Genomic DNA, 138,841 nt, shown 5'->3' with positions numbered 1-138,841 from the left:
AGCAGGGCAGGAACCTGAAGGCAGGAGCTGATGCAGTGGCCATGGAGTAGTGCTGCTTACTGACTTGCTCCCTATGGCTTGCTCAGTCTGCTTTCTTATAGAACCCAGGACCACCAGCCCTGGCACCCATCATGGGCTGGGCCCTCCCCCGTCAATCACTAATTAAGAAAATACCCTAAAGGCTTGCCTACAGCCTGATTTTATGGAGGCAGCCTCTCCATTGAGGTTTCCTCCTCTCAAATAATGCCAGTTTGTGGGTCAAGTTGGCATAAGACTAGCCAACACAAATAACAAAAATAAAGACAAGTTGAACATATTGAAGGAGATTTATGTGGCGGTTAGTATATATGATTCTCCCTTCCACAGCCCATAGTTCCTCCACCCTTGGCCTGCATCTCACTTGGTGGTTCAATCTATAGTGTCCCATGCCAGTGTCCACCTATAGTCCAGGCATACACAGGAGAGGTCTGACCTCTAACCCCTGACCCTCAAGAAAGGTTGAGACACTCTCAAGCAATCCCCAACCTGGGAATAGCAGGGACTAAGACCAGCACCTGCATGCTTCCCAGAATGCCCTTCTGAAAGATGGCAGTGCTGAGGGCATGCATGTGACCACAAACAAGAAACCCAGTGGTGCCAGGGCCATGCAGTCAGACCAACACAGGCCACTGTGTTATATAACGCAACACATTCCACGTGAGTCTAAATCCAAGAGGACATACTGTCTCTACTCCTGAGTTTCCCCCAGGCCCTTTCCCTTTTTTGTTTGCTTTTCTATGAAAAGTAAACTTGGGACTACCTTGTTGTGTGGAGCAGACCCACGCTGTTTAACTCCAAGAGTGTACTGTTGGCAGTGTACTGTGAGCCCTTGGGTGCATTGAAGACAAGTGATCTCATCAGTCTGGTGGTATTAGAGGTGTTTAGCACCAGGGTTTATGGAGGAAGTGTGTGTGAGTGTTGTATATGTGTGCTGTGTGTGTATATACACTCACTCTGTGTGCACTGAGGACATAGTTGCATCAAGTTAGGGGAAAAGCAGATGCTCACTGTCTCTGCCGATGAGCAACAACCCTGTTTGGTAGGATGCTTGGGGCCTTGTCTCTGTGTGGCTATAACAAAATATCAGAGACTTGGAAGTTTAATTTTTTTTTTTTTACATTTATTTATTTAGTGAGGAAGATGTGTGCATGCCATACACTCATGTGGAGGTCAGAGGACAACTTGAAGGGGTCAATTCTCTCCTCCCAACATGTAGGTTGTGGAGTCATCAGATTTGGTGGGAAGAGCCTTTATCTGCTGAGCCATCTCACTGGCTTGATGCTACGAAGTTTATAAACTACAAACATATTATCTCACCAAGCTGGAGGCTCAAGTCCAAGATGAAGAAACTGGCCAAGAGAGGCGCCCTCATGACTGAGTCTCCTAAGAGTCCCCCACTGGCACTGCCATACTGGACCCAGCCCTGGCCCTGGCCTCACCACAGCCGCCTGCTGCCCAGTGTGTTCTCTTCCACCACTCTCCTTTGGTGCAGGCCAGCAGTAGGCACACGACCAGAACTAGCCAATCAGAACAGGCACTCCCTGTTGGTCCAGGTCTGGGGTCAAAACCTAAAGCTGGCTGAAGCCCTTTGTCACCACTAGGGAAAGCTAGCCCTAGGAAAGAGGCATAGCAGAGACCAGGGAACAAAGAAAGGGGAATTGAGTTTCCAGGTACATCCTCGGCAAACCCAGATCCAACAGTGCTTGAGGCTCAGGGCTAGTCCTGTGGTTTATCCTGTGAACTGCTAGAAAAACCCCTTTAATTGCTTAATCCGGTTTTAATTGGCTTCTACGGTGCTGAGAGAGAAAGCTCTAAGCTAGCCTTGAGCATCTCACCCAGTCTGGGCTTCAGAAGATGTAGTCAGTCAACAGCAATACCACCTGCACAGAGATGGCTGCAACACTTAATAGCATAATGAATTAAGATGTTAGTTAGAGTCTGGCATGGGGAGCTTGGTTGTTACAGTGGAGTACTTGGGGGAGCTGGATTAGAATGGTGTGGACCCATCACCCATTGTAGATTCACTGATTCACTGTATGTCATCAAGGGACATTCCAAGTCCCTAGATACCCAGCCTCAGCTGAGCTGATGGAGAAAAACCAGTGGAGTCCAGAGCATGTTGGGGAACAGGGACGGGTTTGGGCCGTGAAGGGAGAACCACCATCCACCCCTGTGGATACACTCTACTGTGCTCACATTCTCTGTGAGCATGGGAAGAGCATGGAGTATGCTGCTCAGTCACAGAACACGCCATGGTGGTGGTAGTGCCAGCCACCTCCCTGAATATGCCATGCCATGTAGGACTCCAGATCGGCCAACCAGAGACAGATGTGGCAGGGGATAGTGGCCTTTGATGGCGTGAGCCACTGTGGTAAGGACATTCATGCCATGAGGGAACATGCGGCTCAAGGAAATGTCCTCAACAAGCTGAGTGTGGAAGCAGACTGCTCCCACACCCTACCCCTGTTGGAGATGTATAGTATCCAACCAAGGATGCAGAGGGAACTGAGGTCCAGCGGGCTTCACCGGATCCAGGTTCAACTTCCCTGTGGCATTTGATTACAATGCACCTCAAGCTGGGTGGCTTCAGGTGGGGATCATCTACTGAGGTTTCTGTGAGTCTTCAGGCAGAGTTCTGCGGGCAGCTGATGTCCACTGGGCTGACTGCATCAGAAAATCTGACTGGGACCTTAGGACCTGCTTCTGAAGTGGCTTAATCCACAGCGTTGGCTGAGGGCCTCAATTACTCTTCACGTGGTTTGGACTTCCTCTTGGGGTGAGGACTGTGAACAGGCTATGTAGCTGAGGTTGGACCTGAATGTCAGACCCTCCTGCTTCCACCTCTCTAGTGCAGATTGTGTCTTCTGCCTCACCGGGTTATGCTATGCTGGGGGCTGAGCCCAGGCCTCCATGCTAAACAAACACTACCAACCAACTACTTCTCAGCCATGTGATCTACTATTTTTAGCACAGTAACAAAATGAAGTGAAGACAGCCAGACATCAACCTAGGTGCATGTCATCCTCACAGTCCCCAACCTGGGCAGGGTGATTTTGGATGGGGAACATCAACATGCTGGGACATGAGACTCCAACACTCGAGAACCTTGAAGATGGTTTGTAACGGGCCCTTGGGCTCTAGGGCAGGAAGCCAGATAGCAATTGTCCACGTCATAGTCACACAGAGGACGTCTCAGCCCTGGGGCAGCCAACAGAGAAGGCAGGGTCCTCCCACACCTCCGGTGCTCTTCTGGCAGGCCACCCACACAGCCCCTGGCCTTGATGCAGACACCTACCCATGTTCACACACATACACACGCACGCACGCGCACACACACACACACACACACACACACACACACACACACGCGCGCACACACACACACACACACGCACAACCACCACACACACACACACACACACACACACACACACACACACACACACACACACACACACTAACGGGACAGTACAGGGTGGTCCCCCTGCCTCCTAAGAGCCCCGATCTTCTTCTGCTGGCATTCCTTTTCAGCCCTGCCTACCCAGCAACAGCTCAAGTGACCCAAACATGGGCACCCAGGCTCTGGGCGGGCCAGGCTGGGACCTGTCCCAGAGGCTGCATGGAAACAGGAGGCCAAAGAATGCAGTGGGCAGCTTGGCAAGCACACAGACAGAGCTGTCCGGCTTCCAGTAACTTGCCCGCCCTGCCTGACCTCGCCCACCGGCTGGAGCCTTGGCCAATAGATACTGGCCCCAGGGTCCAGCCCCCAGAAAGTGCCTGGCTGAACGGCACGCACAGCTGCCACAGGCCCTCAGGACACCGCCCTTGTCCCCAGTGAGTAGGACAGGGAACTGGATCCCTGTCCTCCCAGGGACGTGCCGGGAAGGGGTATCTTTGGTTTCCCTTCCTGGAAGCCCACTGGCTCCTGTCCCGAGGGGCCCAGCCCCCTCCCCGCAGACTGATTTCCCTGGAAGCCTGTGGAGCCCTGGGAAGCTTGGCTGGGTCCACTTGACTCCATGGCCAACCTGGACACAGGATTCCGTTAGTCCTTTTCTCCTTCCCTGCCCACCTAGGTGGAGGCTGAGTTCCTCATAAAGATGCCCATGAACCAAAGTACGCACTGTCCCCCGCACCGCCCCCCCCCCCCCCCCCCCCCCGCAACCAAAGGAGTTTCAAGATGGGTCTCGGCTTGCAAAAGGAGACAAAGGCCAACAGAGGGAAGAGAACAGGCTATAAAACAGGTCAGCCCAGACCTGAGAAGGAAGGTCTTGGAGCCCTGGGGCCAGAAAAGGCCAGTGCAGCAGGAGAAACAGCGTCCACCTGTGGGGCTATTGTGGGAAGCGGGGATGCAGGGGCGGGGGGGGGGGGGGGGGGGGGGGAGGACAGGAAGAGACAGAGACAGCTGAGGGAAGAAGAGGAATGGGAACCTGGAGCTGGAGGCATCCTCCGGCCTCAGTAGGAAGTGAGCAACCCCACAAGCAACTGAAGTGGAGATGGTTGAGCCCCAGGCTGGGGTTATGAGTTCACTCAGGCTCTGCTTCATTTCCTGGTATGGAGAGGATGTTTGGCATGTCTTTATTCACATGACTGTGAAGCTAGGCTGGCAGCACACACCTTTAAACCCCAACACTTGGGAGGTGCAGCAGGTAATCAGAGTTCCAGGAGAGTCAGGACTGAGACCCTGTCACGAACAAAGTCTGTGGTCCCCTTGCTGCAGCATCCTAAAAGCTGGGATGAGAGGAGATGAAGAAAGCCATACCATCCATTCCCAGGGAGGACAGGAGCTAGGGATGGGACAGTATTAGTGCTGTTCTACACATGGTCGTAGAATAATATGGTGTGTGTGTGTGTGTGTGTGTGTGTGTGTTAGATCACATAAAACCACTTATTAACAGAAAATAATATGTGAAGTCCTGTTCCCACAGAGACTAGAGACCCCAGTTCCTGCTGGCAGCGTCAAAGGGGACCAGGGCGACACCACCCGATCTTCATCTCTGAGCAAGAGCTCTGAGGACTCACTGGGTTCCTGATCTAATTTCCTCCTGTGGCTCAGAGTTCGACATCAGGACAGCGATACCCAGTTCCTTGCATCTCTGGCCACATCCTGGGCAGCCAACATGGCATCTGGTGGGGAAGACCCTCTTGGGGCAGCCTTCATTTCTGTCCTACCAGTCACTTGGCAGATGGTTTCCTTGCCAGAAAAAAAAATGGTGAGAAGTGAAAGGTATCATTGAACTACACAAAGATGTGGCAGACACCAAATACATTCTCTCCTTTGGCCACTGATTCATCTCCTTTCTCTGTTTTGGACAGTGCCATTTCTAGGCTCTACCACAGGACAGAGCACTTTAAATTGTGTTTAAATTTTTATTTGCTGTTCTCTTGTTCTGAAACAGGGTACCCTCTAGCTGGCCTGGAACTCACAGAGATCCACTTGCCTCTACCTCCCTAGTGTCAGGATGAAAAGGTGTATTTGCCCTTCTGGGAGGAGACCATAAAGAAAGGACCCTATAGACCAAGGGAAATAATTCTGCAGGAGCAAACATTAAGTTGGGGGCTGGAGATGTAGCTCAGTTGGTAGTGTAGTGCTTGTCAATCATACATGAAGCCCTCCGTTCCATCCCTGGCACCACGTGAGCATGCATGCCTGTAAACCCTGCACATGGGAGGCAGAGACAGGAGGATCTTGAGTCCACAGTTATCTTTGGCTGCATAATAAGTTCAAGGCCAGCCTGGGCTCTGTGAGATTCTGACCCAAAGCCATAATAAAAGCCAGTAAATGAGATACACATTATATTCAAAGATTATTTTTTCAACACAAGCGTCTTCGGAAATAAAGGTGTGGGCTTCACCCCAGCACTCACAGAGATTCCTGCGAAACCGAGCTGGGAGCCTCTGGAAGGAAAAGATGGTTAGCCAAGTAGGGCCAGGCAGAGAGGATCAGAGGAGTCACTGTCCCAAGAGAGTGGGTGCTGGAGAGGTCACACAAGAAGAGGGTCTGCCAGCAGAGAAATGGGTGTCCTGAAGGGGGACCAGCCTGGAGGGTGGGTGGAGGGGGAGCAGTAGCAGTAGGGATGGGCCGGCGTGGGTCTTGCTTGCTTCAGAGCCTTGTGCTATGGACACATACACACACTACCCTGCCCCAACATGGATCCCCCCACTCAGTACTACACCGGAAAGCTCCAGGGCACGAGGCCACCATTTGCCAGAAAGTGCAGGCCTGTCCCTTCTGTCCCTTGGACATTTGGATGAGCTCCTCCTGGTCCTTTGCTGACAGAGCAGCAGGGAAGCACACCTGCAGACTCTCCCAGCAGCCACCTGGAAATACCATTCCTGTGGGACAGGCTGTGACTGGGCTTTGCTTTGGGGACCATGCTGCCTACCACACTCTGCCTGGCCTCTCCATGTTCCCGCCAATGCTGGGCTCTTTCTACTGTGAGCTCCTGTGGTATGAATTTCTGAGTACCTCGTCTGGGCTTGGGGGGGGGTGGGAGGGTGGAGTTGACGTGTGTGCACCTGTGTGTGCACCTGTGCATGCAGGTGTCCTGTGGTCACACTCCACCATCCTTTAAAGCAGGGTCTCCTCCAAAGCTGGAGCTCTCAGACTTTGCATGGTCTGACAGCCAACAAGCTCAGAGATTCTTCTGCACCCCTCAGTGCTGAGGAACAGCCGTGCATGGCGCTCTCACCAGCAGGGACGCTTAACTGCTGAGTCATCTCTCCAGCACCTGGTCCCTTTACTGCCGGTGGCTGCCATCCTTCACAGGTGCCAGGTCTTCTGTACCCCTTTCTTGTGCGTGTTAGGTGTCCTCTTCAGAGGTCGTCTTCAGATGCTGCTCCTCAGTCACTGTCCACCTTGGTTTGTTGGTGCAGGAGGGACATTCACACGCCACGGTGAAGTGTGAGGAGGTTAGACAATGACTCTCTGGAGTCAGCGCTTTTCTTCCACGGCGAGGGTCCCAGGGATCAAACTTAGGTCGCCAGGCTTTCGAGGCAAGTGCCTTGACCTGCTGAGCCATCTCACCGGCCCCACCTTATTTTCTGAGATGGGTTTCTCCCTGGCCTAGAGCTCACCAAAAGGGATAGGCTGGATGGTCAGGGAGTCTGGGGTCTACCTTTCACCACCTCCCCAGGAGAAGGAGGAGGAGGAGGAGGAGGAGGAAGAGGAGGAGGAGGAGGAGGAGGAGGAGGAGGAGAAGAGGAGAAGAAGAAGAAGAAGAAGAAGAAGAAGAAGAAGAAGAAGAAGAAGAAGAAGAAGAAGAAGAAGAAGAAGGAAGAAGATTATTATTTTTGGTCAAGATTTTATTTTTAATTATGTATGGGTATGTGCACATGAGTACAGGTGCCCAAGTAGGCCAGAAGAGGGAATTAGATCCTGTGGAACTGGAGTTACAGGTGTTTGTGAACCACATGATATGTGCACTTAGAACCAAACTTGGTTCCTTTGCAAGAACAGTATGTGCTCTTTTGGGAGGGGGGGGGGGCGGGGATGAGGGGTGAGGAAAGGGTTTGAGACAGGGCTTCTCTGTGTAGCCCTGGCTGTCTGGAACATACTCTGTAGACCAGACTGGCCTCAAACTGCCTACCTGCCTCTGCCCCCCAAATACTAGGACTAAAGTTGTATGCTACCACTGCCCAGCTCAAGCAGTGTACACTCTTAACCCCCAAGCCACCTCTTCAACCCAGCATAGCATTTGTGTTTTGTTTCTTATTCTTGGTTCTGGGGATCGAACTCAGATCCTCCAATTGCAAGGTGAGTGCTTTACCCTTTGAGCTGTCCCCAGCCCCCCAGTCCCACCAGCCCCCTGGCTCCTTTTCTTTGGGATCTAATCTTGCTACTACTTAGGAGTCCTTCCCGTGTTCCAGCTCTGGTCATCCTGGCCTGCCCTCCTCCACTAGGTGGCCTGCCCTTTCCTCTCTCAGTATCCAGCAGCTGTGACCACAGAATAGCTCAAGGGTCTTTGGCACCACTTACAACTATTCACCCGGCTTCTCCAAGAACATTCCATCTAAGAGCATCACACACTTGCCGGGCAAGCAGGTGGAACAGGCCCAAGCCCCAGCTCCCTTGGAATGCTGCTTTGCAAGCACCTTGTGGGAAGTCTACAAAAGTCCTCGAGGCTCAGCCAAGCAAGAGTGCCAATGTGAATGGTGTCCTGAGGAGGGTTAGGGTCCCAGGGTCCAACCCTGGGATACCACCAGCATTGACAGTGTCCCAGAATTCTATGAGGGGCAGGGAAGTGGTATCCTCAGCATGCAGCTCAGGCCAGGCCCTGGCAGAGGCTCCACTTCCCAGAGCTAGAGGGGGTGTTGGGGCAGAATGTAACCATCCTTGAAAGTCCCCAGCCAGGGGCAGGCAGGCACCTTACTCATAACTCCAATCAAACACTGCTGAGCAGCCAGCTTCCTGGAAGCCCAGGTGCTGTGGCTGAAGGTCAAGGAAGCTGCAGGGTCCCCTGATCCTTCCTGCCAGTGGAATGAGCAGCACTGCTGAGCTGCTGGACCTCCAGTACCCATTGGCTTTCCTCATCTCATGGCCCAAGACACCGTGTCCCAGGTCCTCAGGGTCCCACTCCTACTACATTGGCCCTTTATATATATATATGATCTTTATTGATAGATAATTCACATAGTATACAATTTTCCTGTTTGCACCATTTGATAGACTTTAGTCCAGCATCCTCATAGGCCCACAACACCATCACCACTTCCTTTTTTAGAACATCGATGTCTTCGATTTCTTTCTCCCCCCCCCCCTTTTTTTTTTTAATGCCGAATGCCGTTTATTGAAGGAGGGAGGAGGTCTTAAATACAGGCTTACAGCAGAGTGGGAGAGAACCTGGAGGGCAGAAGTTCACTTCTGATGTTTGTTTGTTTGTTTGTTTGGGTTTTTTTTTTTTTTTTGGTTTTTTTTTTGGAGCTGAGGATCAAACCCAGGGCCTTGCGCTTGCTAGGCCAGTGCTCTACCACTGAGCTAAATCCCCAACCCCACTTCTGATGTTTTACAATTTTGCATCTAAGCTTTAAACACCCAATATGCTGGATTCACAGACAAGGAGCTTCCCTTAAGCATTCAGGAGGGTGGAATCTCACAGGGAATTAGCATAGGGAGGATTTCATGGTCAAAGTCAGCAAGCAATGCAACAGTTACCCAAAACGGGGGCCAAGGCCCTACAGGTCCCCCCCCCATTTTACTAAAAAATGAGCTTCTGACTTAGGTTGCGTGGGACATCAGCAGGTCACCTTACCGGTCATGGAGACACCTGTCCAGGCCACACAGGTACTCTGTCTTAGGTTGGTGAGCACCCCCCCAGACATTACCGGTCTCTGAATACTCATTATCATACAGGCTCAATCTTTTGAGAGCTGCAGAGTTAACTGTTGCCAAAGATCTCTAAGTGGCGCTGGGCTTGCAATCTGTGTGTTCGACACAGAAAAGACCAACAGAAGTCTTAACCCACCCATAGCCAGTAGGTTAAAGGCAACTAAGCCATTCCCTTTCCTTAACAAGCCTTACTGCAAATTGGAGTCCTTGTAAGATGGTGTCCTGAAAGCAAATGGAACTTGAGTTTGTAAATTTATAACTTTCAAAGCCAATCGAAATGTATGTAACTATTGATTTAAATTTGTCATGCCCAATAGAATGAAAGATTAGTTAACTGTGGTAGCTACTTTTGCTGCCAGGGTCTCCACTGTGCTAGCTGTAGTAACCAATTATGAAATGGCAATCCCAGAAACAGTAGTAGTGGTGGTCGTCACTGTTATAACAGCAACAATGGCAGCAGCGATGTCAAATTCTCTTCTGGAGCGTGTGGGCATGCATTGGCATGGGCACAACTCCAGGAACAGGAACCACTGAGGCCCGTTATTCTTGATCCCAGCATGACTTAAGCTGGCAGCTCTGCAAAACAACAACTAAGAACCATAAAGAGGATTTAGCTCAGCGGTAGAGCACTTGCCTAGCAAGTGCAAGGCCCTGGGTTCGATCCTCAGCTCCCCCCCAAACAAAAACAAAAACAAAAACAAAAAAGGAATATGCCGGGCGGCAGCGCATGCCTTTAATCCCAGCACTCGGGAGGCAGAGCCACGAGGATCTCTATGAGTTCAAGGCCAGCCTGAGCTACCAACTGAGTTCCAGGAAAGGCGCAAAGCTACACAGGGAAACCCTGTCTCAAAAAACAAAACAAAACAAAACAAACAAAACAAAAACAAAAACAAAAAAAAAAACAAAGAAAAAACAGGCAGCTCACAAGGAGCAGAACTAATGGTCTCATAATGGCTACATTCAGGCTCACAAATTTTAAGGTATCTTCAAAGAGGGCTAAATGAATTTCAAGAGGCCAAAAAATGTTGCACAGAGCCACTCCTGAGAAGTAGGTACTGCTCCAGCTTGAATAGGATTGTGAAAATGAAAATGCTTAGCTGGCATGCTACTGTTAACAAATGGAGGTCAGTGATCTTCAGTGTTATCCTTAATCTCTGGGTGACATGTTCTCAAACATACTTGAAAAAGCAGTTACCATACATTACCTTGTGGAGAATCCAACCGCATGGCTGTAGTTCCTGGGCTTACGTTAATGCTTGCCAAAGCTGGCCCTATTGGGCTCTCAATCCCCATTGGCATCACAAGGGGAGAGTTTTTCACGAAGGTCCAATACGTCTCTGCCATGTTGGGCTTCAGCTGCAGCCACAGGGTGCACTTAGTGCTCAGAAACCCAATGAGGAATTTCATTGTCCTGAGGAAAGACATAAGCAGAACCCCAGGCCCAACCAAACACCAGATCGGGTCCCCTCCAAGTGTCAGTAGAAAGATCCTTCCATCGCTCCAGAGGGTGATTTGCAACAGGAGCCCTCCAGTGCTTATCTGTAGTGGATACTCCAGCAGAATCCACCGATAAAAAATTAAAAATATATAATACAAGGGAAAGAGGCCGGGCGGTGGTGGTGCACACCTTTAACCCCAGCACTCAGGAGACAGAGCCAGGCAGTTCTCTATGAGTTCAAGGCCAGCCTGGGCTACAGAGTGAGTTCCAGGACAGGCTCCAAAGCTACACAGAGAGACCCTGTCTCAAAAAACAAAAAAAAAGTAAATAATAATAATAATACAAGGGAAAGAATAGAATGTGGGGAGGAATGCACATCAGCCCTCTTAGCATTCACTCCCTGGAAAGATTCCACACCTGCAGAAACCTCCCTGTCTGATTCATCTGTGAAGGAGCACAAATCCAATTCCATATCTGCATCATACAATCCCCACCCCCACCACCATGGGCCATAGCTGCATAGTCTTCTGCTAGCACATTTTGAATCTGCACATTTTGAATCTGCATCAGTACCTCCATTCCCAGCTGCTCACACTCACAGCCTCCATAATCCCTGCTGCCTTGGTAGACACAGAGAAGCTATCTCCTCTCCCTGTGGCACCAACGACTTTGGTACCATATTGTCAACTCTTCCCAAACTCAGCCTACCTGGTCTCCCCCAAACCTGACTGCTTTGCACGTCTTAGTTTGCTTTCTATTGAGGTGATAAGCATTCTAACCCAAAGCAACTTGGGGGAGGAAAGGGTTAATTTCATCTTTCTAGTCACACAGTCCTTCACCATGGGAAGCCAGGGGAGACACTCAAGACAGGAACCCAGAGGCAGGAACAGAAGAGCAGGGACCATGGAGGAACACTGCACACTAGCTTGCTCCCCGTGGCTTGCTCATCTTGCTTATATAAGGAATTATAGCTCCCAGGACTGTGGTGGGTATTGTGTTCCCTGAAATATTGTGTGTTCCCCGAAATAAACAAATCTGGGGTCAGAGAACAGACAGCCACTAGAACAAAGCCAAAAATGGTGGCTAGAAAATGGGAAGAGTAAGCCATAGGAGAAGTTGGGTGGTGGTGGCACACACCTTTAATGCCAGCACTTGGGAGGCAGAGCCAGGTGGATCTCTGTGTGTTCAAGGCCACTTTAGAAACAGCTAAGCATGGTGACTCACGCCTTTAATCCCAGAAACCCAACCTTTAATCCCAGGAAGTGGGGGCAGAAAGAGAAAGGTATATAAGGCGTGAGGACCAGGAACAAAGGAAAAAAGCATGTATAAAAAAAAGCATGTAGTGAGTAAAACATGTAGTTAGTTAAGCATTTGGTTGGTTAAGCGTTCAGGCTTTGGAGCAACACAGTTCAGATGAGATTCATGTGGAGGAGAACTCAGAAGCTTCCAGCCTGAGGAAAAAGGATCACCTGAGGAACTAGCAAGGTGAGATAGCTGTGGCTTGTTCTGTGTCTCTGATCTTCCAGCATTCACCCCAATAACTGGCCTCAGGTTGATTTCATTAATAAGACCTTTTAAGATTCCTGACACACAGTACTACCTGCCCAGGGGTGGCTCTTCCCTCAGTGGGCTGGGACCTCCTACATCAGTCATTAATCAAGAAAATGCCTCTACAGATTTGCCTACAGGCCAATCTGATGGAAGTAGTTCCTCAATTGAGGACCTTAGTTTGTGCCAAGTTGCATCTCTGAATGGCTTACTCCAAGGTCTCTGTGTCAGAGAGGCCTGTGTGGGCCACAGAAAGTTCGACCGCTCACACCTGCTTATTCTTACAGTTGTGACATTGTGCTCACTCTCTCTTCTCGCTCACACACGAGACCACAGACAAGAGATGCTTTGGCCTGCATACCTTCCCTGGAGGAGGAGACTGTGTACTCTCTCCAGCTGTGGTGGGCATGGCATACAGAGGTGTGGCTCTTTTAAGAGATCCTGCATACAGATGAACACTTGAGCAGCCGGCACTGGGTACAAATTCCTGCTTCAGGCAAACACAACAAGTTCCTAGAGCTGGGGTGGGTAAATGTGGTTCTGGGGCCAGTACCCACTGACATGAGACTAGGTTCACACAGAACTGAGGAGGGTGGAGCCAGCTGCCGTATGCCAAGCAGAGCCTCGCAGTGGTAGCCTCGCAGTGTGAGGTTTGGCTCATACAGTCAGAGGAGGCTGCAGACATGAAAAAAACAAAAATTATAACAACAAAAAGCTAGGTCTAGGCTGACAAAACCTCTGAACAGGTTAAAATATGTTTAAAAATGTATTTAGATGCTAAAGAAAAAGAAAATGGATATAGACACTCACAGAAAAAATAGTTAAAATAATAAAGTCTTTTAAAAAAGAGTAAACAATATAAAAAGAATAAGCCACTTAAGGATGGGAAATACACAGGGTGTCTGAATCCTGTATGGTGCTTTGTTAACTCTGAATTTTTAAAATGTGAATGCACAAAAAAATACCTGCTGAGAGACATTGGATTATGGAAACTGCTAAATCAAACCCACTTATATATATATATTTTAAGAATGTCTTAACTTCAAAATGGAAGTCAGAAAATATGTTGCATTGGGGGAGCAGTTTGTCTTTGTTTCCACAGGAAACAAAAAGTTATGGTTCTCTTCAAAATTGATGAATACCAGATTTGATCAGGGGAGACCGCTTGAAAATCTTGGCTACAGATATGAGGGAGGAAAAGCCAGGAAAGACTACAGGACAAGTGATGTACATGCTGACTTCTCTACCTGGGGACAGCTCTCAGACTGGATGAGACATGACAAAGCTTGTTGGCTAGAGAGTCCTCATGACTTATTACATGCCAGCCTTTCATATGGCATGGATAGAGGTTTGGTTATACAGTCCTAACAGACTTATAAAGTTGACAGAGGCCTTTCACCTGCCCAAACATAGAACAAAAAACATCATCTTTAGCTGACTTGTGTACCAAATACTCCATACTTGTATTAATACACACACACACACACACACACACACACACACACACACACACACAAATCTTTTAAAATGTTATGTGTTTTCAGAGAAAAAAAAAAGAACACCAGTGAAGACAAGTAGTCCAGCCTCTCAGAATGCCTCTATTGCAGTTTCCTCAAAATTCTGCATCTAGAACAACTTCAAAGCTGCTAGCTGAGATGTTTCAGCCGCACAGATTACTTCAGCCAGGACTTCAGATAAGCTCTGCACTTTCCCATCACATAAAAACTAAACAAAAAATAATACAGTTAGCTCTCCCAGGACTTGACCATCATCCCAATTTTCTCAGTGTCCCCTAAAGATGCCATAGCCCCAGACAACAGGAAGCAGTCTAGAGAACACAACACCCACATTCCCAGGAGGTGGGGTGGATGGGTTTTGGTCATTCAATGGATTATGTATGTTTATCATCATTTAAGGGGATTGGTTACAAGTTGTTGTTGGTCATGGTCAGGAAAAAGGCTAAACAAAGGAGATTAGACTCAGGGAACTCTTTTGGAAGGGAAAAGGGGGAATCTAGCATAGAAATGATGACATAAAAGGGTGAATTGTTGAATCTACTTTTGAATGACCACTAGTCTCAAATATTTTACATTGGTATGGATTTTTATATATTGATACAAATTTAAGGTTATTTTTGTTATTTTGTTTCTACTCTTGTTTAAGGTATTGTACCTCTGCAGCTCATTTAAAAATGTAATGTAAAGTTCTAGTCCTTAAAAGGGGATTTAGCTCAGTGGTAGAGCACTTGCCTAACAAGCGCAAGGCCCTGGGTTCAATCCTCAGCTCAAAAATAAATAAATAAATAAATAAATAAATAAATAAATAAATAAACAAACAAACAAACAAACAAACAAATAAACAAACAAACAAACGAATGAATGAATGAATAAATAAATAAATAAGCAAGCTATTATTATAAACCATTTAGGATAATTAAGAAATGTAGGTTAGTAGTTAGTCACCTATAGCAATCAAACTTGTAGTCATGTTAGATATGTTTACAAGGTCATACAGAAATATATTTTAGATAGATAAATGGTCTTCAAACACTTCAAAGACCTACAGAATATGGTGTTTAAAATATTTTTAATAACATAAGGCTTTTCATGACAGAGAGACACATCTGCTCCTGACAGCACCAATTTGCTTCAAAAAAGGATGATGGGCAATAAAAGAACCTCCATATGGAGCTTGCTCTTTTTGTGGTGAAAGCTAGCCACTGAGCAAGAAACTGCCCTTGCCTTGGCTACTGACAGTATGCCGTCCAAATTGGACAAGCAGGACACAAAAGAAAGTGACTGCTGAACTGTACCAAGACAAGGTAGGAGAGTCCTTCAAAATTCCTACTTCCATGAGGCAGAGCCAGGCAGATTTCTGTGTTCTGTGAGTTTGATACCAGCCTGGTCTATAGAACAAGATCCAGGACAGGCACCAAAACTACACAGAGAAACCCTGTCTCAAAAAACAACAACAACAACAAAAAAAAACCCAAAAACCAAGCCAAATAACAACAAAACCCAAAATTCCTACTTTATAGAAGTGTCACATATTTTAGGCTCGTAGGCTGAAGATGGATGCCCCAACTTTGCAGAGGAACCTTGGGTGACTGTCCAGGCAGCCAGTTGTCTCTGTCATTTCTTAGTTTTGGAAGCTGCTGGCTCTGCACTTCCTGTATATTCAGATAATATTAAATCCTTCTCAGGTCTCTGATGTGGTTGAAGACTAGATAGTTATAGCTGCTGTTTTCCTTTTTACCAAATTCGAAAAAGAAACTCACAAAAGAGGTATAAAGTATATAAGGTTGAGAGACATAAAAGCTTAAGTTGTTTATCTTGGGGTTGGTAACACAAGTTAGGATAGAAAGTAAATTAGGTACAAAACTTTGGACTTACCAAGATAGGATAGACAATGGAGTATTTTCTTTGAATCTGCCAATGCTAATGGACTAGACATTGTGAATGTAATTCTTACTTGATAACTGTTCTTTTTATTGATTTATTGATTTATTTGTATTTATTATGAATACAGTGTTCTACCTGCATGTATGTCTGCAGGCCAGAAGAGGGTACCAGGTCTGATTACAGATGGTTATGAGCCACCATGTGGTTGCTGGAAATTGAATTCAGGACTCTGGAAGAGCAGCCATACTCTTAACCACTGAGCCATCTCTCCAGCCCCTTAATAACTGTTCTTTAACTGATTTCTTTTTCTTTTTTAAAATTTTTTTTCCGGACCTGAGGACTGAACCCAGGGCCTTGTGCTTGCTAGGCAAGCGCTCTATCACTGAACTAAATCCTCAAACCCAACTGTTCTTATTGTATATAATTTTACTATGTTAGAGTTAAAACCTTTCCTTTTTATTTAGATAAAAAAGGGAAAATGTGGGATATTTGTACACTATGTGAAGTTATATTGCTGTGATTGGTTTAATAAAGAGCTAAATGGCCAATAGCTAGGCAGGAGGTATAGGTGGGACTTCCAGGCAAAGAGAGGACTCTGGGGAAGAGAAGGCTGAGTCACCAGCCAGACTTGGAGGGAGTCAGAGGTACAGAATAAAGGAAAGGTAAAAAGCCACACAGTAGACTGTAGATTAAAAGATATGGGTTAATTTAACTTATAAGAGCTAATTAAGGAAAGGCTTAAGCTAAGGCCAAGATTTGTAATTAATGAGTCTCCATGTCATTATTTGGAAGCTGGCTGGCAGGACAGAAAAAGACTCATTACAGAGGTCAGTTTGGTCTACAGAACGAGTTCCAGGACAGTCAGGGCTACACAGAGAAACACAATAAAAAAAAAGAATACAAAACAGTAAATTTAGCCAGGCAGTGGTGGCGCATGCCTTTAATCCCAGGAGGCAGAGGCAGGTGGATCTCTGTGAGTTCAAGGCTAGCCTGGTCTACAGAGTGAGGTCCAGGACAGCCAAGGCTACACACAGAGAAACCCTGTCTCGGGGGGGGGGGGGGGGGGGGAACTAAAACAAAACAAAACTAAACTAAAACTAAAACAAAACAGTACATTTCTGATTGCTGACAAATAAAGAATGTGCAGGGTGGCACTGGCCGGAGTTCCTTTGTGCTGGCATCTAAGGCCTCCTGCTTGGTATAGTAGCCACTGGTACCACACCCCAATTCTCCTTGCAGATGGGTAGCATCAGATTCCAGGAAGCTCAGAAGAGTCGTGTGTGTGTGTGTGTGTGTGTGTGTGTGTGTGTGTGTGTGTGTGTGTACACACATATATGCATGCTGGGGGGAAACACACTCTGCCTGAGGTATCCAGGTACTATAGCAAGATTCCAGGACTGTATTGTTCACAAAGAACAGAAATGTGGGGCCCAGATTCCTTAGGGGTAGGACTCAGTTCTGACTCCCAGAACTCATGTCAGGAAGCTTACAACCACCTGTAACTCCCATTCTAGGGGATCCAACACCCTCTGCTGGCCTCACATACACATGGTACACATACATACACATAGGCAAACAAATTACAATAATAAATTTTTTTTAAAAAAGAGCAGAAATGTGTCATCAGCCATTCTAGAGGCTTCTAGCCCTAGCTTCCAGGCCTGAAGCACAGGCAGGCTGGCCCCAGATGAGGGTGTTCCTGAGGGACAGCACCTTCTGTGAGTCCTCACAACAGACAGGGAGAAGCAGGCTTTTAGTGCTAACCACTTCCTGGGGCTTCCTAAGGCTCACCTCCTAACATCAGATAAGTACAGGACTCAGAGTGGAGCATGGGGGTGGTGAGAGCATGTGGATGAATGGATCATGGGGGTGGTGAGAGAGAGCATGCAGACCACAGCAGGCACAAAGCAAAGGCTCAAGACTTGATACCCCCTCCCCAACCCCACCCTGCCTAAGGGCAGGACTTTGCTGTATTCTGAGTTCGTTCCTACCCCCTCCCCTATCTTTCTGTCCTTGGAGGATCCCAGTGTTTCCTGTTGGCTGGAAGGATGAATGAGTGGATGATTTGGGGCCTCACTCAAAGAAGCCCATGAGGTCTTGAGGGTGGGTCCCACTAAGGTGGCGTGGTGGGGGGCACTGTCTGGACTGAACTGTTTTCTTGGTACTCTAGTAAGACCCTCTAAATGGCCAGGCATGGTGGTGCACGCCTTTACTCCCAGCACTCCAGAGGCAGAGCCAGGCAGATCTGAGTTTGAAGCCAGCCTGGTCTACAGAGTGAGTTCCAGGGCAGCCAGGGCTACACAGAGAGACCTAGTCTTGAAAAAACAAACAACAAAGACAAAAAATGTCAACAAAACCCCTCTAAACAGATCAGTTAAGTTCTTACCAGACACATGAGGACCTGAGTTCAGATCCACATAAAAGGCATGGTGTCATATATAATTCCTGATGCTGTGGAGGCAGAGAAACCGATCCCTGGAGTTAGGCTTACTGCGGCCCATGAGCTCTAGGTTCAGGGAGAGCCCCGTCCCAAAAAGAATGAAGCAGGACAGGTATGCTAGTGCCAGTACGCACTCTGGAGGCAGGCTCATCTGAGAGTTAAAGGCAAGCCTGTGCTGCATGATTTCCAGGCCGTCCCAGGCCACACAGTGAGACCCTATCTCAAATAAATGAGGGAGGGTCAGTGAGATGACTCAGTGGGTGAGGGCCCTTACCGCCAAGCCTGACAACCAGAGTGATTACTGGACCCCACATGGCAGAGAGAAACGATTCCTACAGGGTGTGCTCTGACTTTCATCACACACACACACACACACACACACACACACACACATACACACACACACACACACAGTGGAGCTTTAACAACTGAGGAGGGTACTCACGTGTACATGTACACACACATACACCACATATAAAAGGTTATTTAGCTGGCTCAGAGGCTGGGAAGCCTGGGCCTGACGCCAGCATCTACTGAGGTCTCTACAGTGTGGTGGGGACAGACACCACAAGGATAGCCGGAGCGGGCATGCCACGTCAGGTTTCCTTCCTTTCAGTCACCAGTCCCGTTCCCCCCCCCCTATGATCTCACCTGATTCCAGTTGTCTTTGGAAAGCCACTTTCAAATTCTATGAAAGTGTGAATCTGGGGATTACATTTCCAACAACGTAGCCTGAGTCCCAGGAGCCTAGGCTTGCTAATGGGACCAGATAGCAGACACGTTATTCCTGCCATGTGCCCAGGCTTTGCATCGTCCCAGGGTCCAGGGATCATTCCTGTTTCCTTAGCTGAAGCTACTAACACAAGGCAGGGCCAGGGACAGCAATGTATCCCTCAGCTTGCAGGGAGACCACCCCTTCCGTGGTCAGGTTCTTCCTCTAACCACCATCAACCATCTGCTACTGACTACACACACACACACACTCACAGACACCACACACATTCACACACTCACACACACACCACATACACACACACACTCACACACGTACACACACCACACACTCACATACACACACACACCACACACATTCACATACTCACACCACACACACTCACACACATACACACACACACACACACACACCACAAACAAGTCCACCAGTCTCCAACCCAGGGAACATCCTGGGGACTACTGGTGCCCTCCCTTAAAACATCATTATGTGTGTGCACATCACCTCCCTCAATTGCCTGAGGACCAGGACAAGGCCAAGCAAGACCCGTGTTTGGGTCTGGACTCAAGACCGCTGAGAAGAGGAATTCCTGAGAGAAATTACAGGGAGTGGTGGGAAACAGTTCACAGGCATGCGCCGCCATGCTCGGTTCAACGACTGGTTATTGAATAAGGAAAGGAAGAAGAGGGATAGTGAGCAGACATTCACAGCTGCCTTCAATAGCCTGTGGCGGACACCAAGCCCAAACACCATGGCCAGTCAGGGGCCCGTTAGTCAGCGTGGAGGGCCAGACCTGGAGACACACTCAGCTGGGAGAGTGCTTGTCTAGCATGCATGCATGGAGCCCTGGGTTCAATCCCCAGCACCACATAAACCAGGTGTGGTGACACACGGGTAATCCCAGTACTTGGGAGGGAGACATAGGAAGATCAGCAGGTCAAAGCTCCAGAGTGAGTCAGAGGCTAGCCTGGGCTACATGAGACCCAAGTCCAGTTACCAGTACCCATGCAGGCTGTAACTCCAACTCCAGAATCAAACACCCTCTTTTGGCCTCCAAGAACATACATGGCACATGCACACACATGGCACATTCATACACATGACACACACTCAGATGCACATTTACACACATGGTACATCCACACACATGGCACATTCACATACATGGCACACACTCAGATGCACATCCACACACATGGCACACACTCAGATGCACATCCACACACATGGCACACACTCAGATGCACATCCACACACATGGCACACACTCAGATGCACATCCACACACATGGCACACACTCAGATGCACATCCACACACATGGCACACACTCAGATGCACATCCACACACGTGACACGCACTCAGATGCACATCCACAACACACTCAGATGCACATCCACACACGGCACACACTCAGATGCATATCCACACACATGACACGCACTCAGATGCACATCCACAAGATACTCAGATGCACATCCACAACACACTCAGATGCACATCCACACACATGGCACACACTCAGATGCACATCCACACACATGGCACACACTCAGATTAAGAGCACATTCTACTCTTGCAGAGGTCCTGGGTTCAGTTCCCAGCACCCACATCAGGCAGCTCACAACTGCATATAGTTCCAGCCCCAGGAGACCGGATGCCCTCTTCCGGCCTCTGTGGGTACCCACATAAATAAAAATAAATCTTTTTTTGTTTTGTTTTGTATTTTTCAAGATAGGGTTTCTGTGTAGCCCTGGCTGTGCTGGAACTCACCCTGTAAATCAGGCTGGCCTGGAACTCAGAGGTCTGCCTGCCTCTTGAGTACTGGGATTAAAGGCTTGCGCCACCACACCCAGCTTTCGCTGTTGAACAAATCTCTTTTTGAAAGGAGTAGAGGTGTGTAGTCACAGGAAAGGGGTTCCTTCTGAGGGTATCAGGCCAAACCCATGTTGAGAGGAAGACGTACACCTCAACAGGATGTGGGTGAGGCCCAGGTGAGGTATCACTTAACCACCGTGGACGAGCAGGTGAGGGCTAGGAAGGCCGTGAGAGTGTCATGCTGAGCTGCCAGATGCTGCAATCATGATGCTTTGAAGTTCATCTGGGCAAACTGCGGTCCTGGGCATGAGTTCTCCAGAGTAAGTTAGATGAGGGGCCACAGCCCGGCCAAGTGCCAGCCTCCCCCCCCGCATTTTACCCAGTAACCTCCAGCCACCTGTAGATGGTGGGTCACTGTCAGTCTGAGGGAAGCTTCAGTGGATCCAAGTGGACCCCAAGGAGGTACAGCTACGTCCTGGCTTCAGCTTCTCTGCTGGCTGGGACCCTGCCTGTTCCCAGAACACTGCCTGCCCCAGAGGCCATTCACCCTGGCTAGGCATAACAGACCAACCCGGGAGCCAGGGGCCCAGGATGAAAGATGCCAGCTCCACTTAGCTGACTAGAAGACAGATGTTTTGGGCCACCTGAGCCCTCCCTTGGATGGTGGCATCAACTGCTGCCAGGAAGAGCAGGTGATGGGACGGGGGGCAGAGGTCACATCTGCTCAGAAACCTGAGGCTTTCTGTCCATGCTCAAGGCAAGGCCCTTGACAGGGGGCCACAAGCCCCCCATTGCAGAGAGTCCTAGTTAGAGGCTCTGCTTGCCCAGCAGATATTGGGCTGACTGGCCCAGGGACTTTGACACCACTCCTGTGGCTGGAGCAGGGGAGCAGCCAGTCCAGAGGGCAAATCACCATCTATGAAAGGAGGCCTACGTGTGCCACCTTCCAAGGGGCAGCTCAGGGGCTTAGGCTGGGTACTGGGGCCATGCCAGCCCACTTGGCCTCCAAGTCTGCTCCATTTTCCCTGTAAGCAGCCAGTTGTCACAATGATGATTGGGGACTTGAGGCAAAGACAGAAGCACACAGGACTGCTGTTATCTGCAGGGCAGAGTGGACTGTGAAAACACTGGGTCGCTCGTCCAAAAAAAGGACTTCCAGATGTTGACAGAACACTAAATGAGACATGAGGGGTGTCTGACTCAGGGACTCGTGCGTTCTGGGGTCACCAGTACCAGAAACTCATCCTGAAGAAAAGGCACACAGAAAGAGTACTTTATAGCCATGTGTCAACACACATTTACAAAGGCCTTGTGGCTGCCTGGCACTCACCTGGCAGGTGGCAGAGTTGGGATGTAAAGCCAGCCCTCCAGCCCTGAAGAGTAGGCTCATTATCCATGACTGTATCTGAAGAGCTGGTCCACACTAAGAGGCAGGGCTCCTTGACACTGGCCCCCAAGACCTGACTCTCCCCTTCCCAGGTATGAAGTCCGGTTCTGGCAAGTCAGTCTCTGGACGCCTGTTTCTCTATCTGTGAAATGGATGTGTTATTATCCCCTATTGACTACTGAACTATTTCTCATGACACACAGGCAATACCTAGAACAACAGCCCCCGTCACGTAAAAGGCCTGAGTCATGTCCCCCACCCTCATGTCTCACTGTGCGCCTCATTTGCTCCTCTGGGGTCACCTCCTGTATTAGCTAACTTCCAAGTATAGAAAGTCCAGCCACCCAGCATTTGGGGTGGACTGGGGCCACTGCCCTTACCCACCTCTTCCCAGGTTCCCAGGTAGGAACACACACCTCTCAGCTTTGGCTTTCTCTGAGGGCCACGGAGCTGCAAAGGGCTCCCTCTAGTGGTCTGGTGTGACGATATCCTCTAGGCCAGATCTCACCCTGGAAGCTGGCCCCTTCCCCCTCTCCCCCAGGTGGTGGAGGGTCCTAAGGGTCTCAGCGCCTGCCCAGTTTGTGGAAATGCCCGCACACCTGCCTTGTCCCCTTCAGTCCTTGGAGCTGCGGACCTGGACCACCTGCAGCCACAAAAGCAGAGACTCAAAGGAGAACAAACAAGTTCTAAGCTGTCCCAGGAGGGGTCCCAGGCCCAGTAACACAGACCGCCCAGGGTTCATGGCTCTCACAGACGGCAGAAGGAGACAGGTGGGTGATGAAAACCTACAGCCTTGAAGTTGCAGAGAGAGAAGTGGGTATCGTAGGAGGGATGGGGTGCAGCGGCAGGCGCTTTGGGTGGGGATGTCGGTTGCAGAGATGAGTTACCATTCCTCTTTTGGGTTTACTGTGTGGCCCTGCCTGGCCTGGAACTCATACCACATAGCTCAGACTAGCCTTGAACTCGACGCAGCCCTCAAGTGCTAAAATGTATGCGCTCATATTCTACTCTTCCCAGGCACTTGATTGTTGAGACAAGGATGCACTCAATAGAACAGGCAGCCTGGGACATTCTATGTAGACCAGGCTATCCTCAAACTCACTGCAATGCTGGCGCCTCACCCTCCCTGGTGCTGGGATTACAGGCATTGACCACCACACCTGGCCCCAGGCACACTTCCCTTTTTCTGTGCTGGTGCACTCCCCATATAAGCTGAGGGTGACCTTGAACTTCTGATCCTCTGGCTTCCACCTCATGAAAGTCAGGATCTCAGGCTTAAGCCATCAATGCCAGGTTTATGTGGTGCTGTGGGTGGAACCTGGGGCTTCATGTATTCTAGGCAAGCACTCTACCAACTAAACTCCCCAGCCCCAAACCACTACCACCTCTTTTTGTTTGCTTTTTCAAGACAGGGTTTCTCTGTGTAGCCCTGGCTGTCCTAGAACTCACTCTGTAGAACAGGCTGGCCTCGAACTCAGAGATCCACCTGTCTCTGCCTCCTGAGTACTGGGATTAAATTCATGTGCCCATGCCCCCTGGCTCCCAAATCCCTTCTTAAGGATAGACTCCTAAGGGCCCCTTGTATCTTGCTCCCCTTGCTGGAGGGGAGGCTGAGCATCTGCATTTTACAGACAGCAGATGAGGCTGATGAACAAATCTGAAAGCTCCTGGCCTCCCTGTGGCATGCACAGCCACCTGGGAACTTATGAGCTTAGCCCCAGGGGTGGGAGCCTGAGTTAGGAGGACCAAGGTTACCCTCCCATTTATGTAACACATAGCCCAGATTCTCAGGCACAGGGATATAGCATGGGGAAGGAGGGACCACAGAACCAATGGTGCAATCAGGAATGGACACGGGCCCTGGTGACCTCGACCGATGCCAGGTACTCAGGAGAGGAGACACCTGTCCCCTCCAGCTCTGGGCAGTCTGGGTAGCACTGGCTGTCCACCCCACCCCACACCCAGCCACTGTGCCTCCACACAGCCCACTTGCTCCCTGACCCCAGCGTCCGTATCACCTGGTGAAACCGCCAAGTCCGCAGGATCCTCGTTTACTGAGTTCTTGTCCTGGTTTGAGCTTTTGCCACTGTGAAGAACCAAAAGCAACTTGGAGAGGAAAGGGTTCGTTTGGCTGACATTTCATGTTACAGTCTGTCTTCAGAGAAGCTGGGCCGGAGCAAAGGCAGGAAGTGAAGAGACCATGGAGGAACACCGCTCACTGGCTGGCTCCCCGGGTTTGCTCAGCTTTCTTTCTTTCTTTCTTTCTTTCTTTCTTTTAAGATTTATTTATTTATTATGTATACAGTGAGTGTTCAGCCTGCAGACCAGAAGAGGGCATCCGATCTCATTATAGATGGTTGTGAGCCACCATGTGGTTGCTGGGACTTGAACTCAGGACCTCTGGAAGAACAGTCAGTGCTCTTAACCTCTGAGCCATCTCTCCAGCCCCACAGCTTGCTTTCTTATACAACCCAGGACCACCTGCCCAGGTTTGGCACTGCCCACATCCATCATTCATCAACAAAACGCCCCTCAGACCCACCCACAGGCCAGTCTGATGGAGGTAGTTCCTCAGTTGAGGCTCCCTCTTCCCAGGTGACTCTAGTCAAGTTTGTATTGTGCTGACAGAAACGAACCAGCACAGCATTTTCAAAAATCAACACACACAGTCTTCTCTGTCAGCGCTAGGCACCATTCATCACCTCAGCAGAAACTCTGCCCCCGTGAAACACTCCCAGCTCTTCCACCCCAGCCTGGAAGCCCCGTTCTGTTCCTCTCTCTGAACTCAGCCATCGGGAACTGTACTTAGACACACAGGCACATGTCCTTGCACCCAGCTCCCATCCCTGAGCAGCATCCTCGGACATTATCCATGTTGTAGCATGTATTTGAATTTCCTCTTTTGCCTGAGTACTGTTTCATTGCATGACGGGAACAACTATGTAGCAGACAGACACTTGAGTTGCACCCATCCTGGCTTGAACGCTTGTCTGTGAACATTGGGGAGTGTGTAAAAACATGTAAAAACCCCTGCTTGTAATCATTTCCTTTCTGCAGTTCTAGGAATGGAAGCCAGTGTCTTGCACATGCTAGGCAAGCACTCTATTGGTGAGTTACATTCCAGCTCTTTTTGTTTTGTTTTTTTGAGATAGGCTCGCACTATGTAGCCCAGGCTGGCCTCAAACTCAAATCAACTGCCTCTACTTTTTGAATGCTTCAGCTTTTTTGTTGCTGTTGTTTTGAGACGGGCTGATCCTCTTGCTTGGACCTCTCGAGTGCTGGGGTTACAAGCATACACTACCGTACCTCGCTTATGCTGTGTGGGATCTAACCTAGGACCCTACCAGCTGAACTACTTACCCAGTTTCCTCCCTCAGGCTTGCCTTTTTTTTTTTTTTTTTCTCAAGACAGGGTTTCTCTGTAGCTTTTGGAGCCTGTCCTGGACTAGCTCTGTAGACCAGGCTGGCCTCGAACTCACAGAGATCCACCTGCCTCTGCCTCCAGAGTGCTGGGATTAAAGGCGTGCACCACCACCGTCCGGCTCAGGCTTGCCTTTTAACACCATCCTGCTGGAGGTTAGAGCTTCAACATGTGAGTTTTGGGGACACAGTTCTGTCCATAGACAGTGCTGCTAAAATTATATCTCGGCAGGGTGGGGGAGACATAAATAACATCTACCCCTCCTCCTAAGGCCCCAACAACAAACCCAGGAACAGTTCTGCCAAAGTTCACTCTAGGGAACCAATGACTTTATTGGGCTTTTTCTCTGGGGTGGGGTGGGAGTGCTAAGACAGGGTGTCTTTGTGGTCTGGAACTAGGTCTGCTAGTTCAGGCTAGCTTTGAACTCAGATACTTGTCTGCCTCTGCCTCCCGAGTGCTGGGAGTAAAGGTGTGTGCCACCACTACTGGCCATCAAACTTTCTTACAGGGCTTAGGTGATTGATTGATTGATTACATACAGGAGTGATTGCTGTCCACAACCCTCGAAAAGCCGTACCAGAAAGTCCTTACCCAGCAGGGACAATGGCTTTCACACTGACAGCCGAACAGTTAGAGCCTCCCTCCTGTCCTCCCCAGCCTATCTAAACCTTAGCCCCTCTCCGAGACCACTGTAACAGGAGCAGCATTGCATGCAACAGGTGTTATGGAGACTATGTACTCAGGTGAGGTCTCCCCCCCCCCCAACCCTCTATGAGGGGGTGTGAACAGTCAGCAAGCCCAGCAGGGATGATCTGTTCAAGCCAACACAGCCTTACACCCCAAGATGGTGGTGGGTTGACTCAGAGGACAGACAGGTACAACAGGCAGTGGCAGAGCTGTGGGCAGGGCCAGGCCGGTCCTGGGTCCGTTCGCATCCTAGTCTTACCACCTCCATAGCCTCTGTAGCCCTGCATCCCCAGCAGCATCCGTCCTGAGATTGCCCAATCCATCCCCCAGGAGTGTCACTTTTCATTTCAGGATGGGAGGCAGCACAAATGATCCCCAGGGAAGAGGCAACATGGAATTGTGTCAGATGTCCCCAGCTGTCAACTCTACACACTACCAGGAAGCAGCAGCTGGGCCCCCCCAAACAGGGGACAGGCTACAGGGCCTGCTTATTTCCTTTTCCATTGTTAGTGGTTTCGTTGCAGTTCACAGTCCCTGCGCATGATCTGAAGGCTTTTCATACGTCTACAGAGTTGGGCAACCATCACTGCAATCCAGAGTAGAACATCCTTGACATCCCAGAAAGAAAAACACCTTTAGCTACCACTGTCCCAGCCCTGGCAACCTCCAGTCTGCAATCTGTCTATGGAAATTTCCAGGAGTGCTCTGTTCAGCCCGGAATCTGTCACGTGTTGTGTAAGCCTGTTTCCTACCAGCTGAGCTGCCTTGGGTCCCCACCCTGCCCACCTCTCTCCATCCTCTTGTTTTCAGGAGGCCCCTCTGAGGTGGCCTCTAGGACCAGCTCTTCCAGTCAAACAACTTGTAGGCCAGGGACAGGGTGGGGAGTATCTTCATTTCCATGGATCTCAGACTGCTGTGGTCCCATCACCATGTGCCACAGCAGACAAAGGGAGCGCACACACAGTCTGTGTGTGTCTCATAGAGCTGACCATGCTCTTGCTGCTCAGATTCTCCATCTTATCTACCCTGGTGATAATGGTGGTGATGGTGGTGGTGGTGATGGTGGTTATAGTGGTGGTGGTGGTGGTGGTGGTGGTGGTGGTGGTGGTGGTGGTGGTTGGTGATGGTGGTTGTAGTAATGATGATGGTATATGGTGATAGTGATGGTGGTATATGGTGATGGTGGTGGTGGTGGTGGTGGTGGTGGTGGTGGTGGTGGTGGTGGTTGGTGATGGTGGTTGTAGTAATGATGATGGTATATGGTGATAGTGATGGTGGTATATGGTGATGGTGGTGGTGGTGGTGGTGGTGGTGGTGGTGGTGGTGGTGATGTGATAGTGGTGGTGGTGGTAGTGATGGTGGTAGAGATGATGTTGGCAATAATAGTGATGGTGATAATGATGGTGCCACTACAGTGGGTTGAATTGACCCTCCAAAAGACTTGCTACCCTGAACAATACAGGTGATCTTATTTGACCAAAGCCTCTTTGAAGATGTAGTCAGGTTAAGAATCTGTTTTTGTTTTTGTTTTTGCTCTTTTGAAGATCAGGTTTCTTTTTGTAGCCCTGGTTGTCCTAGAACTCACTCCATAGACAAAGCTGGCCTTGAACTCAGAAATTCTCTGCTAGAATTAAAGGTGTGTGCCACCACACCCTGCCCAGATTAAGGATTTTAAAGTCAGGATCTGAAGGATTAGAGATGAGCCCTAAACACAAGGGTAAATTCCCTATTAAAAAGTGCTTGCTAACATGACATAGTGATGTACTCCTCTAATCCCAGAATTTGGGAGGCAGAGGCAGAAGCAGATGAATCTCTGTGAGTTCAAGACCAGCCTGGTCTACAGAGTAAGTTCCAGGACACCAGGGCTACACAGAGAAACCCTGTCTTGAAAATTAAATAAATAAATAAATAAATAAATAAATAAATAAATAAATAAATAAATAAACAAACCTTGTTGCTTTCCCAGAGGACCAGACTTCAGTTATCAATACTATGTCAGGCTGCTCACAGATGAGTCATGCCTACCTGTAACTCCAGCTCCAGGGAATGTGACTCTGTCCTGTGGCATTTACAGGCATTCATACTTATGTGCACATACCCACACACTGACACACACAGACACATACATTTACATAAACAATAAATGTTTTTTTTTCTAAAGAGAGGCAGAAGAGATAACAGGCCCAGAGATGCACAGAAACAAAAACTACAGGGATGTGACCACAGCCAAAGGACACCAGGGCTCATCAGCTGCTGGAGAGCAGGAGGGGCCTTCCCTGGAGCCTGTGGAGGGGGTGGTATTCACAGGACCTGGAAGGGTCCAGGCCTCTGGTCATATCCCATTTCTGTTGGTTTTGGCACCCAGTGCTTTGTACCAGTGGCCCCAGAAACTAGACACAGGGTTCACCTGAGAGCCCCACACCTAATCTCCATCTTCCCAGTGCTCTCCAAGTGGGGTTCTCCTGTCCAGAGCTGCTGGGCTGTGTAGGGTTAAGTAACTCACTCCTGCTGTGGCCTGTGAAGTTGCCTCATGCCTTTGAAGTCAGCCCAGGATCCCAGTCGACTAGCTCTCCTGCTACTGTCCCGGGCAGGATGGAAAGAGAGAGGCCACTTTTTCCGAGAAAGACGCCTAATGTGCTTACAGACACTCCGTTATTACGTTTATTATGTACAGTCAGTTTTCGGGACATGAAATTGCAGCTGTATTGTTGGAAGTAAATTTTATTTCCGTGGCTTTAAAACACACACACACAAAAAGACAAAAAATAATAATCCCATTAGCAGCCGAATGTTGTCATAATTCTGTAGAGTTTAAATTGCCCCCTAATAACAACTGTGAAATACCAAGAACCTGTTGCAGCAAGATTGTTGGAAAGTGACTTCTGGGCCCCAAATGATCATTTCCTTCACGGCTGCACAGGGGCCCAGCCTGTGAGCATGAATGGGCTGTGTGAGAAACACAGGTGATGGGAGCCCGGCTACTCTCTGATGAAGACATTTTAAAGTTATTTGGTTATTGATGCTTTTACTTTGTTTTAGGGTGTATTTGTATGTGTATGTACATGCGCCTATGTGTCAAGGGCAAACCACAACCTTGAGTGTCTTTGCTCAGGCAAAAACCACATTTTTTTTTCTTTAGACGGGATCTCTACTCTGGCCTGGAACTTGCCAAGTAAGACAGTCTAGCTAACCAATGAGTCCCAGAAATCCTCCTGTCTCCACCTCCCCAGTGCAGAGATTACAAGCATACACTACCATGCCTGCCTCTTTTTATATGGGTCCTGAGACTTGAACTCAGGTCCTCAAACTTGCAAGATCAAGCAATGATCATCTCCCCAGTCCTGTTTTGTCTTGTTCCAGACAGGACATTATGTAGCTCAGGCTAGCTTCAAATTGGCTACAAATCTAAGGCTGGCCCTCATCTCATGACTTGTCTCCACCTCACAAGCTCTGGGACAAAAGCATGAGCTACTGTGCTGAGCATCTTGTTAGCTGTTGTTGAGATAAGGTCTTCCTGTAGCCAGGCTATCCTCGACTCATTAGATAACTCAGGCTGGCCTATAACTTCTCCTGCCTCAACTTCCTAGTGCTGGGACTACAGGAATGAGGCACATAGCTTGCCTGACTCTTCTGTCCTTAGCCATACTGGGGATGAAACGCAGGGCCTCTTGCATGTGAGTAAGTATCCTGCCCTGAGACAGACCCGCCAGCCCCTATGGCCCAAGACAGCGATAAAGAGGACCATCTTGCTTGAGAATTAGGCTGGAAATTAGGGGTGGGAAGGGGGGTGTTATCAAGGGTCCATGCTCAGTTACATGAAAACTTCAGACAATAAATCAGGTTTGGTGGTGGCAACAGCGTGTCTGAAATTCAAATTTAACCAAGAGTTTGGGTTTTGATCTATTTGTCTTACTAGCCTTGGTGACTTTAGGCAAGACTGAGAAAGAAGGTTGGATGTCCAGCCCCCACAAGGGAATGCTTACAGTGGGGCCCTGCTGGGGCACTGGGGACATTTGCAGGCTTAGGAGATATGACAGGGCTTGGCTTAACTGTTTCCCTAAGTGTGTGCATCAGTTTGCCTTCCTGTAACAAATATCTGAGACAGTCAACTTACTGAGCAGAAAGGTACCTTAGTAGGGGTTTCTGTTGTTGGATGATCTTTTAGTACATTGTGAAGACATGTCTCTGCCAAGGCACCTTCTGATTGGTTTAATAAAGAGCTGAATGGCCAATAGCTAGGCAGGATAGGATAGGCGGGACTTCCGGGCAGAGAAAGGAACTCTGGGAAGAAGAGAGGCAGGATTGCCAGCAAGATACAGAGGGAGTTCAGTATGGAGGAAAGAGAAGAGCCACATGGCAGAATTAATATTAGTGTGTTAATTTAAGTTGTAAGAGCTAGTTGAGAACCAGCCTAAACTAAGGCCAAGCTTTCATACTTAATAAGAAGTCTCTGTGTCATTATTTGGGAGTGGGCAGTCCAAAGAAAGTCCAACTGTAAGTTTCTATTATTGTGATAAAACATCATGACCTGAAAGGTTTATCTCACACTTCCAGGTGACAATCCATCACTAAGGGAACTCAAGCAGGACGGGAACCTGGAGGCAGGAGCTGAAGCAGACGCCATAGAGGGGTGCTGCTTACTAGCTCACTCCCATGACTTGCTCAGTCTGCTTTCATACATAACCCAGGACCACCAGCCTGAGGGTGACACCACCCACAGTGAGCTGTGCCCTCCCACAATAGTTCACAATCAAGGAAACACACCACAGGCTTGCCTGCAAGCCAATCTAGTGGAGGCATTTTCTCAGTGGAGATCCCCTCTTCCCAGATGGCTCTAGCTTAAACTCACTGTAGAGATGGTTTATTTTGGTCCCTGGACTCAGATCCATTGCCTTGTTACTTTGAGGTTTGTGGAGAGGCTGAACATCATAGCAGGGAGTGGGTAGCAGAGTAAAACTGCTTATATTACCCAATGTGGTGGCTCACTGGTTATCCCCAAACTTGGGAGGTGATAGGAAGGTTGTAAGTTCCAGGCTAGACAGGGCTACATGGTGAGTTCTCTTAACAAAATCCAAAACTGAACAAATGAAAAACCCCACAAAAACCCAAGTAGGACACTAGGGAAATGCTCCATAATGAATTACGCTCGCTGCACCATCATGAAGACTGGAGTTCAGCTTGCACATACCCAGCAGAGCATCCTGCTCAGAGCATCCTGCACAGAGCATCCTGCATAAAGCATCCTGCACAGATCTGAGGCCCAGCTCCAAGGAAGACAGCAATGGTGGGGGGTAGGGCTTGTAGGCTTCCAGTAATAGCCTCAGGCTCAGGGAAAAACCGTGCCTCAAAGGAACAGATGGAGAGTGATAGAAGACACCCAATTCCTTTTCTGGTCTCTGTATGTGCACTCACCATGCTCTCTTGGGTGTATGAACACAAGCATATGTACACAAACGAATCAGTCTTTATTGCTGTTGTTGCTGTTTTGAGACAGGGCCTCACCATGTAGCTATGGCTGGCCTGGAACTCATATAGAGCCACCTGCTTCTGCCTCCCAAATCTGAGATTAAAGAACTGTACTACCACATCCAGCTAAATAAATCTTAAAACAAGACATAGGCTAGGGGTGTATCTCAGTCAGTTGAGTACTTGTCTGTGTTGAAGAGGAGGAGGTAGGAGCATCCCACACTTGAGGCCAGTCTGGGCCACACTCTTCCTGGAACTGGAAATGTAGCTTATGTAGAATCCCCGAGGCCCTGTATTCAACCCCAGGTAGGGTGAGGGTGCCTGGCACTAAGCTCTTAGCTCAAGCCCAAGCACTACATTGAAAAACAGGTACCTGTAGCCCCAGGACTTGGCAGGGATTCAGGAGAATCAGTAGTTCAGGGTCATCCTCAGCTATGTAGCAAGTTATAGGCAAGCCTGGACTATGTAAAATTCGGACTCAAAAACAACCAATTAACCAACAGGCAGCAACTGCTCACAGTATGGCCAGAACGTTAATGAGAGAAAAGGAAGAGGAAGAGGCCAGGGCTCCATGGTCCTGTTTGAGGACACACCCCAGTGACCAGAAGACCTCCTACTTCCTACTTCCTAAAGGTTCTTCTCCCTTCCAAGAGCATCAAGTATGGAGTGGAGGGCAAGCCTTTGGGGAATAGTCCAGATTCAAACTATAGCTTGGAGACTCTGTGGGAGAAGGGCAGGGGCACTAGGGTGCTACAAGGCCTCTGGTTGAAACTCAGCCCCCTTTTATTTTGCTTTTTATTTTGAGATAGGATCTGGCTAAGTTGCTAGGTCAGTGTTTTAGTTAGCATTTCTATTGCTGTGAAGAGACATCATGACCACACAGCAACTTTTTTTTTCTTTTTTTTGAGACAGAGTTTCTCTGTGTAACAGTCCTATCCTGGAACTCACTCTGTAGACCAAGCTGGCCTCAAACTCACAGAGATCCACCTGCCTCTGCCTCCCAAGTGCTGGGATTAGAGGCGAGCACCACCACCACCCAGCAACAACTCTTATAAAGGAAAACATATAATTGGGGCTGACTTACAGTTCAGAGGTTCAGTCCATTGTTGTCATGGTGGGAAGCATGGCAGCATGCAGGCAGACATGGTGCTGGAGAAGGAACTGAGAGTTCTACATCTTGATACACAGGCAACAGGAAGAGAGCTGAAACACTGGTGTAGCTTGAGCATAGGAGACCTCAAATCCCACCCCTACATTGACACACTTCCTACTCCAATAAAGCCACACCTCCTAATAGTGCCACTCCCTCTGGGGGCCATTTTCTTTCAAACCACTTCAATCAGCCTCACCCTCCTAGGTAACTAGAAGGACGGGCCTGCAAGGCGCCAGGCGGGGCTCCTTCTCACTCTCCATGTCATTCCTGTTGGCGCCTTTTCCTGTAGACGTTCAAACACCACAGGCAGACATTCTCCTTTGCTGTGTTACATTGACCACTAAGGTTGCACGCACATTTATATCTTATTTGGCCTGTGTGTTGGAAGTGGGGTTCTTTCTACCCCTCTACACACTCCAGGCCAGTCAGTCCTGAGGTCCTGGTGGTCCTCCTGTCTCTGCCTCAGTTTGCTGTTGTGTCCTTTTGTGGGCTCTGGAGGTCAAGTTTAGGTCGTCAGCCTGTCACAGGAGCACTTTTACCTGCTGAGCTGTTGCTGGCCCCAAAATACCTGCCAGATAAGTGTGTGAGTGACTAGTGTGGGGAGGGAGTGGACATGTGACTAGGTGAGACCCAACTCGCTCGTGGTTGTAGCTTGGGTATCACCTTTTCTGCTCTGAAGTAGGAGCTTCCTAACACTACTTCTCTGGTGCACTCTCCCGTGAGTGTGGCGTGGTCCCCTGGGAGCTGACTTCCCTGTTTCCCACCTTGGCTATGAGACCCACGCTAGACTCTTGCCGTGGAGGTGGTGGCGGTGGTAGCGGCAGGGCGGCAGGGCGGCAGATGCCCTGCAGCCCTGCATTGCTCCTTTCACAGATGATGGTGATGATGATGGTGAAGATGATGTTGACAGTGATGAAGACGGTGAAGGGGTGGTGGTATGATGGTGATGAAGAGAACGATGATGGTGGTGGTGATCATGATGAAGGTGGTGATGATGATGGTACTGTGCTGCCTTCAGGGAGTGAGTGGTCTTCTCCAGAAGTGTGACTGGCTGGGGTAGGACCCCATCTGCACGTACTTTGCATACTATTTTGCATCACTTCCTCTGGCTAAGCCCTTAGTGGGAGACTGCGGAGTCTGGACTTTTGTTCCCAGGTCTCACTAGCAGCCTCTCCGACTCTTTTTTTTTTTTTTTTTTGCTGCAGGAACTTGGGGTCGTGCAGAGGCATAGCTTTTTTTGCAATGTGAGGGAAGGACAGAGTGGATTAGGGTCTCGGCCTGCCAGAACACTGAGGGGCAAGGTCTACACCCCTAGCAAGGGGCAAAGAGCCTCGAGGAAGCCCCTGGAGAGAAGCCAGACTGAACCAGTGAAGGTGGAGTACAGAGGATTGGCCTGGCACCCCTGAGGGGCTGATCCTCCAAAACAGACATTTTCCTGGGGGACATCTTAGGGACTGAGTGAGGCCAGGTCCAGGACTGACTCTGGGCATTTGCTAGTGTATTTCTCTGTTCCTCTTTCTGGAAGAGGAGTGTTTCCTGCCTAGAAGTTACCTGTGGGCCACAATGGCTCAAGGGGCTGGGATGTGAGGGAAGTCCAACAACCTCCTGGAGTGAGCTCTCCACCTCCTGGAGGAGAATGAGAAAGAAGCTGTGGTGGAGAAAAAGGAACATCTTAGAGGACATCCCTGTCTGCCAACCCCAGACCCCCAGTGGAGGGAAAAGTCTGTCCAAACAGAGCAGCGACTCAGGACCCTGCATAAGTCACCAGTCCACTCACCAGGGAACTGTGCTCTCACCTGCGGACCACTGGAGTGGGAACGCCAGAGACACCCCACCCCAGGCAGGGGAGGAGCAGCAGAGTCAGCAGGCCAGACCCAGGACTGGTCGGGCTGGTCAAGCAGGTGTTCCTGAAAGGTGCAGAGGGCCTTGAGTGCCCCCAGCCCCTCAGCGGACTGCACCAGTCCTGAGTATCTTCGCAGCTGTGGCTTACAGACTCTGTGCCTTCAGGTTAGCCCAGGTCTGTATTCCTTCTTGACTGTCAGTAGTGGGGGAGGGTGGAGAAGGGGAGCAGGTGGGAGGCAGCACAGGCCCCGGCCTGTGCAGGCAGAAGTTGGCATCTTCGGCAATGCCTCCCCCACCATTACTGGAAGTGAGGAAACCTCCTGGGGTCTCATAGAGCTGTCTGCTGGTAAGTCCCTTCCCTAGCGGCACTGGAGCAGCTCCCACAGGCCTGCTATGCTGGCAGCCCCAGCCTGGGCCCCCGTGCCCAGCCCCCACTGCAGGTGGTCTCTTGAGGGCAATAGAGTGGGAAAAAGAGGTGCCCAGGCCGTCTGCCTCTGTCTTTCTGCCATGGACCTTGCTAATGCCAGGGCTTCCTGGGAAAGAGGGACTATTCCTACATGAGGTCCAAACACCACAAACAGGGGGGTGTGGGGGCTGGAGACGGGGGCAACTTCACTCTTGTTCTCTTCCCAGAAGGGAGGAAGCTCAATTTCAGGTGCTGCAGCAACCCTTCCGGCAAGAAGCCGTCACTCCCAGGTGACCTGTCATTTCCTGGCCATCCAGATCCTAAAGTCTCCCTTCAGAGTGAACCTTCCCAGTCTTGGGCAGGAGGAAGGGTCAAGTGGTACCTGGAAATATCCATCTGACCACAGCAGGCACCTGTAGACCACTCAGCCCTCTGCATCCTGGCCCTGCAGTGGGCCTCAGGAGGTGAATGGGACAGTGGGCTCACAGCAGGCTTCCAGCATCCCCAGAGGGAACTCAGGAGGACCCAGTGTCCAGATCTAGAGGTTTCTATGTCAATCAGAGCCTAGGGAAGCTGTCTGGGTCAGCTTGTTCTGAGCATGGAGCCCAGCAGTGAAAACCAGGACTCCTGAACATCATCTGAGGGAACGAAGGAATAGATAGGAGGCAGGTCCTTCCAGAGACCAGGGCAAGGGTCTGTGCTGCCCATTCAGTCTTTAGTGTTAGTGTCTTTGTTGTTGTTGTTGTTGTTGCTTGGTTTTTTTTTAGACAGAGTTTCTCTGTGTAGCCCTGGCTGTCCTGGAACTCACTCTGTAGACCAGGCTTGCCCCCAAACTCATAGAGATTTTCCTGCCTGTGCCTCCTGAATGTTGGGATTAAAGGCGTGCACCACCATACCCAGCTTCCACAGCAACTCTGATAAAAGATAACATTTAATTGGGGCTGGCTTACAGTTTCAGAAGTTTAGGCCATTATTGTCATGGTGAGTAGCATGGCAGCAGACAGCTGGGGAAGAAGCTGAGAGGTCTACATCTTGATCTGCAGCAGCAGCAGGAGACTGTGTACCACACTGAGAGTAGCTTGATTAACCACCTGCCTTATATATATTAAATGCCCACCTTCTATTGAAGGCATGTTTGTGTGGTTCAAGAAGGGGTTCACACCTTGGTGAGACTGAGCGTGGCTTGAGCATAAGAGTCTCAAAGCTCCCACAGCAACACACCTCCTCCAACAAGGCCACACCTCCCAATAGTGCCACTCTCTATGGGACAAGCATTCAAACACAGGAGGCAATGGGGGCCATACCTACTCCAACCACTACAGGTGTGTGCACACGTATGTGCACATGGAGGCCGGAGGACAAAGGAGTGTGTCAAATACTCTTCTCTCACTGAAACTCAGTTTCTTCTAGACTGACTCCCTCTGCCCCGCAACACTGGGATTACAGGTGCTCAGCAAGTGTTCTTTCCCACTGTGCCGGTCCCCAGCCATTTCCCACCTGATCTGACACACCTGCCAACAGGAAGCAGCGGTACCTCAGGTCCACACCACTGCATCCATCCATCATCCACACATCCATGACACTTCTTGACCGGTGGGACAAAGGAGACCCAGAGGTGTTGAGGGCACACCTTTGCCCCTGTGTGTCTCCAGCATCCGGGCCTTCTCAGACAGAGAGAGTACTGGCAGAGGTGAGCTGAGAACGGCTCCCTCTGGATGCTGGAAACTGAGGTGCAAGGCTGTACAAGTCATTAGAGGACGTATGTCACCCAGGGAGCCAGCCCCTCCTCACTGACCGCAGTCCCCAGCCCCCTAAGTCCTGTGGTGAGGCCTCAGGGCACTGGGGCCAGCAACCAGGAGAGTTGCGTGTGCTGAGCCCATGGCTGTGCCTGAGCGCTTAGTTAGGACAGGCCAGATCTCTATAAACAACAACTGAAGAAGACAAAAGGGGAGGGAGAAAAGGAGGGGGAAGGGATGAGGAGAGGAGGGAGGGAGAATGGGAGGGAGAAACAACAGAGATAAGGGGAGATGGGGGCAGGGAGGGCAGGGAGGAAGTCCCTGTGCACCATCGTAGGCTAATCATCGCTGTGCCCGTCTCTCAGTTTCATTTGGGAGACAGAGAAAAGCTCATCTCTCCCTGAGAAGCAAAAGAGCGAACGAAAAGAAGATGGGCCCCACATTCCCTTCAAAGGCACCAATGACCTAAGTCCTCCGATGTGGCCCCAGCTATGATGGCTCCGCTCACTCCCAGGAGTCCCAGAGTCCCAGCCTTTAACACAAGAGACTCTGAAGAGTGAAACAAGGTCTTCAGGGGCCACTGTTCAACCCAGTAACTCTCCTGCCGTGGGGACAGCTGCTGGGGATTCCATGGCAGACTCACTCCACTAGAGTGCTTGCTGGCCTTGTGGGCAGGCTGAGCACTCAGAGTGGCCAGCAGGTTCCCGAAGTCCCAAGGGATCTTTGGTCCCCTAGGACTTCCTGAGCCTGTGGGGCAAGAAACCATGACCTAGTCAAGATCTGTTACATTGCCCAAAGACCCCTGGCCACTACCAAAACCCATTCCATCCCTCGCATAGGAAATGAAGAGGGTGTGGATATCCTACCAGGGACCAGGTTTCCCCCCACCCCCCTGCAACAGGGGTGGCCCTAAACTAAATTCTCCCCTTGGAAATGGAGGTCAAAACCCTTCCCTACCACAATCACACCACACCTCCATTGTCTCCCCTCCTTCCAAGGGACAAGGAACACCAGACCCCAGACTGAGGTGGCAGAGTGGCCTGCACCTGGTCCCTGAGGAGGAGGACCCCAAAGTCCCCACCTGGACTGTCCCAGAAGAGAAGGCAGCTTCTTACAGACCACAGCTACTATGGCCATCCACCAAAGCCGCCCTAGTCAGTACTAGGTCCAAGAGAAACCCACCTCACCAAATGACCACAGCCCAGGTGTCCTTCCTAGGACAGCGACCATGAAATACAAACAGGGTGGTCTGGACAGCTCAGCAGGCAAAGGCACCATGGATAAGCCTGACCACTCAAGTTACATCCCCAGGATCCACATGGTGGATAGAGAGAGCAGACTTCTACAAGCTGTCTTCTGTCATACACACACACAGTGTGCCCCCACACATATGCACAAATGCATAATAAATAGATATATAAGCCAGGCGGTGGTGGCGCATGCCTTAATCCCAGCACTCAGGAGGCAGAGGCAGGCGGATCTCTGTGAGTTTGAGGCCAGCCTGGTCTACAAAGCAAGTTCCAGGAAAGGCGCAAAGCTACACAGAGAAACCCTGTCTCTAAAAACAAAACAAAACAAAACAAAAAAGATATATAAATGTAACTAAAATCAAACAAACCACAAGAGCTGGGGGTGTAGCTCAATGGGTAGATGCTTGCCCAGTATGCATGAAACCCTAGGTTTGATCTTTAGCACTACATAAACTGGGCATGGTGGCACACACCTATAATCCCAGCACCTGGGAGGTAGAGGCAGCAGGTTCGGAAATTTAAGGTCATTCTTGGCTACCTAGTTGGAGGCCAGCCTAAGACCAAAGGAAAAACAAACAAAACCTCCAAAGCCACAGAAAATAAATGTTGGCAAGGATGTGGCCAGCTTGGGGACCTCGTGTGCCTGCCATTGTTGGGACTGTGGAAGGTGTGCCTGCTGTGGAAAAAGTCTGGCTGTTCTTCAGAAAGTTTAATGCAGGCTCAGAAGATGACCCAGCAATTTCACATCAGCCATATCTGGAGCTGGACAGTGTCCACCAACCTGTGAATTCAAATAGAAAATATGGTAGCCTTGCAATGGGATCTGCCCTTCTGCCTTAAAGGGACAGGTGATTCCAACACATGCCAGTAAGTCCATTAGACCTGAAGAGATACTGTGTTGTTCAAAATAAGCCAGTTGGGAGCCTAGAGGGGTGGCTCAGTGCTTAAGCACACTTTCTGCTGTTACAGAGGACCCAGGGTTCAGTTCCCAGAACCCATGTGGCGGCTCACAACCATCTGTAACTCTAGCTTCCTCTTCTGGCCTAATGAGGCACCTAGCACACACATGGGACATATACATACATGCAGGGAGAACATTCATACATATAAAATAAATTTAAAAAAAAATTAAGCCAGTTGAAGAGGACAAATGCTCTGTGGGTCCTTTTTTCTTCTCGAGACAGAGTCTCCAATAGCCCAGGTTGGCTTCCAATTGATATGTTTGACCTTGAACTTCTGAACCTCTTACCCAGCATTCCTGAGTGCTGGGATTACTGGTGTGTACCATCCCAGCTGGCTGTAGTGGTGGCTGGAGATTGAACCCAGTGCTCTATGCATGCTAGACAAGCATTCTACCCGCTGAAGCACATCCCCAGCCCATGTGGCTCCTCTCATAAGATGTCTTGCACGTAGATAAACTGACAGTGGCAGACAGTGAGGGTGGTTGCTGGGCGCTGGGGGAGCACAAAATGGGGAGTTATACTTCATGGGGACAGAGCTTTGACTGGAAAAGATGAAAGGTTCAGGAGATGGATGGTGGTTACACAATTCAAATTACTTAATGCTACTGAATTGGACACTTAAAAATGGTTAAAATGGCATGTTTTTACCACAATTGTAAAAAGCTTAAAAATTACTTTACCAGGAAATAAAAGGCTGATTAGACAAATATGGGGAAACATTAATAACCATGGAACCCAAATGGGGATGCCTTGAGCCTGCCAACATTCCAAAACCTCTGTGGGTTTTAAGTGAGATGTCCCTATGGTCTTGGCCATTTGAATCTCAGCCCCCAGTTGTTGGTGCTGTTTGGACAGTTTGGTAGGTGTGGCCTTGCTGAATGAAGGATGTCACTGAGAGTTTAAAGACTCGCACCCCCAGTTCACACTCAGCTTCCTAGTTGTGATCTCTCAGCTGCTCCGGTCGCCGTGTCTGCCTGTTGTCACACTTCTCGGACATGATGGTGGTGGATTCCTTTCTCTCTGGAGCCATAAACCAAACAAACCCTCCCTTCTATAAGCTGCCTTGGTTGTAGAGTTTTATCACCCAATAGACAAGAGACTAACACAAAATTTTCATAATAAAAATTTAAAATAGGGCTGGAGTTGGGCATGGTGGCACACTCCTTGAATTCCAACACTCTGGAGGCAGAGTTTGAGGCCAGCCTGGTCTACAGATCGAGTTCCAGGACAGTCAGGGCTATATATGTAGACACTGCCTCAAAAAAAAACAAAAACAAACAACAACAACATCAACAACAAAATATAGTCTATGGCTGGCAAGACAGCTAAACGGGTGAGGTGTTTGTTGTCGGAGCCTAACGCCCTGAGTTTAATCTCTGGAACCCACAGGTGGAAGGGGAGAGCCAGCTCCACATGTGCACTGCTGCATGTGTGTGCACTGCTGCGTGTGTGTGCACACCCATCAAACACACACACATGAGTGATAAAAGTGACAATAAAAAGAGAATTGGCCTCTTTTACTGCCTAGTAAAGTTATGCATCCTTACTTTGAAATGTTAACAATGTGTATGATATACATGTGTACATGCTTGTAGGTGCATGTGTGTGTGCACACACATGTGTACATGTGTGGAAGCCAGAGGCTGACATTGGGCATCTGCCTTTAATGCCCTTGAGATTGGGAGCTCACCACTTAGAAGACTGCCTATCCAGTGAGCTCCACCCTCCTAGCACTGGGTCACAGATGTTTGCCCCTGCACCTGGGAATCCAAACTCAAGTCCTCACGCCTATGGCAGACCGCAGACCCACCTTCTTTTAGAGATAGAGTCTTATGTAGCCCAGGCCTTCCTAAAATTTGCTATATAACCAAGCATGACCCTGAACTTTTTTTTTTCCTTCTTGTTTTTGTTTTTTCGAGTCAGGGTTTCTCTGTGTAGCTTGGCTGTCCTGGAACTCATTCTGTAGACTAGGCTGGCCTCAAACTCACAGAGACCCTCCTGCCTCTGCCTCCCAAGTGCTAGGATTAAAGGTGTGGGTCACCACTGCCTGGCTACCCTGAATTTCTGATCCCTGTCTCCCTACCCTCTGAATGCTGAGATTACAGGCATGCATGACCCCATGGTAGAATGGAGCCCAGAGATTCGTGTATGCTAGGCAAGAGCTCTACCAATTGCTCCACACCTACAACCCTGCACCCATAGTCTTGGCTTTGGACATGTCTGTAGTCCCAGAAATCGAAGATCAAGGAAGAAAGATCAGAAATTCAAATCCACCCTCAGGTGGATTTCAGTGTCTGAAAATAGAATTAAGGATGTATTGATTAGCACAAATGAAATCATATTCTGCCTGGACATCGCAGATGGACCCTTACTTTCTGACCCACAGCCCCTAGGAACAATCCTACATTTTCATTTTATTCTCCTTTGGGTGCTGGGAACTGAACCCAGGTCTCAGAGCGCATGAAGCATGGATTTTGCCACTGAGCTGCACTCTACTTCCTAGACTCCTCAGAGAGGATGGATTCGTGTGGAAGCCTTTAATTGGTCACTTTCGTCACACGCCCATAAATTAGTAGGGAAAAGGGGGATGATCGCAGTCTCACTTCCTTCTTGGATTGCCACTGAGTAGAAGGGACATACAGATACCCAGACCTGGAAGAACAGAAGTACACCTCTGTCAGGAATGGAGGGTGGGCTGCACACAGACCTGAGTTCCTGGCTGCCTCTGTTTCCCCCTCAACTCATCCCATGCTTTCTGTGTGACTGCCAGCTATCCTCAGATCCCAGGTCCTCGGCTTCAGCCACCTTGGGGAAGATGGGCTTCTGAAGCTGGAGACAATCTCAGTCACCACATTAGGTGCTGTGGGGAGACATCCTAGAGGTAGGAAGAAGAGGAAAGAGACTCACAGCTTGTCTACTCCAGTGTGGAGTTGTCTGGCAGGCACGTGTTCAAGTCTTTCTGTTTACTAACTTGGCGGCTCAGCTAAGTTAGATGTGAAGTGTAAATCCACATGCAATAACTCATCACATAGGACCTGGGGACAGTTGGAGGAGGCGTGTGTGGGTATCTATGGCTGGGGAAGAGGAATAGAGAGAACTGCCCCTCGGGAGCTGCTGGCTGGGAGGGAGGAAGGAGCGGATACAGACCCATATAACCAGAGGGTGTAACCACGGCTCCACCCCACCCAGCCCCACTCTCCTGCCAGTGCTCCCCAGAGAAAGCAGAGGGCAGCTCACGAGGCCCCAAAGGGGCCAATCCAGCACAGGGTGAGGAGGGCATATGGAAACACAGCAGGCGCCAGAGCATCCTGTTACCCAAGTTGTTAGGGTCAGAGCCTGGCTGGGCCCCAGCAGCACTAACAAGTGAGGCTCAACCTCCAGTCCCCTGTAGGCCAATTAAAGAGACAAGCAATGGCGAAAAGCAAAGAAAAGAGATTTATTCAGTGTGGGCACATTAGGAAGAGACACAGAGGTCCAGTGATTTCCAAGTCCATCTGAGGGGCCTGGCGTGAGTTTTTTGTTTAAACAGAGGGCAAGAGGCATGGAGAGCTGAGTAGTCCTGGTCAAGGTGGGGACTGGCTCATGTTGTCCCAGCTCCTCTCTCCTGTAGGTGATCTAACAAGTTACCAGAATGGTGTGAAATCTCTTCCTGGCTGGTCCCTTCTCCCAGCACAAGACTTCTGGCGAGATTCCAATTTCTTGGGGTTCATCTTCTTAATAGTCTAGCAGCCAAAGCGAGATGCACAAGTGTCTTGTTAGGACATCTGCCCTCCTGGGCCAGGATTTGGTGGTGCACACAGAGATGGTGGTGGAGGCAGAGGCAGGCCAGTCTCTCTGAGATTGAGGCCAGCCTGGTCTGCAGAGCAAGTTCCAGGACAGCCAGGGCTATACAGAGAAACCCTGTCTCAAAACAAAACAAAAACAAACAAACAAAAGAATATCATGGGTTGAGGATTTAGCTCAGTGGTAGAGCACTTGCCTAGCAAGCGCAAGGCCCTGGGTTCAGTCCTCAGCTTAAAAAAAAAAAAAAAAAGCAAAAAAGAATATCGTCCCTCCTGCCAGGATCATTGTTACAACTCTAGCTCCCTGTGCTTCTGAGGTGACACCCGCTGCCATCTTCTCCTGGTCCCCCAACTTCAGATCTAGTCACCTGGTTCCATAGCCCTTTTCAGAGCTGTCTGGCCTGTCCATCTGGAGCAAGGTCACACTCGACATCCTTCTGCACCAGCTACGATGTCCACATTCTGCCTCCACCACCTGAACTGATCTGCAAGGTCTCACAGGATCCAGTGGTGCCATATTGGCTCTAGAATCAAGGGTTAACTCCTGGGCTTGGCACTCAGGTATGGGGGGTGGAGGGGAGAGGTGTTGTCCCCCAGTGGCTGAGTCAAGATCTCAACATTGCCATTCCCTGGTCCTGGCAGATCCCTCACGGGATGGGTCCTCTGGCTCCATGAAAAGGGGGCAAACACATCCACTTACTCACTCATTCAACCAATCCTTAACCAAGCCAGAGGCTGCTGCATCTCTGCAAACTAGATTATTTATTACCACAGTACTGGCTCTTCAAAAAAGATCTGCATAGAGTTACCGGAAAATAAAATCAGCAAGTCAGTCAGCATGGACCTGGCTTAGAACCCACAGCTGGGAGCAGAGGCCATGTGAATAGGGTGCTACTATGGCTACTTCTTAGTCCAGGCTATCACTTCCACCTTCCGGGCAAGCCAGCCAGGCACCACCCCAGCACTGTCCTGCCCTCCTCACTAACTGTCCAACTGTTTACACTCTGACCCTAGCTAGGAGGGCGGGAATGCGTGCTCCGTTTCCAGTCTCTCCCCTCTTCCCAGAAAAGGGTTGGGACGGGGGTGGGGTGGGGGGAGGCTGGACAAATGGGGCCCCAGTGTAGGTACCTCTCTCCAAGAGCTGAGGGTGAGAACCTGCCCCAGCCTGCCTCTGGACTTCAACCTAACATTCTAGGGAAGGGCTCCCAACATGGGACAGGACAGACACCCATTCCTCCTGCAGGGAACCCCAGCTCACCTTTGGGAAGACTTAGGGGATGGTTAGTGCTGCCTCCAAATACCAGAAGGAGGTGTAGAGGTGGAAAGACTAAGCCAGGCTCAGCCTGCCTGGTCCCTTCTTGAAGGAGGGGGCAGGACAGACAAGAGGGTCAGGTCCCTGCCAAGCTGAGCAGCTGACCCCAGAGGGAGCCGAATGAAATGTCTGATTGCGCCCCAGCCGGCCCGCACAGGCGGCCAGCCTCCCCTTATCATCCACGGCAAGCATTTACAGTCAATAAGCGGCCTAATTAATTCCCTTCAAAGACCTCTCAATTACTCATCCGGCTACAGAGAACAATTAGAGCTTGCAGCAGCTCACAGCTCACTGTGGGAGTGAGGCCCGCCAGAGCCACAGATGGAGCCCCCTGGGCCTGCAGCCTCAGTGTCCCCAAGGACCCCTTCCCTGATAGAGGCCTGACCATGGGTCCCCAGGGCCCAGCAGGGTGGTGCCTTTCAGAAGCACCATCTTCTTCCTCAGACTGTAAACGTGTAAGCAGGGGGTCATTCTCCCAACTTCTCAAGGAAGAACACAGTTGGGACCTCTGGGGTTCCACAGCCCACAGGAGGCTGACTTGCAAAGCCAAACTCCAAGCTGTAGGGACCTTTCTGCCTCCAGGAAAAGAATTTGTGCCTGCGGAACAGGGGAGGAAGCCAGAGAGAGGTTGCGGCTCATGCCAAGCTAGACAGAGCCCACTGTCCCACTTAGAGCTGAGCGCCCACCCACACACCCCCACCCGCACACACACCGAGACTGGAGTATGGTTGCCAGTGGGCCCCAGCAAGGCCTCCCTGAGGCCCAGGGGGCTTGGCTAAGCCAAGGCCAGCTTGGTTTCCCTGCTCCAAGTTCCAGACTTGCTCAAGTCGCTGGCCAGGATCATTCCCCTGTCCACCTTCGCTCCTACCCATGGCCCCACTACTGGCTCCCGCTCCCCTTTTCCCCCAAACAACAGTCCCCGGCATATGCAGGGTTAACTCCCAGCTGCTCCCGGCTGCCACGAGGGGGGTGGGGGCCGCAGGCGTGCCTGTCGGGAAGTATGGATCTCGGCAGTGGTTTTACTGGAAAAGCTGTAGCTGAAGGTGGGAGGGGGTCACCATGGCAACTTCTGGCTGTGGGAACAGGTTGGCTGGTGGGAACCAATTCTTCCAGGGGCCCAAGGGGGCCCGGGCGGCCCTGGCCACCCCAGGGATCCTACCCCTATCCCTTCTCTTGGCTCAGCGAGGCAAGGAGGCCATCCCTAACCTGGCATCACCGGTTTCCCCGCCTCCCTCCGGCAATGTCTCCCCAGGGCTTGCCCGCGACTCGGCCTCCCGCCCCATCCGAGAGCCTTACACCCCAGCTGCGAATCGATGCACCAATTACCAGGCTGGCAGGCCCCCAGCCGGGAGCCGCAGGGGATCTCCCGCCTGGAAGAGTTCTCCTCTAGAGAGCGCTGCTCACAGGCTGCAGGAGGTAGGATGGGGAACGCTCAATTTCACCCGGAGACTCCCACCCGGCCCCATACACCAGACCCAGAGGCCAGGGGGAACGTGGCAGGAGCCCCACTCGGATCCCGGTGGTGAAAACTCTCAGGCTACATCATCAATTACCAGTTCTTTCCACCCAACACAAACATGTAGAGCGATGGGGCCTCCGAAAGCCCCATGGGGGGGGGGGGGTGAGCAGGGATAGGTGCTCCCAGGAGCAAATCCTAGTCACACCTCACTCTACCCGCGGGTTTGTGAGTAGCTGTTGGGACAGATGCTGTCCAGCTTCCTTTCCCGGGGGCACACCGGGCCTCATCTGACCCGGAGATCTGGTTAAGGGTGCACTCACCTGAAGCACATCAAGGCTGACCCAGTGTGGGAAGGTTGGCTTCTGAGACCACAACCCTCCAGACGCAAGGGCTGGGTGCAGGGCAAAGTCACTTCAGGAGTCTCCAGTGGGACTGCCAGAGGGGTGGACCACACTCACTGTGCTCTTTAGCCCGAGCCCTGGGGTGGCTGCCCAGAATGGGATGACCTGGGCTCCAGCCCTAGTGTCACCCACAAAACAAACACAGCAAGGCCACTCGGATTTCCAAGCACTGGAAAGCATGAAGTAGGAACAGGTCACACAGGTGTTGGATGCCAAGGTCCTCGTTCTCCCATCCCACCTTTGCCTTGGTTGATTTGTTCAGACAAAATCTTGTTTGAGACAAACTGCGTAGCCCTGGCTAGTCTGGAGTTTCCCGTATAGACCAGGTTTGCCTCAAATTCACACTCATAGACATCTGCCTCTCAAATCCTGGGAGTGCAGGTGTGCACCACCATGTCCAGCTCATGTTGGCCTTTTGTTTTGTTTTGTTTGTTTTTTCGAGACAGGGTTTCTCTGTGTCTCTGTGTAGCTTTGGCACCTTTCCTGGAACTCACTCTGTAACCCAGGCTAGCCTCAAACTCACAGAGATCCACCTGCCTCTGCTTCCCAAGTGCTGGGATTAAAGGCGTGTGCCACCACTGCCTGGCCGGCCTTTTGTTTTTTTAAAATGTTTATTCTATGTGTATGAGTATTAGCCTGTATGTATATTTGTGAACTAACTGTATGCCTGATACTCAAAAGGGGGTTCAGATCCACAGGAACTGGAGTTCCAGGCAGGAGATGGTTGTGACACCATGTGCATGCTGGGAACAGAACCCAGGTCCTCAGTAAGAGCAGTAAGTGCTTAAAAATAATGTTTTAATTGTTATTTTATGTGTGTTGGTGTTTTGGCTGCATGTATGTACATTCACACATGCATTCCTGGTGCCCAAAGAGAGCATTGGATTCCCCAGAACTGGACTTAAGATGTTTGAGAGCTGCTGTGTGGATGCTGGGAATCGAACCTTGGTCCTCTGCAAGCACAGCCACTGTTCTTAACTGTTGAGGCATTTCTTCGGTTTAGTTTTTGGAGACAGGGTTTCATGTTGCCCAAGCTATCCTAGAACTTGCTATGTAGCCCAGACTGGCCTTAAACTCCCAAGTCTCTTGCCTGCAGCTCTCAAGTACTGGGATTCTAGGCACACATCATCACAGGCAGTTTAGAGCCCCTTTTAAGGCCTCGTGCGTGGACTGGATTCCTGTGCTGCTCTGCTTCAAGCAAGGAGAACTGGTCCTTGGTGATAGTACCCCTACAACCAAAGCAAAAGGGTGGATAAAGCTGCCAGCCACAGACTCCCATGGGCACAGCACACACATCCAGTGCATGGGAGGGTCAACGCTACCACTGGTGGGGTCCCTTCACCTTGCACTCCTGGGCCAGGCTGATTTGGGTGCTGCTTGTGTCTGTCTGCTTCCACCCCAAAGCCTGCCATGCACGCTTGACTATCTACAGCATCCCGATCAAACATTTGGGGGAGATAAGTGCTATGTATAAATAATTAAGGACACATGCATATTCGCCAACAACAACAACAAAAAAATTTAACCCCCATTCCAGGAACAGCTGCCCATGTGGGGCCCTAGGCAGGCTGTTCAGACCCATCCCTGTAGACTCTGCAGGGAGGAACCGTCTATATCTCTACCCAAAGCCCAGGGGCCAGCCCAGAGTAAGCAGAGAGAGGGCAGCAGGGGGACTGGTGCCCAGGGGTAGGGTCAGGGCACTAGTGTACCATGAAGTAGCTTGGGCATCCTGAAGCCTAGCCCTTCATCAGGGTTTCCCAAGCCCGGTGCCTGGAAGGCTCCAGAAAGTTTTTGGTTCCCAGTAAACACTTACACAGGACATGAGTAAATTGCACATATGACCTCCAGATTCCAGGGGACTGTCTGACTTGAACTGTGTGGCCTGGGCAGGATGCCTGAGTAAACTTTCAGAGGGATTCAGCTGCCCTCTGTGCCTCCTCCTCTGCAGGAGGGTCCACAGTGGGCTGTAAAAGGAAGGCTTGTGGGGCTGGAAAGATGGCTCAGTGGTTAAGGGCACTGACTGCTCTCCCGAAGGACCCGGGTTCAAATCCCAGCACCCACATGGCAGCTAACAACTGTCTGTAACTCAAAGATCTGACCTGCAGGCAAAACACCAATGCACATAAAATAAAAGTAAATCAGTTAAAAAAAAAAAAAAAAAGAAGGCTTGCTTTTGTGATATTCTTGCTTTTGTGATATTGCTGGTTAGGAACTTGCCATGTCCCAAGCAGATCTCAGTGAGTTCAAGGTTAGCCAGTGCAGGATGGTGAGACCCTGTCTCAAAACGAAAACAACAACAAAACCCTAGAGGGGCCCCTACTGACTGTAGGAAATGTACCCCCTAGTACCCTGTGCCCCTGCTCATGTCTGTCCACTTACTTCTCCAGGGCTGTTGCCCATCTTCTGAAGGAAGTCCCCCTCAACCTTCCTCTGTTCTTATGTAGTTCCCGAGTCCCCACTGATGATGCCCAACCTCATGACTGGGATACTGAAAACCAATGACAGAGCCTACAGCCTAGTGAGGGACATGGGACAGATAGCGACAAAGACAGAAGCTGCCTGGAGAAAAGCCAGGTACAGGAGAGACTGGGTGAATGAGACTTGGCAGAGGTGGGGCTGCCATGGGGGACTCCCTGGAGAAGGAGACACGGGCTTTAAAATGGATGTGACTCGTCCAGGTACAGGAGGGAATGAGTGCTGAATGGTGCCTGCCACCCTCAGAGATCTGTCCCCTGCTGGCTCCACACACAGCTGGCCACCCACTGTGGTACACAGAAGCCCATACATTGGATGCGCAGACTCCAGTCCTGCAGCCCTTACAGGCTGGTGACTTTACCCTCTGAGCCTGTTTCTTCACAGAGGAAGCACTGTCCTACAATGCAGAGCTCCCAACCCTCGACAGGAGATGGAGCATCCTAACCCAGCACCCAGTGAAAGCTAGTAAACTGGTAGATGGGTTGAGAACCTTGGAGTTTTCCCCCAGGATCTTCCTCCCCCAAATGGCAGCTCTCCTCTGTTCACAGCGTGGCTGGGAATGCACCCAAGTCTCAGGGTTGCTGGTACCTTGAAAGCCTTCACCACCCATGAGAGGATGAACGCTTGGCAGTGTGGTCTCCAGTTGCCCCTGCCTGGCCCAGATTGCCTGTGGAATTCTGCTGTTCCCAGAAGCAGCTCTGCCTGAGGCCCCAAGGTCCCAACCATGGCAGGTGTCACGTCTGTATGCCATTCTGTAATGAACAGATAGGTCTCAGGGGATGGTCATAGGGTGCCACACCTCAGGGTCACGGCCACTCAGGCTTGTCTCTGCTGCCAGCAGGGGCCATTCCCCACTCAGAGGCCTGAACCTATTTGTGCCCACATCACCCCCTGGTCACCTGCTCCCCTACAATCTTCATCAAGACAACTTGGGACTCTGCATTGCAGACAGCCCTCCAGATATCCCCTAAAGAGGGACCTTGCTCTAGCCTGGGCTCAGCAAGCAGGTGCCAGGACAAGAGAAGGATCAGACCTGGGAAACATGGCCTTCAAACCTCATACTGCTATGACTGTACACCCACCTGCCAATAAAAACCAACAGATAGACGGCAGTTCGCAGATTATGAGTCTCTATGGGGCATGTGTACATTACTGCATATAAAATATTCACCAAAAAGCCAGGTGTCGAGGCTCATGCCTGTAATCCTAGCACTTGGGAGTCTGAGGCAGGATTGTTGTGAGTTCCAGGTCAACCTGGTCTCCAGTATCACAGAGCAAGACCCTGTCTCAAAGAAACAAGCAAAACCAAAGTCAAGTGCCTTGGCCTTGCACAGCTCAAGGGATTGAACTAAGTGGGGTGGCCAGGGGCACAGAAAAGCTGGGATCCAGTGGACTGGGCTCCAGAGGAGAGGCCACAGCACCCCAGAAGCTCGGCTTTTCTGCTAGAAAACTGAACAGGGAGTCAGGGGTTAATGTCTACATGTAAACAGGGAGGTAGGGCTAATGTCTACAGGTGAACAGGGAAGCAGGATTATTACATACAACTGAACAAGGAGGTGAGGTCCGCTACTTTCTTTAGGGAGCAGTCTTCAGGCCACAAACATGGGGCTGCAGAGAAAGCTGTGGTGGGTATTTTCTGCACACGATGTCAACATTCACGCTCACACCTGAGGTAGGCTTTGCCATCCCTCTGAGCCTCGTGCTGGGGAAGGGTTTGCCATTCCCATGGGACTGAGGCATTGATCCTTGATATGGCTGTACCCACGTCCAACAATACACATTCACTCAGGACTTCACCCACTTCTACAGCCAAGTATGGTGGTATGCCTCCAGCATGTGGAGGTGAAGACAAGGTAAGGACTTTAAGATTGTTAGTTACAGGGCTGGAGAGATGGCTTAGATGCTCTTCCAGAGGTTCTGAGTTCAATTCCCAGCAACCACATGGTGGCCCACAACCATCTGTAATGAGATCTGGTGCCCTCTTCTGTGTACATAATAAATAAATAAATCTTTTTTTTAAAAAAAAAGGGGCACTGATTACTCTTCCAAAGGACCCAGGTTCAATTCCCAGCACCCACATGACAGCTCACAACTGTCTGTAACTCTGGTTCCAGGGGTCCTGACACCCATACATGCAGGCAAAACACCAATGCACATAAAACAAAAATAAATATAAAAAAAGATTGCTAGTTACATAGCATGTTTAGGGCTGGTCTGGGTTACATAAAACCCTGTCTCCACCCTCCCAAACCAAAAATAGTAATAATATAACTAAAAATTCATTAGCATGAAGGAGGATATGACTGGACTGGAATGATGGCTCATTGGTTGAGAATATGGGTTTGTTTTTATTGTTGTTTTGCTTTGTTTTGTTTTGTTTTCTCAAGACAGGGTTTCTCTGTAGCTATGGAGCCTGTCCTGGATTAGCTCTGTAGACCAGGCTGGCCTTGAACTCACAGAGATCCACCTGCCTCTGCCTCCCGAGTGCTGGGATTACGGGCGTGTGCCACCACCGCCCGGCTAGTTAAGAATATGGTTTAAATGCTAAGTGCAGAGTCCGGTCCAGGCCCCGGTCACCCTGAACATCCCACCTGGAGAACAACATCAAGGAAATCCCTGGGACTCCAACTGTGAAAGAGTCTTGGTGCCTTCTGCTTGAGCCCATCTGCCAGCTCAAATTCCAATCTTCCTTCTTCCCAAAGATCCCTAGCCCCTCCCACTGTGACAAATGTCACTGCTGATGTATTTAAGGACCAAGAGGAAGCCTAAGGTGGCCACTATCCGTGCTCTACCAGACTGTCAGGGGAAGAGGTGCCACTAGTCTGTGGAAGGGGGTGAACAGTATTGAAATAAGATCTGTGGAGACAGATAACAAAGGGTTGGCTTCTTCTAACACCAAACGTCCTCCCCAAAGCCTAAAAGGCCAACGTATGGCAGTTCAGGCTCTGGAGTTTGAATCCTGGCTCTGGGGCAAATGATTGCTGGAGAGCCTGCAGATAAGATCACATAGTGGGTAGTCAGTATGCAGTATTGAGTGCCAGGTAGGTATATGACACACAATAGGTATTGGTGCACAGTTGGTGTAGGGCACAGTAGGTGTTCAGTACACAGTAGTATTGGGCACACAGTAGGTGTTCCAGCACTTGGGAGGCATTATACATGCCCTTCACTCACAGTAGCTACAATGAGTCATCATAAATATAAAGTGGCGGATGTGAACACCACCCCTAAGCTCTGGGACATCCCAGCAGGAGCCACAGTCACAGTGGGGTGTGTGGTTTTCCTAACAGTCTCCAGGAACTGTGGGTCCAGCTACTGACCAGAAGCTGGACTTGCTGATAGTCTAGGAAAAGATCAGGACAAGAATGGTTTCTACTGACTGCAGTTTACTCAACAGCACAGTAAAGTCCAGACAGTCTTAAGTCTGGGACATCTGTGAGAACACTGCCCCTGAGCAAGGCAGGGCATGACTGTCCAAAGACTCGGGTCCTAGGTAAGAGGCTAGGCAGATGTTTTTGCCACATTCCTTGTGACCTGAGATGCCAAAGTATACCAGGGGGCCAGGAAAGCCTACCAGGGTTGTCAAGTGGGCCAGTCCTGTGATTCCGCATCTCCAGCAGATCCAAAGCCTCGAACATGTCCACACGGATCTGTCCATGCCCATCTCCCAAACCTTCCACGCTTTCCCACTGGGCTCTAGCCCCAGGCTGCAGAAGAACACAGGAAACACAGGGGAAGGTCTCAAGAGAGGCATGCATGCCTGTGGGTCTTCAGCCAAACCCGCAGGGGCACAGGGAGGAACACTGCCTCTGTAGGCTGGATCCTGAGCCCAGAGCCAGAGTCCTCTCCTGCACACAGCACTGGGCCAGTGGCTAATGAGCCATCCCACAGCTGGCCACCCTGCCCCAGAATCTGACCCCTTTGTCTTTGGCCTGATGAAGCAAAAGGTCAGACCTGGGGCTCCAGAGGGGCGAGAATCTCAGCAGGCAGGGTGCTGACCCTGCGACTCAGTCCAGGCTCAGTAGCAGGAAGCTTGGGAGGTTCAGTGCCAGTAATCGAGATGCGAGAGATTAGAAGTCTTGCTGCCTGATCAGAAGCTGCCTGAAGTTAGAGGACAAGTTCCTGGAAGAAGAAGGAAGTGGCACAGTAAATAATGTCAGAGGCAGTTCTGCCCAGGTCCCAGCTGACAGGAGCCAGGCCGCCCCGTGAGCAGGGAGCTAGGGGCCTGGAGGGAGGGGCAGGACCCAGAAGGAAGGTGGCAGGGAATATGCAAAATTGTAGCCTGCTGTCAACTGGAGCTTGAGGCACCTGGGAAGGTGGGCTCCCTCACAGTCTCTAAATGCAGCTAGCAGGATCAGGAAGTCGGGCTTCTCCAACTCTGCAGGGAGCCTGAGGCTGCTGTCCTTAATGCCCACACCTGCCACAACACCCAGCCTCTCAGGGAGACCCTTGAGTGGGCACTGTGAGTCCCGTACTCCTCCCTGCTCCCACCCCAATCTGAGATTCTGGAGGCTGGCTGCCTCCCAACCACGCATAGGGGCAATAGCCCCTCAGTGTTCCCCAGGGTGTCCTCTGCTCTTCCAAACCTTTGTGTCTCTCTGTTGGGCTCCCAGGCTCCAAAGCTGCCCCTCAAGTTCTCCTTAAGGCAGATCTTGGTGGTCCCTGACCTCAAAGTATGGAACAACTGCCTGACGCTGCAGTTCTAAGGCATCCAATCTTAGCCTTTGTGACATCGGGGAGGGGATGATGTTGGAAGTGGAGAGATTCGTTTCAGCCTGGCCAGAGGGGACCTGGGTGTAAGATGGAGCTGGCTCTTACCAGGAAGAAAAAGCAGACCCGGTCATGAGCTGGTCATGACTGTAACATGTGACCACTCCCCTGACTGGAACAGTAATACGTGACTACCTCTCCAGTTGGGCCGAGGGAAAATACACAGGATGTGAGGGTGTGTGGTCTCCACGCTGTCCTGGCAAAAACGCTCAAAAGTGACCAGTCTTGGTAAGGTTACCTCTATCCTGCCGGCTCCTGTGATGGAAACCCTTCCACTCTCAGGAGTCCTTCCTTCTAAGTTCATATCTGATCTGCTCGCTCCTTGTCTGCGTGTCTTTACTATTCAGGGATGTCTGACAAGGATCAGAAGTGATAAGCTTAGAGCAGCTTTGGCGACTGTGGAGGGTGCGGCACCCTAGCTCGCCAAAGCCAAGAAAGTCTCCATCCCCTTTTAGAACCTCACTGCCATTGCCAGCTCTATGTGTGGGGCTCACGGTCTGCCAGGCCACCTCTGAGTCCCCACACTGGTCTTGGTGTCCCTGACCTCCAGAATCCACTCATTGCTTCTGGCCCTTCTCTAGACCCATCTCAACTGTTCTTTCTTCAGTCCCTACCTTGTGTCCTAAAGCCTGCCATACCAGCCAGAGCAGAGCATGATGGCCATCTTGAGGCCCATAGGACAAGTGGAGACTCCAAAGAGGGACCAGACATCTCTCCTCCACGCTGCTACTGCTCGGAAGGGGCACAGCAGATGGCGAAGACACACATTGAGGATGCACACAGCACCATTTCCCCTTGCAGAAGATGATGAGTGAGAAAGCCTGAGACCTGCTGAGGAGAGCTTCATGAAGACTAATCACAAGTTGGGCATAGTGGCAAACAACTTTAACTCAGCACCCAGGGAGGCAGAGACAGGTGAATCTCTAAGAGTTCGAGGACAGCCTGGTCTACATATGAGTTCCAGGACAGCTAGGGCTATGTAAAGAGACCTTATCTCTCTATCTATCTCGATAGCTAGCGAGATAGATAGATAGATAGATAGATAGATAGATAGATAGATAGATGCCATACAAGGTAAGAGCAAACCACAAATGTGGGGAATATCCCAGAGGGAGTAGGTCACAACATTTATAAGCTAACCACTGACTGGCTGGTCCTCAGGAAGATAGACCCTTTGCTTAAAGGGAGTTCAAATGGCCCAAACACAAAGCAAGGCCTTGCACGTTCCAAGGACATCCACACCGCATGCCTGCCTGCCCAGAGGGCTGGAGTAAGTCTGATGACAGACGCAAGTGTCATGCAGATAAACAGGCACTGGGGAAGTGGAGGAGCACACCACTTCCATCCCTTGGGGAGATGGCTTACAAAAGAGGTAGCCTGTTGTGACTCACTGGTTCCACCCCAGGACTCAAGCCAGGAACAAGGATGCCCCTGGCAGCACAAAGCTGCCCGCCCAACACAGCTGAGGGTCTCTGAATGGAACTGTGTCCTAGGACCTGTGAGATAGCCTGATGACTTGAGTTCAAGCCCCGGGACCCACGGGATAGAGGGTAAGTACTGACACCCCAAAGCTTAGGTCTGGAGTAGAAAGGTACATGGTCACCACAAAAAGGGTGGATGGTTCTCGGGAAGATGGTGCCTAACTATAAGAATTCCACATACATGGCTCAAAATCCAGCCACAATCCACTCCCCTGAGAGATGCAGACATGCTTGTAAAACAAGGAAAGCAGGTGATGAGCTGGCAGAGGGTGGGGGTGGGTGGGAAGGAAGTTTCTGGAGCCCTGGCCATGGTCCACTTCTTTTTTTTTTTTTTTTTTTAAAGTTAGTTTCACTCTGTAACCCATGCTGACCTCAGACTCATGGCAATCCTGCTGCCTCAGCCACTGCCCAAGTGCTGCAATTGCAGGCCTGAGCCACCACCACAGCCAGCTTCATAGTCCCCTCTAGATGGGAGTGGCCACGACACGGGAGTTCATTTGCTGTTCACATTTGTTTGTGACACGGCACAAATATGCTTCGTGTGCTTTTCTGTAAGAGAGTTAGATTTCATCCCTAAAGAGAAAAACAAGAGACAGTGATGAGCCCTGGGATCCAGCCATACCCAGCTCTCCCACAGCCCAAGCGGAGGCAAGCTGATGCAAAGGGCCTAGGCATTCTTGGCTTCAGAGGAACTGAACCCCACTGTAGCCTGTCTGCAGAGCAAGCCTACCTGCTGTAACCCTCTTCTCACTCCCCACCCCCAGGGCACAGCCCTGGGTCTCCTGATATGTCTCAAGGCAAAACCTAACCCCGGGCCTCCTCCTAGAGAGGTGCAGAGACTTGGAGGAAATGCTTTCTCGTTCCCAACTCTCCATCAAAGCAGGAGACCTTGGCATGGTGGAGCCACATGAGCCAAGTACTTGCCCATTGCTAAGTCCAGCCAGCACCCCCTCTCTTCTAGCACCTGCCCTTACCCCTCCCACATGCTGAGAATGGTGATGTCCCCAGTCTCCCAGGGTAGTGGGTCTGGGTTGGACCAGTGCCCTATAGAGGGGTGGGTTGAGTGGATGGGAAAGACATTTCCCCGTGTTTACTGGGGCCCAGCTTCTATCTACAGCTCCAATCTGCTGCCTCCCTTTATCTCTGAGAGACGCCTGGGTTCCCAGCAGCCTCCCCGCTGCTCACTTCCTGCCAGTGGCCAGCATTACAGGAATACGCACACACAGCACACTGAACTAACTCAGCATGTGAGTGTGTGTGTGTGTGTGTGTGTGTGTGTGTGTGTGTGTGTGTGTGCATGAGTGTTCATACCCCAGAGCTTGCACCAGCCTGGCCAGGTGCCAGGGAGTCAAAGGTACCCCCAGAGACAGCTCTCCCCCAGAAATCCTGACCTGAGTCTCTTAGAATCCTCTCTCAAGTGGCCAGAGATGGTAAGGGTTGGGGTGATCTTGATGTTCTCCTGACTGTCCTTGGAGGCAGGGACAGCGCCTGTTCTAATGTGGACAGCCAGTGACCAAGATCAAGGGGCACTGAACCAAGTGTCCCCCCTTCCCTGTCAGCCGCTCAGTTGCCACCAGGATGACCTGACCTCAGGGACACACACATGCAGGTTGCCCCATGTATCCCTCCTTCATCCACTACTCAGCTGTCATCCACCAAGTCCTAGACTGAGCACACAGGGTATGACACAAAATGCCCCCAGCTGGCTTTTCGTGTTTAGTGCATCTGCTGCACAAGTGACAGAACCATGTACCTGTGGCTGTGGGCAGTGGGAGGTAAGGTGCCTTGTATACCCCAGAAAGAGGGCCCGCTCCCTCCCTTGTTGGGTTGGGCCAGCGGTCTTCCTAGTGGAAGATCATTTCAGCTGAGACCCAAGGACTGAGGAGGGGGTGACCAATGACGTGCTGATGGCTGGGAGGGGGCAGTGTCCAGACAGAAGGGAGACAGGGACTGGGAGGGGGAGAGGTGTGAGGGGCCAGGGAGAGAGTGAGGACGCATATTTGGGGAACAGAGTGCCACAAGGCAGGTTGAAGTTCTGGTTAAAAACCCCAGAAAAAATGCTGCATCAAGAGTCTGGTTGGGTGAGTAGTGGCTGGAGAGATGCTGAGTTGGTAAGGTGCCAGTCTTGTAAGCACAAGGCCTGGGTGCCATCCCTGAACTCTGCAAAAAGCTGTAATGGTGGCCAGCATTTGAAATCCCCACTCTGGGGAGGCAGAGACAGGCAATTCCTAGGATTTGATGGCTAGCCAGCCTACCCTAATCAGTGAGCCCCAGGTCCGAGTGAGAGACTCTGTCTCAAAAATAAGGTGGGCAGCACCAGAGGAATGACATGTGAGGTTGACCTCTGGGCTCCATGTGCATGTATACACACACACACACACACACACACACACACACACACACACACACATGCGCGCGCACATGCACATAAACACCAAATAAGAGGGCCAAGTATGGCAGGCACTCAGCCCATCCTGCCCAGAGTACTGGCTGTGAGGAGGAGACAACTGGCAAGGTGAGGTGACCCTGTGACCTCTGCAGTAGGGACTCTTTAGCACCAACAACCGCAAACAGGCCATAATTAGAAAAAGGGACGGGGTCAGCCTGGGAACCTGGAAAAAGCCAGGAGACAAAAAGAGCTGGCTCAGTAGGAGATTGCTTACCCTACCCAGAGAGGGTGGCTTGTCCTCAACTCTCACCAGTGATACAGTCTACAAATGACACAGTTCAAGAATTAAAAGGCAGGCCTGGCGGCGGCGGCAGTGCACGCTTTTAATCCCAGCACTCGGGAGGCAGAGCCAGGTGGATTTCATGAGTTCGAGGCCAGCCTGGTCTACAGAGCGAGATCCAGGACAGTCACCAAAACTACACGGAGAAACCTTGTCTTGAAAAACCAAAAAGAAAAAAAAAAAAAGAAAAGAAAAGTTAAAAGTCAGAAAAGGTTTAAAACACAAAAACACAACTGGTAGCAGCAGAGGAACCTCCAGCATGGCAGACAGGATCAGCAGGTAAAGGAAGGTGTTTACTGGGCCATGTGCACAGCGGCCAACACACAGAGCGGCCCCAACCCCGGTGTCTTGTCCAGGCATGCAGGTTGGAAAGCCTCTGAAGTTTTCCATCCCGAGTCTAGGGTTGGTCAGTTTGAAGAATGGGAGGAGGGTTGGGTAGCCCAGAACTGTGGTGTGGTATGTCCTGATTCAGAGCCTCAACACTTGTCCATCAGCAGGGTGCCAAACAGGGGAGACAGAGGTTTTTGTCTCAAGTCAGGAGGTTGAGGAAGAAGATGGCATCTCGGAAATCTGCCACTTGTTACCTAGTTAAGGACCCCAGCCTGTACCTGTGGGCCCACTAGGGAGGCTGTCTACCTCCTGGCCACTCAGCAGGATGACTCAAACCTCAAGTTCAGCTAGGGAAGGATGCAAACGTGTGTGCACAGAGATGCACACAGATCCACCCACACACATGTACATATGTACACACCCACACACAGACTAGCATACACAATTCATTCAAATACACACACACACACACAATCCATACAGATACACACTCAGATACATACACAGACACAGACACACACAGACACAGACACAGACACACACAGACACACACACACACACACACACACACACACACACACACACACACACGAGAGAAAGAGAGAGACAGAGAGAAGAGAGAGACACCCAAGCTGAGCTCAGATACATTGTCCTCCCAACACACCTGGTTGTACACACGTCAGGCACCAGACAGGAGGACCTAGCAATAGAAACCGTTTGTCCCACAACCCTGAGAAAAATATGCCTCCATGGGGAGACAGACCCACTTGGGGAGGACCTGGGCGGGGTCCTCAAGCCTCGTGCCCTGTCCTCCTACCCACAGCTGCTTAATGATAGACAGGGAGCCCCCTTGGAGGCCTTGTTGTTTCTGAGAGGGTTACAAGCAGGTGGCCATTCTCCGGTTCTGCCATCAAAGGGAGGTGCCTGCTCTTTTGTCCCCTCTCTCCCCTGAGAGCTCTCATGGCTGCTCCCAGCCCATCCACCCCCCCCCCTTCCCATGGAGTCTTCGCTCCCGCCCCCCATTTCCCAGCAGAAGTGCTGGAGCCAGACAATGAGATAAGGGCTTGTTTTCTAAGGACTGGAATTCGGGAATTAGGCAGAGCTTGTGGGTCAGGGCCAGAGCACCCTGCTATGGGGAAGCGGGGAGCCTTTCTATTAGGTGGAAGGCCCTAGGGCCCCAGGCCCACAGGGACTTGACCTCTGCACCCTTTTAGGGTGGCTCTGCTAGGTGTTTGGGAGAGGGGAAGAGTCCCTTACAGTTGGCTTTGTCCCTGCAGGTGACCTCTGGGCTGCATCTCCACCCTCCTCACTTCTCCAGCCCCCTGGACTTCCAACAGGGTCTGCCACCTTACTGTGGCCCAAGTAGCTCTCTCCTCCTCCATTGCCTGCTTAGGACACTGCCCTCTCCTCAAAAACTGTTGCTTCCTCCAGGAAGCCTGCCTGGAGGCTGCTCCCTCCCAACACACCACTGGCAGACACAGCAGGAGGAAGACAGAGTGACAGAGAGGGGACATAATCAGCATCTGAGACAAGATGAAACCCCTGAGAGGTACCTTGTTAGATTAGGGCCTCTGCTCCATGAGGCCCTTTTCAGACTGGCTTGCTCCCAACCCACCAAACAGATAACTAGCAGGGCTGAGCCCCCAACCTCCTAGTATGAGGGAAGGTCACTCTTTGGTCCTGGTAAACCAGAGTGTACCCCACAATAGAAGCACCAAGCTCCAGGGCCTTGCAGCTCCAACATCAGGCTAACTAGCAAACTCTCCCAGGAGCCTGGCACAGGGTCAGTGCCGGAAGAGTACATCTTCCCATCCTCGCCAAAGTAGGGGACCGAGGGCACAGCTTGTCTCCTGGAAGCTGGAAGTGGAGTGGGGAAATCTTATTTTTCTTGCTTTTCTGAGACAGAGTCACTCACTCTAGTGCAGACTGGCCTGAAACTCTCAACCATCCTCCTGCCTCAGCCTCCCAAAGGACTGGGGTTACAGGCGTGAGCTACCACACAAGCCTATCTTTTGCAGTGCTGGGGAATCAATCCAAGGGTCTCATACTTGCTATGTAGGTGGTCTGTCACACAGTGTTCTCGGGTGTGACTTCCATGGAAGCATCTTGTCTCTCAAGGCAATGGTGTAGGAAGGAAGGGGATTTCTACATGCCTCTGTGACTCTGTTTCCCATTACGCCCTGGGAGATTATACCTCCAGCCCCAGTTGAAGACATTCTTGTGTCCCCTGCCTGGCACCTAGTTAGTGCTCAGTAAAACCATATTGAAGGCTGGACATGGTGGCTCATTCTTGCTATCCCAGCACTTGGGAAGCTGCAGGGGGATTGTGTAGAGTAAGTTTGAGGTTAGTATGATTGTCTACAGCATGAGATTGTCTCAAAAACCTAACAACCCCCCCAAAAAACATTGGAGAGATGGCTCAACACTAAAAAACACATAATACTCTTGCAGAGAATCTGAGTTTGGTTACTAGCACCCACATCTGTAACTGCAGCTCCAGGGTGTCCAAAGCCCTCTTCTGGTCCCCAATGGGCAACTACACTCATGTGCACATACATCACACACACACATATACACATCATTTTAAAAGTTTTAAATTCATTTTATTGAGAGAGAGAGAGAGAGAGAGAGAGAGAGAGAGAGAGAGAACTGGAGATGTATCCCATTCAGTAGAATGCTTGCCTAGCATGCACAAAGTCCTAAATTCAGCTCCCAACACAGCATAGTCTGGGCACGGAGGCACACACCTGTAATCCCAAGCAGAACAGTCAGAAGTTCAAGGTCACCTAGGCTACACAGTGAGTCTAAAACTAGCCTGGGATACATGAGACCCTGTTTCAGAAGAGAAAATTTGAAAAGACTCTTTAGGGGCAACATGGTACCATATATGATTCCTGGACTTTGAGGAACTCCCAGCGGCGTTTACAGTGTGTTTTCCTCCGGTGTGAAGAAACAAGGACTGTGAAGGGCTGGACAGTCGGCTCAGCAGTATTCCCAGCACCCAGGTTGTTTAGGGGCTGGACGCTTAACTAAGTTAAATTTTCAGTGTCAGGAGCAGTGCCAGGTACACGCTAAAAGTCACCTGGACGTCAGCGGCATAAAAGATTACCCCTTCAGCAAAGCAAGGAACTATCATCCCAAATTCTCTGCACGGCGAACACGAACTACAATTCCCAGCATGCTGCGGGACTCACCATACTGTACAAAGTTCCAGAGAGAACTACGACTCCCAGAGTGCCCTGGGCCCACCCAGCTCGGGTCGGTGCCGGGTCAGAATAGTCCAGCCTCACGGATACCCCGCAGGCCCGGAAGAGTGTCCACCGCTCCTGCAGGCGATCAAGGCGGGTACCGCAGCCATGTTCCGCAGACTGGCCCGGGCCGCAGTCCCGGGGCTCAGGGTGCCCTGGGCGCGGTGGTCTAGGAACTGGGCGGGGGTCCCAGCCCAGGTGGTAGACCTGCGCAGCGACACTGTGACCCGGCCAGGGCCGGCCATGAGGCGCGCCATGGCCGAGGCGCTCGTGGGAGACGACGATTACGGCGAAGACCCCACAGTCAGCGGTGAGCCGGGCGAGCGGCCCGGGGTAGGGGTCCTTGCGGTGACCCCGGGGCGCTCTCCGTGGTGCTGATAGGAGAACAGTATGGACGCAGAATAATGCCTCACATGGCATTTGAGGACGCACCTACAAGCTAGGTGGTGCACCCTGTGCCCCTGTTCGTTCTCTGGGAGATCCTTGGAAATGCAGACTCTTGAGCTCCGCGTTGGACTTAGGGAGCCAGAATCTGCATAATAACACTGGGTGATTTTTGGCCACTGTCACTCAAATGCTCAGATGGGTGTTGTCCAGTCTTGCAAAGAAAGGCTCTGAGGTGCCCCGTACCAGGAACAGGGAAGAACCAGAGTTTGAGAAGGTCTGACTGATGACTTGAGACTACTCTCCTGCATCCACTGACTGACTTCACAAAGACAAAACCAATCGAGGGAAGGTTTCTGGGCTTGCTGCACCTTCCCAGGGACAGAATTTCATAACCAGGGTAGATAGTCACTGTTAAAGTGACCTCTAGTGTTGCTGGGATGTGTTCAGCTTTGGGGGATCCAGCGATGAACCACAGATCACCACTTTGACCCCTGGAGACCTACCTGTTTGTGGGCCCAGAGATTACTGGGGTTGTTACCAGGAACTTCAAAGATGCTGAGCCACTCTGTTCAGCCGACACCTGGGGTGTAAACAGGTCCCCACATCAAGGCTGGGGAGGTGCTGGCCTTATGGGGGCTGGGGAGATGCCTTTCGAACCAGGGGACTGGGAGGAGGAAAGAACAGAGCTCCCTGTAGGTTGAGTGGAAGCGTTCAGGGTGCAGGTGGGGACACAATCTAGATCACTTCAGCACTGGGTGTCATGCCACAGAGGGAAGCCACCACGGGCTTTAGACGGGCCTTTCACTCACCCACCAGCTGCACCCCTTTATGCCCTGCCAGCTCCCCAGAGACTCTTCTTTCGTGGTGATGTGGAGAGGAAGTCTGCAGGGAAACCGCAGGGCCTCACCTGCCAGGGCTGATGGGAAAGGAAGAAAAACAGGTGTGAGGTTGGGTGGGAAATGAGTTCAAACCACAAGAGAGTTTCGGTAGCCTGAGGCAGAGGACTATGGCCCAGGAGGATGTGACATGCAGAGAGTTGACAGAGAGGCCTCTGGACATGGCACGTGGTTACCAAGACCCAGACTGTACGGAGGGTAGATGGGCCCCAACCCTGCCCATGGGACCATAGGCTCTCATCTGAGCACATGCACTTTTTTGGAGGAGGGGTTTAAGACAAGGTCTTGCTATGTAGCTCAGGCTGCCATCAAACTCAGTCATCCTCCTGCTTCAGCAGAGCCCTGGAATTACAGGTATAGACCATCACACCCAGTAACAAGTGCACCTTGAACTGTACCAGAGTACAGTGGCTCTGAGCAATTGTTGATAAGACATTCTCGCCCTACTCTCCCTTCTCCCTTCTCAGAACTGCAGGAAAAGGCTGCAAAGTTGTTTGGGGTGGAGCAGACCCTGTTTGTACCCACCAACACCATGGCCAACCTTATCTCTGGTGAGTGTCCACCCCCCCCCCCCCCCACTCCCCCACCCACCCCCACCCCGAGCTGGGGTTTGTGGCTCTGGTAGATGCATTCACACACTCCTGGGTTTCTTTCGGATGCAGCCAGTGGAGCACCCTGGAAGATGGTAGCAGGAGGAGTGAGGTCTGCAAGTCTCTGCCACTCCCTAGCTCTTCCTCCTCCTCAGTCTTCTGATGGGGCCTGGCCACTGCTCGTGCCCTGGACTGCCTGTTCCTGGGGACAGCACTCGGGCACTCTTCCCTGTTGGGAATGTTCTGCAGTGGGCCACAGGGCTCTGATGCAGGTTGATAATGTCCAGCATTTACAGCAAAGCCATCCCAGGGTCGTGTAGCATGCCAGCCTTTTCTTCACATGGCAGTGAGGTATCTTATGGGGTGCTCCTTGCTAACTGAGAAGCAGTCTGACCACACTGAGCAGGCAGGGGCAGTGGAACCCTCTTGGACCCAGTTCCAAGTCCTGCCCTCCTCCTACCTATCAGTGATGTGTCACTGCCGGCGCCGGGGTTCCCAGGTCCTCCTTGGGCAAGAATGCCATCTCCACGTCTATGAGCAAGGCGGGGTGGCTCAGGTAAGGACCGGACACCACTTCCTTGGGACTTGGGACATCCTCCAGCCAGCTGGGATGCCAAGGTAGGCATCTGCTTCCCAGGCACCAGGCTGGACCCAGCAGAGGGAAGAAAGGGGAGGGCACAGGGAAGCAAGGAAGGGAGACGGGAGGGAAGGCCTGGGCCCAGATTTGCTCCTCTGGCTTGGTGCCTTACTGCCCCCTAGTGGGCAAATGGAGCACTAGCACTCCAGAAAGAAGCCAAAGGAGGACATCTGAACAGAAAAGCAGCCTCCCCAGCTAGGATGCTGTGTGCAGTTGCTCAGAACAAAGACTCTGGGTCCCAGAGGTGTCTCCAACTACAGAGCAAACTTCCTACTTGGAGGTGCCACTGGACCCACCTGATCCAGTGTCCTCTCCCACCTGCAGATTGCTGGAGTGCACTCCCACCCCCTCCCAGACATGCCCCATGGCACCCTGGACCTGAATGAGCTAGAGAGGGCACTCACTCGGGGCTTCGGGAGCTCCTACCATCCAGTCTGCGAGCTTGTGTGCCTGGAGAACACACACAGCAGTGCCGGCGGCCGGGTACTCCCCATTGACTACCTCCGCCAGGTAGGCTCCCACCCAGCCAGGCCCCAGTGCCAGCGAACTCTTGACTTCCTGTGCCCCTGAACAGTCCCTATCCCTAGGGACAAATCCCCTCTGACACATGCTATGGTACCACTGGTGGTCTGACTGTCAGGGAAATGTACTGGTCCTAGGCTGAAAGTGGCACGGGGATTTATCACTCAGGCTCTTGGTCTATCTGGGCACAGAAACATCACATGTGTGCATCACAGGGTGATTTCTCAGGTCCCAAATACACAGAGCCACCAGGCTTCTGACTCTAGACCCCTCATGGTTCCTCAAGATGCCAAGCTCTGGGGAATACTGAGATGGCTCAGTGGTTTAGAACAGTTGCTGCTCTTCCAGAGGTCCTGAGTTTGGCTGGGTCACAACACCTGTAACTGCAGCTGCAGGGGACCCAGTCCCTCTTCTGGCCTCCATAGGCACACCACCATCCATGGCATACACCCACACACAAACACATAAAATACAAAGAAACTTTGAGATGGCTCAGTGGTTAAAAGCAGTTGCTGCTCTTCCAGAAGACCTGAATTCGATTCCCAGCAGCCACATCAGACAACCCACAATGTTCTGTAACTCCTGGGGACCCCAGTACCTCCGATTTCCACAGGAATTTGCACGCATGTACATATCCACATGCAGACACATCCTAGACTAATTAATAATAAAAACAATAATTTACAAAATCTTTTTAAAAAATGATGCCAAGTCCAGATGCCCTCCCTACACTGGCCCCTCTGACCTTTGCCTGACCTTTGCTCCCAGGTGCGCCTCCTGGCCCACACCTATGGAGCACGGGTCCACCTGGATGGGGCGCGGCTGATGAATGCAGCCGTGGCTCTGCGTGTGCCCCTTGCCCGCCTTGTGGAGCACTGTGACTCTGTATCCTTCTGTTTCTCTAAGGTAGGCTGGCCTTCCAGAGGCAGGGGGTGTGGACACCCGACTGAGGAGTTAGACCCCGGAGCTCCGGGCCTTCCAGAGCCTGCCAGACCTGCTGGCCCTGGACTGAGCAGCACACACCCCCTCCCCACCTCCAGGAGCCTCTCCTCTCTTCCCTTAGGGCCTCGGTGCCCCGGTGGGGGCTCTGGTAGGGGGATCCAAGGACTTCGTTGAAGAAGCCTGGCGCCTCCGCAAAGCCCTGGGTGGAGGCATGCGCCAGGCTGGAGTACTGGCTGCAGCTGCCCTGGTGGGACTGGCTGAGGCAGAGGAGGTACTGCCAAGGGACCATGAGAATGCCCAGAGATTCGCTAAAGGTGCCTGGACCAGCCCCCACCCCAACTCCCCTTTGCTCCCTACTATCTGGGCCTAGATGTCCCCAGCAGCAGGACCAGGTCCCCAGCAGATCTGCACCCCCAAGCTTCTAGGATGGGACCTGGGTCTTCTTGCTTCACAAGGCCCTACTCTGTGGGGCACCCAGCTGAGTCAGGGGCCAAGACAGCATGGAGCCTCCAATGTGGGCCTTTTGTGCATTTTCTAAATTTTCCTAACAGTCCTTTGCCATCCCCACATTTGAGACCCAGAGAAGTAGAAAGCAGGATTCAACTCATGTTCCCAAACGCCACATCAGGACTCAGGGTCTGCTTGCCCACAAGATAATCACTGGGCTGCTCTTCTGCCTCCCCTGAGGGGCAGCTCTGGTGGGGACCCATGGATGGGCCCCGGGGTTGGGGTATACTCATCACCATGTCTGGCTCCAGGACTCCAGGCCCTGGCATCACCCATTTGCTCTGTGGATCCTGCCACTGTGGAGACCAACATGGTGCTGGTGCAGGTGGCTGGCCTGCCTCCTACAGAGCTGTGCCGGCGCCTACAGGCTGTGAGCACTGAGGAGGTGGTTCAGACTGGCTGTGCCGTGAGTGTGCTGCTGTTTCCCTGGACAGAACACTCTGTGCGGACTGTGTGGCACCGAGATGTATCTGCTCAGGACACTGAACTGGTGCTGAGGAAATGGGAGTTTGTGCTGAGAGAGTTGATGCCCTGAGGTCAGGGGACCAGAAACCCTGTGCCCTGGCTAGGATTGAAGTGGGGAATAAGGTGCCCCAAGCCATTAGCCTGGTGAAGGCCGGTTTTTCAGGGGGATGATGACACCACTCAGCCTCTGGTTTCCTCCAGCAACTCTCATGTGACGGCCTCATTCAGTCAGGAATAACCAGGCATAGGCTGGGATAAGATGTGGCTGAACATCCAGAGAAGGAAATGGCCAGGCAGTGGTGGCACACGCCTTTAATCCCAGCACTTGGGAAGCAAAGGCAGATCTCTGTGAGTTCAAGGCCAGCCTGGTCTACAAAGCGAGATCCAGGACAGCCAGGACTGTTACACAGAGAAACCCTGTCTCAAAAAACCAGAGAGAGAGAGAGAGGGGGAGAAGGAAATGGACCCTAGGGCTGAGGATATGTAGTGTGCCTGCTTCCTGGTGTACATAAGCCCCGAGTTCAATCCCCAGCATTGTATAAACAGGTGTGTCGACTCACATCTGTAATCCTAGCATGTTGGAGGATTAGAAGTTGAAGGTCATTCTCAGCTACACAGAGTTCGATGTGAGTCTGAGCTACAAGAGACCCTATCTCCAAACAAACAGATCCTTAACATGGTTGGCGAGTTATCAGAGATGGACTGTAAAATAAAGTGTTGAAGGAGCTGTGTCGGTTACCTTTATGTCCTGGCTAAATACATGACAGACGCAACAGGTTTGAGTCCCAGCACCCACACAGTGGCTCAACCATCTCTAACTCCAGTCCCAGGGGATCTGACACCCTCTTTTGGCCTCCACTGGCACCAGGCATGCATATAATACATAGCCATACATGCAGACAAAACACACACATAAAATAAAAAATAAAATGAAAAATAATTTCAGTATTGGAACTGGAGAGATGGTTTAGCAGTTATGAGCATTGGCTGCTCCTTCAGAGGACCTGGGTTCGATTCCCAGCACCCACTTGACTACTCCCAACCATAACTCCAGTTCAGGTGGAGATGGTTAAGAGGCTGCTGTGGTGTGCAGGATGATCAAAGGCAGAGGCAGGCCATCAGTGTGGTAATGCAGCGATCGCACCTGGAGAAGAGCAGGAGCTGCAGCAGGACTGTCTCTCCTCAGCCCTCACAAGACTCCAGCTGTGTCTAGGCCTAGTGTTTGGGGCTCCCCGGGGCCCAGAGCTTTTCTCCTGTGCCTGAGGTGGTGGTAGAGCATAAAGCCAGTGCCTTCTCCTTTGACTTCCCATACTGCCTTCAGGAGACAGGCACTATGCGCTAACCCACTGCTGAGAAAGGAAACTTCCCCCGACAAGCTGGTACCTCAAGCCTGCAGGAATACCTCACTAGTTCTCAGAGTTTCTGGTCTTAGCAACTGAAGGGTTAGCTTAAGCTTGGTTTGAGCTTCCCTAATCAATGAATGCTCTATGTGAGCCAACTGCCTCCATGGCGGCTTGTCTGTACCCCGGCCTTATACCCGTCTGTCTGGGCAAGCCTCTTCTCACCCCAGCCTCAGTGCAGCTGGCTCCCTGTGCAGCTGGCTACCCCTAGCACCAACAACTGAGAGGCTGAAGCAGAACCTGCAAGGCATTGTCTGCTTTTCCCTCTGTATCCCCAGGTCAGTTCAGACTTGGTGTGTCAGAAAAAGGCCTGAAGGGGAGGAACCATCTTCCAGCCATCTGGAGGCTGCTGCTATAATGTGTGGATGCTGGCTGAGATGAAGTCTGCATCCAGGAAACACCGAATCTGTACAGTTCAGGCTCTGGTGGCATCAGAGGATAAATGGCCAGAGGCAGCCATGGCATGCCAGAGGGAAGGGGAGAGCAGAGCATTTGCAGACAGTGGGTTCAGAGGTAGTGAGCCCTGTGCTGCTGTGGGGCCCCCTGGCTGGGCTCACATTTGGCTGCAGGAACTGAGGCACACTCACATGGAAAGTGAGTGCCCTGACTGTGAGGCCTGGCTGCCACAGGGGCTGGCTTTTGTCTTACACGGTACCACTGGAGCCTGCTGTCTGTTCGCATCAGCTCTGAGCTGCTGACTCCTCCCCAGGAAGCACTTGCCTACCTTTTCACCAGGTCTCCTAGCCCAGCTACCCAGTGAACCATGAACCAGGACAAAACCCTTGGGCCAGTTACTAAGAAGACTGGTCCATCAGAGCAAAGGCCTCAGCTAGCTTCAGTAAGGCCTACATCTGGCTGCATGCCCATGTGCATAGGCACATACCCGTAGGCAGTTGTGGGGGTCTTCACAGCCATTGTGTGGGTCTTCCCCAGTGTCACCTGGAAGCCTAAATTTAGCCACCCACATTCAGTGGGCTGGAATTTCCAAACTGGCTTCCAGCAGACAGATACCTCAACAAATGTTCACGGAGCCAGACAGGAGAGGCTGTAACTTTCCTCCAGCTCCCGGTGAGCCAACCCAGCGCCTGCTGAGGCCCGAGGCTCCTCTCCATCCCTGGAGCTAGGAAGAAGGCAGTTGTAGCTGCAGCACATGACAGAGTGCACATATCAGTGATGACCAGAAACACACACTGGTGTGTGTGTTCACCCTTTAACATCATGAGAAATGAGTATGGATTACCTACTTTGAAGAATTCTGGGCTGGCCCTGGTGATGTATATCGGAAATCTCAGCACCAGGGAGGCTGGGCAGGAGCCAGGAGTTGAGGCTTTGTCCCTGTGCCTCCTCCCCAAAATAATACACATTGCAGAAAGAGAAAAATATACACATCACAGCTGATTTATTCAGACACTCAGCGGTGCTCCTACATGGGATGGCAAAGATTAGAACACAATTGGAAGGGGGGTCGCCGTCAGTTCCAGACCTTTGCCCTCGGTAGGTCACATTAAACCCTACAAAGTACTCCCCTGCTCCCCAGGAGCTTCCCATGTCCTTAGAGGCTTGTGGACTGCTGGGACCAAGCCTTGACAAGTACTACCTTCCCTAGTGCATACCCAAAGGAAGAGCCTTGACAAGTACTACCTTCCCTAGTGCATACCCAAAGGAAGAGCCTTGACAAGTACTACCTTCTCTAGTGCATACCCAAAGGAAGAGCCTTGACAAGTACTACCTTCCCTAGTGCATACCCAAAGGAAGAGCCTGCACCAGCATCAGGGCTGTTCAGGGCTTTTGGGTACTGCACAGCCCCTAACTTAACAGCCATCCACTGTCCAGTCACGTAAACACAGGTCTGCCCCCTCTTATGTGGCCAGAGATGATTCAGTTCCCACCTATGTTGTCCCCAAAAGGGAGCAGGCTGCAGGCAGCCTGTGAGCTGACCCATCCATGCCTGCAGCCAAATCCAGCAGAAGTAGAGATCCAGCAACCAGGAGGCAGGCAAGGCATGGTCCCAGCTCAGTCATCCTCCTGGTTGTTGCTATAAAGAGGAAGTACCAGGCCAGCAGGGCAGCAGCATGCACCAAGACAAGGATTGAGATGCGAAGGGCCACCCTGCCCAGAAGCACTGCAGTAAGTAATCCACTTGGGGGCTTGAAAACAAACCTAGACTGTACCTCCCATTCAGCCCCAAGCCTCCTCCCCGGCAACCTCCCCTTGGGAGAGGGAACAAAACAGAACCAGGTGTCAAACTGCAGTGACACCCGGATCTGCCATCTGTTCTCGGGTTTTCTGGCCTCAGTCTCCCTCTCTGTGGCATAGGATGACAGGACGGAGAGGTAAGGAAGCACTCAGGCAGTTCCTAGTGCAGACTGGGACTGTCTCAGCTCCTGAGGGTTGGAGTGGTCTGCGCCCCCAGAGTAAGAGCACGCCCTGAGCACCCAGAACCCTGAGGCACCCCAACAGACTGTGCCATGACTTGAGAGACTGGCTATCATCTGCCTTTCTCATGTCCAGCTGAAGTGGAAAGAGCACTTCCCCAGCATGCCACCCCAGGGCACCTTCCTAGTCAGGATTCCAGCAAATGCCAAGAGTGCCTGAGCCTTCCTTCTCCACACAGCCCGCCACCCTGGGACTCAGATGATCACGGAGTGGGGCATTCCTGGGCGTTGGCTCAGGCTGAGGAATCGGGCAGCTGTGAGCAGGAGGGCACCACTGAGCACCTCCAAGGCACAGGAACCCCAGGCCAGGGCCAGTGACCAGCCAAAGCTGATGTTCACACTCTGCACGTGCTGTACACCATACAGGCGGGCAGTCTCCACAAATGCCAGGTGTGAGTAGCTGATGTAGATGCTGACCCCTGCCATGGTCAGGGCACCTGGGGAGAGAGGGGCAGCAAGATTGCTCCATGTGTCACCAGCAGACCCAACTTTAGGTTTCCACTCCCCTCTCACTAGCTCTTGGGCAGTGGTGGTGGTGGTGGTGGTGGTGTGTGTGTGGGGGGGGGGTTATAACAGCCTGCAGCAAAAGCCACAGGTTTGGTCTGGGGAAGCGTGGGAAGCAGAACCTGATGCACTGTACTCTGGGAGAGGTGGGGGATGCGGTGGGCACGCACGCACGCACGCACGCACGCACGCACGCACGCACATGCGCACACACACAGTGGAATGGCCACAGTCTCAGGCTCCCCAGGAGCCAGCACAGCTGTTGTCTGTTGTCCACCACACCTGTAGCCCCCAGCTCCCTGGAATGGCGACCTGTCCCCCAGCCTTAGCCCTCTTACAGCATATCTCCCAGCTGGTCCCTGGAGCCTCTGCTGACAACTCCAGATCCATCTGCCTCTGCTCCTGATATCCTGACTCAGCGGACCCAGTCCCCCAGCTCCTTCCCTCTGAGGGCAGGAAAGCTGTGGTCAGCCTCCCCTAGAAGCTGCCTTTTCTGACTCTCTACCAGTTTCTGTACTTGAAGAAAAATGCAGAGGCTCCATGTCACCGTGAAGTTTCCCAGGTAGAACCCCAACTCCATTACTGCTGCTGGTGCCTTCTTAATTGTATTTGGCACTCGAGTCTCCTGGGTCAAGGCTATAGCAGATATTTTGATTACCCTGATTTCATTCTCTAGAGACCTGGGTCTGAACATCTGTCTGTCTCATTAGTTTGTGGCTGCGGTTCGCTCTCTCAGGTCCATCCCACTCCTAACAACGGTCTCCTGAAGAGCCCAGTGTCCCCCGGAGGGAAGCAGGCTTGTTGGAGATCTCATCAGCGTAGTCACAGCCGTAAGAGTAGGACTGGCCTGAGCGACAAGCCAGCACAAACCTCGTCCAGTCTAGAGGCTGCTGGGAACGGACCCCGCAGGGCCACCTACCCACTTCCGGTGACAGCTGGAACGACTGTCCCAAGAAGCACTCAAGGGGACCTGAGCATCGGTTTCCTTCTGGCTCTGGAAGCCGAGGGTGTCTAACGTGCTGAAGTGGCCCTAAGAAGCCTGCAGGGAGCTCTTGGCCTGGTGCTGGGGCTGGTCACAGCCTGGGTCTAGAGTAAGAGCCAAGGATAATATGTCCCTGCTTGCCCTGCTCTGTCTCAAGACCCCTCTGCCATAGCCTTGGGGTCCTACTTAACTCCCTCTCACCTGGAAGGAGAGAGGAGCAGATGGGGTCCAGTCCCGCACCCCTCTTCTTGCACCGTCTGCCCACAGAGCTAATCTTGAAATCACCATGGAGACCCTGAAGTCTCCCAGGCCAAGAAGCTCCACCCTGGTGTTCCTGTGCATCCAGGCCCCAGCCAGAAGCCCTGCCCCTCAGCCAGCTCTAGGGTATCTCTGTTGGGGGGCAGGGGCTCTCCAATGTTCAGAGGGGAATAGGAGCCAGGGTAGAGGTAAATGAGAGTCACAGGCCCACTCCCAAGATCTGCAGTTCCAAGATCCTCCAAGGGACCTCGACTTACCCCCTAGCAAGAAGTAGCAGCCAGTGAGGAGCAGCAGAGGGACACTCTGGGACAGGGAGCTGAGCAAGCCGCAGACCCAGCCACACACGATGAGGATGAGGCTCAGAGGAAGGACCACCATGACTGTGCGATGCAGCACTGTGGGAAGAGGGTGCTCGGGGCAGGCAGAGGGGCTCCTCTAAGGAGCCAGAGATCCTTCATCTGCTCAAGTCACCAGTGGGGTCGAGCAGATGCCCATCTCCATAACAACATGAGACCCCCCCAGGCTGAGAGAGACTCTGCCAATGCCCCCCCCCCCATCCCACCTGCGGCCTCTGGGAGCAGCAGGTTGTCTGTGGCCATCCAGCTAGAAAACTGGCTAGTCCAGAAGGGGGATTTGTGGGCCCCGTGAGATTTAGTCATGCTCTGAGCTGGTTCACATCCTCAAAGGCAAGGGAAGGCTCCATGGAAAAGGAACTGAGGTAGGAAGAGGACAGGGCAGGCTGGTATTCCAGCGTCTGTGGTCAGGGGGCTATGATGGGAACACCCTTAGGGTCCCTGAGGCCTCAGAAGCAGTTGGGTGGGCTGGGGTGAGGTGGCTGGGGTGAGTGGTTTGATCCCAGACCTGCCTCAAGACTCACAGAGAAGGTGCTGTATTGAGGGGGAGGCTTCCAAGCTGTCACTGGCAAACGGGTCAATCAGGGGCACACAGCTGTTCTTCCCTGAAAGCCAAGGTACAAACGGGGGCCGGGCAACACGAGTGCCGTAGCCTTGGGTTCCTATTTAACTCCTGACTGAGCCCCTGGCAGCTGGGCCCCAGCCCTCGGTGTTCTTCCTCTGACCTCCATGGAGGCATCTAGACCTGGAGAGGCTGAGGAGGTACAAACTGTCAAGTTACCTGGAAGCAAGGAGCAGAGCCACGGTCCACCTGACATGTTATCTCCAGATGCCACCGGAACTCTTTACAGCCAGGCCCCAGAGGAAAGCTCTTCAGGACTTAAGGAAGCATAGCGCCAGTCCCCCCCCCCCCCCCCCCCCCACCACTTCCCACCCATGGCCATGATGGCAGCCCGGCTGTCACCCAGCAACTTGAGGGGAGACTGTGATGGGACTGAGAGACTCCCTGGGGAGCAGACCAAGATGCCACAGAGGCTTAGGAGGAGGGAGTTATGGGGCAGGAGGGCGGGGAATAGAAGTGGGCCAGGTGGGAGGGGAGGAGGACTGGGGGGTCTCAGGGTGCAGCTCACCTTCGCAGGTGCGCCAGAGCCCAGAATGTGAGGAGAGCTGCTGCGCACCACCGGGGCCGCCAGGGTTCGCCACCTCCAGGATGTACCAGTAGTCGCTGGCGACCGCAGCTGCCAGCAGCGCGAAGCTGAGCAGGGCGCCCAGGGCTGCGCTCAGGAACAAGGCGGCCAGGAGGGCCATACTGGCAAGAGCCCCGCAGCAGCCGGGTAGGGATGCAGGGTCGAGTGGAAAGCAGAGCTACGGATGGCCTGCAGGGGGTGGCAGGGAGCTGGAGACGAGGGGGACTGTGGGCTGGGGACAGTCAGGGTTCCGGACAGAACTGACCCAGGCTAGTGAAGGCTTAGGCGGTGGGAGACTCAGCAGGAGAGGGCATGGGAGGGGCGTCGAGGAGCAGACTGGCTAGGAGGCGGGCAGGGGCGGGAGAGGCGCTGTACTAGGCTCCTCAGCTACCGCTGCCTTCCGGCCACCGGGACTGGCCAAGGTCACCAAGGGGAAATCTAAGGTCTTGCAGAGCTGGGGACAACAAAGCTGGGTTCAAATCCCAATGTTGCCACAAACTAGTAGACACAAGCATGCCCACCCTGCTGTGTGGTGCAGGAAAGACAACAGAGGTCAGTCCAAGACTGCCCCCAGGAGGATATACAGCAGCAGCCAGCAGCTGGACCACACCAATCACCAATAGCTCCTAGAAGAATGGAGGGGTGTGGGGGTGCAGACAGACCCAGGGTGTGACACATCTCAGCTTGGGGTCCTGGTTTTCATCAGTTCTGAGGATCAATGGGATACGCTCCCTGCAGCAGGGGAAAAAAGCATTGTTTCTGTGCAACTTGCTTCAAGGGCACACACTCACAGGGCACACACTCACAGGGCACACACTCACAGGGCATTTACAGGGCATGCACCTATAGGACATTTACCTACAGGGCACACACCTACAGGGCACACTCGTATGGGACACACAAAGAGCCCTCAAGGACAGGAGTCGGATGCCAACAGCAGGAGAGGCAAATGGGTGGCAAAGAGGCCTCAGCCAGGAGGAAGCCAGGCAACTGAAGCCTGGGTTACATTCCGGAGAAACGAGAGGGCCTCTAATCACTGCCCTGGGGTGGACAGAGCCTGCAGACAGGGGCCAGAGGTGGTCTTTCTTGAACAAAGGAGCTTTGTGACTCAGGTCAGCCAAGCCTTCACTTCTTGGCTGAGGAATATAATCCCAAGATAAAAGCAATCTTAGTAGTTATTAAAACAATATTTCAAGTGGAATTCAGACAGCGCACAGAATCCTCCCAGTATTTTGTGGCTGTCCTTTCCACATGTACACCAGGCCATCCCTGTCCACATGTGCTGTGTGACAACCCCTGCAGTGGGCACTATCCTGAAGATACCCCTGCTTTGGAGCCAGGTAGTAGCCAATGGCTCAATGACTGGGAAAGACTAAGAATCCAGTGAGTGCTCCAGGAGCAGCAGCCCTCCCAAGGCAGAAGGAAAGGGAGAAAGGAGACTCTTCAGCCCCAAACTGATTACAGCCGAGGAATCAGTGCGAATCCTGCAAACTTGAGGTCACCTAGCTGTTATCTCACAATGTAACAACAGCAAGAATCAGCCATGCTTTCTGTCTGTCAAATGCTCCTTTTATAGAAAATGTGGATTGACGTGCTGGTCCTGTCTCCCTCCCATCGAGCCCCCCTGCTCCTGAGCTGGTTTGCAAAGGTTCTTGCTTCTGCTACAGCTCAAGCAGGTCTAGTGCAGCTGTTAGGGTGGACAACAGCCACACCCGAGGCCACTGCTACCCTGCAGGAAGTGACTGCAACAGGCATCCACTAGTTCCCTAATGTACTAATTTCCTAAAGCTGAAGGGCTGGAAGATGGCCTGCTGAGCAGTCCATACCCACTTCATTTCCAACCCTGGGTCTGTGCAGCAGAAGCCACCAATTAGATTGTCTTCTAGGCAGCAGGCACTGGTCCCTGAGGGGTGGCTCTAATGAATTCTACCAGCGTGCTTCCCCAACTGGACCCAAAAGACACCAAGCCCAGTATGAAAAGGTGCTGCTTTAGAACGACCCAGTATTCATTACATGTAGTCTCATCAATGTGTAAGCCATATTAGGCAGGCTGTGTGCCTACCTCTGGGTGCCAGGGACTCTTCAAAGCCAGCATAATCCATCATCACAGAAGTCAAAGACAGGTGGGCTTCTGGGGGAAGTCAGTACAATCTTGAGTAATGAAAGCAAGGCTGTATGCAAGCCTCTTTTCTTTAACTAGGTCACATTTGCAGCTGGAACAGGAGTCTGTTTCTAGTGGAAGCCATCTGGCTGATGAGCCTTCTGCTCCAGGCTAACTCTGGCTATTGCCTCTAGCCTGAGTTTGGGAAAGCAGTTGGAACTGTCAGCTAAATTACCCTCCAGCAGCTTGGCATCAGCTATATGACAGCTCATTTTACTGAGCCTGGCAAACATCCTCCCACAGAAGATGAACCTCAAATTACTGTCCAACGGGCCCATTCATCTACCCAGCATGCAAGATGGAGCTGGCTAAGCCCAGCAGATACAAGGGCTCTCCAGAGTTGGAGGGCATAGGCCAGAAACACACAGCTTTTCATCTTACTTGAACAAACAAGGCTGCAGCCAAGCCTCTGTCCACACATGCTAAGGAAGCACTCAGCTGGGTCCATGTGACCATGGCTAGGGGCAGTAACTGGAATAGCAGGTGGTCCCAAACCAAGTGGAACCCACAGGTTTATGAGGCTCCACTTGCTGAGCGGGCCTCAGAAATCATAAAGAGCAGAGGAGTTGGAGGAGCTATAGGAGAGCAGGGCCATCAGCACGGGTGTGAGAGGTGAGGAGCTGTGTCTAAACAGCTGCCCAGGGAGCCCGCCACCAGCCAGGGCTTTGTGTGGGAAAGATGTTTCTAGCACCATGTCCCCCGGCTCTTCCACCAGACTGCACTTGCAGTGAGCAGAATGCACACCTCACTCCTGCCCTGTGCACCTGCCTGTGCTGGTCCAGCTGGTAGCTTCTGATGGGCTCGGATGACAGGATGTTGCCACCCAGGGTGCTCCAGCACATTTGCCCAAGGTCCTTGATGGCCTTTTACCTTCTTGATGTTTAGAAAGCAAGTAGACATTCTGTAAACTGACTTCAGGAGATGGGGTCCTGGGTGCAGTACCAGGAGTTCAGAATGCATTCAAACTAATGTCACCACTTTGGTGACTAAGGGGCAAACAGTCCTTTGGGGGCTGAGACTGTTTGATCTCTCCCTGATGAAACCTGACAAGCCCCAGACTGAGCCAGTGGGCAGGAAACATGCAGCTGTGCTGGCTCCTGACTTTGTTCAGGACAATTTTTGCCTATGTGAGACAGGAAGGTCCTCAGTGCCAGGCTGGCCTCTGCACAGATGTCTTGTCCCTGTCCAGGACTTGGCCCCACCTAGGCTCAAATGTCCCATCTTGGTGCTTGCCCGTGACCTGGATGAGCTCTCACACCCATGCTGTCGGCTCTGCTCTCCTCTAGCTCCTGTGATCTTTCTGATTCTGTGTGGTAAGATGGGAATAAGACAGAGACCCAGCTTGTAATGTGGTGCCACGGTTCCCTTACTTTCTTTGAATTACTGTTGCACAGAGCTATCCTAAGCCCTCAGGGAGGCCACCAGAATGTCTTAGGTGGTTCTGGAGACATCTGGTGGTTCAGGCCCCAGATGTCCAGAGCAACTCCTGAGATGGCCGCCCCAGAGCCATCTAAGTGAACACAGATGCACACACCACGCAGTGGAGGACTCAGTGGACTGAATCCTTTACAAATGCCTCATCCTGAGCCTGGGCCTCGCTGGGCTGCTGTAGAACCAAAGCCTGGTACTGAGATGGCCGGTTTGCTTTACCAGTGCTCTTCCTGAAGTTAAGCTGCAGCCTGGGCCACTCGGATCTGCTGGAAGCCTCTGCAGGCCACCTGGGCTGTCATTTCTAACACCGCTTTACGCCCTCCTGGGTTCTGAAAGTCTTAGTGGCTTCCTGTGCTGACCTTCCTGGAGTCAGTGAGGCTGGGAACCCAGGGAGGGGCGGAGCAGACCCAGACTCTGGGGAAGGATGCGTGAGCCTCAGCTGACCAGCATGGTCTGCATGGGATATACACAGCTATGAATCTGTACCCCAGTCTGTCTTAATTCTACCATTTCAGTCACAGTGGGGTGCGCTTTTCCCACATGCTTGGAGACCGGTCACATAACCATGTGTTTGAGCAGGATGTCATATGGTCCAGGCTGACCTCAGACTCCCTATGTGTAAGTTAGAATAACCTTGAACTCCTGATCCTTCAGCCTTCACTTCCAAAGTGCTGGGACTACCAGGGTGTGTCAGCTCACCTGGTGTCTTCGTTTATTTTGCTGTGTGATAAACTGTCCGATGAAAGCACTTGAAGGGAGGAGTGTTCTGTGGCTCACAGTAGAAGGTGCAGTCCATCATGCTGGGGAGTCAGGATGGCAGGGTCAGGAAGCAGATGGTCAGTCAGGACACTGAACAATGATGAATGCTGAGGCTCAGCTCTCCATTTATATAGCCCAGGATCCCGTGTCAATTAATATGATCAAAATAATCCCCCAAAGGCTCATCTCCTAGTGATTCTAGACCTGCCATGCTGACACACTATCACAACTGCCTTGCAGACGTTCCATTAGGACAAGGAAATCCTGTCTGTGAGTCAGGCTGTACTCCCGGTGCCTTTTATTACTGTTTGATTCTGCAGCTTGTGCTGGGATTGAAGCTTAAATACCACCGAATTTATGACCTCCTAACATAAGACAAACACCTGTGTGCAGCAGCATACACCATGTCTCAGCACCTGGTAGGCAGGGGCAGCAGGACTGAGTTCTGCCCTGTCTCAAAAAAAACCCAACCATTTCCCCAAGACAGAAAGAGCTTGCCATCCACTTTTCAAGTATTTTATTCCATTCCCCTGTAGTAGAAGATTCACAGCAGAGGACAGACAATCGCCAGCACCACAGAGAACCATAGCTACAGTGCACAGGACGTGTCAGCTACCAGTATGGAAACACGAAGACCAGAAACACCGATATGACCCCGACCCCTCAGGTCCTGCACTGGACACTGCCCTCCTCACCCACTCCTGTCCTCGCCGCCTCAGTCCAGGTCACCACACAGCAAAGCCAGAAAATGAAGAGGGAGACACACAGGCTGAGCCACTTCCAGGGAAAACGAAAATAATATTTGACATCCAGTTTCAAAATACCGTTCTTTCTTTCTCTAGGACACTGCTGAGAGAGGCCTGGGCTGGGAAAGCCGGGACACATGGATTAAATGTGGCATGCTGCTCAGGTTCAGGTTGCCCCAGATAAGGAAGCCATCTGCTCAATGGAGTGGCGGACAGTCTTGGCTGTTTCTTCGAATTCTTTCTGCTTGCTGTTGGTCTCCTTTGCCTGGAATAATGAACGGACACATCAGGGCTGGGTATGGCCTGGAGGGAGGGGCCTGCCTATGAGCGAGGCCCTCGTCCATGACCAGCATGACAAAGTAACTACAACAATTATTAAAAGGAAAGTTATTGTGTGTGTATAGCTTGGAATTGAACCTAGGGCCTTAGCATAATAAGCAAATACCCCAACTTTTTTCTTCCTTTTTTTTTTTTTTTTTTAAAGATTTATTTATTATGTACACAGAAGAGGGCATCAGATCTCATTACAGATGGCTGTGAGCCACCATGTGGTTGCTGGGAATTGAACTCAGGACCTCTGGAAGAGCAGTCAGTGCTCTTAACCTCTGAGCCATCTCCCCAGCCCCTTGTTTTTTTTAAAGAAATAAGGACTCATGTCACCCAGAATAGCCTTTACTTATAATCTCCCTCCAGCCAACCAAATTAGTTGAGATTACATCCTAGGATGGACTGTACCATTTGCCACCAAGCCAGAGTTAAAGAGAACTTAATTTTTTGTTTTGTTTGGTTTTTCGAGACAGGGTTTCTCTGTGTAGTTTTGGTGCCTGTCCTGGAGCTCGCTCTGTAGCCCAGGCTGGCCTCAAACTCACTGAGATCCGCCTGGCTCTGCCTCCCGAGTGCTGGGATTAAAGGTGTGTGCTTGCACCACCGCCACCCAGCCTGAGAACTTAAAAATACTAAATTGGGGGCTGGAGAGATGGCTCAGTGGTTAAGGGCACTGGCTGCTCTTCCAGAGGTCCTGAGTTCAATTCCCAGCACCCACATGGTGGCTCATAGCCATCTGTAATGAGATCTGGCACCCTCTTCTGGCCAGCAGGCATACATGCTGACAGAACACTGAATACATAATAAATAAATCTTAAAAAAAGAAAAAGATCCTGGAAAATGGCAGTGCTCCTTCTGGTGGGCACACCACAGACCCACAGAGCTACCACCTTAAAAACTTCCAGAGGGCTCAGCTGTTAAGAGCACTGGCTGGTCTTCCAGAGGACCCAGATTTGATTCCCAGCACCCACATGGTGGGTCACAACCATAGGTAGCTCTAGTTCTAGGACAGCCAATGCCCTCTTCTGACCTCCGCAAGCAAAACACCCTATACACACAAAATAAAGTATAAACAAATAAATGGGGTGGGGATTTAGCTCAGTGGTAGAGCGCTTGCCTAGCAAGTGCAAGGCCCTGGGTTCGATCCTCAGCTCCACATTAAAAAAAAAAAAAAAAATGTCAGTGCACACTTTTAATCCCAGCACTTGGGAGACAGAGGCAGGGGGATCTCTGAGTTTGAGGCCAGCCTGGTCTACAGAGTGTGTTCCAGTGCAGCCAGGGCTACATGGTGAAGCCTTATCTCAAAAAAAAGGTTGAGTCTGGAGAGATGGTTCCCAAGTTAGGATCACTGGGTAGTGTGTCTTTCCTTCTGAGTGCCTTTCTCTTGACTCTGTGCCCAAACTTGTATTAGATATCTTTATTAAACCCAACTCTACTTAAAAAAAAAAAAAAAAAAATCAGTAACGAAAAGAACACCATGTGGTAGGGACTTTGAGCAGCAAGGCCCACATTCCTCTCTCACTGTCCCCAGAGTGTGTCTGAGCATGCTCCGATCCAACGCCTACTCCAGGCCTCCCTCCTCCTGACAGCAAACTGTCATCCTCAGTGTCTAGTATCACAGTTATTTCATAACCAGCTCCACCAAGGAACACAGCTTACAGCTGAAGAGAAACTTTGATAACCACAACAGCAGGTCCTAGCCTCTGCCTTGCAACACAGAACTACGTAGGGCCAGGGCCAGCTGCAAGTCAGCCTTCACGCATCAGGGACAGAGCGGCGCATCTAGCTCCTTCTCAGTGTTTTGCCAGTAAACCCCTCCCAGAATCTCCCCCCTAAGAGGTTGCCAAAGTGTAACACATAAGAACACAGGCTACCTGGTTAAATTTGAACTTCAGATAAGCAGTGAATAACCCCCACAAAATGTGGGGTGTTGGCACAGAGAGGCAATGTTTACTATGAGCTCTGGCCTCTGGCCAACCTAACTCTTCATGCTTGGCTGCATGGGAGTCACCTTCTTATGGACTTCCTGCCTTCCCAACTAATTCCATGTGAATGGACAAGAGGTAAAGTTCAGCTGGACCTCTGCTTCTGTCCCTCTCAGCCATCACTCGCTGCCGTCCCAGAAGGACCCGCCTGTGTCAAGAGCGTCCCACAATGGCTGCCACTCAGGTGAGGTGATTCTACTCATCCTCACCCCCACCATTTCCTAAGGGGACAGATCTTCTGACTGCATAACCCCAAAACCACACCCCAGGTCAGTTCTGCCTGTGCTCTAACTCCACACGCCCCCAAATGTGGAGAGCACTTCCTAGGACAGATCCTCCAGGGGTTCTGGGGGACCGGCTTTGCTCCCAGTCCTTATTCTCAGTTATACATACAATTTTGTTCTTGGCTCTTTCTTTGTCCAGTTTCAAAAATTCACTGAGGGTTAGTTCTTCAAACTGCTTCTTGACAGTAAGGAAGGCACACCCAGGCGAGTGCTTCTTATGCTCCTCTCTAGAAAAATCAATAAACCAACACGTCAAAAGAGCCAGTGGCTGCTCATCACTGACAGCCCATCTCTGAGCACCACGGCTGTCCTTGGCACACCCTGCTCTGTATCAAGAGCAAGGCATCCGGTCCAAAATGTACCCCAGGAACACCCCACACAGCCCAGCTTCTCTCTGCTGTGTCTTCCCTATGGCTAGAATATTTTTCTGGAGTCCTTTAGCAATCACTATGGAAGGTTGTATGATTTAAACTCAGAAGAGCTGGAGAGATGGCTCAGTGATTAATAGCACTGGCTGGTCTTCCAGGACCTGGGTTTGGATCCCAGCATCTGAAGGGACTCTGGCCAGCCTGGGCCTGGCAAACACGGCTCTGGCAGGCTTTGCCCTTCTCTCCATCCCCTCTGCCATGCTAAAAACTGTTAGATTGCACTTCTAAAGCTAGCACCCAAGGTCTATTCCCTTATTTGGCCACTTCCTCCTCCTGAGGCTGACTACCAAGGTCCAGCTATCAAAGCCCCCTTCGGCTCACCTAATTAACATGTCCAGTTAAAATTAAACACCTCACTCTAACACAGCGTTTCCCCTTTTCCCTTTATAAATGCTGTTTGCCTCGTGTCTCATCTGTCTCCTCTCTACTCAGAGGCAGTCCTTTGCCCCGCAGGACAATACCCCTGCTCCTTCCTTTGTCCCCTTCCCCTTGGATGACCAGGGCTCCTTTACCACATCCCAGCCCATTCTAACACAGACCTCCTCCCCTTCTTCTCTCCCAAAAAATGACGCCTCCCAAAATTTGCTCCTGTTTTCTGCCTGAGTCAGAAAGCAGTCACTTTAACTTTTCTTCCCCGCTTAATGAAGGATCTCTCTGTGAAAACAGGTGTTTGGGTGTGGCCTGTGCCTAATCCGAGGTCTGGATGGAAGCCCACCCCCTGCTGTGTGGGAGTCCCCTCCAGCACCCACAGGATGGCTCCCACCATCTTTAACTCCAGTTCCAGGGGATCTGATGTCCTCTGAAGGTACCAGGCACGCACATGGTACACAGATATACATGGAGGTGAAACATGCATACACAGAAATTTAAAATCTGGGCCACCAAAATGGCTCAGGTGAGGATGTTTGCTGCCAAACCTGTTCACCTGAGTTCAACCCCAGGGATCCACATAGCAGGAGAGAACTGACTCCCCGAAGTTGTCGACACCCACCATGAAACCCATACCCAAACATACACAAAACAAAACATAAAGTAATAATAACATAAAAAAAATCTGTAGCTAGAGATGGGATAGTGGTTAGGAGTCTTCGCTGCTCTTCCACAGAACTTGACTTCAGTTCCCAGCACCCACATCAGGGGTCTCATAACTGACTGTAACTCCAGCTCCTAGGGATCCCACACCCACACCAACGGCAGAAATGAAGACTCACATGTGTGCATTCACCAAAACAAACAAACAACAAACGAATCTTTAAAAATCTCAGGCAGGCCAGGCGGTGGTGTTGGCACAGGCCTTTAATCCCAGCATGCAGGTAGAGGCATGCAAATCTCTGAGTTTGAGGCCAGCCTGGTCTACAGAGGAAGTCCCTGGACAACCAGAGCTACATAGAGAAGCCCCCCTAAAGCAAAAATCAAAACAAATACCTCAGGCAAAACCATGCAAGTTGGCAGCACGATGGGAAACTGAGGAAGACATTGAGAATTCAAGACCAGTCTGAGCTATATAACAGGTTCAAGGACATCCTGGAACACATACCAAGTTAGGAAGACCATGCTTTTCTACTAACTTCAATGGTTAGTAGAAATGGTTTTTCCCAACTCCAGTTCAACCCAAAAGGCTCCCAATAAAATTAGGGCACCAGAAAACCCACTGAGAGTAACCTGCAGGGACTTACATGGGGTTGTCATCGGGTTCCCAGCCTTCCAACTCCTTAAAGCAGAAAAAACACTGGGCCAAGTCAGGCTCATTCTCGGTAGGGCAGTGGATGAAGCCAGCTTCCGCCATCTGAAAATGACAGCACAGCTCGTGAGCAGAATCAACAGTCTAGTTTTTGTTTGTTTGTTTGTTTGTTTGAGACAGGGTTTCTCTGTGTAGTTTTGGTGCCTGTCCTGGATCTCACTCTGTAGACCAGGCTGGCCTCGAACTCACAGAGATCCGCCTGGCTCTGCCTCCGGAGTGCTGGAATTAAAGGCGCGCACGCTATCGTTCCTAGAAGTCGTTCCGGGCCTAGAGCTGGGGCGGCCTCCAGCCGGAGACAATGGAAAGAGACCCTGCCTACACGGCCTAACAACAGTGGGGCTAACAGCCTCAGTGGTTCAGGCAGGCAGAAGGCTGGGGAGAAGTGGGGTGGCCTAGTCGAGGGCAATGCAGTCTTTTCATGTCCTGGGCCGAGCAAAGCAGCTTGGCTAACAGTGCGAAGCGAGGATTGGGGGGGTTCTGATCCCGGGTCCAACCACTAATACACAGGCCCAGGGAGGAGTCGCTCTAAAGCTGGGGCGGAAATGTCTGCGTGGGCGCTGAAGCCCGAGCAGGGGAGGGCTCACCCGCTCTGGGGTGCAGGAGCAGCCCTCCAGGAACGGCCAGTTCTTGAAGGTGGAGATGCGGTGGTCCATGAGATACAGTTGCCAGGTCGCGGGGAGAACCGGGGTCTCCATGATGCTGCCGCCAAGACGCCTGGGAGCGTGATTCAAAACCCGCGGGCGGCGCCGTGCCCCAGAGCATGCCGGGAGCGCCCCGCCTCCGCATCGTGGAAGCCACGCCTTCTGGCAAGTCTTGAGCCGCCTTCTGGGAGTGGCCGGCGCGGAGCGTGCTGGGAGTTGTGTCCTCTGCGGCGGTGCGTCCTTGCAGTTGTGTCTGGGAACAGATAGCCGCAGCTCCTCAACTGCCTCCCAGAAGACGCGGGAGTGGCTGAGGATAGCGGATTGGCCTGGGGTGCCTCTGTTAAGCCTCTCTGCTGCAAGTGCCCATTTGCTCTCTTCTTCCTGCAGCCGACTTTCCTGCTTCAGGGTTTGCAGGCTCTGGCTAGCTGGATACATCTGCAGCCCCCACCCAGCTTATGTCGGAACGGAAGTGCTTCCGATTCTACTCACACGCTGGTTGGGGACACTCTTAGGAAGACAGGGAGACCCTCCTCCCTGCAGCCGCTATCCTTCCTGTAAACATCCTGGGTGGGAGGCAAGGTCTGTGACTATTGTAGTAAGTGGTGGTGTATATCTTCTAATCACAGCACCCAGAGGATAGTGAGTTCCAGGTTCTAATATGTCTCAGAGGGGGAAAAGAAAGTCAATGCGTATATAGCTCTGAGACCATCAGCTTGGCCCAGACTAAAGAGAAACCGCCATACACCACTACAGTGAGTCCAGGCGCAGAACAAAGCTACAACTTCCCGGATATGACTGCTGGCTGAGCTTGCTGCTGCTGAGGCTCCTTTGCAGCAGACCCCTTTACAGTATTTCTGTTCCGGTCACCGCCTGTGGTTAGAGTTTCACACAGTGGACAACAGTCTGGACAAGTCTGGAAACACAGTCCTGGTTGGCATTGCAAACAAGTGCACTGATACTTTATAGTTTGGTCTACAATTTAACCTTAGTAGGCTCCCTGTCAGTTGAGGGATGTGGGCCAGATCATCTCACAGATTGTGAGGAAGCACAGGACCCTCACATGTACTATTAGGGTCCACAGATCACTCCACAAAAGACCACCACTCACGTACGTAAAAGCAAGAGCATTTATTTCTCAAGAGAAGGACTCCTGCATGCAGGGGTCAGCCACACAACAAAATGGTGATGACCCCCAGAGAAGCTCTCAGGCTCCTTTGATAGACATCCAGGAGGGGATTAGGTCATCGTAAACATGACTGGCCAAGCAAGCAGCAGCCACACTAATGTTTGGGATTGGCTGGGGCTGTAAGTGCTGATCATGCCTGGTATACAGTATCTCCCTGACCTGCCTTATCACAAACAGAAACTTAACTGAAACTCAGGCCTAGTAGAGGCTGGAGCCAGGAGAACTCACCACGGTGCTACCATGGCCTCTCATATCCAACCGGGCAGCTGGAACAAGAGTGTGTCCCAAAGAAACCTGCGGAAAGTTCTTCCTAGGGTCCCTCCCAGCACTTCTCACCACCCAACCCTAAACCCAGGGCCTGAGTTTGTTTGTTTTTGAGACAAGGTTTCTCTGTGTAGCTTTGGACCCTTTCCTGGAACTCACTCTGTAGCCCAGGCTGGCCTCGAACTCACAAAGATCCACCTGCCTCTGCCTCCCGAGTGCTGGGATTAAAGACATGTGCCACCGCCGCCCAGCAGGGGTTGAGTTTCGCTTCCCTTCTCCGAGCTTCTCTTTCCTATATCGTACTGCCTTTTCAGCACATGCTCTCTTGGTCTCTTGGTCCTAGGCCCTCTGCTCCTCTCTTAGTCCCCTTCCTCTTCTCGTGGTCCCATTCTCCCTTGTCCTCTCTTCTCTCTTCCTCTCTCCCTTTCTCCATCCATGGCCAAGTTCAATCTGGATTCTTCCAGATGTCTCTGGCTGTACATTCCCTCGTATCTACAATGAAACCTTTTCAACCACACCTTGGAGAGGTCATGTTCTCATTTTCATTCATTTTTAAAGGTCTCCGGCACTGCTGTATATCAATAGACTTGAAAACATTTGAAACAGCAACAGTTGTATGCACTGTGACTCCCAGCTCAAATGGTCTTGCGTCAACTGCACAGGACAGCTAAGATTCCTATTCTGCCCAAATTAGTTACAATAGGGATTTTGTCTTTTGATTCCCCAACACAGTAGGTGAGCTGGCTAATTTTATGTCAGCTAGACACAGTCTAGAGTCATCTGAGAAGAAGGAACCCTGATTGAGAAAATGCCTCCATTGTAGCCAGAAGTTTCTCCAGTCCTGCTCAGCTCCAAGGTCGGGACAAATCTCTCCCACCCACATCCAGCAGCTGCTTGGTCCCCAGTAAACACACAGAGGCTTATATTATTTACAAATTGTATGGCCTATGGGTCAGGCTTCTTTTTAGCTAGCTCTTATTATAATGTAACTCAAACCATTTCTATTAATCTATGTTTTGCCATGTGGCCATGTGGCCATGGTGTTACCAGTATCTTATTGCTCCTGTGGCTGCAGGCTGGCGTCTCCCTGACTCCACCCTTCTCTCTCCCATCTTCAGTTTGAATGTGCCACCTAGCCTTACCCTGCCCTGTCATGGACCAATGCAGGTTAATTTATCAACCAAACAGAGTAACACATATTCACAGTGTACAGAAAGACATCCCACGGCACTCCATGAGACTGGGCTGTAGGCAAACCTGTATTTTCTTAATTAGTGATTTTATGTGGATGAGGCCAGCCCATCGTGGGCAATGCCATCCCTGGGCTGGTGATCCTGAGTTCTATAAGAAAGCAGGCTGAAACCAGGTGGTGGTGATGGTGCACACATTTCATCCCAGCACTCAGGAGGCAGAGGCAGGCGGATCTCTGTGAGTTCAAGGCCAGCCTGGTCTGCAGAGTGAGATCCAGGACAGGCACCAAAACTACACAGAGAAACCCTGTCTCAAAAAACAAACAAAAAAGAAAGAAAAGGAAAGAGAGAGAGAGAGAGAGAGAGAGAGAGAGAGAGAGAGAGAGAGAAAGAAAAGAAAGAAAGAAAGCAGGCTGAACAAGCCATGGAAGCCAGCCAGTAAGCAGCACCCCTCCATGTTCTCTGCATCAGCTCCTGCCTCCAGCTTCCTTTCCTGTTTAAGTTCCTGTCCTGACTTCCTTCACTGACAGACTAGGGAGTTTCATCACAGTAATAGTAGCCCTGACTAAGACCATAGGTTCTTTGTTTTGTGGCTTTTTATTTTTTCTGCTTCAGCTCCTAAGTGCTGGATCCTTGTCCTGGCTATCCTTCACTCCTCAGCCTTGGCTGGGATCTTAACACTTATGGGGCCCAGCAGGTGTGAAACATTCAGGGTAAAAGGTTTCATAGCAAGGACAGAGCTCTGGCCTTCCCAAAGTATATGCCACTCAAATCTAGTCACTTGGGCTGTTGATGTTTTTGTTTGTCTTTGTTTTTGAAGACAGGGTTTCTGTTGTGAGATATTTGATTATATTGTGTAAAGAGATGTCACTGTGATTGGTTTAATAAAAAGTTAAATGGCCAGTAGCTAGGCAGGAGGTATAGCAGGAACTTCTGGACAGAGGGAGCTCTGGAAGAAAGGCTGAGTTGCCAGTCAGGTGCAGAGGAAGCAAGACATGCAGGAGGAGAGGTAAAAGCCACGAGCCACACTGCAGCATGTAGATGACTAGAAATGGTTAGTTTAAGTTATAACAGCTAGTGGGACAAGCCTAAGCTATAGGTCAAGCTTTTATAATGTAAGTCTCCATGTCATTTTTTGTGAGCTGGTGGCCCAAAGAAAAATCCATCCAGAGGTTTCTCTGTATGGCCTTGGCTGTCCTGGAACTTGCACAAAAACAAAACAAAACAAAACAAAAACTGTCTGCAGGTTTCTCTGTGCAGCCCTAGCTGTCCTGGAACTTGCTCTGTAGACCAGGCTCATCTCAAACTCATAGATCCTCCTGCCTATGCCTCTCAAGTGCTGGGATTAAAGGCCTGCACCACCACCCAGCTGGGCTGCAGATTTTCTAAAGAAACATTTGTGTTTCCGTGTGAACTCTGGATTTTCAAGAAATTGACAAGGGATCACGATTCCAGTTAATACTTGATGATACAACCAGCTTTAGGATCATAAAATATTCATGTTAGACATCAGCTTTCAGGAACCCACTTCTCCATTACAAAATAACATTCATGGTCTGGTGAAAAGCCAGGCAACAATATCAATCAACATTCTGGTGGGCAGTACTTACTGGACTCAGAGATTTACAGGAGGAAAAAAAGACATGGTGGCCAGGCATGTCACTGTGCACCCAGGAGGCAGAGGCAGACAGATCTCTGTGAGTTTGAAGCCAGCTGTCTACATAGTCAACTCTGGACCAGCCAGGGCTACACTGTGAGACCCTGTCTCAGAAAAGAAGACATGAGGTGGGATAGGGACCTGTGGGTGAGGCCAGCCTGATCTATGTACTGAATTCTGGGCCAGCCAGAGCTACATAGTGAGACTCTATCACAAAAGAAATAATTAAGCAATCTACAACAAACAAGTTGTGCTCTGACCTCCACATGTGTTGCTAGCAAGAGGAGATTCTGTAGCTAGGCATGAAAAAAAATGCAATTTACAAAATAAATTTCTGGAGGAAAAATTTAAAAGATGGCTCACTAGCTCCTGCATTTTTAAAATTTTTCTTTTAAGAGATATGTGTATGGGTGTTTTGGCTGTATGTCTGTATGCATAACCTGTGTGCCTGTTGCCTATGAAGGCTAGAAGAATTCAAATTCCCTGAAATGGCTCTCTATGTTTCCAGCCCCTGAATTTTTTTTCTCCTTGATCAGGCTTTTCTTCTGTGTGTATGTGAGAGACTTTTGCTTTAGTTTAGTTTAGTTGTTTGTTGTTTGGTTTTGGTTTTTTGTTTGTTTTCTTTTGGGTTTTGGAGACATGGTTGCTCTGTGTTACAGCTCTGGCTGTCCTGGGACTTGCTTTGTAGACCAGGCTGGCTTCGAACTCACAGAGATCTGCCTGTCTTTGCCTCCCTAGTGCTGAGATAAAGGCGTGCACCACCACCACATCCGGCTGAAGAGAGAATTTTGTGTAGTAAACTATATGTAATGTTCCTGAAACACTCGAAGCACAGGTTGAGGCACCAAGAACACTGACAATGTTGTCCACCGGTTGCTGTCTCCTGAAGGTTTTTACTTTTGGTTGAAACTGTCCCATTGGACACTGACTCTGCATTTTACAGAAAATCTTGTTGTAGTTAATAATATTGATTTAGTTCACAGAGCATTGCCTTTCCTCTCGCTCTTTATCTTTGGTTGGGGAAGGGAAGGTTGAGACAGAGGCGTGCTGTGTGGTCTAGACTGTGTAGTCTAAGCTGGTCTCAATTCTGTTTTCCTGCCTCAGCCTCCCTAGTGCTACAATTATAGGCCTTTGATACCACACCCAACTGGAGTTAAACAAAGAGAAAAAAATCCTAGTCAGGGCCCCATTTGGCCCAGGCTGACCTTGAACTCACAATATAACTAAACTCCTGACTCTGCCACCACACCTGGGCTATGCACTGCTGGGACTGAACACAGGGCCTCATGCATGCTAGGCAAGCACTCCACTGAGGGAGCTATCCTCTGAGCCCGGGTCAAATATGTGTGCTTGTATGTGGGATTTGTTTTTGATTATGTGTGTATGTGAGAGAGAGGTGTATGCACATGTATGTGAGTGCACATGCTCCTAAACACACATGTGGAGGCCAGAGGAGTACAGTGAGTGTCCTGCTCTGTCACTCTCCATCCTAGCCCCTTGAGACAAAGTCTCTCACTGAACCTGGAGCTGGGTTGGCAGCCAGGGAGCCCCATGGTCCTCCTGTCTCTACACCCCACAGTGCTGGGCTTGAGAAACACACATGGCCATCCCCGGCCTTTAACATGTATGTGTGCTGGAGATTCAAACTCAGGTAAGAACACAGTGAGTGCTCTCTCTCACTGAGCCGTCTCTCCAGTCCTCAGTCAAGTATTTTTAGCATCACAGTCTAAATTTCTTGAATTTTATATTTATTTTAGCAAAACATTTCCCCGTAGGTGGAGTTTTTCATCAGGACCTGGATCAGCTCTGTTTTACCAGCTGTTTCCCAAATAGCTACTCAGAGACTTATTGTTAATTATAAGTGCCCATAGCTCAGGCTTGTTACTAACCAGCTCTTACAACTTACATTAACCCATTTCTATTCATCTATGTGCTGCCTCGAGGCTGGTGGCTGTTTCCTCCCCTGCATGTCCTGCTTCCTTTCCATCTAGCTGGCGACTCCTCTGACTTCTTCCCAGCATTCTCTCTGCCCCGAAAATCCTGCCTAGCCATCGGCCAATCACCTTTTATTAACAATGAGAACAATACATGTTGTCAGTGCACAAAGACTTTCCACAGCATTTGCCATGTTTACTGTTATGTGGTGCATCTTATTCATCTTTGCCAGGAACCTCCATTCTGAGTTGGGTAAGAAGCTGGCAGACTGGATTTATTTCTCAGCTTAATCATAAGAAAATTACGAGGAATCTTGTGAAACAGAGCTGGGAAAGGAAAACAAAGACGTTAACAAAGGGCCAACGGGGTCAGATGAAAGGGCAAGGTTGTGTTGGCACGGTCAGTCAGGCCACTTTGTTTGATGTGCCGAGTGTCTCTGTTCTCTAAAAACACCACATAGTGTCATCACAACATTATGAGGTCAAAGTGTTTGGATCTTCGCTTACCTGGGAGTGTAACAGCTGAGAGACTTGTAATTTGTATCTACTCAAAAGATGCTCCTTAGCTTTTTTTTTTTTTTTTTTTTGTAGACCAGGTTTACCTCAAACTTAGAGATATGCCTGACTCTGCCTACTGAGTGCTGGAATCATGCACCACCACAGCCTGGCTTCCTCAACTCTTCCACAGTTAAGCTCCTCTTGTTAGCCAGGCTTGCCTGTCCTTCACACTCCTTTTTTTTTTTTTTTTTTTTTTTTAAGACCTATAGGTGTTTTGCCTACATGTATGCATGCAGTGCCCACAGAGGCCAGAAGAAGGCATCGGTCCCCCCTCTGGAACAGAAGTTAGTTGTGAGCTGTCATGTAGGTTCTGGAACTGAACCCAGGCCTCTGCAAGAGCAGCATGTACTCTTCACCACTGAGCCATGGCTCCAGCCCTATTCCAAGATGATTTTTGATTTTGTTTTGTTTTTAGAGACAGGGTTTCTCTGGCTCTCCTGGAACTCACTCTGTAGATCAGACTGGCCTCAGACTCAGAGACCCACCTGCCTCTGCCTCCTAAGTGCTGGGACTAAAGGCGTGTGCCACCACTGCCTGGCCTGTTTGGTTTTGTTGTTGTTGTTGTTGTTGTTGCTGTTGTTGAAGTCTTGACTCCTCTGGGAAATGTGTTAGTGAAAGAACTGTAAAAAAGTTTATGATGTTCAAGGTCTGACCAGGCATTCCCACCCCAGCCTGATTATTCAGTAACCAGCTCCAAGCTGTCCGGCCTTTGTCAGCTAAAGTCGATTATGTAATGGGTCCAGTCTCCACAGTTCCTGCTCTAGGCAGGTTATTTGGCAGGTAGTGCAGACTCAGAGTTACTGGGAAAAATCTGGAAGGTTCCTGAGTCCAGGTGAAATCAGATCCTGGAGTTAATCTATGAGCAGTTACTGGATGCTAGGCAACCAGAGAGACCCAAGGCAGGCCCTGGCTCCCCAGGCAGTCAGAGAGATATTCAATAGGGCCCCATTACTAGAAAACCAAAAGCTTTCAAACAACAAAAAACCCCCAAGATCTCCAAATGCACACGAAGGGCCAGTGGCCAGGACAGGAGCTCCAGGTCTCCAGAACCACCTTCTGTAGTCTGGGGCCACTAGGGACCAGGAAAAGACCATTGTCAAGTAGGGTCTAGTCACTGGGCCAACTCACCACCATTTTCAAAGCAAGGAGACCAAGTCATGGTAAATCCTTCAGTCTATTAAACAATTTCATGAAAACCTAAAGAAAAAGATAAACAAAACAAGATAATCCACTGCCTTGCCTGTGGTAACAGAAGTTGCTAGAGACAAAGGACAAAGTCTCTACTGTCCTGCGGAGAAGATGAGGCCTTCGGTCAGCCCACGGGCTGATGACTTTTTTAACACAGTAACTTCTTTTTGGGGGGAATTGAAAGGTTGATAAATGGCCCTGGTTACCAAGTGGAAAGGCCACAGTCACAACAGTGCCCAGGGTTAGTTTTCAGAGCTTTATGGGGAGGCGGGGAGAGAAAGATGGTGAGGAGCGAGCAGAGAGCAGAGAGAGAGAGAGGGTGGGGTCTACTTCCGGCTCTTTTTTTTTTTAATTTATTATGTACACAGAAGAGGGTGCCAGATCTCATTACAGATGGTTGTGAGCCACCATGTGGGTTCTGGGAATTGAACTCAGGACCTCTGGAAGAGCAGTCGGTGCTCTTAACCTTTGAGCCATCTCTCCAGTCCCCTACTTCCGGCTTTTAAGGCGCAGACTGTGTGACCATATGTAGTCACCAGCGCCCCCTGATAATGTAAGACACAAGACCCCGAGCTGTGCATGTGCGGGAGTGAGGGCAGGATCCTAACAGGAATAACTTTTTAAGTTTTAAAAGTAGTATCTTTAATATTTAAAAATTATTGTTATTATTTGTGTGTGTATGTGCACACATGCTGTGACACCCATGTGGAAGTCAGAGGACAATTTTTGAGAGTTGGTTCTCTCCTTCCACCTTGGCATCCAGGGATGGGGCTCAAACGGTCAGGCTTGTTCAGCAAGCGCTTTTACCTCTGAGCCATCTTGACAGCCCTTCTCGGAGTTTTGAGTCTCACTAGGGAGCCCTGAATGGCCTAAAACTCACCATGTTGAACTTACTGCACTCCTGCCTCCGCCTGTCTGCTGGGTTACTGGCAAACACACTCCCAGCCCCTTTCTCTATATTGTGTTTATGTATAGCATATGGTATACCTACATAAATGTTTATGTATTCATTTATGTTTTCTTTTGCCTGGCTTAGGGTACATACAGCCTGGGAGCAACTCCCAGCCCAGGTAAGCAATAGAAAGGAATGTGTTACAGAATTCAGGGAGGCCCTGGGGCTTGTGAGTCACCTTCCTTGCAACTCTAGAGTGGATTCTGGTCACAACCATAACATTCCCACACTGAAGTCCTCAGTCCCCTTTCAACACTTACTGGAAAGAGTCAGAGAATCCAGACAGAGCAAACGCCCCTCCATGTCTCCCTGGCACCACACCCTCCATAGAGCACAGAATCCTGTGTGGATCTTTCTAGAGTTCTCCTTCTATTCATTGCTCTGTACACACATAGAAACCCAGGGAGGCAGAGACAAGCTGGCCTTGGTGAGTCCCAGGCCAGCTAGGGATAGACAGACGACAGACCAAATAGAAGCCTGTGGACGTTGTGGCCTCATATATGACATTCTGAGACCGTGCTGCATTACATAGTTGAACATCTACTTTCTGTCACTAAGACTGTATCTTGGTTTTCTTGTTTCTTCCTCTCCCACCTTGGTTTTTCAAGATGGGGTTTCTCTGTGTAGCCCTGGCTGTCCTGGAACTCACTCTGTAGATCAGGCTGGCCTCAAACTCACAGGGATCTGTCTGCCTCTGCCTCCCAAGTGCTGGGATTAAAGGCGTGCACCACCACCGCCCGGCATATCTTGATTTTCTATGTGGAAATGAAGATCCTCCAGTGGCCTTGTGGTAGGTGTCACTTGGATATTTGGGTGCTCAGTGACTTAGGATGGGGCTCTTTTCCAATAAACCCACTGTGAACTGAAATTATCCCAAGTCAAAGACGCATGTAATAGGTCTGACCTCCCCAGCATCCTGGCTTAGCCCAACCTACCCTAAAGATGCTCAAAAAGCCAGGCCTGGTAGCTGGAGAGATGTCTTAACAGTTGAGGCTACTTCCTGCTCTTCCAGGGTTGAGTTCCAATCCCAGCACCCATGCCAGGCAGTTCACTATGTAGCCCAGGTGGGCTTCGAACTGGCAGTGCTCATGTGACACCTCAGTCTCCCCAGTGGCGGGATTACAGGCATGCACTACCATGTTTGGTTTTAAGATGTGTGTGGGAGTGGGGAAAGATTCGTGGACCCCACAGGGCTCAGCTTAAAAGAACATTCAGGAGCTACAAGGCCTGGCCCAAGCTTACTGAAGCAGTACATTAACTCTGAGACCGAACCTAACTACATGCAGTAGCCCCAGGAGTGAAGTTCTGAGTTCCCACCCCTGCTGCCCTAGAGTCAACTATGCTCCTGCCTTTCCGGGGTGAGGAGGTATCTTTTCATATCACCTCAGGAAAAGTCATGTGATATGATGCCTGAACAAGGACAGACAGAACTGAGTCAATGGAGGAGGGGCAGCTGGTTGCATGGCCCCCAGTGGGTGATAAAAAATAATTGAGGCGCTGGGCCATAGTGGCACATGCCTTTAATCCCAGCACTCAGAGGCAGAGGCAGGTAGATCTCTGTGAGTTCAAGGTCAGCCTGGTCTACAGAGTTCCAGGACAGCCAAGGATTCACAGAAAAACTCTTGTCCCAGGAGGTGGGGGAAGCACTGAGGCTTAGCTTGTCTGCCCAGAAATGGCTCCCACAAGGGAATAATTTTGAGAAAAAGAGCAGCAGATGCTCCACTCTGCATGAGCCTCTGATTTGGCAGAAAAAGGTGAAAAGAGGGATGACATGGGAGTGAGTTTACTGTTTCTCACAGCCATCAGGGTGCAAGACGTCGCAATTAGCGTCAGCTGTCAGCTTCACACTAACCTAGACACACACCTGGGTAGAGAAACTCAGTCAGGGAATTGCCTCCATCAGAGTAGCCTGTTGACATGTCTGTAGGATCCTGTCTCCATTGCTGACTCATGGAAGAGGGTCCAGAGCACCGTGGGCAGTGAGTGTCATCCCTAGTGCGTCTGGACTGCATACCAAAGGCAGATGATGAACACGAGCCTGGGAGCAAGACCGAAGCAGCCTTCCTCTGGTCATTTCTGCTCCCAGTGCCTGCCCGGCTTCCTTCCAGGATAGACCGCTAAGTGTAAGAGGAAATAAACCCTTTCCTCCCCAAATTGCTTCTGGTCATGACGTTTATCACAGCAACAGAAAAGCAGGCTAGACAGAGAGAACCAGAGTATAAATCAGATGTGTGCTCAAGAGCCCTTCTAGGTCCAAAGGCCCTCCCACCGCGAGGGCTCCTGACATGCCTCATCATGCCCAGTTTGGGGGAAGCTTTGAAAATGCAGTAGGAATGCCCACATGAGCTGCTTTGGAAGGACCAGCAGCTACGGGGTGTGCTGCAGGAGTGAGGTCTGGTGGAGCCCGCCACACAATGGTCTTTGTGGGGTGCTGCAGTCCTGAGTAAATCCTTGTGTTCGTCTGTACTGCAGGCCCCAGCCTGGGCTCTTATTACCACCATCATCATCATGCACGTGTAGGTGTGCATGCTAAGGCACACCTAGACATGACAGTCAAAGGATAATTTGGGGAGCTGGTTATTTCCTTCCCTATGGGTCCCCAGGACCAAACACAGTTATCAGACTTGGTGCCAGGAGCTCTGACCTGCTGAGCTCTCTCACCAGCTCTTTTTCTTATTAAGACAGGGTCTTGCTATGTAGCTCAGGCTGGACTTGAACTAAAAGCAACCCTCCTGCTTCCGCGTTGGGATTCAAGTGTACACCACCACACCAGGTGACCTTTATCTCTGTCTTTTGTTTTCTTTCCTTTATTATTTCCTTGTAAATACCAGGGATTGAACCCAGGATCCTATGCACACTGGTCAAGCATCTACCCTTGAGCTGCACCCCGGCGGTTGGCTGGTCTTCTTCATTCTTCATTCCCTCCCGACTCTGCCCTCTTCTGTAGTGGGAGGCAGCAGCTGAGTAACAGCCCCAGTCCCAGCCAGTCCACACTGATGCTGCAAAACGGCACAGGAAGCAGAGCAGAGGCTGGTGTCTGCAGTGGGGGCAGACTTGGCCAGATGGTGGCATGTGCATACCCTGTGCCAATCTACACAGCCTTTCCCCGGAGATCCATCCAGGTGGGGAGAATGACAGGGGGCCTGTGTTCAGAGCAGGGAAAATGTGCGGGGAGGTGGGGGGGGGGGGGGGGGGGGGACAGACAAGCCAACGTTAGGTGGCAGACGTCATCTCTTTTCTGGAGGTTTTCTAAGGGTGCACACAGGCTGGAGACCGGGTATCCTCAGAGGGTCGGGAAGATTGTTTTCAAAATGATCTGCAGTAAGAAGAGAAGATGAGAAAGTCCAGGGCTGGACGACTACTCGACTGAAGAGCATCTGTGGGTGCCGGGAGTGGTGGTGGGTGCCGGGAGTGGTGGTGGGTGCCGGGAGTGGTGGTGGGTGCCGGGAGTGGTGGCGCACATCTTTGATCCCAACACTTGGGAGGCAGAGGCAGGTGGATCTCTGATTCCAGGCCAGCCTGGTCTACAGAGTGAGACCCTATCTCAAAATAGACAAACCAAACAAAAAGTAAATTATGAAGGTCAAAGCTGCTGGGCAGTGGTGGCGCACACCTTTAATCCCAGCACTCGGGAGGCAGAGCCAGGTGGATCTCAGTGAGTTCAAGGCCAGCCTGGACTACAGAGCGAGTTCCAGGAAAGGCACAAAGCTACACAGAGAAACCCTGTCTCAAAAACCAAAACCAAAAAAGATCAAAGCTGGCCAAGTGGTGGTGGTGCACACCTTTAATCCCAGCACTCAGCATGCAGAGGCAGGTGGATTTCTGAGTTGGAGGCCAGTCTGGTCTACATATTGAGTTCCAAAACAGACAGGGTGACACAAAGAAACCCTGCCTCGAAAAAAACCTAAAACCAAAAAAGCAAAACAAAAGTCTATCTAGGCTATTTAGAAAGATCCTGTCTCAAAATTTAAAAGTAGGGACTAAGAGGCAGCTCCTCTGGTGAAGGATGTGACAAGCAGGTATGAGGACCTGAATTCAGGGTCCCAGCACCCACATAAAAGGCTAGTGCAGTGCACACATGTGACCCCAGTGCTGGGGAGAGTTGCAGAGACAACTGGGTCCCTGGGACTCACTGGCCAGCAAGCCAGGCAAAATCAATGAGCTCCAGGTTCAGTGAGATGCCCTGCCTCAAAAAATAAGAATAACTGAGGAAGATACCTCATGTCAATTTCCAATTTCTGGACTCTACACACACACACACACACACACACACACACACATACACAAATTTGTGTACACACTCACAGGTTCAATCCCAGCACCACAAAATAAAACGAAGCTAGTCAGCCCCAACCCTACTACCAAAGGGGGAAAAGAAAAAAAGAAAGATTATTGCCTGTCAGAATCGTGGCAACAACTTTGTTTACTCTTTGCCTTTTTTGTTTGGTTTTGGTTTTTTGAGACAGGGTCTCTCTATGTAGACCAGGCTGGCCTTGAACTCACAGAGATCTGCCTGCCTTTGCCTCCCGAGTCCTGGGATTACAGGCGTGCACCACTGCGCCCGACTTACCCTTGGACTTTTAAAGAGAACTATTCATTTATTGTATGTTCACACACCATGGGACAACTTGCAAGAGCTGGTTCTCTCCTTCCACCACGTGGGGCCCAGGGATCAGCCTGAAGGTCTCAGGCATGACAGCAAGCACCTTTTTCTTTGCCCAGTGAGCCACCTTGCTGACCCCTCCAAACTGTTTCCGCTGTTCTCTGTGTCGAAGTTGTAATACAGCTGATAGGCTTGCACGCTCCTCTAACCTCAGCATACAAGAGACTGAGGCAGGAGGATCACCCCGAATGTCGAGGGCAGCCTGATCTGCATAGGAGGTTCCAGTCCAGCCAGGGCTGTACAGTGAGGCACTGTCTCAAAAATGATAAACACCAGCCACCTGCACCGGCCCTGCTGTGAAGCTGGCTTTCACTTTGGCACCTAGACACAGGCCAGGGGTTTTCCTCCACCCTTGCTGCCCTGGCCACGGCCATGTGTACTTCTCTCCCGGCAGATCCTTCCACACTGTGGAGACAAAGTGGCCTACAGAAAGCCCAGGATGCATTTGCCTCCTATGTTGGGGGCCAGGGGCCTCAACCTTCTGGATGCTGGGGTAAGACAGCCCCTCCACATAGCCGTCCTTTGTGTTAGGCAACGGGATCCACACTCTCCGCCTTAGAAGGGTTATGCTCAGGGAAGGAGTGAGCCCCACCTGGGTGAGGACGTCATCCTCTCGGGTCAGGTTCTCTATGATGTCAAAGTGATCCACACCATGCAGCTGCTGGAAAGAGGACTTCCATCCTACTCGGCGCAGTGTCTGAACAGGAATGGGGAGCAGACGTAAGAGTGTGCCTGGGGGAGGTAGGACTCTCAGTGTCTGGTGTATGGCAGGTTCATTTGAATGCATTTGTTGAATGACTGACTGTCCTGGAGTCCAGTTAGACAGAAAATCTCTATTTATTACAGTCCCGAGGACTGTACCAGGGCCTTGCTCATGCTTACTTAGCAAGTACATTACCACTGAGTGACATGTTTCCTTTCCTTTTAAATTTTGAAACAAGTTACTTAGGCTGGCCTTGGGATCACTTTATAGCGCACCCTGACTTCACGGTCCTCTTGCCTCAGCCTCCAGAGTAAGTGGGACAGTGTGTGCGTGCACCACCAAGCCCAGCTTGTTGGGACCCAATAACAAGGAAGAAGAGATCACATGACCCTCAACCATAACCAAGCCATTGGCAGTACCTCATAGAACTCCCTGGACTGTCGGCGGAATTCCGGGGAGTCATGCTGACCCACAACCACCAGCACAGAACAGGCTGGACCCACAGGCCTCACTGGGGCCATCTCCAAGCATCGCTGCGGGCTGTTTCTCTGAGCATCTTCCCTAGGGGAGGGAGAGTAGAGGAGTCAGGGCAGAGGGGAGACAGGCCTCAGGTCGGGGCTGGAGATGGAGAGAGGGCAGATAACTCACAGGGTCATGTGCAGAAGGGCGTTCTGGGAGGTAGATATGATGGGCTCCAGGTCATAGATCCCACTCACCAGGAGAGAGCCTGTGAAGGTGAGGAGTTCAGGCCAGGGGTCAGGCCCAGCAAGATGGACCTATCCACCCTCGAGGTCAGCACCCAAGTCACCAGCCTTCCAACCAGCTGCTAAACTCTCCACCTCCAGAGAAGGGAAGAGCTGCCTGGCTAGATCCTGTACCCACAGAAACCTTAATGGTTGGATGCCAGCCTGGGCTACCCGAGATCCTGTTTTGACAAACAATAAGAAACCTTGGAGGTTGGGTGTGACGCCATGCTTGGTCCAATTGGCAAGGAGTACCATAGCAGCCAGGTGAGCTCCTGCAGAGTGTCCACAGAGGTAGATTCCCCTGGGTCAGACAGAGAGCAGGATTACATCCACTGTTCTAAGGCATCAGGAGTCCTAGTCTGCATCTGGCTCCACAGACCTACTCCTCCTTTGGAGGACCATGAGCATCAGCAATGGTACCTACTCATTGCTCGGATACCGCCGCTGTAGAAATGCCACACTGCGGGTCACCTGGTCCACCATCCGGTCCAGCGTGCCTGAGTAGAGGAAAAGCTGGATCAGGATCCATCAGGGGCTCTACCCTCACAAAGCCCCGGCCCCCAAATCTCCAGAGGCTACCTTTGGGTGCAGTGTCGTAAGCCACTATCGCCACGACCACCCCCTGTGCTGTCAGTGGGTTCACCATGAAGGCCGAGTCATCTTTGCTGTGGAAAGACAAAGAGGGGGCTGGAGAGCCGGCCCATGGGTTAAGAGCACTGGCTGCTCTTTTGGGACAAAGGTTGATCCCTAGTTCCCACGTGGAGGCATGTAAACATCTGTAAGTACAGTTCCTCTAGGCATGCCCGTGGTGTACTTACATGCATGCAGGCAACACACTCACACACATCGTAATGTCAAGGAGCTTGTAATGCCACATTTGGGAAGGAGAGGCAGGAGGATCAGGAGTCCAAGGTCATCCTCAGCTACTTAGTAAGTCTGAGGCTAGCCTCGGCTACGTGACATTCAGTCTCAAAAAGCCCCAACCAACAACAGAAAAAGATAAAGAAGTGACAACTGGAAGCATCTTGACCATGATGCTGTTTCCCTAAGGTCCCTGACACACCACGTGGCAGATATCCCATACACACAGGACACTGTGTGCCAAGAGAAAAGAACAGGCTGTCCTCACTCCGTCACACTAACCACAGGAGCTTGGGGACTTTCACCTCCAAGCTGGCTCCCTCCACTGGAAAATAGAGGCAGTCATGTTTCCTCTCTTAGCAAGTCGTGAAAGTTGAAGATAGAAAGTGTAGAAAGTTTTAAATGAAATATAATGGATGAATAAGCTAAAAAAAAAAAAAAAAGATGAGCATGCTGGAGGGGCACTGGGTAGATCCGATGACAGGCATCTGCAGGACAGTCCTGAGGACAGCAAGCCAAGCACCTGCCTTCCCAACTCGGGGACACCAACTGTGTGCATGCAGTATGTGTGTGTAAACATGTACTTTCCATTTCAAGTATCCCAGGCTGGCTCAAACTCCCCACATAGCTGAGGATAACCCGGAACTTCTGATTGTGTTGCCCACCTCCTTCCTGTCACTGGGATCAAGGTTTACACCATCACACTCAGTTCGATTCAGTGCTGGCAGTGGAACACAGGGTTTAGCGCACACCACAGGCATGCTACTGACCTAGCTACATCCCGAGTTCTTGCTTTGTGTCTTCTGAGACAAGGCTGGCCTCAAACTTGCAGTCATCCTCCTGCCTCAGCTTCCCCACTCTTATTTTCCAAAGCACTGAATGCTCCATGTCCTCTTGGTCCCAAGCAAGCCTGTATAGTTGGTCACGCTGACATTACTTTGACAAGCAAGTTGGTCAAACACAATTTTCAGTGGATGTAGAGTCTTGGATTCTATTTCCTGAAAATATATGTCCAAATCCTGCACCCAAGAGCTCAGGATGTGATCTTCCATGGGTAGAGATTCTCTACAGACAGAACTGATCATCTTGGTGGGCTGGAGAGATGGCTCAGTGGTGAAGAGTGCTCTTGCAGAGGACCTGGGTTCAGTGTCCAGCACCCACATAACAGTTCACAACCACCTATAACTCCAGTTCAGGAGATCTGATGCCCTCTTCTGGCATCCTTGGGCACTGCATGCACATGATACACATACATACATGCACATAAACACTTATACACAAATAAAAACACAGTATGCATGATGTATATGTTGGGTAGTACACCCATCACAGCACATGTGGAGGTCAGAGGACAATTCTGTGGAGATTGTTCTCTCTTTCACCTTTATGTGGATTCCAGGGACTGAACTCAGGCTGCCAGGCTGCACGGCAAACACCTTTACCCACTGAGCCAACCTGCCAACTTGAAACTGATAATCTTGAGATCATCTAATTAGGGACAGGAACATCTACATCTAAGACAGTGCCTTTAAAAAAAAAAAGATTTATTGTCAGGTAGTGGTGGCACACACCTTTAATCCCACTTGAGAAGCAGAGGCAGGTGGATCTTGGAGTCTAAGATCAACCTGGTCTACAGAGTGAGCTCTAGGACAGAAAATACTGTCTTGAGCTGCCCCCTCCCTCCAAAAAAGATTTATTACTTTTTAAAAATGTTTGTGTGTATCTGTGCACATAGGTGCAGCTCCTGTGGAGGCCAGAAGAGGACTTCAGGTCCCTGGAGCTGTAGATCTCCTAGAAGAGCAGTAAGTGTGCTCAACCCCTGAGCCATGCATCCAATCCTAGGATGATGTCTTTATGAGGAGAGGAGCTCTGGGACAGTCATCAATGACCATGTGGAGGCAAAAGCAGAAGCTGGAGACACAGCCACAGCCGAGGAACACCAAGCCGGAAGCTGAGCACCTCACCTAGCTCCTCCAGGCTGTCCCTGAAGCACCTTGATTCTGACTTCCTGCCCCACAGATGTGAGAGGTCACATCTCTCTGCTTGCGGGCTGGACCTTGTGGTAATGTGTCACAGCAGCTCAGGAACACCGATCTGAGGAGAGGTGACTCCTGCTCTTCTTCAGTCCCCCACATCCCCACTCACCTTCCGCTCTGCCAGTATCCTCCATGGAAGAACAGGAAGAGGGGGAAAGCTGTAACAAAAGGCAGGGGGCGCTGGTGAGCCAGACGCCAGGCTGCTTCTGCAGGGGCCATGAGTCCTGCTCATCTCACCCTTGGAGTCCTCATCAGGAAAGTAGATGTCCATTTTTTCCCCTTCGCCATCTCCATAGGGGACATCCAGCTGCTTTCTCCTGGTGGCCCGGGCTTTCCTGGTGGCTGCAGATGCAGAGAAGTTGGTGTCAGTTAAACCCAGAACAGCAAGTTCTAGGCAGCTCCTGGCAAGAGGCTCCCCAGCCCTGACATCTGCAGACCTGTGGTCCAAGCAGCTCTGGGGCAGCCACAGCCTCACTGCATTCTTATCACACACACATCACCAGACAGCACACATTAGCTAATCCTTTGGAAAAGCAATCTATTTTTAAATTACATTTTTATCCGTTCATTCAGTGTGGTGTGTGTATGTATTAAGGTGTGAATGTGTCACAGTATGCTTGTGGAGGTCAGAGGACTACTGGGAATCCATTCTCTCCTTTCACCATGGGTACTGGGGATTGAACTAAGATCATCAGAAGACAATTTACAGATCTTGTGTGTGTGACAGTGAGGGTATGATTGCCACCAAGTCTGAACTCAGGTCCTCACATCTGAAAGCAAGCACTTCATCAACTGAGCCAGCAACCCAGCCATGCTTTATTTCTATTTGTTTATTTTTTCTATTTGTTTATTTTTATATGTATTTAATTTGTTTTTTTTTTTTTTTGAGAAGGGATATCTCTGCATAGCCCTGGCTGTCTTGGAACTCAATCTGTAGACCAGGCTGGCCTCAAACTCACAAAGAAATCCACCTGCTTCTGCTTCCCAAGTGCTGGGATTAAAGGTGTGCACCACCATGCCTGGCTCCTTGTTTTATTTTTTGAGGCATGGTCTCAAAAAGGTATATGGAGCTGGGTGGTGGTGGCGCACACCTTTAATTCCAGCACTCAGGAGGCAGAGGCAGGCGGATTTCTGTGAGTTCCAGGCCAGCCTGGTCTGCAGAGCAAGTTCCAGGACAGCCAGGACTGTTACACAGAGAAACTCTGTCTCGAACAGCCAAGGGGGGAAAGAAAAAGCTGTCTGGAACTCAGGCTGCCAGGCTCTGGCAAACCTTTACCTACTGAACCATCTTGCCAACCTGAAATTGGTAATCTTGAGTGTGGGGGCCCACAGAGGCTCCCTAGTGAGACCTTACTCAAGGTCAGAGAATCTGAACTTGCTTTACCCAGCAGGGCTGCATAATGGGAAGATTTGGCCATGGGTGTGGTTACCAGGTCTTTTAAAGGGTCTACACTTGGCTGTACATTGTGCTTCGATCTTGAAAGGAGGAGGTCTTTGCCTTACCTCTTGGCATTGTATAAAAAGCTCTTTGGAATAAACCTCGAGGTGGCTGGGTATTGACCTAGCTCTTCTCTCTGTCTCTGTCTATATTTCTATCTAATACTTCCTCATTCCTCCCCCCAAGAACTCTCTGACAGGTCAGAGTTGGACTCTCACACTTGAGACCATCCATTTAGGGACAGGGACATCTGAATCTAAGACAGTGTCTTTTAAAAGAGATTATTTTACGCCGAGTGGTGGTGGCACACACCTTTAATCCCAGCACTCGGAGGCAGAGGCAGGTGGATCTCTGTGAGTTTGAGGCCAGCCTGGTCTACAGAGCAAGATCCAGGACAGGCACCAAAACTACAGAGAAACCCTGTCTGGAAGTGGGTCAAAGGGTGGACATGCTTGTCATTAGGAGGGTATTGCCAGTGTCCCCCCACAGGAGCTTCCAACAAGTGAGCTGTGTGTGCCTCTGGGTCATCAGCACAGGGGTCAATCAAAAACTATTGATTTCATTAAGAGTCCTAACAGCTTGCCTGACTGGATTAGATTTACTTGGTGCTAAAACCACAGTTTTTTGTTTTTTTTTTTTCCAAGGCAGGATTTCTCTGTGTAGTCCTGGTTGTCCTGGGACACATACTGTAGACCAGACTAGCCTCGAACTCCTGGAGAGCCACCTGCCTCTGCCTCCGAGTACTGGGATTAAAGCTGTGTACTACCGCAGCCTGGCTAAAAACCACACTTTTGTGCTCAGTTGAAGAGGCAAAGAAGCAAAGCCACTGCAGGCGATCGGGGTTAGCGCATAGCAATCCCAGATGTTCCAACACCACGGACCAAGAACCTGCTCCCGGCCGGCTCCACACCTCTATTCCCAGCACTTGGCAGGGAGAGGCAGGCAGATCTCCGTGAATTCAAAGGCAGCCTGGTCTACAGAGGGACTTCCAGGACAGCCAGGCTATGCAGTGAGGCTCTTGTCTCAACAAGACAAAGGTAGCACAGCACACAGCTGGACCAGTCTCCTTCTCTTTGCCTCTTGCAGGGAGGTCCTCTGAGCTGGCTGGAAGATGTTTTTCAATTTTCCCCAACCCCATCCATCTACATTCATCTTCCATCTCCTTGTTTCATCACAATGAGGAAACCTCTGAGCCTCATGGGCAGCTCTGAGGAAGCCCTGGGATAGCCCAGGAACCCAGGAACTGAGGAAAGTGGTTTCCGGTTAGGAGTTGGGTGAGCAATTTGACCTCATCTGGCAGGGAAGTGGGACATGCCTGTTATACATAAGCTATAAGAAAGGGGGGGGGGACAGACAGACAGAATTGACTTCTACCAACTCAATAATTAAGGGCAACATTTTAATGCAATATCCTGTTTGCTTTGATCTGATTTTGTTTGTTTCCGAGACTGGGTGTCATGTAGCCTAGGCTGGCCTCTAATTCACTAAGTAGCTAAGGATGCCCGGCACTCCTGCTACCACTGACAGAGGATGGATTATTATAGGTGTGCACCACCATGCCCGGCCAATGCAATACATCTAAAAATAAAAAAAGTGGGGCCAGTGAGATGTCTTAGCAGGTAAAAGGCCCTGCTGCCAGTCAAGCCTGACAACCTGTTTCATCCCATGTGGCAGGAGAGCAGACTCCAGCATGTTGCCCTCTGACCTCTATACGCACACGTGGCACTTGTCCCCACACGTACACACATACAAAACAAATGCACACTATGCCGGGTGGTGGTGGCGCATGCCTTTGATCCCAGCACTCGGGAGGCAGAGGCGGGTGGATCTCTGGGAGTTTGAGGCCAGCTTGGTCTACCAAGGGAGTTCCAAGACAGCCAGGGCTGTTACACAGAGAAACTCTGTCTCTAAAAAGACATTAAGGGGCAAGGGTGCTGGCTCGGTTGGTAAACATGCTTGCCTGGGAAACACAAAGAGGAAGGCTGAGGGAAAAAAGCTGAAACCCAAGCCCTGCTAGGACACAATTCACTGTGTAGCCCTGACTGGCCTTGAACTCCCACAACCTAGATGACCCTGGCCTTGCACACTAGAGATGTGCTTGCACCACCAGGACAGCCCTGCTAGCATTTCTTGATTTCTGAGCAAGCATCGCCTACTCTGAACTCTGGCCTTTGGCTGCTGACATCCTCCCCTCTGGGCCAGCTTTTTTCAATCCCTCTAGACAGGACAGGCAAATGGGCTTGCTCCAAACCCACACATCTCCACAAATTTACTGAGATGGCCACAGCAAGGACCCTTCAAAGCCCAACCCAAGAAACAGCTCCAACCCACACTTGAGGGAAAAGGTGCAAGATAGAATGTGTGGATTAAACGCCCCAAAGCCTGACCCTCCCCCTGGCTATCTGTTGAGGAAACTCCCCAGTGCAGAGTTCTGGTCAGTCAGCTGAGACTAGGCAGAAGGCCAGCATCCAGTTCCGCCTGAGTGGACAGCTAGTTGCCTCCACACTCAAGTTCCTCCCGAGGGGAGAGCTGGCTGTCTCCACCCCCGACTCCCTCCTTAAAGCAGTTTTCCACCCAGCACAGATGCCTCACCAAGGGCTGGAGCTACCACACAGCACCACAGGAAACGCAGAGAGTACAAAATGGACCTTGAAAAGTATGTCACGTAGTGCGTTCCATCTCGGTGAGGTCACCAGCCAAGATGGCTTCCATCCTCATGGCTGCTTCCATTTTGGTGAGGTCGATAGCCATGCTGTTGGCTAACCAGAGCTACTGAAAAATTTTGAACTGTGAACCCCCACCAAACACACAGCACTCTGGGGCAGAGGGAAGACCTCACACCACAGTCCCAAACTCTGATTGTTTTAAAGGAAACCAAGGCTTAGTTTCCCTCCCTCCCTCCCTCCCTTCCAATCTTTCTAGTCATTGTCTCCTGTATCCCAGCCTGGCTTGGCATTCACTCCATAACTGAGGCTGACCCTGAACTTCCACTCCTCTTCGCTGTGCTAGAAGCACAGGCATGTGCTACCATGCAGTCTATGTCTCACTGAGAACTGAACCCAGGGCTGTGTGCGTGCTGTGCAAGAGTCCCCCATCACACTCCTCCAGCACCTTAGCTGTTTTCTGTACCTGCAACCCAGCTCTCAGGGGCCTGAGGCAAGAGGTTTATGAGTGTGAGGCCAGCCTGGGTTACATAGTAAATTGGAGGCCAGCCTAGGCTACACAGAAGGACCTTGTCTCAAAATAAAATAAAATAATCAAATTAAAAACTGCTCGTCAGTAGTGGTGCATGCCTTTAATCCCAGCACTTGGAATGCTGAGGCAGGAGGATCTCTGAGTTCAAGGCCAGCCTGGTGGATAAGACAGCCAAGGCTGCTACATAGAGAAAGAAACCTTGTCTTGAAGAAAAAAAAAAAAAAAAACTTTAAAAATAAATAAATAGCAACAATATCTTGCGTACTTTCCTTTTTTCAGCTCATATTTCAGTGACAACCATAAAATGTCCTTTTAGAGCAGTGGTTCTCAACCTTCCTAATGCTGGGACCCTTTAATATAGCTCCTCATGTTGTGGTGACCCCCAACTATAAAATTATTTTTGTTGCTACTTCATAACTGTAATGTTGCTACTGTCTATTATGAACTGTAATGTAAATATCTGATAGTTCCGACGGTCTTAGGCAACCCCTGTGAAAGGGTCGTGCAGCCCCCAAAAGGGGTCCATGGCCCACAAACAAGTTGAGAACCACTGCTTTAGAGCCTGGAAGCCCTTGTCAACCAGGAGGGGAGGCTGTGGCTCACCAGAGCTTGACCTCACCCAAGCCTCTTCTGCCTCCAGCTATATCCCCACCTCCTTCCCCAGAAGAGGGGGCTGCAATAAGGAAAGTGCCCCTCAGCACTCAGGGGCGCAGCCCCCCCATAAGTGGCTACTGTATCCACAGAGAAGTCCCATAGTACCCTGGATTCCTGTCTGCACGAAGGTGCTGACGACTTCCTCCACTTTCATCCGGATGACCCACCTGCTAGGTGAGTACTGCTTCTCCAGGTCCTGCGGGCAAGACAGGGCTCTGTGAGTCGCCCCTCTCAGCTAGGTGTGTCGACCCACCCCAAGACAGATGTTCTTCTCTGTTTCTCTGCCCTGAACAGACCCTCTGTAATACACTCAGCTTCCTTCAAGCCCCTTTACCTTCCACTACCACACCCTCTAGCTGTACCCAGTTAGGTATTTCAGTGGAACACTACATGCCCCTAGGTTTGTGGCAAAGGAGCACCCCAATGGCAGCCATGCCCTTAACCAGCCAACAGCCTTCATGAGAGATGAGGTCTGTAAAGGTGTTCAGTTAATGGCAATGGAGGGCCACATTCCTACAGAAACTGAGACCACAGGAGGCCAAGGAGCGCCATGGCCTTTAGTGATCGATCAAGTGACATGACTCTGTTCTTGGGAGGTCAGTATTGATCACAGGCAGACACAGGGTCGCAGGGACAGGGGTGGGGGGTGGGGGGATGAGGAAGGAGAAATCAAACAAAGGTCAGTTTGCAAACGCAGTTTTCCAGCCAGGTGGAAAGCAAGGGGTGTGGGGGAGGCTAGGCAGCTGGGGTGCGGGATGTCCAGCTGCGATCCCAGCACTGTGGAGGCCGAGGCCAGACGAGCAACACAACTTTGAGAAAAGCCTAGAACATAGCAAGTTCCCGGGTAGCCAGGGCTACAGAATGAGACCTTGCCTGTAAACAAAGGAAGTAAAAAGAAGGCATACAGGTCAATGGCAGAGCGCGGCACCATGAGAAGAACATGTAAGATGCCCACATGTAACACAAAAAGTAAGGGGGACACAGATTACAGCTAACACCCTAAGCCAACATAATGGGAATCTTGAAGATAGTGTCACCACACAAAGGCCTGGGGCCAAACCAGATCAACTGTCATTGCCTACTGGCTGTCTCTAACCTCGGTCTCCTCATTCGTATAATGGGGGTTTTTCACAGGATTTCTCTGTGTAGTCTTGGTGGTCCTGGAACTTGCTTTGTAGACCAGGCTGGCCTCGAACTCAGAGACTTGCCTGCCTCTGCCTCCCGAGTGCTGGGACTACAGGCGTGGGCCACCACCAGGCTGACAGAAAGTTGTGAGGAGGAGGACAACTCCAGTGTCCCTAACAAAGAACCTTGTTTAAATAATACATGCCGACCAGTCCAGAAATCATAACGGAACAGTAATTAGCCAATAATCTATGGCAGAGTAACCAAACACAAATTCGTTTGTTTGTTTTTTGTTGTTGTTTTTTTTCCGAGACAGGGTTTCTCTCTCCTGGATCTCGCTCTGTAGACCAGGCCTGCCTCTGCCTCCTGAGTGCTGTGATTAAAGGCGTGTGCCACCACCGCCCCAAACACAAATTCCAAGTACAAAGAATGCTTCTAGGCATGCTCAGCGTGAACCATAAGAATTTTTAGCTGAAATTAAATAATGAATACTGTCTGTCCCTGGAGGTGCCTGCCTTGCGTAGCGACTCACAATGGGGACCCTGGCCTTGGACACTTTTCAAATCTAGTTACATAAACCCACATTGAACCTCAGAATAAGGTTCAAACCTCAGCCCCTTAGTTCTGCTGGCCTTCAGTTTTTGCTATCTTGTCTTCAAAGCCAGGTTAACAGGCTAAACCTGCCCTGAAACGAGAAAATGAAGAAATCTGGCGCTCAAGCCTTTAAAATCTGGCACGTGGGCACCCGAAGGGGTGGTCTTCCTACTATTCCAGTCCGGGCTCTGGGCGGCTGCACCCCACCTACCTCTGCAGACAAGGTCCTCCAGGGCGTCTCGCTCGCGGAACGCTGGGAGGTAGCCATGGTCAGGTCCAGCACAGAAGGCTACGCTCCAGCTTTTGCTCCGGGGCCGGGAAGAGGGGGCGGGACCACGTGCGCCTCGTCCGCTGTGTTCCGCGGCTTGCGATTGGTCGGCGTGGATTATTTAAAGGAAAGCGCCAAAACTTGCTGACGTTTGCCATCCACAGGTCCCGGGACCAAGGCTAGAACAGCGACCATGAGTTACATCAATCTGCCCACCGTGCTGCCCGGCTCCCCCAGCAAGACTCGGGGGCAGATCCAGGTGCGGGGTCCGGCCTGCGGGGGTCGGGGTGGTGGCTGGTGCCCCGGGGTGCGCGAGCAGGGACCCCTAAGATGACTTCTCTCGTAGGTGATCCTCGGGCCCATGTTCTCAGGAAAAAGGTAATGAATGAATGGGCGCTCGGGGCGGGGGGCCTCCCCCTCTCTGCAGACCCCGGCTCTTCTCTCCCGCCTCCCCCTCCTCAGCCCCTACTGGGCAGCAGACTCCGCCTGACCTCTGAACGCGCCTTCCCGCCCAAACCCTGTCTCTTGGATTCCTGCCTCCCTCCCGCCCTAACCACAGCCCTTTCTCCAGGGGAACTCTTTGCTGAGGCGGATCATTTCGGGGTACCATAGAGACCCCCAGCCCGCATCCCCAGAAGCTCACAGGGCAACCCCATGTGGCCACGAGGGGCTGGGCGGTGCGTGGACACCTCTTCGGCGAGTTTCCTCATGCATTCCCCATGCAAACTCTCCTGGAGCCACGGAACCCAATTTCCACTGTGGCGAGGGTCTGGCCTCTGGAAGTCCTACCTGGGACTCCAGTCCCCCACTGCTTGGGGTTTCTTGGTTTTATTTTTTGGGTACTTTTTTGTTCTTATTTTTGACTCAGCGTCTTTCTATGTGGCCCTGACTGACCTGGAACTCGCTCTATAGACCAGGGTAGGCTCGAACTCACAGAAATCCACTTGCCCCTGCTTCCCTATTACTGGGATTAAAGGGGTGCCCCACCATACCAGGCACCTCCTCTGTTCTTGAATGGCTTTCTGCCACCTGAGTCTGGTCCCTTGCTTGGAGGGTGAGGCCCAGGCTCGAGATCTGGGTTCCAGAAGCAAGCGCTTTGTGGCTTCTTTAAAAGCTTTGTGAAGTTCATTCAGAAAAGTTCAGAACAGCTGGGGTAAGCCTTGACGAACGGGTGAGGTTTGGGATGCTCACCACTAGGTGGTGGCAGTGAGCCGCCTTTCCCACGGGCCTCACCTGCCCTGGTAACTCTTGCAGCACCGAGCTGATGAGAAGGGTCCGGCGCTTCCAGATCGCCCAGAACAAATGCCTGGTCATCAAGTATGCCAAAGACACGCGTTACAGCAGCAGCTTCTCCACACACGACCGGTCAGTCCCGCCCCCTTGATCTTGTGGAAACCCCTAAGGCATGGGGCATACTGTCAGATGTACCAGGGTGGGGCAGGGGGGTTCTTGTCAGAACTGGAGAAGGGATGGACTGCTACAGGCCTCTAATGGACAGGAGGAAGTGCTCAAAATTCTGAATGACCTGTCCCCAAATGGCCACTGTGCTAGGAGAACCTGGCTTCCACTTGGGTAGAGGCTGTACGCTGCCCCTGGCATGACTGACCCCACAGAACTTTTTCTTCAGTGGGCTCCCTGCCATTTACCATTCTGAATTGTATGCCAGAGCACTGGACACTTCCTTTTGCAGCCAAAGGGCGGGAGCTGACTAAAGTGATTTGGTGACAAGTTTGGGCTTTGGTATTCTGACACTCTGCTGAGTGTCCTGGGCTCACCCCCGAGCCAAAGCTGACCACTGGAGCTGCAGGTCAGGGTTGCTGTAGGCTGGGCCAAGGTTGAGAGCAGGGCAGGTATCTGAAGCGGAACAGGAAGCAGAGTGTCCAGGAGTTGGAACTGGGGCTGGAATTCAAGCCATGCTTCCAACCAGGCTCTGTACTGAGATCTTTCCTTCTTCCGAGTGTAATCACAGTGTCCACAGGATGGGCGAGCATCCAGGAGGACCAAGAGCAGAGGAGAGCACAGAATAGCTGCAGTGTCCAGGGTGGGCCACAGCCAGGTCGGCGCCTGTCCTCTCTCTGGTCTGCTGGGGGGGGGATTTAAAATACAGGAGTACTGTGTTAGCTCTTTGGTTGGGTTTTGTTTTCTTTTACAACTTTGGACTTGTGGGTGCGCACATGTCTGTGCCTGAGCTCAGAGGACATCGTCAAGCATTGGTCTTCAGCTTCCATCTTCTTTCATTCAGGTTTGTGAGTTCTTGGGTTTCAAACTCGAAATTGGTCAGGCTTTGTTTGTTTTGGTCATTGGTTTTTTGAGGCAGAATCTCTCTACAGAGCCCTGGCTGTCCTGGAACTCACAGAGATCCATCTGCCCCTCTCTAATGCTGAGATTAAAGGTGTAGGCCAACATGCCTGCCTTTTTTTCTTTTCTTTTTTTTGTTTTTTTGTTTTTGTTTTGTTTGTTTGTTTGTTTGTTTGTTTCTCGAGACTGGGTTTCTCTGTGAAGGTCTGACTGTTCTGGAACTCACTCTGTAGACCTGGCCAGGCTCAAATTCACAGAGATCCACTTGCCTCTGCTTCTGGTTGTGAGCTGCCATGTGGGTACCAGGAATTGAACCGTAGGTTCAATAATCTTAACTGCTGACCAACCTGTTTATTGAGACATGGTCGCATTATGTAGCGTAGGTGGGCCTTGTAACTTGTGACCCTTCCTCTTTATGCTGGAATTACAGGCAAGCAACACCACATCCACTCCCCCCACCCTCTCACACTCTTTTTTTGTTTTGTTTTGTTTTTCAAGACAGGGTTTCTCTGTGTAGCTTTTGGAGCCTGTCTTGGAACTCACTTTGTAGACCTTGAACTCACAGAGATCCACCTGCCTATGCCTCCTGGGTGCTGGGATTAAAGGCGTGCACCACCACTGCCGCCCCAGCCCCACACTCTATTACTAGGATTATAGACAAGTTCTGCCTTGCCCAGCTCCCCAGACCTTGAAGATTGTGTGGCAGTAGATAAGGCCAGGACATTTGTACACTACCACTGCACACTGCTTGTCTGTGTTTTGGGAAACTGCTTTTTCAGAGTTTGTTTCAAAAGTGAGGTAGACACGAGACAGAAGGAAACAGAGGAAAGGGATTGGATCCAGCCCAGCATTCCACTCCTTAGAAAGCCATGCAGACAGGGAGGGCGGGTTCCCAGTGTCCTTTAACGGCATTCTGGAGCATATCCAAACTGGCTTTCAGAGGCCTGGGTGGGTTCTTCCTTACTGGGAAGCGATCTGCCACAAGGCCCATAAGCAGGGGCCTCACATCTCAGCTCTGCCAGCAGGTAGCCATGTGATATAGAGAGTCCTTTAATCTGTGGAGGGTAATGAATGGAGGAAGTGGTTCCAGAGGGTCATAATGCTGTCTGGCTTCCAAGCTCGCCTACCATTCTGGACACTGAGAACAGCCACTAGACTGTCCACAAACATGTTATAGCATTCCTGGGTGCTGGACTCTCTTGTGGGGCTGGAGAGATGGCTCAGTGGTTGAGAGCAGCTGCTCTTGCCGAGGACCCAGGTTCAGTTCCCAGCACCCACATGGTATCTCACCAACTATCAGTGACTCCAGTTCCAAGGGAACCAACACCCTCTTCTGACCTCTGAGGACACCAGATGTGCCAAATACATAGACATACATGCAGGAAAAACACATGCCTAAAATTAAAAAAAAAACAAAAAACCTTTGTGTTTTTTACTTTACACCTTTAATCCCAGCACTTGGTGGATAGAGGTAGGCAGATCTCTGTGAGTTCGAGGGCAGCCTGGTCTACAGAGAGGCCTTGTCTCAAATGAATTATTTTGCTTTATCTTTTGGCACCAACAATAGAACCCTGGGCATGAGTTATCAGGAGCTCTAACACTGGGCTGTGATCCAAAATCTCTCTAAATTTTTAAATTATATTTTATGATGGCAGTGATATAGGTCAGTGTTACCCTGGTTTATTGCAAATTTTAAAATAAATAAAAATAGTTTTTGCTGCTCAGAATTGTGGTGATATATTGTGTACCCTAATAAACTTGCCTGAGGATCAGAGAAGCAGAACAGCCAGCCACTAGTTCTTCCCTCACCTGAAGAGAGTGAGTTCCTGTTTCCTCCCGCCTTATAGACTTTCTCCTCCACCCTGCCATATTACTTCCTGGGATTAAAGGCATGTGTGCTTCCCAAGCAAAGGCATGAGATCTTAAGTGCTAGGATTAAAGGCGTGTGCCACCACTGCCTAACCTCTGTGTCTAATCTAGTGGCTGGCTCTGTCCTCTGATCCTCGGGCAAGTGTATTAGGGTGCACAATGTCTCACCACACAGAGTAGTGTGGACCCTGGGGACTGCCCCACCTGAAGACCTTGAGTTGGGGTTGTGTTTTAGTAGTTGAGGGCTTATGTAGCATACATACCTGATTTCCAGGACGGTTAGTTTTTGAGGTTTTGTTTGGGGTTTGGGTTTTTTGTTTTTGAAACATTTCATAGCCCAGGCTGATTTAGAACTGACTTACTTCGGGCTCCTGAGCTTCTGAGCACTTCAGTTATAGGTGTGAATGCATTACCACTTTAGGCCATAGGTTTGAATCCCTGCCCTCCGGTTTGCAGAGACCCAGACAGACAGACTCCTTGGACATGGCCTTTTCTTCTTACCCTCAGTCAATCACTCTGTAACCTAGGTCAGGAACTTGATGACCAGTTAGTTGCCCCCAAGTCCTTTTCCCCATTCTAACCAGAGGAGAGATTTATCTCTTTTTTTTTTTTTTAAAGATAAGCATAGAAATCCCACCTTAATTTCCAGAGAAAACTTTGGAGTCTTTGCTAAGTTTAATTGCAAATGCTATGAATTTCCAATTAAGGGAGGTAACCTGTATTAACTGGTTTTGTGGACAAGGCCCTTTATTCCCCATCCCTCTCCCACAGCAACTGATGCAACACCACAGGTTGCTCTCCTGGACCACAGCTCTTCCCTGCGTTTGGGCCTGGGGATGCTCTGCTGCTGGCCTTGCTCATCCTCTGGCCTTTGTCTTCCCAGGAACACCATGGATGCACTGCCAGCCTGCCTGCTGCGGGATGTAATCCAGGAGGCCCTGAGTGTGGCTGTCATTGGCATCGATGAAGGGCAGTTTGTAAGTTAGCTTGAAGCATAACTCACACCCACATGCCCTGACCCCTCTTGTCCCTGCTGGTTCAGAAGTTCCTTCTTTCATCCTTTGGGAAAGTTAGGAGACTAACATGTCTCCACTGTTGTGTGAATCCTCTGACCATATGCATACTGTTGTTGTATAGGATTTCTTTTCCCGAACAGGCTGGGGATGGAGCTCAGTGGGAGGGCTCCTCCTTAACTTCTGTAGTGGCTGGGCCTCCAGTCCTTTGACACCAGCCTGGGCTTGGTTTGGGGATTTGTCTTTGCGGTTCTTATTTTTCTGAAAAATCTCGAGTTAATCCTTTCTGGCCAACTACATCCCTGTTTTTTTTGTTTGTTTTTTTCCAGGGCATCCTCTGACTGGGGTGGGAGTTGTCTTTTGTGGTCTTAAATTCCCTCTCTGAGTGCCTGAGCTGGCAGAGCACCTGCCCAGCATGCACATGGCCCTGGGTTCCATCCCCAGCACTGTGTGAACGGGGTGTGCTAGCATGCCTATAATTCTAGTGCTAACACAGAAGTGGGGATCAATCAAAAATATCCTCGGCTATATAACCAGTTTGAGGTTAACCTGGGCTACATGAAGGCCTGTCCAAAAAAAGGGTCTGGCTGCGCTTGCTTCTTTGCCTTTAAAGTTATCTCTAGTCCATGAGGGCGGACAAGGACAGAAGCTTAACAAATGTGCACTAGACTCCAAAACTTAACATCATGGGTGTTTTCAAAAATATTTGTTGGTGGGTGAGGTGGTACTGTAGAGTCTCCTGTACTTGAGAGACTAAGGCAGGAAGAGGATCATGAGTTCAAGGCCAGCCTCAGCCACAAGGTGAGACGTTTTCTTAAATAATCCAAAATAGGGCCAGTGAGACAACTCAGAGGGTAAAGGAGCTTGCTGCACAAGCCTGGAGACCTGAGTTTGATCCCTGGAACCCACGAAAGGGTAAAAGTAGAGAACCACATCCAGAGTTGTCCTCTGACCACAACACATGTGCTAGGGTACACATGAGAGAGCCCCCCCACCCCTGTATCCTATGTAGTAATCAACATTTTAAGACATAAATGGGCTGGAGAGAAGGCTCCATCGTTGATCACTTGCTGGTTTTGCAGGTGACCCAAATTTGGTTCCCAGCACACACGTTGGGCACCTCTGGCTGCTTGACTCCAGCTCAGAGGATCTGATATTCCTGGTCTGTGTGGGCATCTGCATGCATGCATGCACACACATACCCTCACATAGAAAACTTAAATTTAGTTGTTAAATAAAGATGTAATATATGTCCCTAGCATGCAACCTGGTGACATAGTAAACTACTCAATAGAAAATAATTTCTCACTGTCCTGTAGCTCCTAATGGCTTGCTCACAAAGCTAAATGGTGGCCCTGGGTGGCCTGGGGTTTGGGCTAGAGGTTCTTTGTCACCTGCTGACGCTCTGCTAGCTGGAATTTGCTTTGGCTGTCTGGCTGTCTGCTACTCTCATGCTCTACTCTGGAAGGAGCCAAGCTAGTTGGAGGGGAGGGGGAAGTCCCCAGCCTGCTCCCTGTACACCAAGCTCCCCAGGACAGAGTAAGGCAGCTCTGGCTGTGATGCCCTCAATATAAGTCCTGCCCCCCTGTACCAGCCTTCCCTCACCATGCCCTGACAGCTTTGGATTCATTCCCACGGTGAGATGCATGTCCCAGCCATTGGCATCTGTTTGTCCATCTGGACATGACAGATCTGCTCTCATCCTCAGAAGGAAATCCTAAAACATGATGGCTGTGCAGACATTGACTCAGAGTCAGGACAGGGCATAGCCCTGCCCCTCAGGCCTGCTGCATTGACCTGCTTATCAGCTATGCCCTTCTGGTATTCCCAGAGGCCTAGGTCTGGCACCAGCCTACCAGTTACCCCAGTCTGTTCCCCATCCTAACCTATAGGAGAGATTTATTCCTATGCTTCCCAACTTATGACTAAGAAAAAATAATTTATTGAGTGGATTCTTTGATTTTGTTTTTAAGATTTATTTATTTATGTATGTATTATATGCATATGAGTGCTCTATCTGCATGTATACCTACGTGCCAGAAGAGGGTATCAGAACCCATTATACATGGTTATGAGCCACCATGTGGTTGGAGGGATTTGAACTCGGGACTTCAGGAAGAATAGGCAGTGCTCTTAACCACTGAGCCATCTCTCCAGCCTGATACTTTGATTTTTGAGATCAGGCCCTGCTTTGTGGTCCAGGCTGAATTAGAACTCAGCCTCCTGAGTGCTAGGATTATAGTCCCAAGCCCCCACCCCGACTTCAGTGAGTGTTCATTATGCATGCTATATAAATACATGGTTATTCCATCTGCCCCAGCCTGTAGGGCCCTGCTCTTTACAAAATTCAGGATCTCCCCCTGTGTCCTTGCCTTGGACAGTGGGTAGAAGGTTGTCTAGGGCTCCTGAAGCTACAACTGAGGATATGGAGCCTCCCGTGTGTTCATTCCCCGGGGCCCCTCAGGCTTCTTGTCAAGAGTAAAAAGCTGTGCGTCCTCCAGAACCTTGTGCTTCGTTTCTGTGTGACACAAGTCATGACAACCTAAGACACATCAGGGACACACTAGGAAAGGAAGCTTGCCACATCAGCATCTTTGAACCAGAGACTGCTGGGAATGCCCTGCAGCTCCACATTGTGGGTTCTAAAACCTGCCACAGGGCACAGTAGTCATGGAGCAGTGGGACTCCAGAGAGGGGAGAAGCTCCCTTCTGTCCTTTGGCAGAAGGAATAGAGCCTGGCTTTGCTGTGGACCAGGAAACATCAGGAACCTGCACCCTTAGTTGTGGGAGGGGCCTGGAAGGAGGGTGGAGCCTGACTGGTTCCTTTTGGGTAGACTGTACCTAAGTTTTGTTGATGCTCTGCTTGAGTGGGGAAGGGTCTTTATCCACAATGGCTAGGGTGCCTGGCCTGATGTTGGCCCAGGAGATTTTGTTCAGTCAGTGCCCGGACTCTGAGTGAGGGCCAGCCCGGCCTGGATGCTTCTAATTATATACATGTGTTTTTATAGAGCGGGCCAGGTCACATGCTGTGACTATTGTGGGAATGGCTGGGTCCAGGGACCAATCACATCCATTCCAAGTATCTGCCCTTTGGCTGTGGCATTCTTGGTTCTGGAGACAAAACTGGAACTTCCAGCTCACCTGTGTTGATGGATGACAACTGGGAAGGGATAAGTAGGAAGGTGTGGGGGAGGGGTAGAGCATTAAGGTGTAGGGGAGGGATGTGTTAAACCCTGGTCTGAAGAACCAGGCACAGTGGCAGCACCTATTAATTCAATATTCAGAAGGCTGAGGCAGGGGATTGTGGCGAGTCCCAGGCTAGCCTGGGCTATACAGTAACAACCAATTAAGAAATAAAAAACAAAAGGGATGGGAAGAGAATTCGGTTAGTGAGGCACTGCACATGTGAGAACCTGAGCTCTGGTCCCTAGCACCCTGTAAAACACTGGTTATAGCCAGTGTCCATAATCCTAGTATTGGGGAGGCAGAGGCAAGCAGGTCCCTGGATCATGCTGTTCAGCAGCCTCCCTGTATCATTGAACTCTAAATTCAGTGAGAGACCCTGTCTCAAAAACAAGGTGGAAAAGCCAAGCTTGGTAACATATGCCTTTAATCTTAGAAGAGGCAAGTAGATCTCTGAGTTCAATGCTAGCCTGGTCTACATAGCAAGTCCCAGGCCAGCCAGGGCTACAAAGTGAGACCCTGTCTCAAAAAGAAGACAAGAAAAAGACATACCAGGTGAAGAACTATTAAGGAAAACGCCCAGTGTTGGTCTTGGCCTATACATGTTCACACACATTCTTGGACATGATATGTATGCTGAACACAAAAAGCCCTGAAAGAACCAGCAAGATCAGGGGCTGGGAACAGGGCAAGGGCCCATCTACAGCTGTTTCAGGAGAGAGGTGTGCCAGGAGCCAGCTGGGTAAACTGCACACCTGCCTCTTACACCTCACTGCCAGGAACCATCTCCCCCACCACCACCCCCCAGGGACAGTGTTTTCCTGACTGTTCTGGAGACCAGGCTGGTCTTGAACAAACAGATCTATCTGCCTCTGCTTCTCAAGTGCTGGTATTAAAGGCCTGTGTCACTTTTTTTTTTTTTTTTAATGAGCATGAGTGTATAGCTATAAGTATGTATGTGCGCCCTGTGTGTGTGGTGCCCACAGAGGCCAGAAGAGAGCACTGGGGCCCATGGAAAGATGGTTGTGAGTAACCATGTGGGTGCCGGCAACCTGAACCAGGTCCTTTGCAAGAGCAGCAAGTGTTTATACCTGCTGAGCCCTCCCAGCCCTCTGTGAGAGTCTGTTTTAAACATAAGCTGTGTTCAGCTTCTAAGGCCACCCGAACAGCACTCAAAATGGGATTTAGGCACAGGGTTTTGTTCACTAACGGTTCTAGAAGGCAGAAACCCATGACTGATTAAAAGTATGGCAGGGCCAGTTCCTTCAGAGGACTGTGAGGGGAAGTTCCAGCCTCTCCATTTATAGAGGTCTCTGTTGGGTGTGGAAGTCTGCTGGCAAGCCCTAGGTAGCATCATGCTGCTGCACCATGGGAAAGATCTGGGTAGCTGGGGTCATGCAGGTGGGTGTTGCACCAGAATGGTGGCATGGCCTGGTCTCCAGCTCTGGGCTGATGGGTCTGCCTAAAGCCCCTGCCCATGGTAGCTGCCTCACTTCTTCCTCTACCCACTTTCCCAGTTCCCTGACATCGTGGAATTCTGTGAAATGATGGCCAATGCAGGCAAGACAGTGATTGTGGCAGCACTAGATGGAACCTTCCAAAGAAAGGTAAAGTGACTGACTCGGGCCTGGCAGTGGGTCCAGAGGTGGGGATTTTGAGCAAGAGACAGTACACAACATGTCCCTAGAAGTAGGTATGTTCAGAATAGTGCTCTGACCAGGCCAAGGGGTCGAGAGCATGAGGGTGTGGCTCTCTAGAAAGCGGCATCAGGGTGATATATCCTGATCATAGGGTGTGAGGGAGAAGCTGGCAAGAACTCAGGCTATACCATACTTGCCTTGCAAAGCATGCAGACCTGCGATTGATCCTCAGAACCCTCTTGTTAAAACTGCCAGGCAAGCTGGTGTGCATTTATTACCCCTCCACTGGGAGGCAGAGATGGGTGAATCTCAACTCACCCGTAAGCCAGCCTAGCCTACACAGCAAGCTCCAAGCCAGTGAAAAAAACTGTTTCCAAAAAACACAAAAACAACCAAGGTGGGCAGTGCTGGAGGAACGGCACCTACGGTTGCTCTCTGGCTTCCGCACGCATGCACATGAACACAGGCAGAAAGGGGAACTGCCTGGCTAACTCACCAAACATCCCTGCTGTCCTATGCGCAGGCTTTCGGCAGCATCTTGAACCTGGTGCCGCTGGCTGAGAGCGTGGTGAAGCTGACTGCTGTGTGCATGGAGTGCTTCCGAGAAGCTGCCTACACCAAGAGGCTGGGCCTGGAGAAGGAGGTAGCTCCTGTACTTCTGTCCGTGGAGTCGGGTGGGCCTGGGCTTCCGGGTCCTGCGCTCACGCATCCTCTGTGGCCCCTGTCCACCAGGTGGAGGTGATAGGTGGAGCCGACAAGTACCACTCCGTGTGCCGCCTTTGCTACTTTAAGAAGTCCTCGGTCCAGCCCGCGGGGCCAGACAACAAAGAGAACTGCCCAGTGCTGGGCCAGCCTGGAGAGGCCTCAGCTGTCAGGAAGCTCTTTGCCCCTCAGCAGGTCCTACAGCACAACTCTACCAACTGAGGGGACCTGGGGCCTGCCAGCTCCTACCCCAGGTTGGACTCTCAGAGAACGGAGGAGGGGCCGGAACTGCTGTGCCTAATGGACACTGTGCCCTGGACAGGCTCATCCGCTTGTCACAGCCTTTTTTAGTTCCCTTGGTTGCTGACATGCTTCAGCCCAGACTGCAGCCAGCACTTGCCTGGTGGTTAAGGTTTGACATCCAGCCAGAGGTGAGGACAGAGCCACATGGTGTTGTGACATTGGTGGTGCTGACTTCTTCCTTCTTGGTGGCTTTGCTGCTGGGTTTCAGTCTCATAGCCCTCCCTTTGTGCACTCCCACAGTGCACCCCTCGCCCCCTGGGCCAATCTTTACACAGTGGCACTGGGCTTGCCCTGCTGAGCCCCAGCCCTGTGACTCAGGACTCTTAGTGAGAGCCTGCTTCTTGTGTGATAGTGTAAAGTAAACAATATTAAAGTTTGCTACTTGAGAGCGTATTTCTCTTTAACCTGGGTTTCCCCAAATCTTGCAGCCAGAGTCCACATGACTTGGGGGCAGGGATTTCTTCCCTCTTTTGTAATGGTCTCTCCACCATAGCCCAAGGGGAGCAGTCACCCACTTTTCTGTCTAGTTGGTTTCAGGAGGACAAAGATGGAAAAGGAGCAGGGGGAGCTGAGAGGATAGTGTCTCTAGCTGGCGCTGGGGGGTCAGGTTTTGTAACAGACATTTGATAATTTGGGTTGAGAAAACAGCTCATGTGTCTTGGAAAGTGGCTGTGACAACTCTCTTGAAAGCCAAAGACCTGCATCTAAGACATGTCGGTGTGTCCCTGGAGCTGTGCCCAGCTTCAGGACATGCTCTAGAAGGGAGGCCTACTGCTCAGAGCCTGGGTATAGCACCTTGTTAGTTTATACTTCAGATTTTGAAATTGTCAGAACCTGCTGTTGATGGCCTCATCATTGCACAAAAGAGTTGCCTCTGGCATGTCACTTCCTGATAGAGATGGCTCCACTCCATGCTGTGTCCCAGGGAGGCGTCAAGAGGGACCAGACTCAACCTCCCCCACCATGCTCTTCACTTCTAATGGCAAATGTCTGCCCTGGAGGAGGCAGTGACAGGGGCAGCCTCCTAAGGCCTGCTCTAGGAAGGTATCTGGGCTAGCTATTCAGGACATCCCATCTTTACAAGCTGACACACACAGTAGCTATTTTAGGATGCAGTAAAAGGCAGTTGGAAGAATGAGACCCCATTAGGGGGAGCTGCCATCCTGTGTTCAAAGTGCACATTCCCAACACTCAGGGGGCAGAGCCAGGTGGATCTCTCTGAGTCAGGACAGCCAGATCTACACAGTGAGACCCTGTCTCAAAAAAAAGTTCTGGAGCCAGGCTGAAGCAGGAGGATTGCCTTAAGTTGGAGGCTTGCCTGGGTTACATAATGAGGGACGCTGGTCTAGCCAAGCATGGACCAAGCCAGGCCTGTACTTCAGAGTCTGGGGTAAGTTTTGAGGCCAGCCTGGGCTATCTAGATACTATCTTTGAAAAGCGGGGGTGTAGCTCAGTTGCCTAACATGAAGTCCAGGGTTTAAAACCAAGTACTTGGGGAGGGTCAGAGGGTCATCTTTGGCTATATAAGCTTGAGGCCTTTTCTCAAAACAATACTAATCAAAGTGTATTTCTCCCCCTATCTGAGGCGTCATCAAGGACAACACACTGAGAAAAACATTTATTCCATCTCCCAACTAGCCTACAGAACATGAGGGCAGGGATGTCCCCACCAAGTCCCCAGTACATTCAGTGCAGGGGTTCCTGTCCTCCTCACTAGCATCTAAGAACTGCTGGGGAATATTTACATAAAGCTGGGTGTTGTCTCCAGGCACAGCTCCTCCCTCCCATCAGGGGCAGGAGCAAGAAGGAAGTGATATCCAGTTCCTCTGCCTGCTCTACAGCTGTCAGGCAAGCAGCCTGGGGACAGTTGGCACACAGTGATGACACCAGAAGACAGCACTGAGCATGGAGCCCAGCCGAAGCTGGGGAATGGACCTGAGTGAGGACGTGAGGAGCCGAGGTCTGGCACTCCAAGGAGATAGGTGCATGGACCCCAACCTTTGGAGGGAAAGAAGATAGTTGGGGATCCTGTGGCCTCAAGCTGAGCTCCACCTTCCAGATGAGGGGAAACTATGGCATACATCAAAAACAGTATACAGCAGGCACCTGCTTCTGGCTGAGATGGGATTCAGGGTTATCAAAAGCAACAAGGAACTGAGCACACAGCTTGGTGGTAGCACTGGTTAAGCAAATTCAGGGCCCTGGGCGCCACCCCCAGTGCTGGGGTTGGCAGAGGGAGAAGGTCTAGTGAAAACCCTTTGCTAAAACATGCCCTGGAGGTTTGGGTGGGTGGCGGTGATGCCCCTTTGGACACAGGCACTTCAGGTGTGCTCCATCTGGCTGCAGCTAGGATGCAGAAAGGCATGGGCTCTTTGGCTGTAACAGGCGAGGGACTGCAGTTCCAGGCAGCAAACCTCCAGAAAGAAGTCCAGGGGAGAGGAGTGGCCCCAAGCCCTCTCCCTGCCTCGTTGCCCCTGGCTGCTCAGTACACAGGGGGAGGCTGGTAGCCTTCAGTGGTCTCCACGTTCTGGGTGAAGGGTGGCTGCTGGTAGTTTTCCACCGAGGCACTGGGGTAGGAGGCGTAGGCCTTGTTGGGGTCTGGGGTGGGGTCCACATAGTTCTGAATAAAGGCATCCACTCCAACCTTGTAGCGCTGGTAGGCCAGGGAAGCCAGCATACCCTGCAGGGGAAGACCCAAGGTGTGGGCAGGGCAGGGGGACCTCAATGTCCACCGTAGCCTCCTCAGCTGCCCTCCATAGCCCACCTACCCAGGAAAAGATGGAGAAGAAGCTGAAGGTGATGGCTGCCCGTGCTGAGTCCGCTCCCACCAGCACATCTTCAGATTTGGTGACTGCCCACTGGTTGGTCAGGAAGCAGAAACCAACGAACCACAGGAAAGTCCAGAGAGCTGGGGAAGTAACAAGGAGGGAAGAGTTGGCCCCAGGGACAGATGGGATTCCCAGGGGCCCAGGAGGGACTCAAGGGGGCTTAGGGGTCAGCTTCTAGGTGGGATGGCTGAGTCCAGAAACCTGATGCCATGCCTCACCCTTATGCCCCAACACCCTTGAGTTTCTGAAGTTAGAGTGCCTTGTGGGCCATCCCAGGGTACAGGGGGACCTAGGAGAAACCTCAGGTGCGGCTCATGATCCTAAGTTGCTATCAGCAACCCCTCCCAACAATACCAAGGCCCCTCATTTGTGAAGCCCTGGTATACCAGTGCCACAGGCATACCTGAGAAAAGCAGGTCACCAATGACCAGGTACTTGCGGTCAGTAGCATTGCTTATCTGGGAGAAAAAGGCATCGACCACCAGGAAGAAGGCTGAGGCCAGAAAGGCCAGCACCCCAATGGCACTGCCGTAACGGCACGCATCCTCATTCTGGTTAAACACACAGTATAACCGGTCAGATTTATGAGTGTTGCTGTAACCCTCGCCGAAGATGCAGGAGAACACGATCAAGGCCAAGACCTGAGGGGAGAGGAGCGTTGATGGGCAGGTGCAGACACCTGTGGATTGGATTCTGTATAGACCCCTCTTGGGGCCCAGAGATGAGGACCCTAGCAGGGCCTCAAATGTCTCGTCTCTCTACTGGTGCCCCATTCCGAGACTGGTGTGTCAACCCCTTCTGGACTCCTGGGAGTGAGGTAATGGGCAGGCTGTGGCCAGGGTATCATCAACAGTTCCTCACCACCAGGAGCCAGAGGACAGACTGGGCTATTATAGGAAAGGGCTATCCCCTAGCTGTCGGACCACAGGTGTCATCTCATTTAGGCTCGTGACAAAAGACAGAGAATAATCTACTCATCTCCATTAGCAAATGAGATTTGCGATGAGTTTTTTTGTTGTTTTGTTTTTTTCGGGACAGGGTTTCTCTGTGTAGTTTTGGTGCCTGTCCTGGATCTCGCTCTGTAGACCAGGCTGGCCTTGAACTCAGAGATCTGCCTGTCTCTGCCTCCTGAGTGCTGAGATTAAGGGCATGTTCCACCACCGCCTGGCTGTTTTGGGTTGGTTGGTTGGGTTGGGTTGGGTTTTTGTTTTGCTGTTGTTTTGGCTTAAGTGGTCACATTTAGCCCAGGATGGACTCTGTGTAACCTAGGATGATCTTGACTCCTGATCCTCCTGCCTCCACTTCCCAAATGCTGGGATTACAATCATGTACTACCATGCTTGCTTGGGGCTCCCCCAACCCTACCCCTTCCTCATTGCTGGCAATTTGAACCTAGAGCCTCAGACTTGCTGGGCAAATGCATGGTTGGTTGTTTTTGTTTTGGAGAGAGAGGGTCTCACTATGTACCCCTGGCCATCCTGCAACTCAGAGAAGCAGCCTCTGCCTCCAGAGTGGAGTGCTGGGATTAACGGTGTGCACCACACTTGCTCCTTTTTGGCTGTTTCATCGTTAAGAGCAGTCACTGCTCTTGCAGAGGATCTGGATTTGGTTCCCAGCACCCACATGGTGGCTCATAACCGCCTGTAACTCCAGTTACAGGTTATCAAGGGACTGGATACCTGTCTCCTGACATCTGTGGATACCAAGCATGCACATGATGCACCTTCATATACACAGGCAAACACTCATACACAAAAAAGACAGGATCTGGCTCCGGCTGGCCTGAAGCCTATGGCAATCCTCCTGTCTCAACCTCCTCAGTGCTGGGATTACAGGCGTGAACCCCCACATCCCATTTGAAAGAGCTACAGACAAAATGGGCCACAAAAACACGGTGGCGAAACTCCAGAGTTTCATCCAACCCTCACCCCAACACCCTGTCCTGAGTCAATTCTACATCATCTTCCAGAACGCCCTTTAACAGCAGCTTCCTTGGCATGCTGGCCGCTCCCCTCCGGAGAGATACTGCCTAGATTCCAGCCCCACACTTGTTCCCCTCACAACAAGGTTCTTGGGGTGGTCAGATCCAGAGGTCTGTGGGCCAGGCTCAGACTCCTCGCAGGAGCCAGGGCAGAGGTGGGAAACTCACCAGCAGAAACTGTCCAGTTTAGAAAACAGCCCTTTGCAATCGCCCTCGTCATTTCGCCTCCTCACACCTCAGGGCCACTGCCAAGCCCACCTCAACACGGCAGATGGAGCTGAGTGTGGCACCTGACTGCCTCTAGACTCCGAGGGCCAGAACAAATCAATTCTCCCGGAACACTATCCGGCTGTGGAACTGAAAGTCACAAGCCCCGCCTCCAGCTGAACTTGAAGCCGGAACTCCAGACTGGGCGCTGAGTCTGGGTCAGGACTCCTGGCACTGCCAGCCTGACAGACAGAGTACAACCCAGGACAGAGTCTACCAGACTCCACCGCTAGGCTGAGGGGCTCGGGGAGCCACGGCACCTCCAAGATTCCAGGCCCAGATCCCCTGGGAGCAGTAGGCCCACCCTCGATCCCGCAGCTAAAGCCTCAGCTTTCAGTGTTTTCGTCCCCAGATATGGACACCCGCCATACGCGCCTGGTACTAGAGGGCTTGCCCGGCTTCTGGAGAGGGTGGGTTAGCAGACCTGTTGCTAGCCTCTGAGCTGGAAGTAAATCCTACTTCAGGGCGCCAGGCTACCCCGCTCCTTGCACCCACGTGGCCTCAGAAAGTCCCTTCCAGGTGAATTCCCCACGCTGGGAGCCGCGGGCGTGCAGGCCACCTGCTGTGGCGTGGCCCCGAAGCCCCACCTACTGCCAGCAAGGCGACGGGCCTGCCTCCCACCCAGAGCACCTCGGGGACATCCCGCACCAGGGACCAGTGGTTGAGGGTGCGGCGGGGCCCGGGCCCGAGTGGCTGAGACAAGATCCGGAGCCACGCAGTGGGATAGGCGACAGGACGCACGGCCTGGAGGGGACAGAGACGCGGAGGGCTGCGGGGCCCCGCGCTCTCCGCCAGGCCTGGGACGTGCGGCCGCTGCCACCTGTCGTGCTCGGAAGCCGGCGGCCCACGGGGCCTGACGGCCAGGACGCGCGGCTCCGGGTCCTCTCTGGCCGACTCACCATGCTCACGAGGCGCGTCACCACCTGGGGCTGCGACACGAAGCGCCTCAGGTCGAAGGAGCCGCCCGCGTTGGCCGCGCCATAGGCCCCGCTCTCCATGTCGCCGTCGCCGCTGAGCCGCGGATGGCGGAGAACCAGCCGGACCGCCCCGCCCGCTCTGGCCTCGGGGGCGTGGCCAGCCGACGGCGGAGGGCGTGGTCAGCCGCCGCCCGAGGGCGTGGTCAGCCGCCGGGGACTCGCTGCAGAGTGTCCCTCAGTGCATGCATGGTGGTGGCAGGTTCAGGAACTTGGAGCTGCTCCTGTGGCACCAGGGTGGGGCAGAGGGAGGAAAATCTCACCCCTGGGAGGTCTGACCTGCTAAGCTCAACCAGAAAGGATCAGAGAGTCCCCAGGAAGAGGAACCCTTGGCGACCCCCACCTTACACCTACACAGTGCCCTGGCTTCTTCTGGACCTCTCCAGAAGACACCCGAATCCCACCAACCCAGAACCTAGGCTCATAAATGTTCAGAGTTCACCACTGTGCTCCAGACCGAAGGACTGGGGCTTAAGTTCTTGCTGTCAGAGTCCCCTGGGTTCCAGCCTCAGGACAAGAGTAGGAATAGGTGTGGCCCCACCAATCTGGGTACTCATTCCTCCGGAGCTAGGCCTGGGATGGGGTGGAGGACAACCCCTTTACCCACCCGTCTTGGACCTGCCAGGGAAAAGGTCTGAAGGACAGAGTGTCTATACATTTCTAGATGTCAAGATCATGCAAGGCAAACCACATAGAGATGGTCTCAAAAGCGGGAGGAAGAGGGCAGGAGAATAAGGATTTCATGACCAGCCTGAACTATCTGAGATGCTGTCTCAAAATACAAAAGCACACAAGCGCGCGCGCGCACACACACACACACACACACACACACACACACACACACACAAATGTAATTTTAAAAATTAAATAAGATCATTAGTTCATAGAACCCAGCTGCCCTTCCAGCCCAAAAAAGAACGTTTAGAAAGGGAACCAGGTGCTTACTCTGTGAAGGGTTGTGTGCCAACCCAGGGGCTGTACTGACTGCCAAGAGGCCTCCAGACAGCCTTACATGGACAACACAAATGTATTGCCAAGGCAGACACGGCTGTTGAGGCATGCAGAAGGCTGAGAGGTGACTATAAGACACAAATCGAGTCAGGACAAGATGGCACTACTGTGGGCACTTTGATGGGAAGGAATAACGAGGGGCTGGACAGTCAGGAAAGTTGAGGCAAAACCTGGCCCACCAGAAGGAGTGCATTGGGGAGAAGACAGGAGTGGGCACAAGAGGGGCTGGGCCTTATAACCATCAATCCCCACCCTGCCCACGCTCCCACAAAGGCTGACAAGCTGCTGGTGAGCACAGGGCCGCTTCTTGATATCTAACTCCTAAAATCTGTCCACACGGTGAGTGTTTGCAGGACTTCCTGCTAGCAGGGCTCTCCTGACCTCCTTCCTTCATTTTTTTTCCCCCTATATTAAAAAAATAATTAAACTTAGCTGGATGGTGGTGGCGCACCCCTTTGATCCCAGCAGTCAGGAGGCAGAGGCAGGAGGATCTCTGTGAGTTTGAGGTCAGCCTGGTCTACAGAGCGAGTTCCAGGACAGCCAGGATTGTTATATAGAGAAACCCTGTCTTGAAAAACAAACAAAAAATAAATAAATAAAATTTCTTTCATTACATTTACTTAATCGTTTTGTACCTGGAGTGGCAGGCACATGCGGCATGGCACATGTCCTAGAGAGGGCATCTTGGAGCCTGTGCCTTCCTTCCAGCATGTAGGTCCCTGGGATTGAACCCAGGCTGTCAGGCCTGGCAGCAAGCACCTCTACCCATCTCCCAGGCCCCTTTTTAGACTTTGTTGTTGTTTTATTTCGAGACAGAGTCTCACTATGCAGCCTGGATGTCTTAGAACTCACTATGTAGACCAGGCTGGCCTCTAACTTACAGGGATCCTCCTGCTTCTGCTTCCCAAGTGCTGGGAACAAAGGTGTGCACCACCACACTCAGCTGACACCTCAACTTTTGTTTTTATTTATTTGTTTCTTTGAGACCCAGACTCCTATACTAGCACTAACCTGATCTTCCTGCCTCTACCTCCCAAATTCTGGGGTTACAGGTATGAGCCTCCACACACAGCAACTTTTCAATATTGCCAAATTGTTGATGACCGCCCCCCCCCTCTTCAGTTATGCAACCTCAATGGGGTCGTGACCAGAAGTTTAAGAAGCTGGGCTCCAGTACACCTGTGAGCAAGCACAGCTGCTCAGTCACCCAGGCCGCCAACAACCACTCATACTGCAGGACTCCCACACACAATTTTATTTCTTTGGGCCTTATACACACTAATGCTCCAGACTTCTTGGAGTACACTACTTTTGGTACCCTGATCTGCACAAACACAACCTTTTGCCCCACCCCCTGCCCCCCGGCTCTTTTTTGTTCCAGTAATGGGTTCTTGTATAGGGCAGGTAGGCAAGCCTGGGCTCTGTCTTCTGGTCACAACCTGATGACAAGGGAGTTACAGTCCAGGTCAGGCAGACTCACCCAATCTTATGGTTTCAAGAGCATCTTACTCATGCTACTAAATGCACCAAGTCACCGTGAGGTTACTTGCTGGTCCCTGTTCACATAGTCAGCAGGAGCTAGGCCTCTGTACCCCATTTTATAAGGGAAAACAATGAGTCTCAGAGAGCGACATGCCCTCCCAAGAGTCTGGCCGCTGGATAGTCTTGGGAGGAGGGCCAAGCTGAGATAGTCAAGAAGGCTGAAGTGGCCACCACCCAAAGGCCAGTAGTTGGTGCTCAGAGATCTATGGTGCCTGGTGCCAGACCACACAAAGGCCCTGGCCACTGTACATGTGAGAGATGTGAAGGCTTGGAGAGGGGAATCAGAGAGGCCTCACCTCTGCAGAAAGGCTGGCTGGTGGGACCACTGTGGAGTGTTGTGGAGGCCAGAAGTGGACCACCCTGGCTCCTGGAGGCCCCACGAGACCCACAGGGAAGTCCCCCACCAGATGTCAGTCAGCTGAGAGCCCTGGTTAGGGTGGGGTGTGTGAGGAACGTGCTAGACACTGTGGGCTTTTGGCTTTAATAAGCAGCTTCAGGTTGGGCACATGTTGTGCCTCAATGACAGACAACCAGTCTCACAAGATGAACCTGCTGTTCCCCCTGGGGACCCTGGCTGGTCACAGAGGTGGTCAGCCACTCACCCCACATCAAGCTCCCATGATTACCTGGTTGACCTCAGCATCCCGAAACTAATAGCTGAAATGGAGACCAGGCTGCCAGCCAGCATGCAGGTGGCTGTCACAGGCAGCTCCCCTGTGGGGTGGTAAGGAGCCTTGGTTGGCCTTGGCTAGGCAAGGGGCTAGGTAGGCATGCAGCGTCCTCAGGCCCATCCTGCCCTGGGCAGTGGCAGGCCCAGCTGTTCCCCAGCCCTGACCACCTCCCTGGACAAGCTGTAGCCCCCACTCCAGGCCTGGAAGGGCCTTCTCACCGGGGGGCAGCAGGACTCGGGCGCTGCTATCAACACTGATGCTGTTTGCAGCTTCGCAATGGAACCAGCCCGACATCTGGGACAGTGGGATGGAGAAGTTGGCAGGCTTCCCATGGAGTGGCCTCTGCTGTGCATGCACATGCCCATCATTCCCAACCAAGCTGTAGATGATGGGTGGACTGCCTGAGGATGCCAGGCAGGACAGCTCCACAGTGGGGCCTGAGACCCCATCATACAGGGTGAAGTCAGCCTGCAGTTGCGACACGGGCTCTGACAGGGTGGAAAAGGGCAGCGCAGGTGAGATGGAAGAGCTTTTCACACTCCCAATACATTCTCCTCCTTCTATGTCAAATGGCCCCAGAGACTCCACTGTGACTGCCACCTCCCCCAAGCAGCCCACCAGACTGCTCTCTGCACAGCTTGACTAGAATCTAGTCTGCTTGTAGTATACACTATACAATTTGATTTTTAAAATGTTCCTTAAAATTTATTTTTAAAAATTCTTTTTTGAGCCAGGCGGTGGTGGCACATGCCTTTAATCCCAGCACTCAGGAGGCAAAGGCAGGCAGAACTCTGTGAGTTCAAAGCCAGCCTGGTCTACAGAAAGAAACCCTGTCTTGAAAACAACAAAAAGGATTTTTTTTTCTTTCTTCTTGTTTGTTTTTTGAAACAGGGTTTCTCTGTGAAGCCCTGGCTGTCCTGGAACTCTCTCTGTAGCCCAGGCTGGCCTCAAATTCGGAGATCTGCCTGCCTCTGCCTCCTGAGTGCTGGGATTAAAGCTGCACACCACCACTGCCTGACATCATTGAGTAATTTTAAAAATTGTTTTGGACTAAGCTCTTGCAGGGACCAGGCTAAAAATAAAAATGGACTCACAAGGGCTATGTTCCACATCACCAAGCTAACACTGAGCAGACAGCAGCTCCCAGCCTGCTTTCTAAATTCCTAAATAGTGACTTGGCTGGACACAGCAGCACATGCCTGAAATCCTAGCCCTCAGTAACCCTGGGCAGAAAATAATAAATAAGTAAATATGGAAAAGGGGGGCCTGAGAGACAGCTCAGCAGTTAAGAATGCTTACCACAAAAAAAGGAAGGAAGGAAGGAAGGAAGGAAGGAAGGAAGGAAGGAAGGAAGGAAGGAAAAGAGTGCTTATTGCAGGCTGGGTCTACAGAGCAAGATCCAGGACAGCCAGGAAAACCCTGCATCAAAAAAAAAAAAAAAAAAAAAAAAAGTACTTGATGAGGGCCAGGTAATGGTGGCGCACACCTTTAATCCCAGCACTTGGGAGGCAGAGGCAGGCAGATCTCTGAGTTTGAGGCCAGCCTGGTCTACAGACCAAGATCCAGGACAGCACCAAAGCTACACAGAGAAATCCTGTCTCGAAAAAACAAACAAACAAAGAAACCAAAACGGAAAGAAAAGATAAGAAAAAAGAAAAAGAGAAGAAAAATAGCACCTGCTGCTCTCAGAGGACCCTGTTTGGTTCCCAGCTCCCAAGTAGTGGCTCACAACCATCTGTAACTCCAGTTCCAGGGGCTCTGACATCCTCATCTAGCCTCCATGGAACTACACATAGGTGGAGCACAGACATAGAAACAGAACACTCATACACATAAAATAAAAATAAATCTTTAAGCTAGGCTAGGGATGTAGCTCAGTGGTTGGGTGCTAACCAGCCTGACACACCCCAGGCCTAGAGGTTAAAGGGAAGTGCTGAGGAGCAGATGACAGTCTTGACTCTTGGTGCTAGGCAAGCTCCTTGAGGACAAGAGCCACCACTTAGGAGAATGCAGGTGCTGGAGTCTTCGGCCAGATGCCCTGAGCATCCCTACTGACCAGTAGCTAGCTGCCCCAGGCTTGGTCTCAGCCTCATCAGGACAGAAGGCAACCTCCCTTGTGCCTTTCCAAGCCTCCCGGGGTGCCCTGTTATATCATCTTGCTTCCCAGGAAAAGCAACTGAGGCCCAGACATTGACTTGTTCAAGATCCCACAGCCAGCTCACAAGGTGATCCCAGCCTTCTACATGCTGGGCTTCAGACCCTGTGCGCCCCCATTAGGCTTTGTCTTGGTGTTTTTAGGGGGTAAGGATGCTGGACTCATGGAGGCAGGCAATACTTCCTTGTTCCTATTAACAGGGAGTCATGGCTGGGGTGGAAGGGGAAGAGAGAAGGGTCTGGAGTGGGTGGCGGGAGATGAAAGCAGATGTGGTCACTTACAGGTTGTCTAAGCAACGCCCTCAATCTCAGAGAACTTTGACTTCCACAGTGGCAGTGGGGAGCCTGACTGCCTCCCCGTGAGTGTGGATGAAATCATTAACAGCAATGCCTTGATTACCAGCCCCATGTCAGACCCCACTGAACCTCTGGCCCCTGCTAGGAGATTGTCCTCTGGTCACCGAGGACTGGGCACAGCCTTGGAGACAGGCAGTCTGCCCTCTGTCCCGATTCTACTGTCCTCCTCTTCTCTCCCCACCCCTCCTTGATCCAGATCCCACCAGCCCCACCAGCCCCACCAGCCCGCACCCCTGTACTCACTGGCCCAGAGCTCCCAGTACATCTGTAGCCTGGTGCTGGGCCCATAGGTGGCCGAGTGAGAGGCTGCTTGGCAGGAGTACGTGAGCAGGTCTGGGCTGGACTTGAGTGTGATGTTGATTTTGAAGGAGACTGGCTTGTGGTCGTGTACAACCCTCTTTGTCACCAGGAGACCTCGGCTAGCTATGAGGGAGTAAGTGATGGGCCGGGGTGCCTCAGGGATGTCGCAGGTTATAAGCACTTGGCGGCCTTGAGGGTACACTTCCAGCACTTTGTAGGCAATGGTGATGTCTGGGAGGTGAACCAGTCAGGGAGAGAAAGAAACCAAGAGGAATCAAGCAGTTTAAAACTCTGGTTTGGTAATTCTTCAAAAACTTAAAATAATCAGAGCTAGACAGAAGGCTCAGGGGTCAAGAGCACTTCTAGAAGATTTGGGTTTTGGTTCCCAGCTTATATCAGTCAACTCGCAACCACCTATAACTTCAGGACAGGGGGGGGATGGACATGCTCTCCTGGCCTCCAAGGGCACCTGCACAAAGATGGTTCACAAAAACTCATGCAGATACATATACACATAAGCAAATACATTTTTGAAAAAAGTGTCCACCTAGGGGTCGAGAGTTTATCTCAGTGGTAGATAAACAGTCATAAGGTCCTGAGGTCAGTCTCCAGCACCAGAAAAAAAGGGTGGGGGGAATTAAAAGAATTAGTGATGACTCAGATATGATACTCCAAGACACATCCTAACAGAATCAAAGACAGACTCAGACAGATCTGTCATATACATGTCAGGGCAGCTCCAGTTATGGGTACCAAGAGGTGGAAACACCTTCAGATCCTAACAGTTGAACATGAACTGTGCAAGGGATATGATTTGACCTTAAGGACGAATGAGGGTTTAGAGGTATCATGCCATGGCAGAACCTGAGTCCAGGATGTGCAAGGCCCTTGATTTCTGGTGAAGTCAAAAGGAAGAAATGAGGCACCCATTTCTTGGCATCATAGCACCAATGCAACATGACTCCATGCCTGAGAATGCATACAAGAGCAAAACTGCTGTGTAACTACATCTTTTTGGGCTGGAGAGATGGCTCAGTGGTTAAGAATGCTTGCTGCTCAGAGTCACCCAGTGGTGCACAACTGCCTGTAACTCCACTCCCAGAGGGAATCCAAACCCTCTCCTGGCTTCTGTGGGTACTACATGTATGTGGTGCAAGACAGACAGACAGACAGACAGACAGACAGACACACACACACACACACACAGAGCAGGTATGGTGTCAGCCTTTAATTCCAGCCTTTGGGAGGCAGAGTCAGGCAGATCTCTGTGAATTTAAGGCTAGCCTTGTGTACATAGTTCCAGGAAAGCCAAAACTACACAGTGAAACCCTGTCTTGAGGAGGGGGGGGGGAGGAAAAGGAGGAGAAGGGGGAGGAGGAGGAGGAGAAGTGGGGGGAGGAGAAGGAGGAGTGCTGGAGCCCATTTAGGTTTCCTAGTGGCTTTACCCAGCAAGTCTGCATAAAGAGGATGATTGGGCCACGGGCCTGAGTACCAGGTGTCTGAGATGGTCTGCACTTGGCTGTGCTGGGGAGGAGGTCTTTTGTTCCGCCCCTTGGCATTCCTTTAAACACCCTTTGGCAGAGGCAGGGCCCGATGGATTAGGACCCAGGCCCTTCTGAGGCTCTCCTGTGTTTTCTGTCTGTTTTCCTCCCTTCTTTACTTCTACCATTTCCTGCTGCTCCTCCTTAAGAGTACCCTGGGGGAAAATGAAGATGGGATGCCCCCACAGAGGAGGAGGAAATAATTAAGATCCCAGACTTGGACCGTATAGATAGCCCTTGCTCTACTGGGCCTGAAAACTGTACAGTACCATGATCGGAAAACTTCCCGTGGGCTGAGCATGGTGACACACGGCTTTAACCCCAGCACTCGGGAGGCAGAGGCAGGTGGCTCTCTGAGTTTGAGCCATCCTAGTCTACAGAGTGAGTTCCAGGACAGCCAGGGCTACACAGAGAAACACTGCCTGGAAAAACCAAAAAAAGAAAGGAAAACTCCCATGGAGGAGGTTCCGGGCTGTCACAAACATCTCCCGGGACTTCCCAGCTTCTGACCACTGTACACACTTTCTTTCAGATCCTAATTCCTGACTCAGGGGAACTTGTGTCTCCTGTCACTGCAGCTGAGTGCTGAGGCTGGGGACCCACTCCACACCCCATGGCAGGGAGTGACTGGCTGAGACAAAAGCAGGATTTTTTTTTTTTCTTCGAGACAGGGTTTCTCTGTGTAGCTTTGGAGCCTGTCCTGGAACTCACTCTGTAGCCCAGGCTCAAAAGCAGGATCTTGAAATAAATCTTTAAGCTAGGCGAGGGATGTAGCTCAGTGATTGGAGAGAGAACATGTTCTGGCCCGACACCAACAGAGCATGTTTCTTCTGTGGCTGTTTAAACACTTTAAGTGCCCCTCTTTGTGGGGGAGGGTTTTTTTTGGTTGTTGTTGTTGTTGTTTTATTTTTTTTTAATTAAAATCAATTTCCAATTTGAGATAAAGTCAGAGCTTCTCTGGGCTCTGTTTGGCAGACTTTTAACAGGACTTCTGTCAGCTTGATCTTTGAGGCAGCAGGTCTTCTCAGGGTCCACGGAAGGTGTTTGGGGCTGGACTCGGTTCCCTGGGCAGGGAAAGGAGTCTAGGGCCAAACTGTGGTTACAGGTTGGTTTGTTTCTCTCCTTCCTTCATGAAGGGCAGTGAGCTTGACGGATAAAAGTGGCCCGGAATAGAAGCTCGGTTTGCATACGTGGGGCTTGGAAGCACTAAGAAAGCACAGTTTGCTGCCTGAGGTGGAAATAGAAGAGATAGATCCTGCTCCACACAGAGCCGCTGTGGTGACAGCTGCCGGGTTTGCTGTTTTCTTCTGCTTTTATTTTGTGAGACAGAGTCTCACTGGCTGTTCTGGAACTCAGCACTTAACCAGGCTGTTTGGAACTCACAGAGATCCTCCTCACCCACTTCCCAAGTGCTGGGATTAAAGGTTCCAACCAGGACTGTCACCCATGCCCCCTCCCTTTTTTTTAAAGATAGGGTCTCACTGTAGCCCAGGCTTGCTTCCACCTTGCTGAGGATAACCTTGCATCTGTGATCCTCCTGCCTCTAACTCCCAGGTGTGGAGACTATAGGTGTGTACCACAACACCACTGATGCTCTTGATTCTAACAGCCTGGAGCACTCCCGTTCTCTCTGTCCTGCAGGAAGGGTGGCTTTTCTTTCTGTACCTGGTTTTATCCTCATGGCCTGCAACAGTGACAGCAACCAAGCATCCTCTGAGAAGATTTGTGAAAGAACAAGGGATCAGTCAGCCTTCAGAAGCCTCCTGAGCAGGACTCCATCGGCAGAGCTGAGCAGAGACCATGGGCTGAGGGGACAGGAAGGCAGACGGCTTCTGCCCAGGTACTTTCCTGAGAATCAGCCACTAGCTCTTTTTTTAGCTATGACACTAATAACCTTTTTTTTTTTTTTTTACAGAAATGAGGAAATGGTAGTTTGGTCTGTGCCTCAACTGACTGAGACCTCCGTCAACACCACCCTGCACCCTTCTTTAAGCAGAATAGAAGGGGATGCCTGGGGACGCTAGGCGAAGGACTAGACACGGAGGGGACTGCCTGCCTCCACCCTGAGGGGCACAGAGATGAGCTTGAGTGTCAAGGGAGGGTCCATGCTGGAGAGCAGGGGCAAGGCACAGAGGGAGATGGAGAAGGCCGCAGGCTGTGAGCTTTCCCTGATTCCTTTCCTTCCTGGCTCTGTACCTGGCCTATTGGGGAGGAAAAGAGGAGGAGAGAGGAGGGGGGAAGGGAAGGAGAAAGAGGAGGGAGGGATAAAAAGAGGGAAGAAAGGAATGGGAGACAAAAGACACACACGCATATGTATTACACACACATATATATATATATTACACACATCATATATACACACATATATGTATATATCACATATCACATATATGTATGCAGTTTATATATAAATATTGTTTATACCCACACACAATATAAATATGTATATATATATATATATATATATATATATATATATATATATATATATATAGAGAGAGAGAGAGAGAGAGAGAGAGAGAGAGAGAGAGAACACTCACCCTCAGCTGCTTCCAGAACAAAGAAGCTTAATGGCTGAGTCCCCCAGCTCCCTTACTACCCGCCTCCTCTCCTGAGGGTTCCTCCTCCAGGGATAAGTGCACACTAGAATTTCCTGGCCTTCTCTGGATCCCACCCATCAAGCAGAGCTGTGGGGCTTGCCTGGGACAGGGGAACACTGCTCCCTATGAGGACCTGGGGTCCTGTGACTGGCACTGCTGAGGACCTCTCCTCTTCACACACTCCAAACTCTTCTCTCCAGGTGCCCTCGAGGCCTCATCATGGGGCAGAGGCCAGAACTGCCCATCTCGGTCCTCCCAAACCCCTTCCCTCACCATCAGGAACTTCTTTCCAGCCAAGGCACCTGAACAGCATGTGGCTCTGCCTGAGGTGTCCCCAACTAAATCCTTTTCCCTGAAGTGTCGGGGCTACTCACCTTCTGTCTGCTTCCCTGAGAGGCTGCAGGCAGCTGTAAAAGGGGAGAAAGATAAGGGGAGCTGGGAGGGGAAGGGGACAGCCTAGACAGCTTCCCTGCCCAGGCTGATTCCTGACAGTGAGGATCAAGAGCCAGTTAGCATCTCTGATCATGACAACTATTTATTTTATCTTCCTTCAAACGAGGTCTCCCCTGTATTCCAGGCTGGCCTTGAACTCACTATGTACCTGAGGGTGGCCTGGAACTCCTGATCTCCCTGAGTGCTGGGGTTACCAGCATGCACCATCAGCCTGGTGGAAGCTCTTTTGTAGACTCTCACATTTGAAATCCCCATTGCAGGGCAGTTAATGGGGACCAGTGTGGGAGCCCACAGAGGTTTCCTAGTGAGATCTGACCTTGCTTTACCCTCAGGGCTGTATAAGACCACAGGCCTGGGTACCAGGTATTTGGAAGGGTCTACACTTGGTTGTATCTAGCAAGGGAAGGTCTTTTGCCTCGCCCCTTGGCATTGTTATAAAAAGCCTTTTGAATAAAGTTCTAGGCCGGTGGATAAGGACCCAGGCCCTCCCGAGGCTGTCCTGTCTTTCTGTCTGTCTCTCTCCCCTTTGTCCTTCTGTCTAAATCTCTTATCCCTCTCTCCTCAAGAGTACCCTGGGAAAAATGGTGGGGGTGGGTCCCCCACAGACCAGGGCTGGAGAGATGGTTCAGAGGGCAACATGCTTGCTGTGCATGCAGACCTTAGTTCAGCACACCAAAGAAGGGCGTGGTGCATGCTTTAACCACAGTGTTGGAGATCAGGGTAGAGAAAGGTGGATTTCTGGGGCTAGCTAGCCCGTCTAGCTGAAACTGCAAGCTTCAGGCCAGTGAGAGCCTTTGCCTCAAAAAATAAGGTGAGGAGGTGATTGAAGAAGACACCTGACCTTAATGCCTTAATGTCTGGCTTCCACATGCATCCACGTTGGCAACTGTGCGTGTGCATGCATATGTGCGCGCACACACACACACACACACACACACACACACCCCAGTGGAATCGAGGCAATGCCCTAATCCCATCATACATGCATGTGTGGTTTATGGGGCTGGTGTCAGCACCCTGCTCAGCCCCCCTCACACTCTCCCTCTCTCTCTCTGGTTCTTCTGCCTTCAGGTCTCTCTCTCAGAACTCTCTAACACCCCGTTCCCTGAGCCTACTTCCTCAAGGCCGTTCCCATGGTGTCTGCAGGAGACTCACCCAGCATGGTCAAGAAGAGTAGCCGAAGGAGCCTCATGCTTCTGACAGAGTAGGGCTGTGTGGGGCCTCTGTCTCAGGCTGTCAAAAGCTTCCTCATCTGCCCTCTCCACCCTAAGGCCCCTGGATGCTCCTTGGGTGTTGGCCTGCAGCTAGGAGATAAATTGAACATTGTGGCTATCCAGGGGGCCCCTAATACCCTGCAGGGCAGGCTCCAGGGATGTCTGTGTTCTCCCTGTTCCCTGAAGGGGAGGGAGTGAGGCTGGGCCTGCTGAGCTCAGGATGGCGTTAACACAAGGGCCTTTCTTTATCAAGAAACTTTAAAAAAAATTGTAATGATTTATTTTTATTCTATGTGCATTAGTGTTTTGCCTGCATGTATGTCTGAGTGAGGGTGTTGGATCCCCTGGAACTGGAGCTATAAACAACTGTGAGCTGCCAAGTGGGTGCTGGGAATCGAACCTGGGTCCTCTGCAAGAGCAGCCAGTGCTCCCAACTGCTGAGCCATCTCTCCAGCCCCACCAACAAGGAGCTTTCTTTATCAAGGAGCCCTGGAGTGGTTACCTGCTAAGAGCCAGGGAGGGGAGGGGCTTTGTCCACGTCCTCCATGGACAGGCACCTGCTGCAGCTGCTGTGTTGTCTCCAGATTAGACTTCAGGGTGGATGAGGCTTCCCTCACCTGAGAGTGCAGAGCTGTGTGCCTAAGCCTGTCCTTAAAGGAGTCCAGACCTGGACCCAGTCTAACCTGGACAAAGGAGAGCAGGCCATGTTACCAACCCTAAGGACACACCAGGGCCAGAACCACAGGGTCTGAGGGACACAGAGCACCAAGAAAGCAGGTGCTATGGGCACTAGAACATGCTATCCCATGGGAGGCCACTCAAATATGCCCATCCATGTGGCTGGGCTCCTCACCCCAGTCTAGGCCTGGGCCTGCCGACTAACTATGGCTTTCTGAGCATGCTCAGTGACTGCTCAACAAACACCCACTTTGGCAGTTTCTTCACAGTCAAGGTTGCCCACTGCTAGGTCACATCTTGTGTCAAGTGTAGGTGCTCCACAGAGCCTGGCTGGCAGCTGCACTCATGCCCAGCCCTGCCCTCCGGGAAGGCACACTTGGATCTGGGAAGGCCACTCCAGCCCAGTGCCCTCTTGATACTCTTGGGGCATCTGTGGAGGCCTGGTTC

General features: G+C 51.1%; 7 protein-coding genes and 1 long non-coding RNA gene across 13 annotated transcripts; 2 read left to right on the top strand and 6 right to left on the bottom strand.

The window, feature by feature from the left end:
• Positions 1–60,582: 60,582 nt before the first annotated feature.
• On the bottom strand, positions 60,583–63,630 carry LOC118589605. The gene is made up of 3 exons (XR_004945679.1): positions 63,372–63,630; positions 62,235–62,341; positions 60,583–62,005 (listed from the first exon to the last, which is right to left on the bottom strand). It is a non-coding gene; the product is annotated as an uncharacterized LOC118589605 (long non-coding RNA).
• LOC118589604 (probable low-specificity L-threonine aldolase 2) lies at positions 61,030–66,318 on the top strand. 3 transcript variants are annotated; one of them, XM_036197042.1, is made up of 7 exons: positions 61,030–61,348; positions 62,789–62,872; positions 63,379–63,467; positions 63,873–64,058; positions 64,839–64,976; positions 65,134–65,326; positions 65,771–66,318. In XM_036197042.1, exons 1-7 carry the CDS (start codon positions 61,147–61,149, stop codon positions 66,052–66,054), a joined length of 1,176 nt encoding a protein of 391 aa, XP_036052935.1. In that variant the 5' UTR covers positions 61,030–61,146; the 3' UTR covers positions 66,055–66,318. The 3 variants fall into 3 exon arrangements, with proteins under 3 accessions (XP_036052935.1, XP_036052936.1, XP_036052937.1); XM_036197043.1 differs by lacking the exon at positions 64,839–64,976 and having other exon boundaries at positions 61,077–61,348; XM_036197044.1 differs by lacking the exon at positions 61,030–61,348 and having other exon boundaries at positions 62,984–63,467.
• Positions 66,319–68,766: 2,448 nt separating this feature from the next.
• Positions 68,767–73,402, bottom strand: Tmem235 (transmembrane protein 235). 2 transcript variants are annotated; one of them, XR_004945676.1, is made up of 5 exons: positions 73,047–73,402; positions 72,441–72,521; positions 71,821–71,958; positions 69,114–70,256; positions 68,767–69,069 (listed from the first exon to the last, which is right to left on the bottom strand). XR_004945676.1 is itself a non-coding variant. In XM_036196871.1 (4 exons), the coding sequence occupies exons 1-4, from the start codon at positions 73,222–73,224 to the stop codon at positions 70,015–70,017; spliced, it is 639 nt and encodes a 212-aa protein (XP_036052764.1). In that variant the 5' UTR covers positions 73,225–73,402; the 3' UTR covers positions 68,767–70,014. The 2 variants fall into 2 exon arrangements, 1 of the variants encoding a protein (XP_036052764.1); XM_036196871.1 differs by having other exon boundaries at positions 68,767–70,256.
• A 4,580-nt stretch (positions 73,403–77,982) lies between these two features.
• Positions 77,983–83,715, bottom strand: Birc5 (baculoviral IAP repeat containing 5). The gene is made up of 4 exons (XM_036197696.1): positions 83,547–83,715; positions 82,898–83,007; positions 80,903–81,020; positions 77,983–78,465 (listed from the first exon to the last, which is right to left on the bottom strand). The coding sequence occupies exons 1-4, from the start codon at positions 83,655–83,657 to the stop codon at positions 78,367–78,369; spliced, it is 438 nt and encodes a 145-aa protein (XP_036053589.1). The 5' UTR covers positions 83,658–83,715; the 3' UTR covers positions 77,983–78,366.
• Positions 83,716–95,343: 11,628 nt separating this feature from the next.
• On the bottom strand, positions 95,344–121,055 carry Afmid (arylformamidase). Of its 2 annotated transcripts, XM_036198347.1 has the most exons (14): positions 119,315–121,055; positions 110,591–110,895; positions 110,049–110,121; positions 108,759–108,994; positions 106,934–107,024; positions 101,779–101,883; positions 101,651–101,699; positions 99,224–99,309; positions 99,069–99,141; positions 98,848–98,945; positions 98,547–98,625; positions 98,318–98,459; positions 97,788–97,892; positions 95,344–95,848 (listed from the first exon to the last, which is right to left on the bottom strand). In XM_036198347.1, the coding sequence occupies exons 4-14, from the start codon at positions 108,813–108,815 to the stop codon at positions 95,816–95,818; spliced, it is 918 nt and encodes a 305-aa protein (XP_036054240.1). In that variant the 5' UTR covers positions 108,816–108,994; positions 110,049–110,121; positions 110,591–110,895; positions 119,315–121,055; the 3' UTR covers positions 95,344–95,815. The 2 variants fall into 2 exon arrangements, with proteins under 2 accessions (XP_036054240.1, XP_036054241.1); XM_036198348.1 differs by lacking the exons at positions 110,049–110,121; positions 110,591–110,895.
• Tk1 (thymidine kinase 1) lies at positions 109,009–119,795 on the top strand. Its single transcript, XM_036198350.1, has 7 exons — positions 109,009–109,074; positions 109,162–109,193; positions 110,070–110,180; positions 113,866–113,959; positions 118,696–118,785; positions 119,342–119,461; positions 119,551–119,795. The coding sequence occupies exons 1-7, from the start codon at positions 109,009–109,011 to the stop codon at positions 119,740–119,742; spliced, it is 705 nt and encodes a 234-aa protein (XP_036054243.1). The 3' UTR covers positions 119,743–119,795.
• Positions 121,056–121,426: 371 nt separating the features above from the next.
• Syngr2 (synaptogyrin 2) lies at positions 121,427–125,953 on the bottom strand. 2 transcript variants are annotated; one of them, XM_036196225.1, is made up of 4 exons: positions 125,799–125,953; positions 123,055–123,292; positions 122,592–122,731; positions 121,427–122,503 (listed from the first exon to the last, which is right to left on the bottom strand). In XM_036196225.1, the coding sequence occupies exons 1-4, from the start codon at positions 125,895–125,897 to the stop codon at positions 122,306–122,308; spliced, it is 675 nt and encodes a 224-aa protein (XP_036052118.1). In that variant the 5' UTR covers positions 125,898–125,953; the 3' UTR covers positions 121,427–122,305. The 2 variants fall into 2 exon arrangements, with proteins under 2 accessions (XP_036052118.1, XP_036052119.1); XM_036196226.1 differs by lacking the exon at positions 122,592–122,731.
• A 3,095-nt stretch (positions 125,954–129,048) lies between these two features.
• C8H17orf99 (chromosome 8 C17orf99 homolog) lies at positions 129,049–137,694 on the bottom strand. The gene is made up of 5 exons (XM_036195336.1): positions 137,658–137,694; positions 136,424–136,456; positions 131,852–132,139; positions 129,291–129,585; positions 129,049–129,169 (listed from the first exon to the last, which is right to left on the bottom strand). Exons 1-5 carry the CDS (start codon positions 137,692–137,694, stop codon positions 129,049–129,051), a joined length of 774 nt encoding a protein of 257 aa, XP_036051229.1.
• Between the last annotated feature and the right edge of the window lie 1,147 nt (positions 137,695–138,841).

The sequence above is a fragment of the Onychomys torridus genome, chromosome 8, assembly GCF_903995425.1.
Source record: "Onychomys torridus chromosome 8, mOncTor1.1, whole genome shotgun sequence".
Taxonomy (NCBI): Eukaryota; Metazoa; Chordata; class Mammalia; order Rodentia; family Cricetidae; genus Onychomys; species Onychomys torridus.
The sequence above is the reverse complement of the archived record's forward strand: the minus strand, read 5'-3'. Positions and strand labels throughout refer to the sequence as shown.

Coding starts and splice junctions, on each gene's coding strand:
- LOC118589604 (XM_036197042.1), top strand. CDS start 61,147: ATGTTCCGCAGACTGGCCCGGGCCGCAGTCCCGGGGCTCAGGGTGCCC. Junction 62,873..63,378: donor CATGGCCAACCTTATCTCTG/GTGAGTGTCCAC, acceptor CCTACCTATCAG/TGATGTGTCACTGCCGGCGC. Junction 65,327..65,770: donor TGCCCAGAGATTCGCTAAAG/GTGCCTGGACCA, acceptor GTCTGGCTCCAG/GACTCCAGGCCCTGGCATCA.
- Tmem235 (XM_036196871.1), bottom strand. CDS start 73,224: ATGGCCCTCCTGGCCGCCTTGTTCCTGAGCGCAGCCCTGGGCGCCCTG. Junction 71,959..72,440: donor CTCAATACAGCACCTTCTCT/GTGAGTCTTGAG, acceptor CTCTTCCCACAG/TGCTGCATCGCACAGTCATG. Junction 70,257..71,820: donor CTGCTACTTCTTGCTAGGGG/GTAAGTCGAGGT, acceptor CTCTCTCCCCAG/GTGCCCTGACCATGGCAGGG.
- Birc5 (XM_036197696.1), bottom strand. CDS start 83,657: ATGGAGACCCCGGTTCTCCCCGCGACCTGGCAACTGTATCTCATGGAC. Junction 81,021..82,897: donor GAACCCGATGACAACCCCAT/GTAAGTCCCTGC, acceptor TGATTTTTCTAG/AGAGGAGCATAAGAAGCACT. Junction 78,466..80,902: donor AAAGAGCCAAGAACAAAATT/GTATGTATAACT, acceptor TCATTATTCCAG/GCAAAGGAGACCAACAGCAA.
- Afmid (XM_036198347.1), bottom strand. CDS start 108,815: ATGGCTACCTCCCAGCGTTCCGCGAGCGAGACGCCCTGGAGGACCTTG. Junction 99,310..101,650: donor GGATACTGGCAGAGCGGAAG/GTGAGTGGGGAT, acceptor GTCTTTCCACAG/CAAAGATGACTCGGCCTTCA. Junction 98,460..98,546: donor GCCCTTCTGCACATGACCCT/GTGAGTTATCTG, acceptor TCCCTCCCCTAG/GGAAGATGCTCAGAGAAACA.
- Tk1 (XM_036198350.1), top strand. CDS start 109,009: ATGAGTTACATCAATCTGCCCACCGTGCTGCCCGGCTCCCCCAGCAAG. Junction 110,181..113,865: donor AGCTTCTCCACACACGACCG/GTCAGTCCCGCC, acceptor TTGTCTTCCCAG/GAACACCATGGATGCACTGC. Junction 119,462..119,550: donor GGCTGGGCCTGGAGAAGGAG/GTAGCTCCTGTA, acceptor CCTGTCCACCAG/GTGGAGGTGATAGGTGGAGC.
- Syngr2 (XM_036196225.1), bottom strand. CDS start 125,897: ATGGAGAGCGGGGCCTATGGCGCGGCCAACGCGGGCGGCTCCTTCGAC. Junction 122,732..123,054: donor TGGTGACCTGCTTTTCTCAG/GTATGCCTGTGG, acceptor TTACTTCCCCAG/CTCTCTGGACTTTCCTGTGG. Junction 122,504..122,591: donor TCTTCTCCATCTTTTCCTGG/GTAGGTGGGCTA, acceptor CTTCCCCTGCAG/GGTATGCTGGCTTCCCTGGC.
- C8H17orf99 (XM_036195336.1), bottom strand. CDS start 137,694: ATGAGGCTCCTTCGGCTACTCTTCTTGACCATGCTGG. Junction 132,140..136,423: donor CTCAGGGAAGCAGACAGAAG/GTGAGTAGCCCC, acceptor TTCACCTCCCAG/ACATCACCATTGCCTACAAA. Junction 129,586..131,851: donor GTACTGGGAGCTCTGGGCCA/GTGAGTACAGGG, acceptor CCACCCTGTCAG/AGCCCGTGTCGCAACTGCAG.